A 118,444-nucleotide genomic window follows, 5' to 3' on the forward strand; every position below is an offset into this window, starting at 1 on the left:
CCTCATGAGAACTGGAAAGTGTGTCATTGTTTGCAGGACAGGCAGCATTGTAATGTTTTAGTATCGGCTCAGCTTGTTTGTCTTTGCTGCACTGAACTGCACACGTGACACCACTCAGTTTGTGTTTGGATGTTTTGTCCTTTGGGTGAACCAGTCTCTGTCTGAAGGTGTTCTTGGGTTTGAAGCGCACTGGAATGTCATGTTCATAGGAGATCCTTATAAGTTTCTCTGAGACTCCTGCCACATATGGAATTACTACAGTATGTTTGCATCTGTTCTTCTTAACTTCTCTAACGGTGTGGTTTGGTCCATTTGTCTTTGCTGGTTTTACAAAGGCCCAGTTTGGGTATCCACAGGTTTGAAGAGCTTTCTTATTTTCTCATCAGCACTCCAGTCACAAAATTTTCATATATTTTATGTATCTGTGTAGATTTTCATTTCTGAAAATGACACAGCTAATAGTTACTGATATAACGGCATTTGCAATCAGCTAATTTAACCTTTTTAAATACAAAAACTCCAGAAATTGATATAAAGTTTCTGCTTTCTTTGCACACATTTGAATTGAATCAGGGACCAAGAATTGGATTAATTTAAAATCAATTGATCATTAAAGCAACTCTGGAGTATCGGGGAACCTTGTAACTTTGTGCTTTTGACTTGTTTTGTAGGAAACTGACCTTTGTTCTGCCCATTCTTTGGTTTCCAGCCATTTTACTTTATGGTCTCTTGATATTTTTGTGGGCTTTTGATAGTGTCTTTGTGGCCTTCTTCGTGACAACAAATGGCCAAATTCTCCAATGTTCCTTTAAAGATTCACAACACTCACATTAAATAGCATTTTTACAGAGCAAAAGTTTGGAGTTTTGGCATAATCCTGCTCCTGCTCTTAAACAAATCCAGCAGTGAAACACCTGCACATTCTCCGTCCAGATGTATCTGCCTGTCTGTGAGTGTGTTACGGTACACCGGTGAAGCTCTCAGTCTAAAACCTGTAAGTCTTCATCATCAGATCGTGACTGGTTCCTCAGCTGAAGACAAACGCTCAGCCGGCGTTCTGACAGCGCCGTCTGGTCTCTGCGGCTCCTGAAGGACATGATGGATGCTTCTCTGACGGATCCCTTCTGTCACCCAGACGCCCAATTAGGGGCCCGGCTACGACTGGCCGGTCTGGACCGAGCGGCAGGAGGGCAGCATCAGTCACTCAGCAGACCGCGCTGACTTTTTTTTGCCGGTTTAATCCATCGGTCACCTGACGCAGCAACAAAAGCAGGTCTGTGTGTGCCGCAGTCCTCCCTCATGTGAGGCTTCAGCAGACGAAACCTCCCTGCATCTGAGCTCTGAGAGCTGAATGTGAACACATTACAGTGGAACACTTGTGGGGTCTTATTTGAGCTATTTTGGCTGTGTGGCACTAACATCATCAGGGTCGGGTTTGATTTCCATCGGGGCCTCACACGCTCAGGTGTATGCACTCAATTAAGCAGTAACGCAGTGAAGGTCATGGCTGTTGGCAGCAGTGAGCTGTTTACTCTGAGCCAGGTTTTCTGAGCGTGAGGCCTCTCCAGGGGGCTCCGAACTGTTTCAGGGGAGGCTCAGCGAACGACGGTGAGGAAATATTACGTAAATGTTTGTGATGTGGTTTAAAAGGTCAGATACATTAGATCTAGGCGAACTTCTAAGAAAAACCGTAGTATAGACCATTTATGGTTCAGTTTTGATATGTTAAACAGCCATATGTGGTTAGCTTGGCTCCCTTGCTAAGTATGTATGAGATTAAACAACTTTCACCTCTCAAGTGCATGGCCACTGGTGCTGCTCTGCCTCTCATCATCTCATAACATCATTTCTAAAGCAAAGAGCAAAAAAAAGACCCACAATCAGATGCTGGTTGATCAGACCTGGTTCCTGCTCATCCTACATAGATATTGCATAGGGTTTGGATCAAACTCAGTCACTTTTTTCCACATCAAACCGGGAAAAATTTAATTATTGTCTCTAAATTACAGCTACCAGACTTCATGATGTAAAAACAAACTATGACAGAAACAAGGGTAATTTGAGGTTAAAGGTTAATGGTTGGTTACTGCCTTGTGGTAAAACAGTTAATTGTGATGTGTTGTGACACCCAACAGTACTTTTCTCATATCTCCTTCATGTTTTGTGTGTTTTGCAGATGAAGCAACTCGTCATTTTAGCGGCCTCAGCTTGTTGTTGTTGACGTCTGTCTGGCTGCACCAATTACTTGTCCCATCCCCTTCTTCCACACTGCATGGTGTAGGACAGGTCAATCAAATAATGAGAAACAACACGGGGGGGTTGTTGTTGTTTATTTTTTCTATATTTGTTAATATTTTCATTTTCAAGACAGAGCAGGAGGAAAGGGTACCAGTCGGGGCTGCAGATTATTACTCTTATTTATTGTTTTAACCCTTAATCGACCATCCTGTCACCGCCAACAGGATTTAGCATGTGTGCTTCTCCTTATTGTAACTCCTAAACGGTTGGCGCATTTAAAAAAATTCAAATGGTTGATAAAAGTAGAAATCGAGAACTTTACGATGGTGTATGGTAGGCAGCAGCACCCTTTCCAGCAGGTGACCAGCCATGTGGCCCATCCCAAAGGTGAGAATGGTGAACATAACTAAAGCACAGTGGCGATTCTAGAGTCTGTGGGGGCCCCAAGCAAAAAAATCTAATGGTTTTTATTTTCCACTAGCCTTGAATTTCCGGCGAACGTTGCCAACAATCGCAAACACTCTGAGGGGCTAGTTCTCCGCGAACATAGCCTACAGTGGAACTTGACGTGAGTTTGACGAAGTCAACAATGCAATTATAGAATTATAGAATGGCATGTTAAGTAGACAATCTTTGACTAAATCATTTAAATTTAACAGTTCAAAGAAAACATGTTCACCACGAACGTTCGCCACTGTTTGAGACGGTTTATAAAGTAACTAGACAATCTTTGATTGAATGCACCTCAGCTCTCAGGGGCCCCCTAGTGGCTCGGCGCTCCAAGCAGTTGCCTGCCTTGCCTGTTGATAATGTGCGCCTCTGCTAAAGCATTGTCCCTTGGTGGCGTTATATGATGCACCAATTGTGGCAATCACGACCATGACAAGAAGTCTGTGTTTGCCTCATAGACTGATTACCTTTCCTTCACCTCTGCTCTGCCTCTGTAAAGATGGTGAATTCACCATCTTCACAGTTTGAAATTGGTGGGAAACGCCATGCCTTGTTTTAGTGTTACTGAGAAGGTCGGATAAAAAAAGGTGGTGATGCTTGGCTGCTCTGATAAATGTCAGAAGTTCATGTTCTTCTTCTTTTTTCACTCATAAGGGGATCATGTTGCCAGTGGCTGAGGGATGCCTGACACCGGAGCCAGAATCCACTCTTCTACAACACAAGACGCCACCATAGCGAGGCCCTGCCGGATATTAAGTCAGCGTACTGTGAAAATGAATCCACTGTAAGGTCTCCAGGTGTTGTGATGGCTGAGCCCAAAGGGCAGCAGAAGCTGCAGAGTTCAGCATGTCCACTTGTTCGCTCCACAGAGAAACCAGTCCATCACCCAGCCGAGGCGCCCCTAGCTGCAGCCTCAGCATTTTTCTACCGCAGAGGTGATGGCAGATAGATCAGCCAGAGCTCGGCGGTGTTAGCACCTGGGGCTTTTACACTTTAATGTCTTTCATTTGACAAACGACCTGTGTTTATGAGGCACACCTCGATGGACTCTTAGAGCAGCCGGTGGCAGCAAAGTGGGTTTCACCGGATGTGAGGGGGGAGGGGGGGGGGGGTATTAATGGAGCAGGGTGATGTTATTGGTGTGATGGCAAAGCAGAAGGGTCAGAGTGCACCAGATTACTGCTGGCAGGCCGAAGGCTTGTTACATGATAATGCAAACTCCTGCAAGAGTGATTATATCCCCCTTTGGGAACTAGTTTAGACTTAAAGGATCAGTCCACTCTATTTCATCCTGGAGTTTTGAACATTAAAACCCTTTAACAACCCCACCAAGAAAAAAACTGTGAAAAAATTATTTCTTTGCATTTCTTTTACCCTTGGGGGAGTCATAAGAAAAATCAATGATTTTTTTTTTTAACAGACCCTGTGGTTTTTAAAATATTGATCTCTACCAAACGGTTGAGATTTCACTTAATGGTTTAAGTGCATAACTTCATGAAAATACCAGGAACAGTAGATAAATTCCAATAAAATGCTAATTTATGAAGAAATAAACAACAAAAAATGTCTGGGGCACTGGATACACTTTATTTCTGTTAGTATGCCACAAAACACTGCTGGTTTTATTTCAACCAAGGAAAATATTGCTTCGAACAAGGAAAACATTGCTTCGAACAAGGAAATATTGCATTTCTAATTTTCCCATCTTGACTGTATCTGTGTTAAAGTGCAACAGCACAAAATTCTCACATTCAATCCACTTCTGATTATATGTAACAGTGCAAAACATTCATTTTTGCATTCAAAAAGGAAAAGAAAATACTGCAAAACAATATAAACATTTGCATTTCTCGCTTTAATATCTCAACACACCTCATCTGTGTTGGTGCAACAGCAGTCATGTTTTATGGGATACAAGAGTCACATTTCTCATGGAACTAGTATTGCTGGTTACCATTTAAACTTTGAAAAAACATTGCAAACACAGGAAAACATTTCCAAACAGAGTGCGCAGCTTTGTACCATAGAAGGTTTTAGTGTCCATCTAGTAGTTGTAGAACAAGTTAAAATGAAATTCTTATTAAAAACGGTAGTAATATTAATATACCAGCCTGTGTCATTTAGTTAAAACGGAATTAGTTGCAAAAATGATGATTTTTCTTAATTTTTTTTAATATCAACTCAGAAAGTCACAAAAATTACTTTGTAAAATAATTCTCTCAGCATATTCATGATTTATAACATTGTAATAACACTTAATGTTTCATATTTACAGCCATAGATGAAAATGAGTTTTGATTTTATAGCAAAAAAGTAAATTTTAATTACATTAGCTTAATTTGCTACATTTACCATAAAGCGACAAATTAACCATTTGGTCGAGCATGTTTTTAAAAAATTATTAGACATTTAATTTAGGTTTTTAGGTGGTATCAAGTAACATAATTCTGTTTAGTAAGGTCTCTAACACTATCATATGTCAAAAAATTATTCCTACCTTTCAAAGTTTTACTAAAAAAAGTCAACATGTCGGGAAGGATTTTCGTGTTTCCGACTTCCTAGTTGGAGGGGGGATGACAAAGAATACTATTTAAAGACACAGTGTCCTCTAGTAGATTTCTTTAGCGCAACGTACCTCAGCCAAGTGGTAGAGATGGCTCAACCAGGTTAAGCTAAGTTAGGCACTCATCTCATTGAGATATAGTGACCCAAAATGTGCTCAACCATATGGTTGAGCGGGCAGTTAAAGGGTTAAAGTGCTTATTGTGGCTCCACAGGGCACAATATACAAGACATTGCTCACATTTGATGTCATACACAATAATCTGGTACAGGGATATTTCCCACAGATTTAGTACCTTTACTTTTAATACACTAGGTGCAATTTTTTTTTTTTTTTTTTTATTTACAGTACCTGAGCTAATAATTTCAACAATGGAACAGATCTAAATGCTGCTGGAACAACAGATTACCGGTAATTCCCCAAAAACCTTTAAACCTAGTTCAGTCCTGTTTAAACGTCTGAGGTGCTGAAGTTGTCTCTGTGAAGAACTTAGTTTATTTCACCTACGTCCATCCAGCAGTTAGTTTCTATAGATGGTTACTGTGTATATTTCCACTTTCCTTGTACTTTAGAGACTGAAAATGGGCCTTCTCTATCCGTAATGACGTAAAACTTGTAGCAGACCGTTTGATATTTCAAAGTTTAACATTTTGAAACTTTGATTTACACACAACTGTTTCAAATCTACAATTCACTCAGATTCAAATTTCCACCATGACAAACTTCCCCTTAAAACATCCACAGAGACGACTCTTTGCTTCCATGATTGAATGCAGTTGGTACTTTGGTACTGTTGGTTATTGTTTGAACTTTTAAGCTATGCTTTTTCAGTAATAATACCTTGATAATGACTTTAAATGTACACAAAACACATACATTTGTTTAAGAAATTCAAATCGCTCGGGCACTGAGCCCTTCACCCATTCTGACTAACACGTGTAATAATATCTACATATGTCATTTAAATGATTTTATTTGTTTCTCTTTATATTAATTTATGTATTTTTAATGCTTCTTGCACTCCCTGCTGCAATGCTTTTATTTTATGTAAAGCACTTTGAACTGTTTGTACATGAAATGTGCTATACAAATAAATTTGATTTGATTTGATTTGAAATAAAAAACAAAACTTTACACAATTGCAACAATTTACCATTAGTTAAGACTAAAATAGATTTTGATGTGCAGAAGTTTTACCACGTTTGCTTTTCAGGTGAGATACAACCCCTCTCCTGACTAAATGAATATCCTGCTGGAGACAAAACTCTCAGATGGTGTTTAGCTGTTTTGTGTTTGAATGTACAGAAAATATGGCTTTCAATCATGCTGCAATGTGTCTGCAGCTATATTTAAACATTTAATGAATGTTACAGTGTGAGAAATGTAGACATACAGTATTTAACTGTTGGGTGTTTCTGCTTTTTTTAAAAGATAGCTGGTAGCCAACAGCTGCCAGTCGCCTGTGCAAATGTGGTGTTTACTGGCGGTGCCACATGCTCAAAAACTTTTAAATCAAAACTTAGTGCTTGAATTTTCCCCAAACAAGGCTCAAAACACGACGCTTTAAAAGAAACATCACAGAAAACTCGACATTTCACGCCACAGCAACATAGCACAAAACAAGCAAAAAGTACAACATTGTCATTGAAGTTTTCATAGGAAAACCAGTATCCCTCATCACTGATAAGGTGTGTTATGGACCACACATTTGTATGCACCCAATGGTGTAAGAACAGAGATAGTAAACATGTCCCTCCTCCGATGCGGAATTGTGACATCTTTCTCACCTCAGTGATGTAAAAGTCGGCTGAAATGCGACACGACCATTCAGACTTTGAAAAACATCAGATATGTAACTGATTAAGGACCTCACACTGAGGTGGCCCAAATCTGAATAGGAAAAAAGTTTGATTCCATGTGACTTGAGTCATTAAAAAAGGAGATTTGACATGCAGTGTGAACGCAGCCAAAGTTAAATCAACACAGCATGGATCACGATGAGAGGGTGCAAGTGTCCTATAGGAATAAAGCCTTTAAATTGACATCAGCTCTGCCGTCTTTTTTACCGTTAACTGGTTTGCAGATTCTGGGATAAACTACACAAAACATGGACTCCTCAGGGCAGCTGTAAGGAGGAGCTCTTGACTTCTCTTCGTTCAAATTAACACCAGCTCTTCGAGCTCTTTCTCCTCTTTAGTGGCTCTCTGAGATGATAATCTGCTGCCTCGTGAATATGAGAAACCGACATAATACTCAGCTGTGGTGAATGGGGAGACCTAGCCTTCACACGATTAACATCACAGTGTTTACTTGTTCACATCAGCTCTGAGAATAGCTGAGCAGTGAGCTGTTTTCCTGGTTCTTGGCAGTGGTGCCATCCCACCCAGAGGTAATCAGCTCAGCCCGTTTTGGGCTTTTCAGTTTTGCGTGCAGGGCGTTTTTACCCAAACAAACACAGCAGGGGGAATGCAAACGACAACCGGATTCAGGAAGAGGGAGATTGCAGACATGTGTTGCGGGGAGCCTGTGGAGAGCTCGAGGGAACGTCTTGTTCCTCTACAGGTCTAATTGGCAGAAACACACACCAGAGGTGGCTATCAGAGGCTGAGTGTTGGTTTGCAGACAAGGTTTACAGGAAGGAGGAAAAGTAAGCAAACAAACACCAGGCAGGATGGAGGAATGAGCTCATCCAAGTTATGTAACGTGGCACAGAGGAAACACACATCCAGCATCTATCTGTGATGCTGCAGAGGCTTCTTTTAAAACTGTGCCAACAGGCGCCTTTTATCTGCTTTTTGTTATGTACATTTCAAAATAAAGTTCTTTTCTAATTAAAGGGGGTGAAGGTCGGGTTTAAATACGTGGCCAACAGCAGATTAAACAGACTTGTAAAAGCCTGAACACTGAAACAAGATGAAACAATGACAAATGCCGTGTATTTGTGTCTCTGTCTTTATTTGTTTTGCATCTGCAGTGCTCATTTAGTGTTTCTGGATCATTTTTTGTTGTCAGATCATTTTACAGACTTTCTGCATCTTGAAGGTGACGTTTGCGCTTATTTTCAATGCATCTTTCTAAGCTTATTTGCTTTATTTAGAGTATCTTTCTTTTTTCTTTGTGTCTGTGGTTTGTTTCTGTCTCTTTCTAGTAATCTATGTTTCTTTGTTCTTGTTTTTGCATTTTTGTTGTGAAGTATTTTTTAATTCTTTGGTCATTTATCAACCCTTTGGAGGCCTTTGATGTTACGTTTTTGGTAGTTTTTGTACTTATTTTGGGTCTTATTTGGGTCATTTTGTGTGCCTTTGTTGTTATTTCTACTGTCTTTGTAATAGTTTTGAGTCTGGTTGTACAGTTCTGAGTCTCTTTGTAGTCCGATTTAATCTATTTGGGGTTATTTTGGGTGCCTTGAAGTAATTCTTAATATGTTTGCAGTTATTTTTAGTCTTTTTATTGTCATTTTTGTGTCCTTTTGTTTTTACCTCTAATCTCAGTGATTCTTTGTAGTTATTTTGAGTCTTGTTAAAGTAGTTTTTTAGTCTGTTGTAATTTCTGTGCTTTGTAATTCTTTGTAGTAGCTTTGACTCCCTTTGAGGAAGTTTTGAGTCTTGTTTTTTAGTAGTTTTCGCTCTATTTGAAGTAGTTTTGAGTCTCTGTAGTATTAGATATCTTGATAATGTAATGTTACTTATAGTCTCTTTGTAGTGGTTTTGAGTCTGTTTGTGTGGTTGTGGGCCTCTTTCTTGTTATTCTGACTGTCTTTAAGTCATTTTGTGTCCCTTTGTTGTCATTTCTTAATGTCTTTTTTGTTGTTGGTGTCCAAGTCATTTTGACTATCGTTGCAGTTATTTCTACTCTTTTTATAGTCATTTCTGTGTCCCCATGTGTTATTTCTATCGTTTTATAGTAGTTTGTAAGTCTCTTTGTATTTATTTTGAGTCTCCTTGTAGTCCTGAGTCTCTTTGTTGTCATTTCTAACCACTTTGTACTTCTTTGTGGTAACTTTGACTCCCTTTGAAGTAGGTTTGAGTCTAGTTGTAGTAGTTTTTTGTCCCTGTAGGTTTTTCGAGCCTCTTTAGTAGTTTTGAGTCCTGGGTCTCTTTTTTTAGTTATTTTTTGTCTTTATACTGTTATTTCTAATTTCTTTGTGATTTTTTGACATAGTTTTCATTCTATTTGAAGTAGTTTTTGAGTCGCCGTAGCAGTTTTAGATATCTTGGTAGGCATTCTTAGTCCTTTTGAGTATGTTGGTAACGTTTTTGAGTCTCTTTGTGTTATTTTGGGTCTTTAAGTCATCTTGAGGGCCTCTATGTTGTTTTGAGTCTCTTTGTAGTTTTGAATATCTTGGTAGTCACTTTTTATTTTATTTTCAATATTATTTTTTTGGGCTTTTATGCCTTTCATGGATGGGACAGTTAAGAGAGACAGGAAGAAGGGGGTAAAGAGAGGGGAAACGACATGCAGCAAAGAGACGTCCAATGCGGGACTCGAACCGGGGCCAGCTGCAGCGAAGACTATAGCCTCTTGTACGTGGGGCACCTGCTGTACCCACTACGCCACGGACCACCCCTTGGTGGTCACTTTTGAGTATATTCGTAGTGGCTTTGAGTCTTGAATGAATGCTAGTGGAACTACTTAGAGAAAGAATACATACATTTATGTACATATGTAATTTCATCATGATAATTTGAAATTAAGAGCCCTGCATTGATGTGTCGCTGTCCTTGTAAAGACTCTTCTGCTCAGACTAACACAACAGTGTCCCACACTGAGATATGCAGCCTTGAGATAATTTATTCTTTTAGCTCTCATTGCGTGTCTCCTGTGATAATCCCCGTCACTTTTTCACTGAAGATGGTGAAACTGAGGCACAGATGGCATGAAAGCGTTGACCATGCGGTCTGCTGAGACAACCAATCCGAAACCTTTATTGTAAACTCCATTTTCTTTTTGATAGATACACACTGTGAACAATCGGGCCGTTGTACATACTCACTTTTCACGAGCTAATTAAATCTGTGAAACCCAAAGCCCGGATGATTTATGTGGCAGATGCTTCTCGCAGCTGATGGTCGGTTGTAAGGATTTGAAGAGGAAGGTAACCTCACTAAATTTAATGCTTTATAAAATTAGCTTATCCCTTTAACTGCGATGGATATACCTTAAAAAGCAGGGAAAAACTTGATCCCCTGCCTGCTTTTTGGGGCCTGTTAACACAAGATACGGACGATTATTTTTCCTTTTTCTTTAAGTTTCTGGAGGCAGGCTGAGATAATCCCTCATGGATAGAAAATATCTGACCCAGCCTCTGATTTCTTGAAACCCTGCTGCGACTTTATCATGGATTAGTGAAGCTGAACTGGAATGAGAGGTGAGAAGGAGATGCAGCCGATGGGCAGAGACGCCATCCAGGTGTGAAGGTGTGCACATTTACTGTCATTTTTTGGTTCATCTCAAAATGCATGAAATTTCCTCCCCGGAGCTCATCTCATAATGAGGTCATTAGGTCTGTGGATGAGGCAGGAGACTGCAGTCTGGTGGGCTGTTGCTATACACACATAATACAAATAATATATTCATCCATCTCCACTTAGTCATAGAATTGAAGGTCAGTTTTCTGAAATAAGAAGCGGTCGGCCTGAAAATTCAATTTCTGCTTCATTTCCAGGCTGCGACACACACATTAATACAGACTCTGATATATTCACAGACTGTTTCATCTCACACACTGCACACCATGACATGTAACCAACACTGACTCAATCACATCCAAGTTGGGAGTCTTTGAAGCATTACTTTCAAAGTCTCTTTGTAGTTGAGCTTCTCATTATAACGCGTTGCTTTGTTTTGTGTCTCCTCGTGGCTACATTTCAAGACTCTGTGGCCTTTTTTGCATAACTTTGAACTACTCTTGAATAATTTTGAGTCCTATTCTCATAGTCTTGAGAATAGGACGTTTTGTAGGTATTTTGGCCTTTTGTAGTAATTTTGGTTCTCTTTGTCTTCCTTTTAGATCTCGTTGAATGTTCGCCGATTCAATACATGGGCGGTGTGCAACGGCTAGGAGGAAAACTTGACTTAACGTGAGTACCAGATAACTTGGCCGATGTTGTACCACTTGGAAGAACAAACAACCAAACAAAGAGGAGATAAAATTGAGGCGTTTAAGCCTTTGACAACAGTTGGGCTGCAGGTGAAGACGATGTGGTATCGAGTTTTCTATAGTATAGTTTCTATAAACTCTATTAAAACTGTATAGTGGTTAGCACTGCTCCCTCGCAGCAAGGAGAGTCCTGGTTGGAATCCAAGCTGGGATCTTTCTGTGTATCCTGGCTTCCTCCCGCCGCTTAAAAACAGGCATATTTGGTCAATACCTAACTCTAAACTGTCCATAGGAGTGAATGTGAGCGGATATAGTTTCTCTGTATTGGCCCTGTGATGGACTGGAGACCAGCTGCTACCGTCCTATTGTCATTTTTTTAATACCTACCAAAATCCCAGATTTTGATGCTGTTATGAGTCCATTTTCCGGTTATCTCGACATAAAGCGGATATAGTAACATCTTTCTTAATAAACACGCCTATTGTTTTCTTAAGATCCCAACTTATAGCAAACTTATCATGAGAAAATGAGTTTGGGTTTCTCAAGATCACAAGGTGATTATGATGAGCTTGAAAATGAATGATTCCTCAACACCTAATTTCATACTTCACCTGTCACGACAGTTGGGGAGGATCTATTACATTAAGTCCAGGCGTGAATGTGAGTTTAGCACCTGTGGGCAAACCAGAGTTCAACCAACTCCGCTGAGCATCAGTCAAGAGCTGCTTTTCAGGAGCATCCACCATTTGTAATACGAAGCCAAAATAACAGGATGTATTAACTCATTATCCTGAGAAAACAATCCTTATTATGAAGACATAAATATATTCATTATCACAACAAAACAATCCTTATTATGTCGAGATTATGACATAATCGTTCATCACTACAAGACAGGCTTCATTATCTGAAAATAATGAGATAATTAACTTGTGATCTTGAGACTGTGATATTAAGAACATTTTTCAATCGTGGCCGATCTTAGTTTTTTTGATTTTTGAGTCTCTTTGTTTCTTTGATGTGTATTTCTTTCTTTGAAGTCGTTTTGAAAATCTGTCACCGATTTGTGTCCATTTGTAATAATTTTTCTCTTGGTAGGCATCTTGAATGTTGTTTTGAGTCCGGTTTTAGTTGTTTTGTCTCTTTGCACTCATTCAACGTGTCTTTAATGTCATTTTCCATCTATTTTAGATCTAAGTCTTGTTGCAGTCGTCTCTCATGCAGACTTGTGGATGCAGCAGGAGGCTGTGCAGTAACCTCAAAAAAATCTTGTGCCGGAGTGGATGCAGCTTTTGTGCATTCATCCATCTCCACTTAGAATTAGAATTGAAGGTCAGCTTTCTGAAATAAGAAGCGGTCGGCCTCAAAATTCAATTTCTGCTTCATTTCCAGGCTGCGACACAGATTTTAATACGGCCGGTATATTTTACACACTGCACACGAGCACCTGTTGACACGTAACCACCACCCATTATTTCACATTTCTTTCAACTTTAGCTGGTTGTGCTACCAACTCAATTAGTGACAGATCATTGATCACCCAGAGCCTGAGTAAGAGGAGAGAGACAATTAGACAAAGAGATCAGAGAGTAAGGAAAGACTGGAGAGAGGATATTTGGGTGAGGAAGTGGATAATAGTGTGTCTGCAGAGTGACAGGGTCCAAACAAACTGTGGGTTTACACTTTTTTTAAAAGACGCCCACAGTCAGACACTTCAGTGTGACTCCTCAAGCTGAGCCAGTCAGCCTGTGACATGAGCTGCATGTGCACAGTGTTATCTTGATATTGCGAAAGGAGCTGAGTTGGATTTAATTTTCGAGAGCTTCTTGTCTTTTACAGAACATTTTGTGCGACATTTGAGGAGCAGAATGTTTTAGATACTGTCAGACTTCACACTGTGTGACTACAAGGGAAGACGGTGGCAGGATTTTGACTTGAGTTGGCTGATGATTTTATTCCAGTATGAGGCACAGACTGTAACTTTTACCCCCTGACTTGTAGTAAATATAGTCTAAATTGTTTTTCACCGATCTCAAGACCCCCCCTGTAATTCAAATCCATCCATGAATCTGATTTTCTTTCATGAATATCTTTTGTCTTCTGTAGCTCTGAGTATAATTTGGATTTTGGGTGAAAATGATTTTGCCAAACTGATAGCTTCCAACAACCAGGTATACCTGGAAACCAGGATTTTTATTGTTCAGCACAAATAAGATTTATACCAGTATGTACTGCAGGGATACTCACCACAGCTGGTCCTGGAGGACCGCTGTCCTGCAGGTTTTAGATGTTTTGCATCATTAGCAGGCTTGTGCAGAACTTAATCTTTTGGAAGAGATCCATACGCCTGTACTCATAAGTCCAACATGAGAAAAACTGGCCCCTTCTCCAATATATTCTGACTGTACAGTAGACGTCGGAAGTCTGGGGATCATCACTTGTGCTGAACTTAAGTAGTGACAGTGTACAGTAACAGCCTTCAAGTGTGTTTTGACAAGACTTGATAACATTTCTCAGCCAGGAAACCAGCCATTCTTCCTGGTTCTTCAGGTTTCTTCCTATTAAAAAGGAGTTTTTATTTCCACTAGGCTAGGCAACTTTGTATTAATTGGACTACTTTGGAATTTAATCAGTTGGGACTGGAAACACCAACGGTCATATTTATAGAACGTACCCATGTTAATTTTGCTTTAAAAAAAAAAAAGTGGCGTTAAGAGGAATTTCCGTTAACTTGTTATTAATGTTAACGCATTCATTTTGACAGAAATTAACGCGGCCAAGTAGTTTCAACACATGTATATACAGTTAGACAATGAAACTGAAACACCTGTCATTTTAGTGTGGGAGGTTTCATGGCTAAATTGGACCAGCCTGGTGGCCAATCTTCATTAATTGCACATTGCACCAGTAAGAGCAGAGTGTGAAGGTTCAATTAGCAGGGTAAGAGCACAGTTTAGCTCAAACTATTGCAATGCACACAACATTATGGGTGACATACCAGAGTTCAAAAGAGGACAAATTGTTGGTGCACGTCTTGCTGGCGCATCTGTGACCAAGACAGCAAGGCTGTGTTCGAAACCGCCTACTTCTCCTACTTTTCCTACTTTTCCTACTATTCCTACTAGTCATACTTTTTTAAGTTCCCGGATGTACACTAGATGCATACTAGATTCGCCGAAATGTTGAGTATTCATCATGAGGTTACTTGTCACACTCAAACTACCCAAGATGCAACGTAACGTGACGTCGTCCATCGCCATTTGAACGGTCAAATTCAGTTAACGGGACGAGAGCAGTCAAAACGGCGAAACCGGAAGTGCGTTGCTCACAGCGGCTAGCTTTACTAGCGGCGAATTCGTGGGAACAAAATTGTAAATAGCCGGTATTTTGTCAGATTTTCAACACCTTGTTGGTCTAAATGACTACTTTCTCGCCTGAAAATGTGTCAAATGTTGCTAAAGTTATATATTTACAGAGTTTATAGCTTAAGCGAAATCAGCTTCAGGCCGGCTGATGTCGGCTCGGGCAGGAGTGAAGTGCACTGTGTGTAAACGCTCTGCATGCTGTCTGATCGATGAGTGTGCCGTTTTCAAGTATGTAGTATGTAGTAGGCGGTTTCGAACACAGCCCAAGTCTTTGTGATGTATCAAGAGCCACGGTATCCAGGGTAACGTCAGCATACCACCCAGACTGTTGCATGCCCAGAGTGAAGCATGGGGGTGGATCAGTGATGGTTTGGGCTGCCATATCATGGCATTCCCTTGGCCCAATACTTGTGCTAGATGGGCTACCGAACCATTCTGGAGGACCATGTGCATCCAATGGTTCAAACATTGTATCCTGAAGGCGGTGCCGTGTATCAGGATGGCAATGCACCAATACACACAGCAAGACCGGTGAAAGATTGGTTTGATGAACATGAAAGTGAAGTTGAACATCTCCCATGGCCTGCACAGTCACCAGATCTAAATATTATTGAGCCACTTTGGGGGGTTTTGGAGGAGCGAGTCAGGAAACGTTTTCCTCCACCAGCATCACGTAGTGACCTGGCCACTATCCTGCAAGAAGAATGGCTTAAAATCCCTCTGACCACTGTGCAGGACGAATTGACGCTGTATTGGCCGCAAAAGGAGGCCCTACGTCATACTAATAAATAATTGTGGTCTAAAACCAGGTGTTTCAGTTTCATTGTCTAACCCCTGTGTGTGTGTGTGTATATATATATATATATATATGTATAGAGAGAGTGACAGGGAGTAACGAGGGAATGGAAAATAGGTGAAGCAGTCAGCAAAGCAACCCAGGTGTGAGAAGGAGAGGAAGTTAAACTGAATCAAATCAAATCAAATTTATTTGTATAGCACATTTCATGTACAAACAGTTCAAAGTGCATTACATAAAATAAAAGCATTGCAGCAGGGAGTGCAAGAAGCATTAAAAATACATAAAATAATATAAAGAGAAACAAATGAAAATCATTTAAATGAATTTAAAATCAGGCAACAGTCTAGATAAGTTAAAAGATATTTCATGCATAGACACATGAGAAAATAAATGTCTTTAACCTGGATTTAAAAATGTCTACATTTGGTGAAAGTTTAATCTCCACTGGCAGTTTGTTCCACTTGTTTGCAGCATAATAGCTAAATGCTGCTTGTCCATGTTTAGTTTGGACTCTGGACTGGACCAGCTGACCTGAGTCCTTGGATCTAAGAGCTCTGCTGGGTTTATATTCTCTGAATATATCACAGATTGTAAACCATCAGCAGGCTTTTAAAATCTATTCTGTGACTGACTGGAAGCCAGTGTAAAGATTTTAAAGCTGCTGTGATGTGTTCAGATCTCTTAGTCCGGGTTAAAACTCTAGCAGCAGCGTTCTGGATGAGCTGCAGATGTTTAATGCTCTTTTTGGGAAGTCCAGTTAAAAGAGCATTACAGTAATCGAGTCTACTGGAGATGAATGCATGGATGAGTTTCTCCTGGTCTTTTTGGGAGAGAAAACCTTTAATTCTGTTGATATTTCTGAGGTGGTAAAAAGCTGCCTTGGTGACAGCTTTGATGTGGCTGCTGAAAGTCAGATCTGAGTCTATCAACACTCCGAGGTTACGAACTTGGTCAGTGATTATAAGCGCCCGAGTCTCAAGATATGTACCAACGCTGACCCTCTTCTCTTTGCTACCAAACAGAATGATCTCAGTTTTGTCTTCATTTAATTGTACAAAATTCTCTCTCATCCAGGTGTTTACTTCCTCCAGACACTGACACAGTACGTCAGCTGGGCTGCAGTCGTCCGGTGACAGAGACACATAAAGTTGTGTATCGTCTGCATAACTGTGATAATTGATGTTAAAATTCTGCAATATCTAACCCAAAGGGAGCATATACAAGTTAAACAGAAGAGGTCCAAGAACTGACCCCTGGGGGACTCCACAAGTCATGGCCACTCGCTCAGATTCATAGCTGCCAATTGTAACAAAATAACTCCGGCCTTCTAAGTAGGACCTGAACCAGTTAAGGACCGCTCCAGAAAGTCCAACCCAGTTTTCCAGCCTGTGCAACAGGATTCTGTGATCTACAGTATCAAACGCAGCACTGAGGTCCAACAAAACCAGGACTGAAACATTACCAGAATCAGTATTCAACCTAATGTCGTTTAACACTTTGACCAGAGCTGTTTCAGTGCTGTGATGACGTCTGAAGCCTGATTGAAACTTATCAAGACTTCCACTTTCATTCAGAAAGTCGTTGAGCTGGTTAAATACAACTTTCTCAATAATCTTGGATATAAAAGAGAGGTTAGAGACAGGTCTGTAGCTGTTCATCATAGAGGCGTCTAGAGTTCTCTTCTTTAGGAGTGGCTTAATGGCAGCTGTCTTTAGTGACTTGGGAAAAATGCCTGATGCCAGTGAGCTGTTAACTATTCGTAGGAGATCACTTTCTACTGAGGTAAAAACAGTTTTTAAAAAGTCAGATGGTATTATGTCCAGAGAACAAGTTGTTGATTTCAGCTGCCAAACTGTTTCCTCTAGGATTTTTAAATTAACAACATTAAATTGTGACATAACGTCAGAGTTATTTCTAGGTTTTAGACACAGATTAGTTATCTTGTTTGTCTGTGTTGCGTGAATGTTTTGTCTAATTGTTTTGATTTTTTGGCTAAAAAAGTGGGCAAATTCGTTGCATTTCTCAGTGGAGAGGAGGTCTGGGTTTGACTGTTTAGGAGGATTTGTGAGTTTTTCAACCATAGCAAACAGAGTTCGAGACTTGTTGACATTCTTATTAATCATTTCAGATAAATGCAGCTGTCTGGCCTTGCACAGCTCATTGTTATAACAACGCAGGCTTTCTTTGTACAGCTCATAGTGAATCTGAAGCTTTGTTTTCCTCCATTTACGTTCAGCTTTCCTGCATTCTCTTTTCAGATTTTTGACCGTAGTGGTGTTTCTCCATGGGGTTTTCTGTTTGATCAAGGTGCTCTTGATTCTTATCGGTGCAACAGCTTCCATTACATTAAAAATTTTCAAGTTAAAATGATCCAGCATTCCTTCAACCGACTCTGCGCTCATTGTTGGTAACATAGCTATGGCCTCCCTAAACTGAGCACTTGTTTTCTCATTGATATACCTCTTCTTAACTGAGAAGCTGGTTGTTTGAACATTCTGAGTAATATGTAAATCAAATAAAATACAAAAATGGTCAGACAAGGCCAAATCAATAACCACAACAGAAGAAATATCAACACCTTTAGAAATGACCAGGTCCAGAATGTGACCTCGAAGGTGGGTTGGTTCTGTTACATGCTGCCACAAACCAAACATGTCCAGCACAGAAGAAAATTCTTTGGCAGTACCATCCGTCATATTATCTATGTGAATGTTAAAATCCCCGGTCAAGATAAAATGGTTAAAATCAGTCGAAATAACAGACAATAATTCAGAAAAATCATCAATAAAACTTGCACAGTATCCTGGAGATCTGTAGGCTAAATGATTAAGAACAGGATTTTAGGAACACCCTTTAAAATAAAACTCAGATATTCAAAAGAAGTGAAATCACCAAATGATATCTCTTTACACTGGAATGTATCTTTAAATAAGGCAGCCTCCCCCCCACCTTTCCTCCCATTTCGGCATTTATCCATAAAACTAAAGTTTGGGGGAGCTGCTTCATTAAGAACAGTAGCACTTGTGCTCTCTGTTAACCATGTTTCTGTCAGAAAAAGAAAATCTAAATTGTGTGAAATTATGAAGTCATTAACTAACAGTGACTTATTGGACAGAGATCTAATATTAAGTAAGGCTAGCTTTGTGGAGTTTACACCGGTCTCTGATGTATTCTGAGTTGTACGTGGTACCGATAACAGATTAGATAGATTCACCCAGCAGGTTGACTGTTTTCGATTCCTTCTTTTACTAACTAATACAGGAATCCTATTGGGCCCCAGCTTGTTCTCAGAACAGCTGTCAGAAGTCGGACTTCTATAGCAGGGACCCTGAACGCATGAAGACCAAAAGAAACGAGCCCAAACACATGGATCATGACAGGTTGTTCAGTACTATGTTAAACTCCACATATCATGAGCATATGAGCTGCTCAGCTAACTAAAGAGAATTAACAGCCCATTGTAATTTTAACACGCCAAGGTCAGTCAATCCAGAAAATGCTGGCACTTATGAGCAAGCCCTAGGAAAGAAAGATTACATTTGGCATAATTAAATTTTCATGGTTTTTTACTTTCAGGTTTAGAGTTCAGGAAAATCAAACCTGAGAAAAGTTGGGCGCTATGACACTTGGATGGATAATTCATGAGAGATATTTGATTAATTTATCATTTTAAGGTTGGAGGAGCCTCATATTCCAGCTTTAAAGAGTTCGGCTCTAATTTGCACCTCAGTAGATTTGCCGAGGTGTGTTTGATCTGACCTCAGCTGCAATATTCCCAGAATTCATCTCAACTTGGCTTCAAAAGAGACTGCAGGCCAATCTGCTTATTCAGACAGCATCAGAGGGCATATTTCTGAACAGCAAAATTCAGATTCTAACAGGTCGCAATTAAAGGGGTGAGTTTTACTGCTGAAGAGTAGTCAAATAGAAGGAGGTTGATTAAATTCCCCTAATCAAAGAGCACAAGGGAGGGAAGGGAGATAGAAAAGAGACAAGAAAATAAATGGGCAACAGGCATCTTATTAATGGGAAATATACTCAGTTGATATAAAACACCTAGAAATGCGTAACATTTTCCTTTTTTCAAATATATTAGATTTTGTTTTTAGGATTATTGGTGCCACTTATATGTTTGTGGTGATCATAAACCTTTAATAATGTCTGTTTTGTGATATTAGACACAATACATCACGGTTTAGCTCATCAACTATGACCATGGTCTTTTATTTTAATAGCTATTCAAGCTACTTACTATGTTTTCATCAGACTATGTGTAGATAATGTTTTGCTTCACATTTTTAAACCTGAAGGGTTAAAAAAAAATAGCACATTTAAAACAGCCACAGCTGACCAATGTGCTGTACAAGCTGAACAAATATGAATGTAGTTAACAGTCTCTAAAGCAGCCATAAGTACGAGTTAAAAATTACACACTAAAGCGTCAAATAAACGAGTGAAACACAGACAATGCTGGCATGATAAAAGCTAAGATATGCCAGTCCACCAGGTCTAAAAGTCAGTGAGAAGACGTGGGTTTTAAGCAAAGTTTTTCATTTACAATGAGCAATGGTCTCAAGATTTCATCCCCTCTATCTTTTAGCCTTTAACCTGGATTTATGGACACCCACAAACAATTGATTCACAGACCTCAGTCCTCTGGATGGAGTACGAGGCTGTAAAAGCTGAGACGGGTAAGGTGGCACCATGCCCTTTAAGACTCTTAAGAACATAAAAAATGTTTTAAACTGGATGCCTTCATCTTACTGAGGAGTCTAAACTGTAAAACGCTCATCTTGATTACCTGATTCAGATCAATGCATCATTAGCAGGCTTGTGCAGAACTTAACAATCATTTGAAAAGATCCATTTCATCTCTCCGGGAGAGATCCATAAGCCTGTACTCATAAGTCCAACATGAGAAAAACTGTTTCCCTGCTTCAACACACCTGATTCAGATCAATGCATCGTCAGCAAGATTGTGCAGAACTTAACATCTTTTGAAGAGCTCTATTTCCAAATTGTTAAAGCCATACTCTTCAACTAGAGATTGTTAGCTGTTCCCCACACAAACGTATTTAAATATATCCCTTTAAGGTGCATTTAGCGCATATATTAAAAGTGTGATAATTTTGTGATTAATCGAGTCAACTATAGATTAACTATTTAAATTGACCAGCAGCCCTAATTTCTATACAATCTGTTCTTGTTGTAACAAGAGGAGTTACCCCCTGCTGGACATTGGAAGGAATGCAAGTTTACATAAAGAACATTTAAGGTATTTGTTGTGATTTCATTTAATAATTGAATATATACTTATTAGAACTGTACAAAACCCATGCATATTAATATAACTGACATTTTTGTTTGGAGTGAAAAAAGAAAACATTCATAAAATGCTTTTTTGGCAAAACTTGCTTTTCTTCTCATTTGTGGAATCACTCATCTCTCAAAATCACTGAATGTCTCCGAACAATTATTATATAATCCATCGAATAAGTGGTGGGGTGTTTCAGACTGGACAGAGGGGGACTACCCATACGGCGCCTGACCCATAAACACATGCTCCAAAGCAGTCAGAGGTAAATGAAGTTGACTTCTGCTGTGTGTTTACCTCTTTGCAAGTTAATCGCAGAAACTGCAGAGTAAACTGATTGTTTTTTTCAGACTCGGAGGCAAGAGGAGCAGCATCCCCATCTTGGCCTCCGTAAACTGATTACTCCCATTCACAAACATCCATCTCTGAGCAGAGACTCCAGGAGAACCTTTTTTCACCTAGGATAAACTCAATCTCACATCAGAGTGTATCCAATTATACATCCTCGCCGGCCTCATTCAGAGCGGGGTCACCTTAACTCCTATCTCTTCCTCATCGAGTGGAGATTGAAAGGGGAATTTGACTGGATGATAGTGTTCGAGGTGGGTGGTGGTGGTGTTTAGAGGCGGGGGAATTGGACTGTGAGGCAAAAGGCGACAGTCGGTTGGTCAGCTGAGGGATGAATCAGCAGATGTCTTATCGCTGTGCAGTCTGTTTTTGTGCCGTTGTGTGTGCGTACTTTCAAACATTCCCCAAAGCTGCATTTATGTGTCCGTGTGGTTCAACTGGGTCAAACAAGTTGGTGAACTAAATGGGTTAAAATCAAGACAAATGAAAACGAAAACCACTGAAATCATCAAGAAATAGTTACAATAGATGACTTGTAAAGACATTTTCTCACTAATCTTTCTTTGTTCTGCAACTAGAGGAGACTGAAGGTTGTGAAGACTACTTATTGTACAGTATTTTCTGGCAGAAATGGTCAGACAGAAGGTTAAGATACAATACTGAGGCTGCATTTTGATAATACACTGGTCTTACCAAGTATATTTGTCTCATTTCTCGTCAAAATATCTCATTACACTTAATATCAGACACAACTGCCAAACAAGTTCTATTTCAGCCAGATATAGGGACTTGTTTGAAGACAATACATCTGGAATATCTTGTTAAATCAAAAAAGTCTTGAAAACAAATTGTTTTGAGTCACATTTCATATGAAACAAGCTTTTTTTTTTTTTAAATTTGAAGAGGTTTTTAAGCTAATTTCAAGATCACTTTTATCTCAAAAGTCCTAAATATCACATTTTATTTCAAGAAATCTTGACAAGCCGATTTTCACTAGTTCCATTGGCAGATTTATTTGCTTATTTCAAACAAAAAGTCTTGTAATTGTTGTTTTTCTTACTTATTTTTGGAGGGGCATTTTTTCCGGTGTATAGCCACATTTAAGGGTGTTTCGGGCTTTTAAAAGCATATACAGGTGGTGTTACGACATACTGATTTGAAGTGTGTCTGTGTTAGATACTAACTCACTGGAAATCAGTAATATAAACACTATCATGTGAAGAAAAAATACTTTTTGGTTACATCTCTGTGATGTGGCACATAGCTCTTTCCAGCAGCGGGAAGTTTGATACTTTTAGACCATTTTCGAGGGATTATCTGATCAGTATGTAAATATAACAGTCCTTCCTGGTTACTTATGATTTTCTAGTATCAGTATAACACCTGCCGTTGGAAAGTCATCTGTGATTACGACAATCTTTAGACATTCAGCTTTTTTTTTCACATTAATTACAACTTTCCAGAGTGGCATTACTTCCATAAATGTCATGTACTTTATCAATTAGTATTATGAAAATGTGCTTGGGTTGGTGGTCAGACCAAACACCCAAACACAACCCTTTATCCTTTACACATCATGAACCTTTGGCTGACAGCACACCAGTCAAACATGCACGCTCAGTAGACTCAGCAACATATTTTATTGTGTTAGCACTCTGCCTCAAGGCTGATGCAAACTGTGTAAAACATATGGTGTTATGGGAAAACCACTGTCTCTCCTCTGGTTCCTGATAACAAAGGGGAAAAAAAACATGAATGCACACACCGCAGCAGTTCAGATCATAGAACAAAAAGGACCGGTGATTCACACAAGGTCAACCTTGGCTCCCTCGGGTCCCTCTAACTGTAAATCACTCTTGATACAAACGTCAGCCAAATGCTTAAAATGTAAATGTTCTCATCATGGTGGCTGAACCTGGTGCCAGGCCTGAGGGGTCCTATCAGTCTGCAGGCCGACGCAGTGCTGTGGTGGAGTTGGCAAGGAGCAGATGGGGGTATGGAGCACATCTTTCCCCTGTGCCACTGAGAGAGGTTCACTGATTACACTAATTTAACAGCTGAGCTTCATTTCAGTCTGCTGGATTTGTGGCTGCAGATCTACTTTTGCCTGAGTGGTTTTGGCCTCTCTCTTCATGTTGCTGACCTCAGTCATTTTAGTACTGTTGCATGTTATCACCAGAAATCAGTGCCACAGGAAGGAGTTTAGAAATCTGAGTCTCCACAAAAGCGGAAAGTCAATTAAATTCAGTCCAGTTTTATTCATATGGCAAGAAATCACTTCAATGTAATCTAAAGGTCTTTCAAAGATACAGTCCAATACAATCCAGTTCTAAACCGATTCATTGTAATAAAATCATAATCCAACACATAAACCATACACATATATAAATTGGTTATTTATTTTTTATCATGCCTTTATCCAAGGAGGATATATGCACTAAATAACCAATTTGTATATGAAATTAGGTCAATATACTGCAATTAAATCCAAATTTTTCCAATTCTCACAATGCTAAGTAAAAAAAAAAAGGGACCAAGCTAAGGAAACCTTCTCTCTCGTCCAATCTCCCATCCTGAGTGTGCACATGATGACAGTGGGAGGAAAAAACTCCCTTTTAACAGGAAGAAACCTCCATCAGAACCAGAACCAGGAGGGGCGGCCGTCTCCCTGGACCAGGCTGAAAGGACAGGAAAGAGGGGACAACAAGCACCACAACACCAGACCAGGGATACCTGCTGAGAAAGAGAAACACAAGTTAATGACAACAATAATGTCATATGTACATGGACAGTAAAGAGAGCAGAGGGAGGAGAGGTGCATCATGGGAGGTCCCTCAGCAGTCTAAACCTATAGCAGTTTCCATAGGGATGTTTCAGGGTCACCTGAGCCATCCCTAACCATAAGCTTTTATCAAAAATGAAGGTTTTAAGCCTAATCTTAAAGGTAGAGAGGGTGTCTGCTTCCTGAACCCAAACTAGCAGCTGGTTCCACAGAGAGGGGCCTGATAACTGAAGGCTCTGCCTCCCGTTCTGCTTTTAGAAACTCTGGGAACCACAAGTAAACCTGCAGCCTGAGAGCAAAGTGCTCTGTTGGGAAAATATGCAACTATGAGATCTTTAAGATATGATGGAGCTCGGTAATCAAGAGCTTTTTAAGTGAGGAGAAGAATTTTTAAAACCTATGACATATCAAAGTTAAAACACTTGAGGCCATCAAGCCTCATGGATTTAAATTAGGGCTGGGCAACAATTAAAATTCAAAATTTCAATCTAATTAATAACATGATTTCCCTGATTAATCACGATTAATCGCATTTGTACGCAAAATTCAAAAATTAATTCAAAAGTAGTGTTTAGCTTTTAGCATTTAGCTTTATTCTAAATGTGCTGCCATATAAATGAAAGTGCCATAACATTTGTTGTGCAAACACACTTTTAACATCAGCATCTTTCTGTAGTTTTTATGTAGAAGCCTCGCTCCACTGTCTGTTTCCTTGAATGACTTGCTGCTATCAGTTGTGTGTTTTGCCTTTAAAGCAATACAATGTAACTTCTCAAAAAGCCCATTATGGAGCTCCCCCTACAGGCTTGGAGGTAATGTACGGTTACACTGTCGTAAATACAACACCCTTTCGCTTTCACGTTTCACGTTTGTTGACGAATCGGCGAGGAGTCAGAAGGTGCAAGGTATGTCAACCGAGAAGGTAAGAGTAATCAAATGTACCTGGGAGCGTGAGAGGGGTCTATTTGTTTTTGCGGTAGGTGTGCCAGAAAGCAAGTCGAAGTACTTCTGCTCAGCTCCCGGGCCGGTCCAGCAAAGTTACATAGCGCAGTTTTTCCAACTCAGACCCCCGAAGGGCATAGGAGACAGGCCAATCGTAATATTAAAACTCATTCTAGCCACACAATTTTTTTAAAGCTGTTATTTTAAGGTAGAAATGTTACATAGTATTGCTTTAAGTGATATTTTAGACTGGAACTACTACGGTGAGAAGACAATTCAACTTGGCAGTGTTTACAGATGACTTTGGTTCTGTCGACTCCGCCGTCTGGAAGAACTTTAAATCGAAAATGGCAGAGTAAAAGTTCCGTACCCTTCTCCATGTTTGGTGGATCCGCCGATTACTTTCTTTTCCGGTTCCACAGCAGACAGCAACAGACTTTTACAAAATAACATAAATATTAAAACAGGGGTGGTCCGTGGTGTAGTGGGTTGAGCAGGCGCTCCATGTACAAGAGGCTATAGGCCTCGCTGCAGCTGGCCCCGGTTCAAGTCCTGCATCAGACGGCCCTGTGCTGCGTGTCGTTCCCCCTCTCTCTGCCCCCTGCTTTCTGTCTCTCTGAACTTTTCTATCAATTAAAGGAAAAAAAGCACCCACAATTTTTTTTTTATTAAAAAAATGTGCAATAAAATGAGTATCGGCGTTAAAAATCAATGCGTTAATGCGATAATAACGAGTTAACTCGCCCAGCCCTAATTTAAATAAATATTTTCACGCCACAGTGTCCTTGTAATAAAGCACAATTGCTTGAAAATGTAGAAATATTTCCCCATAAAGTGAGGCAGGACTAATTTTAGAAGTCATTTCATGGCAACAGCAGCATCCATTCCCACAAGCCTGCATACGCTGCCTCTGGAAAAACATGATGAGGTCATTGAACAAGAGGTCATCATGACCCTGTCATATGAAACCAGTGGCCCAGGAAATTATACACAGTGACTCTGAAAGGCACAACCAACTAAATAAATAGTGTAATTTTCTGTGTGCCATTTTTTCTGCTATGAATATATTATAACTGCTTGACAAGGCCCGTCCTATTTCAAAGACTTTACAAAGTGCAGCTTTGTCTTTTTTGAAAGCCATTAGAAGCCTACAATCGAGTGTACACTCAGGTAATCAAGATCCTGATCATCATCATCAAAGCAAGACTGGAATAGAAAACGGTTCTAGCACCTCTTATCGACCCCATTGATTTACTCTTTTTGGAGCTGGTTACGAACAGACTTCCCACTGAAGAAATAAATGAATGTGAAGTGAAGTGAAGTGAAGAGGGAATTTCACAGTTTTTCTATTCTTTCAGCTGTTTAAGTAAGTTCTGTGGACAGGAGTCACTGTCCAATGTCCAGCTTCTCTACTAAAGGGTCAAGCAACAATCTAAGGATAATTTTTGACTTTGCTTAGGCCAAATGTAACAAGTTTTTAGCCTATTCTGTAATTTAACTACTTTTATTTAGTTTTTTTCTGCACCGTCTTATACTTTATCCTAATTCTATACCTCACAAAAACTTACCTGTTGAAAGAAAAGTTCACCGAATACACAGACCTTTGCCAAGGATATAGAAAACTCTCATACTTCAGCGAAAGGAGATGATTAATTTCTCTATTTGACAAGACCCTCTGACTTAAGGGGATAAAATTGATTGATTTGTATCTAATAAGTAAAGTTGCTTTTTGACAGCATCACATGACAGGAACTGCAATAAATGAGTTGTAAACTGTAGTTTTCTCCATCCAACCATGTATCTTTAAACATCTAAACCAAACCATATAGCTTCAGTTACAACTGCTAACCATTAGTGCGTCAAAACGAAAGGTAGAAAATTAAAACTAGAAAATTCCTGAAGAAATTTTGATGGGTGCCAATCTACTGCCCGCCCAATAATAAAAAAATGTTTAGTTAGTTAAAGTCGAGAGTCTCCTGTCACATATAAACTTTGAATGAGGTCTCTGCGATGTCGTATGGCAGAGTTATGGCAACTCCAAAATAGGGCAGTTTCTGGCATTTAGGCAAAAGTGTCTTCTTTTTCTCTCCTATAAGCATGAGTTTTAATCCTGAGGCATATGCCTGGAACAATCCCTATAAAGTTGAGAGTCTCCTGTCACATATAAACTTTGAATGAGGTCTCTGTGATGTCGTATGACTGAGTTATGAGGCCTCCAAAACAGGGCATTTTTTGGCATTTTTGGCTCGTTAAGTGCCTTTCAATCGATTTTTCCATGCCCAAAATTCCAAAGACATGTCTGCTGTAGACAGCCATGTCATTTTTATCAAGGTCCTGTTTTAAAAAAAAGGTTTTTTAGCATTTTAAAATGCATTTTGGGGCTCGTTAAGTGCTTTTCAATCGATTTCTATCGATTTTCCCATAGAATTTTGGGTCTCTGTGAGACCCAAAATTCCTAAGAGAGGTCTGATGAAGACAGTTTTGTCATTTTTTTTATCAAGGTCCAGGTTAAAATACAGATTTAATGCCATTTTCAAAATGGCCTCATTTTGTGCTTTTCAATAGATTTTCCAATTCAATTTTGTGCTTCTGCCAGCCCCTAAATGGGGGAGACATTTATGTCATTTTTATCAAGGTCCGGTGTAAAAAACAGTTTTCATGCCATTTTAAATAAGCTTAAGTGCTCCATCTTGGCTTTTTCCTCCTAAGCAGTCTGTCTCAGCCCTGAGCAGGCTGTTGCTAGGAGACAGCTCGTCAGCATGCGCACAGGCTCCAACTGACAGGTGCTGCAAATGACACACACTATTACCTGTTAAAAAAGGGGCATTTCTGATTTCCGCCTACTTTCTCGAACAAGCGGTCACAGCTCGAAAAGCAAAGCTCGAATCCGAATCATTTTTGTACCGTGAGCGCCACAAGGGACGGCCGAATCCAGCGGTGTAATTTTCATTCGGCTAACCCCTCGGGCTCGTTTTAAATGGCAGTTTTAAAATCACATTTAAACACTGAATTTAGGATTTTAGCCTTTTATAATGGGATTGAGGGACGGAACTTTGCGCTCAGAGGCAATTTGTGATAAATCTGTGTGGCAGAGGTCAATGAGTGTGACATTGTGTGAAAGAGGACAAAAATACCTACGTTTTGTGATAAAATTTGTCCAGATCGGCCAGATATTTCAGACATGAGGGAGTTTTGTTTGACAAGCTTGAGTGCGAGAGACGCCAGATCTGACATTTTGTAAACTGCCGTCGTGTCCAAGCCGTATTGAATATATTCAAGCCCTTCGATTTAGTTATAGCCGAGAGTCTCGTGTCACTTACAAACTTTGAATGAGGTCTGTACGATGCTGTATGGCTGAGTTATAAGGCCACTAAAAATGCCTTTTTCAAGCTCGTTAAGGCCCAAAATCGCCATTTTTTAACTTTTTGATGAGGATTTCCTGTTTAAATTTTCCGACATTTTCCCATTTTGCGGGAATTCCTTTTGACTAATGAGAGAGAAAAGTCATTGCACACTATTCCCGATTTTATGTCGATTTTATGTCGGTGGGACCATCACTGCCAGACTAGTTAGTCGCCGAACTTTAGGGCGGAAACAGAATAATAATCCGGCACAGGAGTAAGATGTGTGTCTAATGCCTTCGGCATTGGCACCCATAACTAGCACTGTTTTTGCTTGAACGTTGAACCCCACCAATCTACCCCATCTTCCCTCTAATGTAGCATTTCTGACCCAGTCAAGAGAGGCATCATTATGTCCACTCTTGTCAAGAATGGAAACATTAGTAGCTCAAAGGGAAATTTCTACATATCTTTTCATGGGCCAACAAATGATGCTTTTAGTGTGTACCTTCAATCGGCTGATAATCTTAAAAAAGAAGACTGTGGACTGCACAGTACTTCTTAGGCTAAGCTGTGTTCTCGGTGCCGATGAACACATGTAAAGCTATATATGTGGATTTAGAGTCTTGCCAAAGGACACTTGGACACGTTGACCGGGAAAGCGAACCACAAACCCTCCCGATTAGCAGATGACTGCTCTTCCTCTGCCCCAAACATTCAACGTAGATGCTGTTCTTATCCTTGGAAAAAGGTAATTATGGTGGACTGAAATGCAGACAGGTCGAAGCCAAACTAACCAAGAATGTCTTTATTAAACAAACCAAGGGCGATGAAAAACAGGAAATCCAAAAACAAACAAAAAGCAAGTGCAAAGAAGCAACAAGACAGGAAAATTAGAGGGTAAAGACAACAAACTGGCAACCGACTGAGAGAAAAGGTGAGTGATTAACAGGAAATAGGTGTGCATGGAAACCTAAGGGACAAGACAACACTGAGGACAACTAGAGACACAAACTGAATAACTTAATCAAGGGATGTCCACATCCGATCCTTGAGGGCTGCAGTCCTGCAGGTTTTAGATGTTTCCCTGCTTCAACACACCTGATTCCGATCAATGCATCATTAGCAGATTGTGCAGAACTAGTCAATCTTTTGAAAAGTGCCTGAATCAGGTGTGTTGAAGCAGGGCAACATCTAAAACCTGTAGGACAGGCGGCCCTCGAGGACCGACTTTGGACATCCAAACATCTAAACCAAGGACTGAAAGTAAAGAGAGACAAAACAGAACATGTGGAGTACAAGCTAAAGAGAAACAGGTGCATTAATAGAGTTAAACACATGATACTAAACTAAGAACTTGGGAAAACAAAAGCTAGAAACTAAACACGACAGAAACAGATTACAAACTCTTAGCTAATCATTAAAGAGGACTGAAAACTAAACAGAATACATAAACGAATCAAGCTTAGACAAAATAACAAAACAGAGACTAAGAACAACTAAACCAGAGCACTGAACAAAAACAAAAGCAATGATGATAATCAGATAAGTAAAGTGGACATAACATGGAAACCAAGGCTAAAAGGCAAAGAATAAACGAGAATACAAAAATAATCAACTAAAACCTGAACAGACTAATTAAGACTTCTTTCTACCCGTTTACCCTCTTCGTTTTAGGTTAACACTGCTGCTGGATACAGTTTCTGATTTCACAGACAGAAATAATTCAATCTCAGGTTATGATCTGTCAGAAGTAGTTCCATGTTGGAAATCAGTCTGAATAATCACCAGGGCAGAAGGCAGAGAGGGCCCAGCTGTCACGCAGAGGGGCAGATGTGATGATGCCTGTTTTCAGACTCGCAAGGGGGGCATTCATATTGTTTAATTGTGCACATGAAAAGTGCCAGGAGCCAGTGAATAAAACAAAAAAGCGAAGAACCATATGCGTGTGCTGTCACCTCTAAACAACTTCCCAATGGTGGTGAGAAGCGGTTCTTCGTGCTCGAGCCTCAAATTTGGAAAGTTGCAGGTAATTAGCTTATGAGCAAATCTGGGTTAGAAAAGAGGCAGAAAGTAAATTCCCCTCCAGCAGAAAGTAAATTCTCAAAATATGTAATATTTGTAAACTGTAAACCATATTGCTGACATCCTCCTTCAGGAAATAAAAGAGGCTTCTCCAACATGGTTTTGTCTTTCCTTCCCAGACTTTTGAGGATGACTCACAGCCTCCAAAAACAACTTTGAACAAACTTCTTTGAATGAACAGAAAAATCAACTTTTCTTAAAGGCGCGGAAGGAGACATACACGCTCACTTTCCACTTATTCAACTTCCACTTGAGATGCACTTTACATTACAAGAGCAGAGAGGATGGAGGATGGAGGATGGTGGGGGGGGGGGGGGTCTGTGTGGGAGAGAAATCCTGTGAGGGATATAAAGCTCAGGAGTGAATCTCGCTTTTTTGAGGATTGTCTCTGCACGGCATCCAGACATCTGGGAGCACAAGAGGCAATAAGAAGTTTATGGAAGCGCAGAAGACAGAGTCTACATAATGAGGGGAAAAGAAGAGGACCCTTTGAAGCATGCCACCGCTGCCTGTGAACACAATCAACAACGTTCGCTCGACTCTGGTATCTGAAATTGTGAACAGGAGGAGAAAATCCACCTCCCTAATTTATACTCTCTTCAGCCTGAATGGTACCAGGTGGCAGATGATGTGTGATGTGAAAGTCGTCAGGAGCCGTGCCGCAGAAGTGTCACGCAGCTGACCTAATTTCCAGTCAATTTGGGTTTGCATGAAGAGAGAAAACTGCCTAAATCCACTTTTTAACAGCCACAGAATAATCACAAGATAGTTCTCTTATTTTTTCTCTTTTTTTTGTCGGTCTCCTGGTGGGTTTTCTGTTGGCCTTTACTCAGCAACAGTCACTGCTACAATAAAAAAAGGCTCAAATACAAGCAGGTTGAAAAGAATAGTTTGTCAAAACTATAATAAAAAAAAAAGTCTGCACAGGAAAATGTCATGAGTAGCATTTCTCACTTCAGTAGAAGCTGTTGACTTCTCTTTAACATTTTAGCCCAAGAATATTCAGAGACATTCTTCTAACTAGATAGTAGTTGTAGGTTTGAACAGCTGGATAAATTAGGGAAATCCAGCAGGTTAAAATGCTCTATTCCAGCCAACATCATTACTCGAAAAGTATGTCAAGTTTGAATGAAGATGGATTAAATACAAATATTTTTTATTTTCACATCTTTTACTGGTTTTGCCCAACTAACAGTCCAAAACTCAGTGTATCAAATATTCAATACATGTAAGTATTTCAACTCTACATTAGGATTGTAGGATGCTGAATTTTCCACTTTCAATGATTCCCACATTATTAATCATGATAAATCACTCAAATTTGCCACAACTCGCTCCTTTGAGGTTGAGGTGTGTCTTCAGTGCAGTTAGTTTGTCCATTTGTCTGTCAGCAGCTTTACATAAAAAACTACCAAGATGAGTTTTATAAAACTTGGTTGTCAGGGAGAGTAAAGACAAATTAAAGAACGCATTTCATTTGGTGTATAGTTGTGCAGGATGGGGCATTGGCAGAGTACAGCAGTCTTCAATTACTCCTCTGTTTATTTCTTTATAATCCTTAATCCAACCAGATGAACTGATCATTTGAAACTTGATGAACCATAAACTTGTTTATCATTCCTCTCTGAGTGTATTTGGAGAACCTTAGACCAACTCAATAAACAACCGCCTTAAAAATAACTAATCAAGCCCTAATTATGTCAGTTATGTCATAATTATGACTAGATTACTATTTTCAGTTGCATAAATGTTACATTTGGCTATGTTTAGAGTCTGGCAGCAGTTCTTTAAAAAAGTTATGGATAGATCGTTGTGTAAGAGTGAAAAAGTCCACTTGAGACCTGCCCTTTAATCCAAGTATCTGTGTTGCCTAACGCCCATGCACGTTTCTGGTGTCACATTTAAGCAGTTTGTACGGATGCCATCCACTCCAACATCATCCTGCTGACTCTGATAAAGCTCATGAACTATTTACTTTTGTTATAATCCAGCGAGAAATTGTAATGCAGCAAAATATAACTGGGAAAACAATCTAAAGATGATTTTAATGTTTAGTCTGATCTGGAAGATTTAGGCAATGATGCAAAACTTTTCACCTGGAAAATTGAACTGCATGTATCTGGCTTTCAGAGCTGGAGAGACATGAGTGTGTTTGATATATCATCATTTTTGCAACACATAATTATTGATTTAAGGCATCCAAACAACCTCATATGACTCCTTTCTATGTGGAGGAGCAGCATGTCTAATTCAAACCCATCCTGGGTGTCCAGATTCCTCACCCAACCCCTAAGGGTATCCCATAAAGCCAGACACCCCACAGAGGAAGCTAACGTAGGTCCTTTCTATTAATCATCACTCTCTTTTGGTCGCTAGACATGGCTCATGAGTTAAGGGTTGGAACATAATTCTACTGGTAAATTTGATGGTACAGGTTCTGTTTTATTGCAGACACTCAATGCCCATTAGCCTCAGACTTCCATTAATCCATTTTCTATTCCAGCTTAATCCAGTTCAGGGTCGCAGGGGTGCTGCAGCCTCTCCCAACTTCCAACAGGTCGGAGGCAGGGTACTCCGTGAACAGATTGCCATATCTCCCTCTCTGGAATGGGCAATCCACCCTTTCTGACGGAGGACAATGGCTTCAGACTTGCAGGTGCTAATTCCCAGCTACTCTACACTTGGCTGGAAACCGCCCTAGAGCATCCTGGACATCTCACGAAAGACATACAAATGTGATTGGAGGTGTTAGGTCACTCTGTTGGCCAAGTCATGGCAAGAACTGACTTTAGAATCGGCAAATCTTCCACAGCCACCATTTTATAACACAACAAATAGCTTTGTCCGAACCCTACTGAAGATGTTAACTGATGTTTTCCAGCAGAAAGACATCCATGTTTACCTCAGAGGACGTTTTCAGTTGATCTTGGCAGTTCTTTGATTTGGATCTGTCACCACAACAGCGCATGTTACAAAACTGTGTGTCGGATAAGCAGCTGCAGAGTTATCGATCATGTGAGATGAAGACTGCAGGTTTCATCTTGTCTGTGAGTTCATTTAGCCTACGGCAAGGGGGAGGGAACATGTCCTCCAACTGTCAATTCAGCTGCTAAAGGTAAGATCTTTGTCATTCTGCGCTGATGACTGGCAGTCCTGACAAGCAGGCTGAGCATTGCATGTGGTTCCTTTAATAGCTATTGGCTTGGCTACACGTGGGCGGATGAAACGAGTGTGGATGTGGATGGAGAGCATGCTTCATATGCAAACAGAGTGAAGCTGTGCAGCTTCTTAACATAATAAAAGGCTTTTCTTTGATTGCTCTTCACAAATGATCTCAAAGACAATCTGTTGTTTTCTGCAGATCAATTAGTCCAAAAAGGTTCTGCATTCATGTGAGGATAAGCTAAAGATTAGTCTTTCTCATAGACGCACGGATGTATTTGAGCCGGGAAGTCCCATGAGCTGCAGCCAGACATAGGCACCAAAAGTCAACATTAGCATTTCAGAGGCATATCTATTTTCATTAACTCGGTCTTGGTGGAAGATTTCCCAAAGTGTCCCGCCGCCTGAAGCAGTATCAGACATTTATGGACTCCTGGGGTGAGCTGCCTTTTCAGAGGCTTGATGCATCACAAATTTTAATTTATTATCTTCCATAATTAAAGCAAATATTTCAAAGACTGCTTACACTGCTGCTCAACTCAGATGTGCTGCCCAGGTAGCCCTCAAAAGCACATTATGTGCACACTCTTCTCTGCATATATTGTCATTGTTTACTTAGAAAATGTAATTGGGGCCGCTTTTAATTTCTCCCCAGTCACCACATGTAATCCTGGTGTTCAGTCTGGTGGCATTTTCTAAGCATATCAAGGCTCCTTAACTGGCAGAAGATGATTATAATACTCCTTTAACACTTTTTAACAACATTATTTCTACTATCTTCTAATTTCCTTTGAGGGCATATTGCAATATTCTTCCCTAACCTGTTATATCAAACAGCAACCTCTTCTACAAATAGATTTCCTTATGTTGTTATGATAAATGTTTATGTGGTTGAGGCAGGAATACACTGCAAAAAATGTCTATAAAAACATTCAGTCTTGAATTAGGTTTTTAAATTGCGATTTTTTGTCCTGAGAGAGAGGAACGTCACATGCTGTCATTTTACAGTTCTGACTAACTCTTTATGAATCTTTTAAGATTTCAATCAAATTCAGTTCAATTCGGTTTATTCATATAACGCCAATTCACAAAAACGTAATTTCAGGGCACTTTACAGACAAAACAAGTCCAATTCAATGCATTTTAATCAAATCAAATTGTTTGGATCCAATTCAATTCAATTATTTATAATCCAGAGCAATCAAGTTCTTAATAATCAAACTATATACTAATTAAATCCATTTCATTATGATTGTATCAAGGGCAAAGGGACTTGGTCAGACAGGTATGCAACAAGGACTTTCTCTGTGGAGATGAGAGAATCAGTTCAATAATCGGTGGCTACACAGAAGCTTTTTCTCACTAAAAGATAAACAACAGCTGCTGGGAGTTTGCTAAAAGTCATCTAAACGACTCACCTAATTGCCCTTCATTCCAAAGTGAATGAAAGTTAGAGAATTCTGTGGAGTGAATAAGCTAAAGCCTGGACAATAAGGAGTTAAATCCTCTGCTCAGAAGAAACAAAGATTGAAATAAAGGGCCAAGATCACCAACAGTTTCAAGTATGCCTTGCAGCAGGCCAGCATTTGGATCCTCCAACTCCTCCCCATCCGATCTCCTCCAAGACCAATAAGGCTTGACTTCTAAAGTAACATGACAAATAACTTAATCTCATTAATAGCATCCCTCCAATCAAACATGATGATGGCAGCATCAGGCACCACCATAACAGTTAGTGAGAAAAGATTGGTGTCGGAAATGATGGAACAATCCCAAATAATGACCCTTTTCAAAGAAACCCAGCTCTGCAACCTGCCCTTGGCCCTACACATCTGTTTTATCGTGTTAAGATGCTCCTTTCCTTTGGGGGATCAATGAGTAGTGGTTGTCCAGCCCCTCAGTTGGGCCATCGGGGGCCATCTGGCAGGCTGACCAACCTTCCCCCCTGTAAAAAGAAAGGCTAGGGTCTAGGATGAGAATTGTGACAATAACCTGAAACATACTTCTAAGAAAACACAGGAAAAGACTTGGTGTAAAAAAAGCCAGATTCTGGACAAAGGATCTGAAAATTTTCATTGGCACAGTGCAATATTTTGTCACTAGATACGCAGGGGGGCTTTAAAAGCACTCAGCATGGGCTCCAATGCCGATAAGAGGGTAATTCGGATTTCTTAGAAGGTAAAACTGGAGCACCCAGAGGAGTGTGCAGCACAAAAACACATGTGAGGTACACTGAAAGCTTTAGACGGAAAAGTAGGCCACGGGTTGCGTTAAGAACTTGTGTTTTAGCAACAGGAAATGTACTTGGGTGACCTGTGGAGCATTTAATCAACAAAAATAAGTTATGAGAAGGGTAACTGGCCCAAAATGAAGAAATGTAGGACACTTGAAGGAATCAAAAGGACAGCTGTGTTTCAAGACAGATGCTTGGGTAAGCAGATGGGCGATTTAGTTCATCAAAATGGATGACTTTTGGGTTGAAAAGAAGGAATGTATGGATTCCTGGGGGCCACCCGAGGGGATTTTAGAAGGCCAATTTGGGCCAATCAGAGTAACAGCATCGTGCTCTATAAATATACTTGGGGGACCAGCGGTGAAACTAGGTTTTTGGGCTATTATTGGCTTTAAAGTGGCCCAATATAACAAAATAAATATTAAGAGGAATGGCATTTGGCAAAAGGAACAAATTGTTCGCTCCTGTTCCCACTTAAAAACTGTGAGCAGGACCACAAAGCCCCGCCAGGATGGATATTTTTTGCAGTGCAATCACAGCCACCAAAGCCACCGGAGCGCAGCGGTGCAGCAGGAGTCCTGGCTGCCAGCTCCAGCTGCTCACATCTCCGCCCGTTTCACGTCTTGTCCGCAGCCCGTGAAGCATTTTTATACATCATTTCTCTCCCCTTCTCTGTCAGTGACGGGGCGTATTCGCCCTCAGGAGGAGGCTGAGCAAGTACAGCGCGAGTGGAAGGAGTGGGAGGGCTCCGCTGTGTTTTCGATGGGTGGAAAACAGTGAGGAGCCACGCCGCCCACCAAACAAGCCGAAGCGCGCACCAACAGTTTCGCAACCGCTGTTGTTGCCCAGTTTAAACGCGGAGCAGAGCGCATTCCCTCTGACAGACAGCAGACAGAGGAACCAACAAAAGGTGAGCGCTGTTTTTTCCTCCTCTGTAGCGTTGGCATCGTGCCTTTACATTGACTCTCACTGAGGAACATTGAAGAAACAAGTTATTTCCGAGGGGCGGATTTCTTTGTTTTGCCGTGAAAGGTGGGAAGCAGCATCCCTGTGTGGCTTTGTCTGACTTTAGCACGTCCATTGTGTTTAATGATCCATACGACACAAAATACAGGATTTTGATTTAAATTAGGTGCACATTTTTAGAAAATACAGCTCTCGAATGATGCTTTTTAATGAATATTTAACCTTTTTATGTGTTATCTGGATTGTTGTGCCTTCTAAGTCATGACCGGTCATCACTTTGTTGTTGGTTCTCTTGAGCTTTGTCTTACTTCTGCATTTTTATAAATAGGAATTTGTTGTGGTTCATTGAAACCTGTCAGCTACACTGTTGCCATTTCTCTTCCATTGCGATCTGTTTCTTTAGTATAAAATTGATTTCGACCACCTCTGGACTTGAAGTGGACTAAACACTGAAATACAGTGCTCTGCAAAGGTCTCCAACCACCACTCATTTCTTCATATATTGACAGAAAAACAGGAAGTGGTGCAACGATTTTTTTTTTTAAAAACATAAATGAAAATACAGAATACAAGGAAGAACAAACAAGTCAATATTTGTTCTGAGCACCTTTCTCCTCCAGCACAGCCTGAACCCTCTCAGACGAGCTTTCTGTCCTTTCTTTAAGGAGTCTTCAGGAATAGTTCTCCAGGCTTCTTGAAGGACATCCCAAAGCTCTTCTTTGGATGTTGGCTGCCTTTTGTTCCGTTCTCTGCCAACATGATCCCACACTGCTTCAGTAATGTTGAGCTCCGGGCTCTGGGGAGGATTCATCCCTCCATCAGACCTGCTGCCACTGATTTTCAGCCCACTTCTTGTGTCCTTTGGCACAGCTCAGCCTTTTCTCCCTGTTTCCCTTCCTTAAGAACGGCTTCCTGACAGCCACCCTTCCATGGAGCCCATTTCTGATGAGGCTTGGGCCAACAGCAGATGGATCAGCTGAAGGTCCAGATGCATCTCTCAGCTCCTGTGTCAGGTCTTTGCTGGATGTTTTCCTCTTTCTTAAGGACATCACTTTCAGATCCTGTTCATCTGGTGTAGATAGTTCTTTAGGCCTGACACTTCTTCTTCTTTTGTCCTCCACTTGTCCAGTTTCCTCAAATGTTTTAAGGGCACACTGCACACCATGCTGAGATATGCCAAGTTTTCAGCTAACAGCTCTTTGGGAATCACCTTGTTGCTGCAAAAATCCTGTTTTCTGTCTGTCACACTGTGTTATCTTTGCTGTTTTTCATAGATGAAACAAATGATGTGTCTCTGTGACAGGCTGCTAGTAACAAAGTGCCTAAAGATCCAATTTAAAACAGTTTCTTTGCTAAGTTGTCTGTTCTGTGTCGACACAACACTGGTTCATCCCTTGAGTTAGGAGCCTTTTTTATGTTTGAATGATTCACAGATTGGTGTTAAGTGGCTTAATAAACATAAAATGAGGGGAAAAGCAGCCAATGTCCAAAGAAAAACGTTGAAAGGCCTTCAGAAAGAACTGGAGAACTATTGCTCAAGACCACTTTAAAAGATTATAAGAAAGTCTGGCGGCTTGGAGGGAAATCTAAAGTAATGAGGGCTGGATTAGGATCAGTGCTGTTTGTTGGTGGCTCTCTCTTCACTGTGCTTTTAGATACGGGTAAACACTGCAGTTGTGCCACAGGCCATCTATGTACCTTCTGTTGCAGATGTTTGAAGATAAAGAGTATTCACTGAAGTTTTCCAGGAATGTAAATTGATGTTGTAGTCTCACCCAGTGACTGCTGCATCCTTGGTTAGGTCTTCTTACTGTTTAAATTTGAAAAACCTTGTTATCCCCTCTCAGTTTTTTTTTATTGCTGCAGGATTCCATCCAACATTTAAGATGTGTCAACTTGCACTTATTTCTCAGTCAGCATAATTGCCTGCAGGATTAGAGTGTTCAAATGAGGGTTTGTGTCAGTTTGAGTCCTGTTTTACAAGCTATACACCTTTACTGCTTTGTGAGCAGTAAAGGATTTCTTTGTGTCTCACTGTGGAGTGACAATCAGCAGGTCACTGTTATGTAAAGATTGTGGTCACTCCCAGGTCAACCAGCCAGACGACTCTTGGTAGAAACTCTGTTTCTGGGCTCCAATCATTCCCAAGTCTTCGACCTTTTGTTTGCTGTGTTTATAGTCCCAGATTTGGTATGATTTCCATCAAATGTTCCACAGGAGGCCTTTTAATGGGCTGTGGTGAGGCTTAGAAATTCAAAATCTGTGGTTAAAGGTCTTTGTCATTTTGCTCTGCAAAGGACAGTCAATGACGAAGAAGCAGATGGGAAACAAATGGCTCTAGAAGTATGACATGCAACAAAAGTTCATGGTTGGAAGTAGGAGCCATATGACCCAAACTGCCGCCATTTTTACATTAAATTAAAGCCAGTGAGGGCATTGATGTACTTTACTCATACTGAAGTTAGAGGAAATCAAGGTCCTTGGTTTGGCTTGCACCAGCAGGTCCTAAAGTTTTTAGTTTAATTTCTTGAAAATGTTCATCTATTAAGGTTTTGCAATTACAATTAAATTTAAGTTGTGGATGGCGTCCAACAATTTTGAAAGCAACATAGTTCAGATAAGTTCTTCAATTGAATTCAATTCAGCTTTATTGTCAATTCTTCACATGTACCAGACATACAAAGCAATCGAAAATTACATCTCCCACCATCCCACGGTGAAGACAAAGACATATGGTAAAAAATGACACATAGCTAAACATTAGGTTAAAAAGACATATCTAAACATAAAATAAGCATTTAAAATAAGTAAAGTGCAAGTTGCATAGTAGTTCAAAGACAGTCAGGTTCTGCTTTTTGTTTCAAGATAATGCCCTTTGATGCAGGCTTTTCTTTTAAAGATAAGAAAGAAAGAGCATGATGTTTCCAAAGTCGGCAAATATTTCTGCTAAATAATCAGGATCTCAAGATTGGCCAGAGCAATCATGATTATTTGTTTTTGTTCTGTTATAATGAATGTTCAGTTATGCTTCCATATCAGAGGTCACGAGCATTTAGAATGCTGTAACGAAACAAGAAAACAACACACTGAACAACACCTTATTTTTATTTTTAATCTTATTTTAACCAGGAAATAAAAACTCTTGAGATTCAAAACCTCTTCTCCAAGATCATCCCGACCAGTATTGGCTACAGCTCTGGTCATCAACAAAAAAAAACCACAACACATGCACTAAACAAAAGATGTTGATATCATAAAAAAAGGCGTCAAAACCAGCGCAGTCATCGCAGGCTAAATGGGGGCAGAATGGCCAATCGCAGCATTTACAACCAGACATTTCTGCTTCTAATATGTTTAAAATTAGCTTCAATTTGTTCAGTCGTTAAAGAAATGAAACAACTAAGTGTCGTAAGTCACACACAAAAAAACACTTTGAAAAAGAGATGGATCTTTAACTGTTGTTTAAAACACCCAGGGGAGCTGCTGCCCCGACTCTCAGAGGAACCCGGCCTTGATCGTAAGACCTGAGGGATTTAGCGGGGATACGAGGCATTATAAGTTCACAATGTATTTTGCAGCTGTTCTGTTCAAAGGCCTTAAAGATGATGATGAAGAGGAGGAGGATGATCTCTTTTAACCGAATCCTACATTTGATTTGGAGTCATTGTTGTGACCCGATAAAAGCACGTGTTGTAAAGATGATAAAAGGTTGGACTGAATATCTATCATTTTAAGGCAAGAACATGTTCAGTGTATCTGTTACTTTTCAGTTTAAAAGGTTATAGTAAGTTTATTAGCATGTTAGATTTAGCTGTAGTTGACACACACCCCTATGTATGACTATAAATGGGTCATACACACGGGGTGTGTGTTTCCCATATAGGATGATTTGATACGTTTCTATATACAAGGAATACAATGTGATTCAGGGATGAGACATTTTGAAACGTAACTATTTAGTTCAGTTTAATGCCACCTAATGGAGCTGTTAAAAGATCTTTTTTTTATTGTCGGTAAGAAAAATGTATTTCTATAAATGTGGCCTTGGTTAGCTACGCTCAGATGCACACATTTAGAAAAATATTAGGCAATCACAAATATTGTTCTTCACAACACAGGAAAACATACATTTGAGCATTCTTGTTTGACTTAATTCTTTACTTTAATACACAAGTCTGGCGCACATAAATTGGTTAGATACAGTGTAGTTGTTGCCTTTTACCACGTCTTTTACCAAAGCTGTCAAACCCACCGTAAAGTCGTAAATATTTCGTAATGAATCGGGCTCCCACCGACCTGTTTGCTGTGCTGTGTTGGGAAAAAGACTTCATTATCTGTGTGACGTTGTTGTTCTTCATCCAGACATTCATGTTGGTGTCTCAGCAGGTGTGTTCAGATTAGCTGTGCTGCTGCTGTGCCTAATTGGTGCTCTACAGAAGGAGTGGGCGATATAGCCTCAAAATCCTACCACAATATTTCAGGGAAATCTGCAATAATTAGGATGATGTAGGAAAAAAAACTACATTTTATTGGTGATTACAGCTTGCAGACGGCAGCATTTATCATTGCAAACAGAGTTAAGGGTAGTTTCCATCCTCAATTTCCAATGAGCTGTCTTAATTGATTACAGACTAACTAATTGGAAGTGTGCAACAGCATTTAGTGCAATAGTAGTGACACGGCATGTGTTGAATATAAGTGCAAAAGCAGGTTCCTTCATTCTTTCCCCATGAAATCTGAATTAAAAGTATAACATAACAGCTTCACACTAAAGTTAAACAATAATTTAATCAAATAATACTTTAACAATATCAAAATAGGTATTTTGCACCACAAAGACTGAAAACACAGGAGGTCTTTGTTGCAGCTGAGCTGAAGAAGCCTCTGTCTGAACACACAACCTAAACAACTAAAGCAACATAACTTTGTAACTCTAGAGCCTTTAAAGTATTTTCAACTAATAAAACTTATCTCAGACAGTATTTTCTGTCAGTAATGGCGTCATATTGGGTCAAGCTTTTTTAACCAGTTGCTTTAAGACTTCCTTTGGCTAAACACATACGTAATGTTTCCACCTGTTTCCTGTCAAATGGAGTGTAACTGCAATGACTCCTGCAATGCTTATTTTGAGTTATTTGCTTACTTTTGCACTATTATCTCCTCTTTCTGTGCCTTCATAGCCTGGTTGTACTTAACTGAAGGTTTTTGAGTTTCAAATGGCTTAAACAAGTGGAAAAAATCCTGCGTCAAGCATGTTTTTTTTTTTCAATTCAATTTATTTATTTGGCGCCAAATCACAACTAATGTCATCACAAGGCACTTCATTGATACAGTCCAATTCAAGCTTATTAGAATCCAATCCTACATTGGATTAAGCGGGTATAGAAAAATGGATGGAGTTGCGGACTATTTTTTTGTGAGGCTGTGAGTGCCTCAAGCTGAAAATCTCCAATCATATCGAGCAGAAATTGTCATCATTGCCCCTTTTTGACCAAATCAGTTCCGGTGTTGGTTCAGGACTGGTGTTGGAGCCAGTTCTAAGTTTATTCTATAAAGAACCAGCTGAGAAGGAAGTGTTTTTTTTTTTTTGTTTTTTTTTTTACAACTACAGAGCTGCATAATTTAATCACTTTAAATGTCTTTTCCCAGTATATTTGCAAACATCTGTCTGGTTTATTCTGAGGACCATAGTGCAGAGAGACCGTTTATCTTCACAGATCAATGTTTATGATCATCTAAATGTCGCCAGTCTAGAATAGCATTTGGTGTTTTTGAGTGCTAGCAAACTTGATTTGTACACAATGGTTTGAGCTAGATCTATAAATGCTTTATAAACGGGGCTGCCGTACAATAACTCAGTTGTCGAACAAGCTTCTCGGCAGCCCTTGCTCTCTGATTTTGATGATATTTCTTGTGTTGTGCATTATCTCTTTTATTTTCATTATTCCATAAGCCACCATGGGACTTAAAGAAACTAGTCAGCATAATGAAACGTAAAGACATCGTCTCTCTTATTTAGAACTTTATTCTTTATTCAGTTGGTATGTATCGCGTTTCTTTTTTTGTGTTCGGTTTAATGATTTTCATTTTGTTTATGAACTTGTGTGCAAAGTGCTGTTGTAAAAGTTTAAATAGGCAATCATCCATTTTACATTGATTCCTATGGTTTCAGTTTTCGTACATTTCGGATCACGAATTTGCTTTGGACGAGCAAAGAGTAGTTTGTTTTTTGGAGCTGTACCAATTACGGTGGCAGTCAAAACTAAAAAAAAGTTAGGCACCGGAGCCAAGAAAATACAGAAATTGCTCTGAGTGCATTTGTCTATCTTCATTTATCTCAGACGTTGTCAACCTGGATGCTGCCGTTGTGCTTTTATCGTTAGCTTGTTGTGAACTGTGGATTCAACACTGACCAGTTTTCAGGGCACTGTGTCTTCCAAATGTTTATTTGCCACTGTTATTCGATAAAGGATGTTTGTCAAAAGCAAAAAAGGAACATGGATGGGTGTCGGTGACTCACCGAGAGATCATACTAATAAGCTCCCAAAGATCTGAATGTTACAGGACAGGATGACCCACTGAATGCAGGAGAGTTGAATCAGTTCAGTGATTCAGGAACAAAATCTTACACTACTCTTACTAAGAGTTAAATGGGGTTTACATTCCTGCATTTTTCCCCCGTTGCTTTTATAATACTGGATGTTTGATTATAAACGATTCCTCTAAACAACAATCATATGACTCTACAGTTAAGTTCTTTGTTTATTGAACAGATTTGCTGTAATTGAAGATTTGGCAGTCAAAACAAACCTGTTTGCACTTAAAGTGAAACATGATGGATTTAGATATACCGTTCAAAACTAAGAGGGTATGAAGTCCAAATGGCACCATCCTCACCTGAATCAACTAAACAAAAACGGTATATGTTCTGTTAAAGCTCGCAGATTTAGACCTGCAGTAAAATACAATCTGCTGAGAAATTTCACGGACACACTGCCATCTTTGTTTTAAACAAAAGAGAAAGAACAAACATCTGGAATCTCTACTGCATACTTAGTTTAATTGAAACAAGACAAGGAACTTGTAAATATGTTTAAATACATCCATGTGTATGGAAGGGTAATGTACCAATTCATAATCTAACCCTTCTGATTGCTGGTTTTGAACATTTTGAAGACATTAATGTGTTTGCATAGGGACACATACTTATTGTCTGGCCAAAAAAAGTAGCATATACGAATGAAAAACTCATTTTGTTGGAGAACCTTTAGCCCACAATTTCTGTGTTTTCTTTAAGGTTATACAGTGCCATAGTTGCATTGGTTTTTCAACTAGAGCTTGTATTGATGATGTGAGAGTTAGAAGTCTTATCCTGCATATCCCAAAGATTCTCAGTGGGGTTCAGGTCTTTGAATACATTCTTTGCTTCACATTTATGGTAGCTAAGCCATAGAAATGGGCTAAACAGTGTTTTTGAGATGCATTCATTTTGTTTTCAGTTGGCTCTGGTTCTGAGTCCGATACTGATTCTGACCAGATGGAGGTTTTAACAGTTTCCACCACTGATGGAGTAGTTTGAAAAGCACACGCACTGGTTTGCTCAGAATCTCCTCTCCTGGCAGTCGGAGGTGTAGGCCTTCTGCTTCTCTGCCTTTTTTTTGGCTCTTACGGCAGTGTCCTTGTATGACTTTGAGTTTGGGGGAAAAAAAGAGAAAATAGTAAGGAGCTCTGCTACTGGCTTACAGTTGCTCAGAAAAGCATCAGCGATTTTATAACCTTCAACACAAACGAGGGGTTTACATAATCTGTGAACAATTCAACGCATGGAAAGATGTTCTGCATGTTAGTTTTGCTGATAAATGCAGTCAGATGAGCCTGAATTCCCATTTTTCTTTTAGTGCTGACTACTGTCTTTCATATAAAAGGCTCCACCTTTTCAGTAGTCTGAGTGACCCACCCCAGTTCATATTGTTTATTACATACAAGTCAGTCACCTCTGACGTGCACAAATCCCATGTGATGGAGATGTGGTGCAGGACATGGTAATGACCTGTTCTTTCACAGTCTCACAGCAGCAGATGTGGCACAACGAGCATATACTTCTGGGTCATCTGTGGGTCAGCTAAATACAGCACCACTCTTGTCACTCTTTATAACAAAGGGAGTGTATCCCTTAGTGGACAGGCTGCATAAATGAGGTTGTAAATGTGGATAAGCTTTCCTCCAAGTGTCTTTTACATGAACTTTAGTTTGGTTCCGCAGCTCTAAGCTCTCCAGCTTCGGGTGAAATCCTACTGTTGAAAAACTTCATATGTCCTTCGTGATGAAGGTCTCCACAGATTTGGGGATTCTCACCAACTGTGGCAACTTTTTCTTAATCTTTGGCATTTTTACGGCTGGTGAAGGCCTTAAAACCAACAACAGTAACTTTGCAACTGGAGAAGTTACTGGAAAGTCACCGATTAAAGACATGCTATGCAACTTATTCATGGTCAAAAAATTGCTTGGCAATCATCAGTTTGCTTGGCTGACCCATTCCGATGAAAACGGTGACATTTCCATTTCCATCTCCATCTGGTGGCCCTAGCCCGAAACAGCGTTTACAACTTTGCCTGTGGCGCCGCGTGCTTTGTTTAGCTCTGGAAGTCTCGCGACACACGAGAGCCGAGAACTACTGCTTCACGGCAGGTCGTAAAGGGCTCTGAGCCGAGCCAGGGAGCCTGATAGACACACCCCCTCTCCATTAGCGGTCGACGGCTAAATTGAATGCGGTTACGGCTAAAATCGTTACATTTTCCAAGTCAAAACTTGTGAAAACGATGTTTGGTTAGCAGCCAATGAGCTAACCACCGTTTTCATCAGTGGATGTGGCTGCTAGTATATAGACAAATGTTGAGCAGTTGCCGTGTGCAGGTTAGCAGTGATGTCGGTGTAGAACTTGTCGTTTTCATTACAATAATTTTGAATGCGGCTTGCTGGAGTTGAAGGTATTTGAGTTGTAACTGTAAAGGTGAACATACTGTTATGTATTGTTCCTGCCTCACGAACTATATCTAAAATAACATTTCTCTGTTTCTGAAGCGGCTGGCTATAGCACTAGGACTAGACATGTCCGTTCGTGTTTCTTTCAGTGGATGTTGCTATAAGGACTTTTGTAGAACTACATTTGTACAAATACACAGTCTTCCTGCGCCAAGTAGTAGGTCTTGGTGTAATGAAATTAGGCTATGTTACGATCGCTTCCAGAATGATCTTTTTAGGACTGTTATTATTACTATTTGGGTGTGTGTGTGTGACTGTGTTCACTTTCTCATGCGGACCCAGGACAAATAAACCGTAAATTGCCTCTGGTGGGTTTACGACAGTCTGGCTAGACTGTCGCCAATTTTCTACAGAGCTCCCCCTACAGCTTTGGGGTGTGTATTGCATGGTAAACAAACCCCGTATTACTGAGCCCTGCTTTAAAGGACAAGACCGTTTTTTTGACATTGGGCCCTTGATTTCACATTATAACATGATGTTCTACTCACCCCTGCTTGTTGTTGGTCATTTGGAGCTGTTCCGAAGGTATTCGAGAGGCGTCTGGCTGCTCTCTTGAGATATTCGGCCATGAAACGGTTTCCTATGGGCAACGTTATACAGGCACAAACTATGCTGTTTATAATTTATTAATTACTCTACACTAGCACTGATAACGTGGAGGTGCGTCGCTTACTTCAAAAAATCCGGGTTACTGTAATTTAGAATTTTTGTCGTAAAGTGGGTGTTACTGACGTCATCATCGTGCTACTACCACAGACAGCCCACAGACAAACACACACAGACTTTACGACAAAAATTCAAAATTACAGTAACCCGGATTTTTTTAAGTAAGCGACGCACCTCCACGTTATCAGTGCTAGTGTAGAGTAATTAATAAATTATAAACAGCATAGTTTGTGCCTGTATAACGTTGCCCATAGGAAACCGTTTCATGGCCGAATATCTCAAGAGAGCAGCCAGACGCCTCGCGAATATCTTCGGAACAGCTCCAAATGACCAACAACAAGCAGGGGTGAGTAGAACATCATGTTATAATGTGAAATCAAGGGCCCAATGTCAAAAAAACGGTCTTGTCCTTTAATGGTCAGAAACAGTCGTTTTGTTTCGACAAACTCACGATTATGTCCTGACAGCATTGATGTAGAACTGTTCACACTTACATCAAGATGCATCTCAAATTAAGACATTTCCACACCTCTGGTTACTTAACGTCTTAATGCTGTAACATACGTTGCTATTATTACACAACAGTCTTCTTTCAGCTTTGTTGGAACAATATGTTGAACATTATTTGGTTTTATCATTATTTGGTTTTATATGAGGTTTGTGGAGCCAGAATAAGTGATAGAATTACCATAGCCTTGCATTAATGCTGATAGTTCTGGTAGAAAATCAGTATTTTGTATAGATGTAATGCTACAACATGTTGCAGGGTGATATTATTCGAGTGCTAATGGATAAAAGGGTGGAAAATGAGACATAAACATTCTTTCTTTGCTCTAGTTGGACGCTTAATATTTTGTGAAATGAACCTGCAAGATTTTAAATTGCTTTATTACTTTTCTCATTCCATGAAAGCAGCGAAACACATTTTTAAGTAACGCTGTTACATCCCTGCTCTGGATTTACTTCCATGTAGCCCTCAGAGGGGCTCCGGATTATGCAGACCTATTGGATTCTGCACCAGTGCGACTAAATCTGAGGAGGGGCTTTTCTCCTTATTTCACCGACACTTACCCATTATTACTTGGCTTTATCTCAGAGGTGCCTGCCGGCCTTGTGTGAGCAGTCAGAGAGAAGGAAGGTAAACATTGTGTATGAGTTTGCTGAAGAGTAGAGCTTCAGATGTATTCCCAGCTTTGAAGTAGTTTTATAGAGATTAACTCCTCCTGGCATCTTATTCAACCTGTTTTTTTCTCTTACTGTTACCCTATAGAGAGAGTTTGGTGTAAAAGAAGGTTGCAAGACTGAGAAATGAAGGTTTTTTTTTTTTGGGCTGCAAAATCCTCTTTTACCCAATTTTGTGTTTTATTTTTATATAGGACAGATTTATATATCCTAATGTAAGGCTAGTATAACAAAAGTTCATTTTAATTCAAGAAATAGCTGTTGAGACATTTGCCTAAAGCCTGAAAATGTCAATCTTATGGTAGTACGAAAAGAAAGTGGGTCACCAATGCCAAAGGGAATTATAGTGTGGGAAATTTTAATATCTCTACCTGAGGAGACATTGAGGAAATGCTGAGATATCTCATTGGGCAAATGAAAACCTTGAGACCCAGTGGTGGAATTAGCCTAAAGGCAAATAAATCAGTCCACTGAGGTCATTCATATTCATCCAACAGGCACTCAAATTTATTCTTCATCGCACATGCATTAGAAGATGAGGGTTTAGTCTAAGAAGAAGATGTACAAATTATAATGGTTTGATTGTTTGCTTTTAAAAGCTAAATCCATTAAAAACATTTTTTCATCATGATGTAAATCTAAATTAAAATCTGTACCATATTTTATGCCAATCCATCCAATAACTGTCAAAATATTTATATTTGGACTAAAGTAGTAGACATCCAGAGAGGCGTGATCAAAATACAGAGGCTATGCCACGGTTTGTAAGCCAATGGTTTAGTTAAAGAAGAAATATGACAACATCTCTTTTCTGTGTTTGAGAGCATATATTGGGGCGTCTGGCGTCGCTACCAGCTCAAAAACCTGGCATTTTGATTTGGGCAACATATATCTGAAATGCAACATTTAGTAAGCTGTTCATTTTTATGAGGTTATCCAGGCTCTTCTTCTTTATCTCAGACTAACTTCCATTTCAATGTGGACGTTTAAGGAGCTAAAACATCCTTTTATCACAGCAGATGAGGCAGAAAATATGGAAAAGCATGCTATAAGAGCTTTTAATTAGAACACTGATTTCATTGTGGTACCAAACTGAATATGTCAGTGTTATTTGACTCGTTCTCCATCTACAGATATTTTTACCCCCTCCTCATTGTTTCTTTGACCTTTCTGGGACCCTCAGTCCAACTCTGCGTGCCCTCCATACATCATTCCCACTTTATTCTCTTTCCGTTTTCCCAAAGTGCACCTGCACCGTCTCCTTCATTAATTTCTCCTCTCCCAGGATGTTGGCAGGTCCACTTCTACCTTTCCCTGTGCTTCATTTGCATCTTGGCTCCACACGGCTGCCCAAGTGTTTTCTGGGAGTCAGCTGGCTAATTGGTTCCCATCTGTTGGGAGAAAGTGGCCTTTACGGGATCTTGGGTAATTTGTGTCAAATTGTTTTTCATATTGATTGAGTTTTTTTCCTCTCCATCCATACCTGAGGCAGATATCTTCTTGTTTTTGTCATGCACATTTTTCTTTTTTCTTGTCTCTGCTGGTGGACTTTTGCATCTACTGCATTTGCTAAATGTAAAGGAGTTTTCAGTGGAGAGTAAAAAGATAGAAAATCTTTGTTTCGACCACTTTAATCTGAGTGGACCAACATCAAGGTCACCGTGTTGCTTCAGCTGCAAGCTCTTTCTTCTGTCTTCTCATGTGTTAAGGATTTCACAATCCTCCACCTGCAACAGGAGTCTCTCAAAAGATAAGATCCTAGAAGAGGAAGTGGTTTAGTCTAGCTCATGCCCAGCAAACTAAAAGAGGAAGTGACAGGAAGCACTGAAACGCTTGTTCAGACAGACATGAAAACCATAAAAAGAACAGCTTGTTTACTTAATTTCAACCTGAAGCGCCTATTCAACGTCTGATATCCAAAGAGGGGACTGTGTTGGGTTTTAGCTGGCTTTAATGGACCAAATCCAAACCAGTGTTTTCTCCTGCAATCACCACCAAAAATCATAAGCAAAGTGTTTTATTCAAGCTTGTTTCATTTCAACTCTGTGTGAGAACTAGTTTCAGGCTCTATCAGAGAGCATTCTTGCAATCCCAAATAAACTCAAGCTGATTGGGATCGTAATTCCCAAGAATAACAGCTTTAAAGCACTAAACTGTGAAAACAGAGATGCCTGTGCTTTGCCATAATTCTTTCAATACATCCAACATATTTCTGGGGACAAAACTGAGCTTGTTCAGCCTCCAGCCCACCTGAGACCCTGAATAGAAGAAAGTGGGCATAAAAAATGAACTAAATCATATATTTTCTTTGACCTTGTTTCATTTATCTGACAAATTCAGTTTTTAATTACTTTTTGAAAATAAACATTTTGACACATAATATTGTGTCCCCTCTCCATTTCCCTTGTTCTCCATTTCCTAAGAAATGATCTTTAATACGGTAATTATTTGACAGAAACAGTTTAAAATGTATGAACTTGCTTCCATTTTTCTGAATCAATCAACATAGAAAATAACCTACAAATTAATCATGAATTAAGCCTGACATATATACAGTGTTGGGTAAGTTACTTTAAAAATGTAATCCGTTACAGTTACAAGTTACCTTGTTTAAAATGTAATTGTAGTGTAACTTTTTGGATTACTTAAAAAAAGTAATGTAACTAATTACTTTTGGATTACTTTTACCTATTTATGGTATAGGATAATCTGTATATTATCTGTATGATTCAATCTGTATTTATCACATTTATTTATACCATGCTATTTTTCTTTTCATTGTAGTGCCATAACTACATTATACATTCTCTGCACATACATGCATTTCCCTAGGTAATTGATCTATTCTGCACATATCTATTAACCATATTTCCTTACACTAGCTGTAAATAACTGCATTTTATCTCTAAATACTGCATGCTATACAATCTGCACGCGTTACACTTGATAAGATGCCAAACTGCATTTCATTAATACATGTGCAATGACAATGAAGTGCTCTACTTTAGTAATAAATAAGCAAAGTAAGACTTTTACATCACATTTTATTTTTCTTTGCACGCCCTTGCTTGTGTGTGTGCGCCAGTACTTCCGGTGAAAACTTCCGGTGATTTGACAGCTAGCGCGTCAGGTTAGGGCCAGTGGCCGTAAACAAAGGTTAACTTATAGCCGAGAAGAAAGATGATAATATAACGTAGCTAAAAAGACTAGCTTTCTTCAGTAGCCTAATGCTTACCGATTTAGCAAGCCTAGCAGCCTCGTTGCTAATGCTAGCCGCCGTAACGTTACCAACCGTACCCGACGTCAAGGAGTTGGCTGAGCAGGGGCAAGAGTATGGGGCTGGCAGAGTTAACTTCATAATGGGTGAGTGCAGGTTTCATTCACTTGTTTTCATTCTTTCACAGGATTGATTCACTTCGTTGGTTTATCCGGTTGCTGGCCGCCGAGCCATTATGTGTCTGGGTTTGTGTGGGTTACTGATCATGGTTGTTAGCAGTCGATAGGTTGTGTGATGTGTGTGTGAGTGTGTATTTTTTCTATGGGTACATGCCATTGACTGTATGAGCGGTCTGTGCTCGTTTTTTTATTTTTATTTAATTAGATTGGAGATACTAATTAATACTGAGGGGGGCTGGTCCCGGGGAAAATTGCCAGGGCCGTTTTTTTTCCCCAGTCCGACCCTGCCGCTCTGTACTTCTGTCACTGCAACCTCACACAAATTGTAATCCTGTTAAGTAACCCCCATTCTCACTGAATGTAACTGTAATCTGAGTCCATCGTTTTTGCTTGTACTGTAACGGATTACAGTTACTTTTATTTTGTATCCTTTTACCGTAACGCCGTTACATGTAATCCGTTACTCCCCAACCCTGCATATAAATGTATATATAAAAAAGAAATGGTAGAAAATTATAAAAATAATGATAAAACTTCAGCTCCATCTGTTACTACAATAAGACTTTTCTTCATGATAAATTATATAGATGTAAAAGTGTTTGAGTCACAGTGGACGACTTTCATTGCATAAGATGTGAAGTTGTACTTGTGCAGTGTTGTTTTATTTCTTTTCTTCAGTTAGGAGACTCCTCCTTTAATCAAGAATTAAAGCCCAATGATTTTCCTGCTTTAAACAGTTTTACTTTTGAGCAGTGGGCGCTGCTGTCTGTAACTTACCGTCAGTGGTAAAATCCCAGTAAATCCCTCTGTGTCTTGTTTCTCCGTCTCCGTCTTCTGTCCTGAAGCACCGCTTCATCATGTTAAATGGACGAGCGTCCTCTGGGTGCCAGAGCCAACCCTGTGGGATTGGGGGGGAAAAAAGGGCTGAAAAAAGCTCTTAAATGCTTGGGTAGATTTAATTTTACATAAAAGAAAAAGAAGTGAAGAGGAAGAGATGAGGTTTAAAGTGGCAATTGAGGGCAGATGACAAAGGTAACTCTCATTGTTAGACCTCAAATTGAGGTGCTTTCAGAGAATTGCACTCATCAGTATATGTAAGGCAGTTCTAGCTTTTAGTCTCCTCATATTGATTTGAAGGGGATCATCAGATACTGTTGTGTTTCTCATTCTTGCTGCTTAACACTCGATTTATTTAGCCTCTCTAATCTAAAATGACCCGTGTGCATACATACAGACTCGTCTATCTAACCTTAATGACGCTATTTAACGCTTTTGTTTTTGGCATTAGATTCCTGAAAAGGATCCAATTTGAATCAATCACCATCTTCCCCCGGTGTTCCAGTCGTTTTGTGGGTGTCTCTTTTAATGATTGATGCTGTTATTTCTGCTTGGTGGATGGATTGTAAACGGTGACGAATGGTGGAGGCTAATGCCTTGTCTGTTGTCACAGGGAAGTCATTTACCTTGTCTCCGCAATCCATTCAGTGAGGGGGGAAAAGGAAAAGTTGGACATGCAGGGCTGGTTTCGGTCTGACACTGACAGAATATGGGCTGGATGGAATCTGTGGATACTGCAGCTTACACTTACGTACAATAAAGTGTGAGTCTTCTCTTAAGACTAAACCCAAATCAAAAAAATACATAATAACTGTGGTTGTACGGCTATTTGAAAATACAATTCTAAGATTTTTTGCTTATCAGGACATAAGAAAAACATCATCTGATCCTTATCAGGACTTAAAATAAGGTAAATGCAACCTCAGATTAACAACACCTGACATATTACATGTGTGCTTCTTTATTAAATACATTTAAGTCTAAATGCAGAAGCAGTGTGTGAAAAAACAAGTCTAATCTTACTGCTTTCACAGGAATTAAGTAGCAGCCTGGTGCTGCTGATCAATGCTCTGAATAATTGATAATCAGTAAGTGTGAGCACCTCTATACAAGCAGGAGTGTTGTCAGTTTGCTGATCTGGAGCATCCAGGTGTGTGTTAACACAATGTCAAGGAGGAAAGACATCAGCAATGATCTCAGAGAAGCTGCCCATCAGTCTGGGAAGGGTTATAAGACCATTTCCAAACTATTTGGAGTCCATCATTCTACAGAGAGAAAGATTATTCACAAGTGGAAAAGATTTAAATCAGCTGTCAGTCTATCAGATAATCAACTAATCAATTCAACTCAAATTGTGACGACAGTTTAGAAATGATAAAACAATTCAACTCAGAAGACAAAACAGGTCAAGCTTCTAAAATGGGTGTTTTTTTCCCCCACTTTTTCCCCCCAGTCAATCAGTCATGTTTGAAATGGTGAAAACATGCCTGTGACTATTCTGCTGGAATCCAGAACAAAATCCATAACTTGAAGATGTTTATACGCTGTGATATATGATAAGAATAGCAGTGAAAACACAAGGAAGCAGTTTAAATAGATGATACTGAATGAATTCAGCTGGCGTTTTTGTTGTTGGTTCCATCTGTGATCTTATGAAGTTGTCTATCAGAGGACCTCTTCTGGTCCTACTTGATACCAATAGTTGGATGTTTGATCTTGGACTCATGGGATCAGTATAATCTGTAGCTATACCAGCTGGAAGGAGCTCATAATATATCTTTTTTATCTTTAACTGCGTTTGACTTTCATTTGACGCAAAGACTCCCAGACTGGGCAAAATCTTTTAAGGTAAGCTGATTTAGGATGCTCTCCATCAGCCAGTGCTGTTCCCGCCTTTGGGCGGAGGTCTCGGCTCCTGTGAGTCACCTGCAGTCGGGTGTCAGCCATGCGTCATTAGGTCGTCCGTCCCTTTAGGACGGACCTGTGAGCTGCCATCACTTCTCAGTACTCGCAGTTTTTATCGAGGCTTTACCTCAAAACATTGTTGAAATACACCTAAATATCCATCCAGCTCTATCTATCAGTCCATCTACATTCCAACCCTCACTTATGGTCATGAGCTGTGGGTATTGAACAAAAGAATGAGATTATAAGTACAGGCGGCTGAGATGAGGTTCCTCTTAAGTAGGGATGGGAATTGATGATTTTTACGATTCCAATTCCATTTTCGATTCTGCTTAACGATTCGGTTCTTTATCGGTTCCCTTATCGATTCTCATTTGGAGAAAAAGGACAACAAACCGGTCGATTAGCATTAACTTTGTTTAGTTTAGAAGTAACACGAGTCATGACCTTACAAACCCAACAACGGTGAGGTCCACATTGGTCTATCCTGGCCTGGGTAATTTAACTCTTCCTGCTCTGGTGAAAGGAGAAGCTGGAGGTAGAGGTGAACTGGGGGTAGTACCACCAGCCTCTGGCTCTGAGCCAGTCAGGCTCTGTCTCTCATGATTTCATCTAAATGTAATGCCTGAGAAGGCATTCATTTAACCTTAACCGTTACTAACAGCAGGTTTTACAATGAGGCAAATGGCGCTAACATGATAGGCAGTGTTTGTTAGTTAGTTAGTGACCTGCAGTGTTAGCCGAGGACATGCTAATGTTGCTAACGTTGCTGGGTTCAGATTCACCAACGTTAGTCCGGAGCGGATCGAAAACGCGACATTCATTCATAGTTATTGCATGTTGGTAGTATTTCCTCCCTTTGGTGAAATATTCACTTTGCAAGTTGCCCTGTTGTCGTCTTTTTTAGGGATGTGTAACCAAACTTTCGAGCGTTTGTACCGCTTGGACGCCATGTTTACTGTTGGCTGCTGGCTGCACTGGACTCGCCACGCAACGTTGCGTGGTGACGTCATTCGCGCCCACTGGAATCGATAAGGGAATCGTTTGCAAAATCGCCAAATGATTCCAAGGAATTGAAACACTGGGAACCGGTTCTCAACAAGAACCGGTTCTCAATTCCCATCCCTAATCTTAAGGGTGTCTGGGCTCAGAGGGAGTCTTTACTGCTTTCCATTGAAAGAAGCCAGTTGATGTGATTTGGGCATCTGGTCAAGATGCCTTCTGGACATCTCCGAGGAGAAGTCAGACATGTCCCACAGGGAGGAGGCTGACCCAAAACTCGCTGGAGAGGTTATTAGGGACCGAGCAGTGAAACTGCAAGGACCTTAGTGTATCTGTACTGTTTCTTATTATTCCGTCTTTCCGTCCGTCTTCCGTCCGATTCTTTGCAAAAGATACTCGAAAACTCTTGAAATTTTGCAAGCGCCACCTGCCAGTCGACGACATGAAAGAATCTAAACTTTATTTTTGGGAGTCGCTCCTTGACTCTGTAGCGCCCCCTATGATGCTTAAAAATGGTCCCCGCATTGGGGTTAATTTCGCGTGGGAGGACGAAATTCGGTACACTCATTCATCATGCCCACGTCCACAGGAAGGCGGCCATTTTGAATGGAAGGTGAGTTTTCGTGCCATTTTTGACCGATTCTACGCCTTGCATATGATCCAACTTGTCCTACAGATTTAATGCTACAGACTTCAAACTTGGCCAGATTACTCTTGAGACATGGGGGAAAAAAATCATGGAGAAACTTTTTCAAAACTTAAAGGGTGTGGGCGTGGCTAGGCGGTGAAAAGCTTGTGATGGCGTTTGTGATTTGAAAGCCTTATCATCATCGCAAGGTCATGAAACTTGGCACATACGTCCACCTTGACAACCTCGTACGTATGTAAAGGGTATCGTGTGTGGGCGGAGCAAAATGGCTCAGTGGCGCCCCCTAGAAATGTTCAAAAAACCCTCCGCATTGGGGTTATTATGTGCTCGTACGTACGCAGAGGGTATCGTGCGTGTGGGCAGAGCTGCGCGACTACGGCGTCCAGCGCATGCCCCAACGTGCGCACATCTCGGTCCCGCATACAGCTGCTTGCAGCTTTCTAGTTTGTCATTGGAGCTGACCAAACAAACCCAGCAGGGCTTGGGGAGCAAGAAACCTTAAATGTGAGAGCAAATATACCTTTGCCAGCCAGTGAAAGAGAATTTTAAAATGAAACCTCAGCTTTTTCAATAAAAGCTTTATGTTTTACATCCCTAATTTACAATTTTGTTAAAAGTTCTACATAGATTTGGTCCGTTTTACTTTGAAAATAGGTAATTATTTTTTTCCCAGAAAACGTGTGCTTTGGTCTGTTAGCCCACCTTGAAGTCCCTACACTGAGGTGCATTTTTCAGGATGAAGACACTTACCAATAAATCCCTTAAATTTGAGAATATTTAAAGAATAAACTGCAAACGGTTCTGCTTTTCTTCCCTCGTTACATCTAAAACGTCCTGCGTTTTACTCCATAACTTAAGTTTTAACACTGCAGTTTCGGAAGAGCTCGTCTTTGTCTTCATTGAGCACCTTTAGAGCCCGTCTCCTTCTTTCTTTGTAGCGTAAAAAGCCTCGGCGTGCAAGAAAAATCATAGATGATGTACCTTTTTTATGGTTATGGCATTAATGAATGTGTCGTAAAGTTTTTGATGAGCAAAGACTTTGCTCTGATTGTTAAAGTCAAATGAGTTACAATTAAAGGCGCGTGTGGTTAAACGCGGGGATTTGCATGATGATCCCGTGCTGGCTCTGAGGTTGGATCGCACGTCTTAAGAAGGTGTGAAGAGTGATGGATGTGTTACGTGCCACATGGGTGAGCTGTGAAGGTCTGCAGCATGAAACCGTCCCCCATGTGATGAGTGATGTACGCCCTAAGGTTGTTCACCTGGCACCACAGGCGACAGAACTCCACACGTCACCTCCTGACCTGTGATGAACGGCGGCCAAAGGGCTCATCAGGCTCTGGATTACACTCTGCCAACCTCAGGTGGGCGTGATGCCGGCCACGTGACCAGTCCTGGACAAATTATCCCCAATGCTCGGCTTGCTAAACATGTAGCCGTGTGCTTTGCATCAGCTTGACGCCTGACCCACTTCTCTTTTATTTCAACATCTGGGGCTGTCTGCGTCGCCTCGCCGGCTTGCACATGCCTTCATTATTTATCACAGAGACGCCACACAATCGGTGACAGCTGCTCTTTCTCAGCAGCAGCATGTGATGACTTTTACAGACGCTCTGAAACAGAAATCCACCTTTTTTTTTTTTTGTGTGTCCTTATGTTCATTTCCTTCAAATTTCCTTTTTAGTTTTAACTGAAAAAATGTAATTTAAAAGTCTGTTTGGGTTGTAAAATCTTGCTTTCAGCGTTTGAGAAATGTTCAGGTCATTATCTTCGGGGAGGAAGGTCTTTGATTCGGTTGACCTTGTCTTTTTGAACGTTGTGGAACTTGTACAGGTGCGTTCTGTGGAAAAAAAACTCCATGCTGTGTTTCGTCTATAGAGCAGAGGAGTCGCAACACACACCTGCTGTCATTGAGATTGATTTTATGTTTTATCTTTACTTCGGTGCACGAGAACAGAAGCCCCGTGGGATGCGGCTTGATGGCAATGAGCTGCAGCGAAGAGGAAGATCAATCATCAAGGAAAGCTGAGAAGATGTTAAAAGATGTTTTTATTTGAACCATAGTCAAGCCACAGAATGAAGTCTCAGTCCATCTCTTCGGTCCCGAGTTAAAATAATTCAAATGGAGTGATGTTTGACTTTTGTCCTTTGCTGAAAAGCAAGAATAATACTTCTCTCTGAATTAGCTCTTCATTGTTCTCTCCGGTTTTCTCCTTTGCGCCGTCAAATCATGCTCGTCACGTACGCACGCCGTGTGCCAGTAAAACCTGTCCGTGTGAAACAGGATGACCACTGAGCAGAACGTATTTGTGTGAATTTAATGACAAATTGAAGCAATCTATTTACGTCGAGGATTTTTTGTGATCGAGTTATTCGCGAACTCTTTTCAGCCCTGGTCCCTGACGCTTTGAGTAAAGCGTCCGCTAAATGACTAAACTACATTTTTAAGATGAGAATGCCTAGTTTAACAGTGGAAATGTTTAAAGTTTTGGACATTAATGTTTCGTCTGTCATTTCTATGTAATTCAACACACAAAAAAAAAACTAAATCAAGACTGAAAATGAAATATGAAGCATTTTTCCCTTTAACTGTTAAAATGGAATTAATGAGAAATTGAAAATGGCTTGACTTTGTTGTTATTGTTGGCAGAACAAACAATAAAATCACTGAAATACAAACACAAAAAACAACCCGTTTTTACCGTATTTTGGTGGTTTACATTGGCGACTCACAGAGAGGCTCTGCAGTGGTCGTACTGCAGGGTCGTAGAGACCGTTTGGTCTGGGTGGGGCAGAGTGCCGAATGTTAACTACATATCATGTTTCCATTGACTTGCTTGAAGCTGAGGGTGGAAGTATATGCTATGCTGCCAGTGGCTGTTATTCAGTAGAAGAAGTAGTTGTTTTAACTGGAAACAAACATCGAAATGGAAAAATAAACAACAACAGCTGTGGTGGACATCTACAGGAGGAAAACGCCTCTTTTGATTCAACTTTGACAGCTGGGAATATCTGTAATATTTTACCATTTCAGCGAAGACGCTGGTCAGTCATGTGAGTTTACGGTTTACTTTTAGACCGGAAACAACTGGTGAGCTTCATCTTTTCAATCTTTGCCAAATCCATTCCCCAACGTGCGTCAAGTCAACAGGCAACAGAAAACCAGGATACTGTTATTACTGTTTGGTCAAACATACTGTTTTTGTGCACGTTAATGAAGTTAATTCTTATAAGATTAATTTAATGTTCCAGTATGAAATTTGGTGTCAAGGATTTCTGGATATTGATTTCTCTAATTTTGTAATAATTTAAATTTTTTGGGGTTTTAATCGGTGTATCTCACCCTGTGGTGAACATCTAAACGAAACACACAACAAAATGGAAAACATTTTTCTTTTATGTTGCTATTTTGTTGTTGTTGTCCTTGAAAATATTCACCTGTTTTCTTAACTTAATGCTGTTTTCTGAGGAATTGTTGTGGTTTTTGCTGTGCTGTTGCCCTCTGAGACGTTATCTTTTGTTTTGATGTTTTGTTTTCTGCAATTTAGTCTTATTGTATATTCCTAAATATGCGTGGCTGGTTTTTTTTAAGCTGTTTATTTTTGTGTTTTGTGCTCTTTCTGAAGTGTTATTTTTCATATTTTTATTTTTATATATATATATTTTATAATACTGTGGTGTTTTGGTTCTGTTATTGACTTTTATACCTCAGAGCCGGCATACCCTCCCTCCTCCCTGTCTTCTCTTTATTTCACCGCTTCATATTTAGAGTCAGATCTTTTTCATCCATTTACACCATAATAAAGACGTACTGTCTCTGGATTTACCACCGCTCACTGCGCTACCAGTGAGTCTGTCCTCGCTGCCAGATTTATACGCTTGGCAGCCGTTCCACAGATCATTGTCGGACATAAAACAAGCCACGGGTAGCAAGGAGGTAGGTAGAGAGGGTGTTGAGATGAAAAAATGTCATTTCTTTCATTTTCATTCAGAACAAATTCAGTCCTGAGATGGGTTGTTGAAATTAGATGTCACACGTATGATCAGCTTTGATACTGATACACAAATCTGTCATGTATGTGTCTGCAGAGGAGGATGCTGATTTCCCCACAGTCCATACTGTTTTTAATGTTCATAGAAAAGGAGGATCTCTGAGAATTTCACATTTATTCCATACATCAGACTGATTCCCTTCAGCAGAAATCCTCCACATGGCCTCTAATGTGTCTTTACTTCCAGAGGATCCCTTCAGTGACTTCAGTCCCCTCCTGTTTTTTTTTTTGCTGTACCTGTTTTTAAGTCTGACTCGGCACACAAACAGAATGACAAACTGGGCCAGTCTGCTTTCCCCTCTGCTGCATTCGGCGCCTCGGTCGCTGTGGATCCCCGTGGCGGCGACAGAGGCTTTGTCCAGCACCTTGCCCACGGGGAGGTTGATGGTCGCGGGCGGCACGAGCTGACCTCTTTGATACACACAAATGAAAATGCGCTCACACACCTAAAGAGATTAGTTTAGCTGCAAAGATTTATCCTTGTAAAACAATGAATTTGCAAACAAGCCGACAAGTTTTCTACTTGATTAAAACCTGATTAGAATATGGAATATAACCTTTTAATTTAGTTTTTTTTGGCCTATTCATCTGGTAAATGTTGGGCTGTGCAGCATTATTGTTGATTACTACTTTAAAAAAAATGCTTGTTTAGTTTGATTAACTGTCGAAACCTAAAACATATTAGCTTTACTATTCTATAAGGCCAAATAAACACATCAGAAACTGACATCTGAGGAGCTGGAAGCTGAAAGTTTTTTGTTTTCTTTTCTTTTGGCTGCTAATTAATTTTCTGTTGACTGATTAATCTGTTTGTTGACTTATTGTTTCAGCTTTGCTTGCATACCTCGTAGTTTTAAACAAGTAAAGCCTCGTTTGTTTTGGTTTGTCTCCGACATGCTGCACAGTGTCCCTCGGGATAACCACAAGGACATCACTGCACATGTGCAAACGGCTCTTTTTACGGGTGGCGTTTGCTGCTCTCTGCCTCTGACTGCACGGAGGCGATGCAGAGACAGGAGTGCCTGTGAGAACTGAGATGTGATGTTTTTTATTCACATTTAGAAGATATGAATGAGAAAAGGTGAACTAAAATTATACAAATAAAAAGTCCTAAGAGCCAGCTTGAGGTGGCTTTTGCCTGTTTCACAGAAGACTTGACGCACGTTGGGGAATGGATTTGGCAAAGATTAAAACGATGAAGCTCACCAGTTGTTTCTGGTCTAAGAAAGCAAACTGTAAACTCACATGACTGACCAGCATCTTCCCTGAAATGACAGAATATTCCCAGTTGTGAAAGTTGAATCCTGAATTCTCCATTTTTCTCTTGTAGATCTCCACCACAGCTGTTGTTGTTTATTCTTCCATTTCGATGTTTGTTTCCATTTAAAACTACTTCCTCTACTGAATTACAGCCACTGGGAGCATGGCTTATACTGCCCCCTTAGCACTGAATGACTACAGACCGGTGGCTTTGACATCTCTTATCATGAAGACCTTGGAGAGACTCCCTGTTCGTCGCATGAGATTACAGGTTGCTGAGGCTCTTGGTCCCCTCCAGTTTGCCTATCAGAAACACAGGAGTGCATCGGGCATATGCTTATCTGGATGTGCCTGGTTCATATGTGAGAATCATGTTCTTTGACTTCTCCAGTGCCTTCAACACCATACGGCCTCCCATACTGAAAGACAAGCTTGGGTCCTTTAATGTCTGCAGTGATATGATGTGCATGTTTTATCACACTATCATTGAGAGTGCTCTGTTCTGTGCTGCTGTCTGCTGGGGGAGTTGCACGACAGACAAAAACTAGGCGCCTGGACAAACTGGTTAAAAAGGCCGGTTCTGTTGTAGGCAGAAGGCTGGACCCTCTCACTTCTGTTTTGGAGAACAATAAACATCCTCCCCGCAGCATCCTGGCAGGACAGAGGAGCAGCTACAGGACTGAGAGGTTCAGGAGGTCCTTTGTCCCCACAGCCACAAGGCTTTTTAACAGTGACTGCTGAGTTCTTATCAAATTGATTGATTGATTGATTGATTGATTTTTAATTCTTATTTATTTAGTCATTATTATTATTATTAGTAGTAGTATTTTGATTAGAATTGGTATTATTATTGTTGTTGCTAATACGCAATCATTGTAAATATTTATAATTTTTTTTAGCTACTTGACTAATTTGAATTTCCCCCATTGGGGGATGAATAAAGTATTTTTTCATTCTAGCTTCAAACCAGTCAATGGAAATATACGTGAGTTTTGGCTTCAAGTTTGCTTCACTTGTGAATGGAAACCCAGTTGGTTGGTTTAAAAAAAAAAAAAAAAAAAAAAAAAAAAAAAACCCATCTGAATCTAAATATTCAAAAAAAATTCACTACATGACAAACACATATCCAAACTAATATTATCACTCAACTAATCTGGAAGCACGCTCGCTTTCCAACCTGATCTTGTATAAACGGCTGAATTTGAATTACAGATTTTCTTTATTATTTTCCCAAGAAGTTGGATTTATATCTACAAGGTAAATGGTTGGTTGATATTTTCAGGTTAATTCAAATTAACGGCTCACATAATAACTCATCATAAGCATTAATTTGATGAGGATCAGTTGGAAGCAGATTATATGTCAAGAGATCAGCATGAAGTGTCCTCATTAATCAATTTCCTTGATTTTTAGCGAATGTTACGCCGGTTATCAGAAAATGTTTGTTGATTGAGCAGAGTCATAAGCACTAGTTGGTATTAATGATAAAAGTGAGGTTTTTTTTTTGGGGGGGGGGGGTAAAATCTGTCCTGAAAGAATTGGCCTGAAGTTTCCCACACATCGAGGCCTAACTGAGCGACTTTGCTGTTTGACTTTTTATCTGCTCTGACTGTGTTTGTTTTCAGCGTTTTATGGTTTATTTAAAAGACTTTGTTGGTGTTTATTGAGATTTAATGAATCCGGCTTTTTTTTCCCCCCCTTTTAAGCAGACAAATTGAACATTTCAAGCGTAATCCTTAATCAGAATTTGAAGCACACTTCAAATTCAGATCGAACCCAGCAGCAGCATCAGCAGCAGCAGCTCTTTAGTGGCTTTTAAGCACAAAAAACAAGCTCTCTATAATGCTTTATTGTTTCAGAAGCCCTTTGTTGTTCCATTGGTATTGTTCCTCATCATGAAAGCAGGCCTGTCGGACGCTTCAGGTGTTCATCCTTTCTCTGCTCCAGACCCTCATTTATCTTTGCCTTAATGGGACAACTGATTGTTTTCCTCCATGTGAGCATGTTTCCACACAATTTGAATTAATTGGATTGTAAATTGATCCTACTTTGGAGCCGAAACCTTGGAAGCCGGAGCTTTGGCCTTGTACAGCAGTTTAATCTGAATACTAAATGTTATTAAAAGCCTCCCCTGCTTCATCTGTGTGGGACTGTGTGTACCTGGTAATGAGAAAAAAAGCCCCAAGGGCCTGTTGCATTCATTGTGCACCAGCATGGTTTAATTCAGTAATTAATTGCCTTAGTGCCTGGATGGCGCTGTAATGGTTTGAAGATAAACAAAGTGGCTTGCCATCACGGGTGCTGTATCTGCTCCGAAAAGGTAAGCAGGTAGACGTGGAGTCTATCTGAAGTGTTTTTATAGTGAGTAGATAAAATCTGCAGGGTTGTGCTGTTCCTGAACGCATTAATTCAGTTTGGTTGAAAACCATTCCCTTGATATAACTCCCAACTATTATTTTCATCATCGACTTTCAGCAATTATTCATTTTTTAATCCAAGAAATGTTACTTCCGCTTATCTGAGGAGGGAAACCCAGACATCCCTCTCCCCAGCGACACTCCCCAGCTCCTCCTGGGGGATCCCGAGGTGTTCCCAGGCCAGATGGGATATGCAATCCCTCCAGTGAGTTCTGGGTCTGGCCCGGGGCCTCCGCCCAGGAGGATGTGCCGAAAAACCTCCAAAGGGAGGCGACCAGGAGGCATCCTAACCAGATGAACCACCTCACCTTGATGTGGAGGAGCAGCAGCTCTGCTCCGAGCTCCTCTCATTCACACATTTCCTTTTGTCAAACACTATGACTGAAAATCAGCCCATTCAGACTACAGGTTAACTCGTGGTAACTTGGACCATTTCGACTCTAATAAAATCTTGATTTTATAGCCGCAGCCTGACTTCAGCTGTACTTACCAGTACCGTGATCTCCAGCTGAGAAAGTTAGAAGCAACGGGATGTTTTGAATGTTTCCTCACACAGTCCACAGCATTGGACCTCCTGTGAGTGTGTGCTGGGATAAGGATGATCATCCAGTTAAATGGCTACTTGAGCTGCAAACATATCTCGGCTAAACTGTTCATGTAACAGCGCTGATTGTGATTTGATTGCGAAATGTGACAAATATTCAAACATTTCTTAAGGGGCCTTATGTGCAAATTCAGCAAATTTTCTATCAATTCTGTTAATTGAGTGACCTTAATGTTGGAGAACATTGACCTGATGATGTTCCGAGAACTGTACTGAGTTCATACTACGTACAGTGTGCTGAGGTCTTTCTTTTTCTTTGCGGTTAAAAGATTATTATGGTACACATAACATTATTTGAGCCACAGTAAATCCTCCCAGTAGTTTTTGTTCATCTTCTTACGGAAGACTGTTGAGTTCTTCCACAGAAAAGATATTTGATAAGGGTTATAAATCCTTTGAATTCCATTGCAGAGATCATTTTTAAAGTCATTCTAAAAAACAGGAAATGTCTCTGTTTGCCCCACTGTTGGCAGAATTTTAAACGACATCTGTCTGAATCGTCCTCTGCTATTGTGCATCTCTATTCTTGTCGTCCCGCCTGCTCTGCTTACACAGCGGCGACTCGGAGGAGATTTTCCTCACAATGTAGATGACAGGATAAAAAGAGGCGCTGGATGAACGAGGAAGGGGAGCCGAAAGAACGGCGGGACAGATGGAAGGAGAAGCGAAAAGGCCAGCGAGCGAGGATAAGCCACGTCTCCCCTGTCTTGACATTTGTCTGCGTCTCCCCTGAGAATGAAAACCCAGATATAAATATTCCAGACTGATGATAGTGGGATGTGAGGAAAGGGATGCGGAGAAGAGGGCTTGTTGGATATGCATTAGTTATTACGGGCCCGGCGTATAATTTGGTTACAGGTTGATGTAATTAAAGGGCTCTGACCTCAGCAGTTTTTTCCCGGACTAATTTGTTTAGGAAGTGCTGAATCCTCACGAGGCACCGGTGACGATGACGGTTCCTCGACTGCAGCTGTTGCTGGTGGTCATGGCAACAGGCGGGCCCACAGGTGTTTGTATTAATATCTTAGTCGAGCTAGCTGCTGCCCCCGGTGAGCTGCATTTACTGTCAGCGCTGCACACCAGCTTGTGTTTATCCACACAGTGGAGAAGATGTTCACCGGCTGAGTTCTCCTGGAAATGAGGGCACGTCTTGGGAAAACAAAGCTGGTGTGCTCAGGATGTGGGTAGTAATGCATTCATGTTAAATTACCACTGAGTAGATGAACAATGGAGCTGACCTTTACCACCTGCAGAGCTCAGCGACAGCCAGCTGTGTGGAAACCGGACAGGAGCAGAACACGCTACTTATTTTCATTAGTTATACATGAACTTATGAGATTTTAACGGCCTGAGTCACCATGCTGCGTCACTCTCACCGCATGCATCCTCTCTGAAAACATTTCAGTTGTAGTCCGTTTGCAGCGCGTTTCTGTGTCATCTTGGTTTGGAAAACTGGTAATTAAAGGATGTCAATGCAGAAACATTGAGCAGACTCAACACTATTCTGCTAAAAACAATGTTTGGGCATTGCACTCATTCCACAGATTGAAGAAAAAACGCGACTCGATCAGAAATGAAGTGTCATGACATTTAGTAGCGATGTATGGATGCTCCATATTCATCCAAGTCTGTTTAGTGTTTATTTTGTCTTTGAGACCTTTAAAAGTTACAAATATGAAGTGCAATTTTACAGACTTTTATTATTCATATGAACTGACAGTTTAAAAAATGGTGCAGACTTGGTAACTTCAAACAGTTAATGTATCCCGCTGCAAGTGGGTAGTTTATTTAAATCGTTCCTTAATCTTTCTGTAATACTGTTTTTGGAAAACTGACGTGAAAGTGTATTTTATCTTGTGTTTCCGTGCTCCAAAGTACCTGATTCAAATGAATGAATCTTGTCATCAAGTTCTGCGGAAGCCTTTTAACGACCCGTTCGTTTGAGCTAGATGTTCTGAAGCAGGGAAGCCTGAAAACTACAGGGCAGCTGGAGGAAGGGTAGAGGGGGATTAATAAACTACCCAGTGCTGCAGCAAGATGCATGAACTGATTACAGATACCGGATTTTCAGTGTTATGCAAGTTCACGCCTCTCATGAACTAGTTCAAAGTTCAGTTCACTTCAGTCTTTTAGGTTAGAAGTTAGAATGAAAGACTGAACTTGAGTAAGAGAATAAATGATTGTGTCTTTCAATGAAATACTAGACTTTAAATTCTATCACACAAAATGGATCAGGATGTGAAACAGATGTTTTATTTGTCTGAATAACTTCTTCTATAACAATGTAGTTCATTATTAATCTGTCTGAGATTCATCACCCCTCTGAAGACTGCAGGCAGTGTGATCTGGGCCGTTCGGGGCTGTTGGGTTATTGATAAGCCAATGCTCATCAATAATAGCAATGCTTGCGTTGCCATGGAGCATTGCTGGTTTGTTACGCTAGAGTACCCAATGCATCGTGGGTAACGTAGTGTGAAGTAGGTGTAGCATCTGGAAACTGTAGGCAGTGACAACGACATGCTGTTGCACATCTCACATAATCTGAACAAGTTCACGTTCAAGTTCTTTATTTGCAAATACGTTGCGTTCAGTTCAGCGTTCTCAAAAAAACGAACGTGTTCGGTGAATGTGACCCCGTGCTGTAGTTCTGACAGCAGAGTCACGGTTTTCAATTTATATTCATAATAAAGAAACCGCAGTCGCAAAATTGCACTTCATATTTGTAACTTTTTAAAGGTCACAGTATGAGTTTGGTACGCCCCATCGCTTGATACTTTGTGTGTTTGTGTTTTTCTTGGATAACCAAAGATTTTGAAATAATAGCCTTTGTTTTTGGTCTATTTTTCCCTAATCACACATTTCACTTTCTTATTGCAGGTTTTATATCTGCAAACAACTTTTATAAAAGTCCTCATTCTTCCACCTTTGTTAGATTCCATTTCGGCCCTTGCTTGTGTCCTTTTGATTGTCTTATAAGGCACCAATTAGGCATTTGCGCGTAAGTGCTACATAGATAAAGATTGACTTAGTGATTGCTTGACCGACCCATGCACAGTCTTACCTGTAATGTCTTAACTGTCATTCATTGTGTCAATTTTCTTTTGTTGAATATCATCAGGAGGATGAACTCTTTGCTCTAAGAAATGACATCCTGGAGCAAAAGCTTTTAGTCATTATACTAAATAAAGTTCATGGCTAAAAGTGACGTAAGGACATCTAAGTCTTCACCCTTAAGCTACAGTACAGTAACTGCATCCCAGCAGAAGCTTGACCCAACTGTTAGTCGGTTTCATACTTTCATTTCTTTGTTCTTTAATAGTCTGACTGCCACATTTACATGCTGTGTTTGCTCGTACTTGAGGTAACCTTGCTGGATTTCTAGTTATTAATGTGTCTATAAAGTTGTCTCTCTTGTGAAGTTCGAGTATATGAAAGATTTTAATTTGTTCCCGAAGGTCTGGAAAACCAAACTGTAAAAATACAGTTTGGTTTTCCCAGAAAAAGTGTCAGAATTTAAGGGTGTCCTTTAAAAACTGCTGCTAGTTGTGCTTTTATAATTGAACCATTTTGCAGCGTTAAGTCTGACAGATCTGCGGTCCCTCACTGCAGCTTTTGGGATTGCTTTTCTCTGTGAGGTGTTGGATAAGAAGGAAAGCTTTATCTGCATCCTGAGGCCAAACCTCGGCAGGTTGAGGACTGATCCTGTGACTCTGCCTCCTCCCAGACGGCCGATGATAATCTGTGCGCTCCTCAGGTGGCCCGAGTGAAGGCAAGAGCTGGCTGTCGGATCAAACAAACCACCTCTTTGCTTTCCCTCCTCACTTCCTTTGGATAATGGATGTTTTTGCAGCTTTGATGCTAAAAAATCTCCGGTAGAAAATGGTGGATAACCAGGGGAGGGCGGAGTTTTCATCTTACAAGCTGCATGCTTAAGGATTACTGAATCTGTAGGCTGTATTGGTTGTTTTTCTTGAATTTTATGGCAAAATTTATTTGGGTTGCAGCTATGGATGCACAATATAATAATCCGTACTTGCTAATAAAGGTTTTGAAAATAAACATTCATCTTAAAATGCTCATAGACGTACAGATGAGATGAAATTTATTCTGTTTTTGGCTCTCATCACCAAGCCTGTTGAGATTTTGACAATTAAAATAAGTTTAAGCTTATTTCGATCAGTACATTTTAAAGTACATCTACACTTATTATTGTCACATCTATACTGATTCTGGGTTTTACTTTAGCTAAGTTCAAAATGACTGTCCTCATTTTACAGTCTTGATTTTGGAACCAGCAGCTGATCTAAGAAGCATTTGATCAAAGTTTTTAACTCTCACCGCCTGCTCTTTATCCCAGATGTGAAGGATTTAGATGTTGTCCTCAGACTTCTTTGTTTTACTTAACGACCCATGTTTGGTGCTGGCATCCGTGCGCATCAATGACTAATCAAATGTAGAATTTTTCAATAGATTACTATCTAGCTACATCTGTAAAAATAATGGTAAAAAAACGCTCTTAAAACTAAATATCCCTAACAGATTTACTGCTATTTCATCAGACTTTCTTCATGATTCAACTTCAAGACCAGGTACAAATGAGGCTAAATTGAGTCTTCGTGAGTCCCTCAGATCTATGTCAGCATGTTAATCATGACGGTCAGAACAGATTTGAGCTCTATTCGTGATTTTTGAGACGAAGTCGTCCGGTTTCTGTTCAGCAGTTCATATGTGGTCTTGTCTGTCTGCTCTCTTTCTAAAAGCTTGATGTGTGTCTTCTGTCACTGTCTTCTTCGGGCACCTTGTTTCTGTGCGGTCAGCGTTTCTGCTGGCGTGTTGACTGAAACATGCCAAGCAGCTGATTTATGACCTCTGCAGCGCACTGATGTCTCGCTTTAAGAGTTCTCTTTTTTTTTCTTGCAAAGACAATTTGCAGCATTTTATGACAATCCACCCTGGAAAACAGCTTATTTCCTTGGGGCTGAAGGCTGTTCGGCTCTTGCTTGCTGAGTTTGCGTTGTGTATTTATTGTCTATACGTCTTGTCCTTTACAGCCAGCTCATCGGATGCCACTGGCATTGATTAACTCGGCGGGCTCCATCAGAGCTTGTTTTCCTGTCAATTTCCTCACCAACTGCCGAAGTCATTAACATTGGGTTACTGTGCAAAATGCCTCGGCAGGTGTTGCTGTTGCTCAGTTCGCTCATCACACCTCTTGCTGTTGTCAGAAAAACAGGGTGCGATGTTTAGGTGAGATGGAAAGATGCTGCAAATCCCAATCGCTGTCAAGTCTTGTGGAGCTGTTAGACATCACAGCCCCCATTTTATAGGGCCGCAATTAACAGTTAATCATTTACAGTTAGTTAAAAGATCAATTTTAAGCTACTTATGTTCGGTTTTCCATGTTGTAGTAGAGAATCCTCTTCTGTCTAACACTCTCTAGGACTGTTTGACTTCTCATGGTCTGGAAAAGAGCTTATCATTAACTTACACCTGCAGTTTCTGCCTAAAAAAAATAGTAAAATGAAGAGAAACAACACGTAAAGAATACAAAAGCCCCCATTTCGTTATGTGAATAATGACCTCTCATTTAAATCCAAGGGTTTGACAACAAGTTTTGCTTTTGCTTAAAATGACTTCTATTTTACTCTTGTATACAATTTAAGAGCTTATCATTTGCACTCATTTCATTTTAGATATTCATTTATTTATTCTGAAATCTTCCAATTTGAGGGATGATTTTGCCAACTAAAAAAAAAGCTATAAAAAAACCAAACTGCTGCATTGTGTTGTTAAATCTTGCAATGCAATGAAATTGAAATCTTACATATGCTTTATTTAACCACTATTTGTAGTTCAGCATTTTCATTCCAACTTCTAATATAAACATTGTTGAACTGTATTTATGGCTTAATTAAAGGTTTTACTGTGATATATTCAGGGGGAAACGGATTTCCTTGTTACTATGAAGTAAAATTATGTTGAATAAAAAGTTGATTCACAGATGGTGAAAAGAAGAAGTTGCTTCAATTGCAGAGAAGCTTCGAAATATCACATATTGGTGGCTTAAAGTTGGTTGATTTTGTTTTAAAATTTAGATTTTAGTGTTAGTTAATAAGCAAGTTATATAACATGTAAGTAAACTGTAAATGTTGGCATCCACACATCAGTATTTAGTATTCAAGTATTTATCATGGCTGCCTCGCGTATCCTGCATTTGTTCACAAGGTGCAGTATGGAGGTGATCTGCAGGGGCAGCGTAGAGGCGAAAATTTGACCTCATGTAGGGTAATAAATGGCGGGAAGTTTTGAAGACGAGCTTGCAGAGAAAGTCTGCCGTCACCCACATCTTTACAGTGTGTCTGCAGTCACTGAACAGTCACAAATATGATTTTCAAAAATAGCTGGCGAGATATATCAGTACAGTTTTACAAACATCTGTGTACGGAGGAAAATGTTGGAGACGCGGAGTGGGGATGGCGCTAGGGCTGCCAACCGTCCCTTGAAAAACGGAATCGTCCCGTATTTAGAAACAACAGCACCTGTCCCGTATTGAGCTGAAAAGGGACGCACTTTGTCTCGTATTACTGTGAGAGTCTAAAAATAGTCAGTATCATGCCAATGGAAATTAATAACGGGGCTTTATATGAAAATGTACGGTAAACTTTTTCCCAGGCCCTGTCCTGCTCTGTGACCAATGAGCTGAGAGCATATTCACACCCGAGAATACGCTGTCAGCTCATTGGTCGAGGAGGTACTGTTACTCACGGAGAAGATAGCGGAAGACAACAAGGCAGCACGCATGGGTGACAGTAAGCAGACAGCTTTAAGCAGTGGTGAACAAAGTACTCAACTGCAGTACTTGAGTTAAAGTATTGATACTCATGGTCAAATCTTACTCAACTACAAGTTCAAAATTTTACTCAAGTTAAAATACCGAAGAACTTTTAAAAATACTTAAGTATTCAAAAGTACGTTTTCTAATATCAGTACATTGCTGTATTGTTTTATGAATGCTTTTACAGAACCATGTAACTCTCTGAAACCACTTAATGTAGACTTTTTTGCACCACTCTGCTACAAAATAACAACAACACGGCAGCTCTGAGCTAACAGTGCAATTGTACGCGTTCATTCATTCATTGGTCTTAAAGTATTGGTGAAATAAAGACAGATAACGCCTTATTTAGAGGCTGTATTGTCTCTGTCCTGTTCTCTCCTGTTATATGGATATACGCCGATCTCCAGTGATCTAAATATCTTCTGAAGGACGCCGACTTTCACCAAACTGTTATCAGTGAGTAGATGAACGTATTTATGCCAGAAATAAGGTCCAGGTTTAAAAAAATTAACTTCTCCTTTAAGAAAGATACTTATTTTATTCAGATAATTTTGGTATTTTGTATTAAAGTGAATTCCCAGATAATAATTTGTTTTCCATGTGTTCATGTCACTCAAAAAATATGCATCTAATTCAATTCAGGTTCGAGTCAAATAGTTAAAAAATCGTTTCGCTCACAAAAAAAGGGGCTAAAAAATTCACCAGGCCAGGAAGGGTGAAGGCAATCGGGTCGGCTGGCCCTTCTAATGAGGTAATTCTAGATGGCGCTGACTTATATGATGGGCCCCCTAGTGGTATCCTCCAGTAATAGGCGTATGTTGATGTAGGTTCTCAGACATCCAGGTCATGATGATCCTAAGAGCTTGAATAAGGGCAGCTGGACTTCTCCTTCTTGGATCTTCATTCAAGCCATAAGGATTAATAGGTGTGGTACACAGGCAAGCATGCGAAGTAAATTCCTGGCCTTTGTTGAATTAGCCTCACAGTATTGATGAGGAATTTAAGGAATCTCTTTCCTCAGAATCTACATACATCCTCCCTTCTGCTGGCTCAAGGACGACGCATCCTCCTTAGAGGATTTATCCAGCTGCCTTGCCGACGCTGCAGTAGCAGCTCTTACTGTCAGCAGCAGGTCTGAGGGCTTGCAGTTGTTTCCACAAGCTGTCCATTGGCTGCGCTGACTATGCACAGAGCATGCGAGCATATGTAGCGGTTTGCATGTTTGGTCTCAGGAGACGCTGCTGAAGGTCAGGCGAGTCAGCTGTGTTTGTACAGTGTGTCTGTGTGTTTTTTTTAGTTTGACATTTGTTTCTTTTTGAAGGTCTCTCAGCAGCACAGGTCTTGTCTCCGGTGCATAGAGCTTTAAAGTGAGATGATGCTTCAGGGAGAGTGGTGCAGCAGGGGGGAGTGAACACAGTTGTAAGTGGAGACAATCAAATGAGCCTCTTTTGCTTTGCTTTTCTGTGTATTTTCCATTCACTGTACTCTAATCCCACCAACGACCACATCAGACCAACCAGAAAACCAACCAATAGCTACTCAGAAACTTAAGTAATTAATGAGTCTACAAACTCAACTTGTCAGTTTAATTTTCTAAGGAAAAATGCCAAAAATATATTCCAGAACATGAATATTTACTGTTTTCCCAGCTTTTTGTGACGGTCAAATAAACTTGTTTTTAGACAAAAAGCAATTAGAATACCAGATTTAGTCAAGAGGCTGAGGCTTTCGTTTGTTTTTACAGCTCAAGTTACCAGACCGTATTCAAGTTCTCATTTTTATTAGTATGACTTGTCATGTTTGTCTAAAATGCCTTATTTTAAAGTAGCACTGGAGAAGTTTTAAACCATAAAACTATGTGTTTCTAACTCGTTCTGAAGTACACCTGAAGCAGTTCACAACTTTGGTTCCAGCCCTGAACGACTAGGGATGGATACTAAAGATCGATTCGGTTCCTTATCGGTTCTCTAATCGATCCTCATCCAGTAGTACAATATATAACTCTATATATCCAACTCTGCCTCACTCTTGCAGTCCTCGTCAACTGCTACAGAGGAAAAAAAAAAACAGGATGACAGACAAATGCAGAGTTATCTTCACTGTTGCTATCAGGAAGCAATAACTGATTAGCTCTCTTGTTCTGTAGCGCAGGTTCAAGTTAATGAAAAGAATACGATCATGATCGTTTCTCCCTCTGCTCTGAGCAGGCTGTAAATCAGAGGAAGCTGTGGTTGATTACTGTAATAAACCAATGAAACATGTTTATATACTCCAGACATTTACTTTAGTACCCTGTATCACAGAGATACTCATTGCGCGGCTCGCGAGCCACATACGGCTCTTCAAGCTCTAATTGGCGGCTCGCACTCGCATAGTAGCTTATAACAATATGGTAACAATAACAATACATTTTTTCAAATAACATACAGCTAATACTGCACAGTATTAAGTATTTTTTATTAAGTTTTTGTTTTTGTAGTATTAAGTAGTTTTATTAAGTATTAATTAAGGCTTAATGGTTTCCTAAAGGGGGCACACTGTTAAACCTGGCAACGCAGCCCGCTTAAACCACCGTCACACCTGACCGCAGAGCACGCTAGCTCCTTTAGCCAGCGCGAGATGCAGTTTTTAATTAAAAAAGGGAAAAAACCAGCACAAACACCATGCTCATCCTGAATGTCTCACTATGATTACAACAACAAACTACAAATACAAAATGAAGAAAGTCAAGGACATGCACGCCAGCTTCTGCTCATCCCAGTATTAAGGTAAATGTGGTCTTAATTGAAAATGTATTGGCTGTGTTGTTTCTTTTTTTTGTGGGATGTTTTAAATGTAGAAATGCACATTTGCAAAAGGGGACTTTAGTATGTTGTCGTAAAAGTGGTTCTTCCCTTGATTTTGCTTTGCCAATGTGGCTCTTGTGAAAAAGATAGTGAGTATCACTGCTGTATCGGGACTAACAGGAAATACACAACATTACTACAGCAGCATGTTCGTCTCTGCTATGAAACGTAAGTTATAACCTTATCGTCATCATCTCCGACTCATATGAAGCCACCGTTAGCACCTCAGCTCTGTTTCAGACTAACATTTAAAAATGTTTGGTCAGTCTTAGCAAAATTTACATCAAAATCTTTTCAAAATGTTCCCTGCTGTTTGTTCATCACATATATCATAGTAAAAAGAAATACGCAGTTTTATTCTTGTTAGGTCCTGTAACATCACACCACCTTGTCTCTTAACATATTTGGTGGCTTCTGGAGGTTCCTCTAAAGCAGTGGTTCCCAAACTGTGGTACGCGTACCCCCAGGGGTACGAGATAGGGGGTACACGAAAAAATGCATAAAAACATGGTTTGCAAAGAGCCTGATTACATTTTTGAACTGGCATATACTGGAGTACCTGTTCAGTGCCAAAAACACAAGATCCTGCCATGCATAGATGGGCTGTCCTCTAGTGGTCAGTGAATTAATTGCAATACCGAAAGGCTAGCCCCGAGGCTAACCGCCGAAAATGGATAAATGGCTAAAAAGGATAAATTGCCCTTCCAGAGGGACATCAACTTCTACCACAAGTCAGCCCACAGTCAAAGACGCACCTTCCAGTGCCAAAAACCCAAGTTATTCTTCATCTTCAACGTCTACCTTTGATACTTGCGTTGCACCTGTGGCTGGCCAAGCTAACAACCTCGTCAAAAAGGCGAAAATGTGCCACCACGTACTTGTGTGAGAGCGGATTCTCAGCCCTAACACTTATGAAAACAAAATGGAGAGCGAGACTTTGTGTGGAGGATGATTTAAGACGGACTTTCTGAAATTCAGCCCAATATTGCAGACTTATAGACAGATTTACAACTGAATATGTTCCAGAAATGTTTGGTAGATTAATTTTTTCAAAAGTGAACTGGTGTTGCTCACTGAAAATGCTGGTAGAAATTGACCTATTTGGTGAAGAATAAAATAATAATTTAAGTGATTTCTGATGTGTTAAATGCTGTGTGTGTGGTAATGGTGGTGGGGGGGCCTTACAGAATGTGTGTGCAGGAGTAGGGGGCTAATGGCTGGAGGTCAGATGTCTGAAGGGGTACCCGGCTGTGGAAAGTTTGGGAACCACTGCTCTAAAGCATGATAACAAATTTAAGTGCATAGCTATGCCTATATAGGGTTCAGACGGAGGTTTGTTTTTTACAACAGCGTTACATCCCACAACTGTAGGGGGAGCCAAAGATTTAAAAAAAAATAGCAGCATTCTTCAGTGATACTTTATTGCCTCAACCAGAAATCCTTTCATTTCTTTGTGGAAAGTCTGTGAAACATTTGTTTCTTTGGGGTCTAAATTTGCCTCGATTACGTTAAAAAGTTTAACTTTTGCAGTGGATTGTGGAGAAAGATCACACCGTGTGCAGACAGTTGAATAAAGGAAGTAGCTAACGATCAAATCATTTCTTTCTTTTCCCAATTTATTGGACAGAAGCCATCTTGTTCTTAATTGTAAAAGATGTGCATCCGTAACATTCCTTCCTGCTCACTGATCTGACCTGAAGGGGTTCAAAATGAAGGAAGCAAACAGCCACTCAATCGAGGACAACAAAATGTTTAAAACAGCAAGATTATGTAATTTAATTGATAATGTAAAAGTAGTGTATCCTACAGTTCTCGCTATTACTTTATAACAGAGATTTGTATGGGAGTTTTATAATGATGTAAAATGTAGAAGCTCAACAGTTAGTTTTAATAAGGTTACAGCTGTTGTTCGCCAGCAGAAAAGGTGTTGATTCAGTGCCTCATGGTGCTGCTTTTGGTCTTAATTTCCAGCTAAATGGCAACAAGGGAAGTAAAGCACGTCTTCACAGCTTTTCCAAGTAACAAACGGCACAAAGACGGCTTCCTAAAAACCCACGACTGTGCTCTCATCACATCCATTGAACCAATAATGTTAAGAGCCCTTGGACAATTTTCAGAGCTTTAGGTCCTAACTTCTGCATTAAGTCTTATTTTTTAAGTCTGTGTGACAAACGTGGCTTTACTTTAGCCTTTGTTTCAGATTCTGATCATTTTTCAGGTGTTTAGTTTTAAAAACTGAATCCCTGGACCCCAAAGATATCCACAAGCAGAAATTTCTCCTGTTTGCCATCAGTCCTGAATAATGATTAAAAGCTGGTGATTAATCACTTTTCTCAGCTCCAGTCTGAAGCCCGCGGTTACATTTAATTGTAATTAAACAGGCCATTAGGAGGAGTTCGACAGTGTGAATGACTGCAATTTGTAGCCCGAGAGTCAAACTTTACTCAGTCTGACATGTTTGTGCTTTTCTGACTGAAAGTCAATAGTATTTTATTTTCTGACAGCTAAGACTGTGGAAAATAATTGGTTTTGAAAATAATTATTAGTTTCAGGTTTCAGCACTAAAATAGACTTTCTAAGACTAAACGATGGCTACCAATTATGCAGGACTGAAGGGCCTGTTTTTGTTTTCTGAAGAACGTTTGACAGATTTAGTCAGATTTTAAATGTCCAAAAAGAAGAAAAAACCTCTTAGACATGAGGATTTAATATTTTTTTTCACTTTTATGTAATTTTGATTTCAATAATTTGGATCATAACCCTTTTTTTTTTTTTTTTTTTACCGTTTACGGTCATTTTTATTGCTCGAATGTTCAATCACTGAACAGATGCTGCTGTTTTATTATCAGATGACTTGAAAATAATTGGTCAGACTCAGATCTGTGCATACGACTGTGTTGAATTAAACTACAGATAACCTTGGCATGTTTGTAGATCAACACTGCGATTCCCTGGCCAAAAACGGCTGACACCACCCATACGGCGCACTATCCAACTTTAATCCTGACAAATTGCCACCAAGGGTCCTTTCCGAAAGCTCTTTTATCTGCCTTGCCTGCAAAATTCCCCAACTTACAGTGGCTCAAAGACTCACTCTGCAATCTATATCCTCCCCAACAGGGGCCATTATCTTAAGTGAGAGTCGATAGGACGCAGAGAGGCGCGCTCCTTTTCTTCGTCATGTACAAATGAGCTGCACAAGTCGTGTCAGAGCCGCATTGTGTTCTTGTGTTCTGACTTTTAACCTATCTCATGGAAGTGCTTATGAGCAGCTGCCTTGGGTGTTCTTCATGCTTCATATTTCCCTATATATTATGAGTGGCTTTGACGGAGGGGCTTGTGTTTCTCCCTCTTGCCACCATCACAGGTGACAGACGTCAGTGGGGAGTAATGGATGCAAGAATATCAAAGGGTATTTATTTGGCCACATGATCTGGAGGATGACTGGAAGTGACACCATTGAATGGTGAGAATTGGGTTCCTCCACAGAGGATTCTTTGTAAAGAGCTTGCAAAGCTGATTAACAGTCCCCATACATCACTGAGGACTAGTTTTATTTCACTACCACCCGGTGCTTTCACTTCTGGAGAAAGCTGTGTTTGTGTGTGTTGATGTGTGAAACCAAGAGCATATGGTGAGAATAATCATCACACCCACAGCTCTGAAACATTGTGGATAACTTGACTGTTTCTTTGCTTTTTGGTTTTTGTTGTCCCAGACTGCTGATGTTGTAGTGTGGTGCAGAGTGAAGACTGCCTCCACTACACATTTAATTTGTTGTATTTTATTTTGTTCTGCAAAGAGCAAAAGTATGTAATATTATTTATTACAGTTCGCCACACACAGCTTCTTTCACATTCACGTGTGTGTTCTTGTTCTCGGAACCTATATGATAATTTAACACAGAAAAATAACCTCTGCCGCAACATCAAAACAAATAATTATGTATGTTGCATCGCTATTCAAAAAACAGTTTCATGAAGTACATTCAACATCAACTTGTTTCTGAAATACACAGTCAACCAATCATGTATCTATTTTAAGTTATTTATTTTTTAAACCATGAACTACACACGAGCAGCGCGGGCTCTTAAAATCGGCTCCTACTACTCTCCAGCTTCACGCGCGCTCGAGGTTGCTAGGCGACCAATGCTAACTACTGGCTAGCCATTTTCAGTACGTTACGTTCACTGAACGAGTAACGTTCATTAACAAAATCACATAAAGTCCAACCGGGATTATAAAGTACCACATAACATATTCACCCATCAATTACACCCTTCTAACTCTCCCTTCTTACCTGCAAAGAGCAAAAGTATGTAATATTATTTATTACAGTTCGCCACACACAGCATCTTTCACATTCACGTGTGTGTTCTCGTTCTCAGAACGTATTCCCGCGAGACTTCCTTTGTCCCTGCACACACAGTGTAGCGAACGAGCCCTCTGGTGGTAGGGGTTAGACACTGCATACTGATCGGTAACACATTATTTAACACTCCATAACCAGTCTCCTACCTTATCAAAAAACACCCAGACTATTTTCACCACACTTTGAACATGAGCTGTCTTAAATGGGAAATCAAATTAAACATCAATAATAATCACGTAGGTATATCAACCCACTGATGGCTCTGTATGCCACACTGTCATGGAGTTGAAGCACTTGAGACCAGTTTGGGTTTCAATGTTTGGCTCACCAACAGCATGCATGTCGTTTCTGCCTAACGACCCCTCGTGTGTCAGCACAAATCTCCTCTGGTCTTTCAAAGATATATTCATATCTACATTATCCAGAGCACACCTGCACAGAACATGCTTTTGATCAAACAAAAAGGACACATGTCGCCCTACTATTTATTAGCTTCCACCAGCAATTTATGGCTTCCTGAATCAAATTCAAGTAATTGATGATGTCTAAAGAGCAACTTCTAATTTCAGTCATAGTGGGTTGAATTAGTGATGTAAAACTCTGTTTGAATATAGACAAAAGATAAAAATGTGTGGAAAAAGATAAAAATGACCCTTCCACATTGTCAAGCTGTTTGATTTCTATTGAAGTACGTATAGACCGGTTCTTCTAATCGACTATAGCTGATCCAACAGCTTGTAAAACCACCTTTAGCAGCAGTAAGTTGCAGTAATAGTTTTCTGTATGACGTTATCAGTCTCTCTCATGGTTGTGGAGGGATTTTGGACACTCTTCTTTCCAGCGTTGCTTCATCTCTTTGAGGTTTGCAGCATTGGTTTCTGCACAGCTCTCTGAAGGTCCCACCCCAGCATTTCAGTCAGTTTGAGGTCTGGACTTTGACTGAACCATTGCAACATCCTTATTCTTTTCTTTTTCAGACATTCTGTTGTAGATTTACTGCTGGGACTGCAAGGTGCCCAGGTCCTGTGGCTGCAGAACCAGCCCAGATCATCAGCCCTCCACCACCGTGCTTGACAGCTGGTGTGAGGTGTTTGTGCTGATATGCTGTGTTTGGTTTCCTCCAAACGTGCTGCTGTGCATTATGAGCAAACATCTCCACTTTGGTCTGCTCTGTCCAAAGGACATTGTTCCAGAAGTCTTGTGGTTTGTTCAGATGTAACTTTAGCTCTGCTGCCATGTTCTTTTTGGAGAGAAGAGGCTTTCTCCTGCAACCCTTCCAAACAAGCCATACTTGTTCAGTCAGAACTTTAACATTTAACATTCTTACTGAGGCCTGTCGAGTCTGAGATGTAGCTCTTGGGTTTTTGACCTGAGGGTGAACTTGCTGGGACGTCCACTCCTGGAAAGATTGTCATCTGGCCCAATTAAGTTGGTTAAAAATAAGCAAAATATGAGCATTAGTGAAGTGTGCTATTCCTGGTTGTTTACCAGCTTAAGATGTTTTTATTCAGCTTTCAAGAGTATGAACACAATGAATGTCTTTGCTATGTGATCAACAAAAGGTGCTAGAGGAAAGCTTTCCACCTCCAGTTCTGTCCTACTCTTTCTCCGTTTTATTCAGGATCGAGAAAGATATTTTTTTTAAATGGTCATAAAATGCAAATTTTACACGAGTCACTTCTGAATTGAGCTGCTGGAGGACAGAGGGAATACGGCTGAGAAATCTAAAACTTATAATGAGTAAGTGTGACAGATTTGTTTAGAGTAAAAAGAAGCACAAAGGACTGTGACACTCCATCTTTAAAATACATGTTTTGTATTTTATCTTTTGGTCAGTTGTAACAGACTTGGGAACAACTGTTTCAGCTGATCATAGGTGACATCATTTAGTTTGAGTGGACTGACTCTGGAGAAAACCTGTCAGGTTACAGCTGCAGAAATGTAAATTAGCAAGAGGCTGACAGCCTACAGTGTCAGTATGTAGCGTATCCTGATGGAGTTGTCAGAGGCAGACCGGACGTGTGACTCAGGAGCTACATGCCAATCAGTTTATCGACCCATTTCGTGTTTTCACCCGCTGGAGGTGTCCACGCCGACATCAGTCTCTGTGAAATATTCCTCTCCTTGGCTGACAGTCTGACTTGTCCTCAGCCTCTGTGCTGCCTTTCTTGCTAAGAGAGATGAACAGGGAGGGGGCGATGGTGTGAAAACAGCCGACAGAAGACATCACAGAGATTTTACAAACTCCAAACTGTTTTAGGAGGTGGGCCAGCATTCAGAGAACTCAAATAATTGACTTTGTTTTACAGGCTTTCATCTGTAAGCTGCCCAGAATTGCTTCTTTATCATGTTTTTGAGATATTTCACATTCCTTTTAAAGTCAGTTTTATGACAAAGCTAAAGCTTTTTTGTCCTTCCAGGGAAACCACAGCTGCTACGGAACGATTGCAACTATCTACCCTGCTCTTGCCTCAGTTTCTTTGTTTTTAGCATTTCAATTTGCACTTTAAATGGAAGGATTAAATATTCTTAATTGGTTTATACGCAAAGGATTTAGGATTATGATAAAGAAGTATGTCATCTTGCTTGAAAGATGGTGGTGTTATAGAAAAAATTAGCTTACTGAATGTAAAAAAAAAAAAAAGATATCTTCAAGCACACAGAGATGAGAACGTTTTACCCTGAAGTGTCTGAGGCCGGCCTGCAGTCTGTGGAGCAAAGTCATAGATTTTTCATTGATTATTAGGGTGCAAAAAACAAAGCCAGTATTATTTATATTTTTTCTTTGAGCTAAGCAGCATCACAACAGACAGATTATTCTTTTGAATTCAAAGGGATTCTCGGTTAATTTTCATTTTCTTGATTTAATTAGCCAAAGTCTGTTACCCATGTGCTCCCAAAAGTAATTTAAGGAGGAACTTCATCAGTTTTACTGAGGAGAGAGCGCTACTCTTTATGTTAGAAATGTTGTTTGAATCCTAGATTTTCGTCGTTTCTTTGGTGAAAGCACTGGCCAAGGGACCCAAAGAGTGACGTTACACTGTGCTGAAATGGAATTCACAGAGACAAAGAGAGATGCAAAGTAATCGCAAAGAAAACCAGAGACTTAAAAATACCACAGATGGAGTAAGACCACACAGACTCAAGATTATTACAAATTGCAACTTAAATGACAAAAAGGGCACAAAACTACAAGTAAATTAAGGAAAACTACAAAAAAAGAACAGCCACAAACCTTCAAACCTACCAAAATAACTACAGATGTGCAAAACAGACACAAAAACGTAACACAGACTCAAAGACAAAGAAAGAAATTATTGCACAGCAAACGCAAATAGATCAGAAATATCTACAAAGAAATCCCCTCAAACGGGCCAAAACCCCAAAAGCATCGTTTTTTAACCGACAATCAAAATAAAAAAGAATCATTTGTGACATTTTTCAGTTTTTACATCAGTTACAATTCAATTGAAACTCCTAAATTTGAATATTTAGTGTTGTGAAACTAGCCACATTTAATACTTAAAATGGATTTGATTTATACAAATACATAATGCATAAACCTGGTTTCGATTAATTAGTCATTTTGCAACATTTTTCAGTTGTTTGTTCTTATTTGACTGACAAATGGACGTCACATCAACTTTATTAGCATGTTTTAAATAGATGGACATCTATGTAAACCTACAAATTGGGCCTGAATATCTTTTGGGCTTAATCTGGAACACTTTTGGGCAGTTCTAGCTCAGTTTTTGGACTGGCCGTATAAGAAAGTATTTAGACACGTTTGTGTTGAGTTTGTCTTCAGTTGCATTGAAAGAACAGTTAAAATCGCAGTCTTTAAAGACCCACAAATAAATGTTTTACATCTGTCAATACTGATGATCTTTTTTCTTTGTTTTGTTTGGGTGTAAGTCTGGTGTCTGGATGAAAAGTAAGCTGGCTAACTGTTTGCGCTTCGTGCTGACAGGAGGTGGACTGTTTACACAGTATGTATTACTGAGCCTACAGCTGTCACTGATAGAAAATACTGCTTGTCGGAGCAGCTGCTCTGATATATTTCTAAGATCTTGTTCAAATGGGACTCTTGTTCAGTCATTGGACTCAGTTCTGCTTCGTATTGCCAGGCAACAGCACCCTCTCCATCTCCCTACAGCCTTGTTGTGGTACTTCAGCCTCCTTGACTTCTCTCATGTCATTCAGAGTAATATCCCCTGCCTTTAATTGACATTTTAAATCTTGATTGCATTAAATGGGAGGCCGCTGTTTTGTAGGTTTAGAGGGGCTTCGACATGATTACAGTTAATGGGAAGAATGTCACTGGAAATAAATCCACCATTATTCAAATATGACTTACACCAGAGGGGAAATTAATGCATGAAGGTTGAACTTGCTGTTGAATTATATAGGAGCTGCCAAGTGCCTCTTCGTGAAGGTTTGGGAATATATTACAGTATAAAAATATACATTTGGAATAGGGGTGGAACGGTACAAAAACTCACGGTTCGGTACGTACCTCGGTACGGACCCTACGGTTCGGTACATTTTCGGTACAGTGCCGAAGGAGTTGTGTAGCGAGGTTCGAGCACATGTAATAGATATCTGAATCCTGCCTCTTCTACAGTGGAATATGGGCGCATAGCAGATGCGATGTAAATTCCAATTGCTTCGGTAATTTTTTTTGCTCTGCATGTATTCGTATCCAGGGGTTGTTGTAATACATTTGGGAGACGTAATTGGTCGGGTCTTTTCATGGTTTCTATAGAACACACCTGACGGAGGTGTGTGGTGGTCGGTAGCTACGCCCCATGTCATGCTATCACGGCTGAAATGTTTCATCATACCACACAGACAGAACCAGCGCGTGTTTAATAAGTTAAACTTACACGTTGTCTCATTTGTCTGTGGCGCGCTGCTCTCTTTTCTTCCTTCATGAAATGAAGAAGTATCGCCTGCGCTTGATCCTGACTCTCTCTGTGAGCTTTTCCAGCCTCGATATTAGACGCCTGATGTGATTGTCCATGATTAATATCACCATCATGCAGACCATGGACACGGAGGTCTCCCCGCTCTCCATATTAGCTTCTTTGTGGTGTTTTTTCTTCTCTCGGGTTTTGTTTTGTTTTGTTTTGGTGTTGAATGTGGCGCTAATGGCTAACACGTCACTGACGCGGACGGCTGCGCGCGGCACATCAGTCCTGACTCATGTGCGAATGCAGACTGAAACAGTTCCGCTGGGGAAGGACAGCTATCAGAACGAAATTCGAGTAGGACAGTTCTGATAACTGCGTTCTTATAACTACCAGAGAATGTCTAATGGAAGAGAACTGCCACTCTCGGTAACTTCCGGTTTCTGAAATGGTGTCTCTGTCCATGTGAGGGCGCTCGCGGGCGAGTCCAGAATGAATGGGGGTCTATGGGGGTTGCACCCTAAAAATCCACTTTTCTCAGGATATAATTTTTTGTCAAGTAATTTGAAAGTTGCATTCAAAAGGGGGGACTAAAAAAATACACTCGGCTGAATATTGCATTTTTGAAGTTCACTTATCTGTTCTAAAAAGCCGTTCAAAAATGGTGATGACGTCACAGATTGCGTACGTTCTGCTTTACGGCAAGTTCTGAGTCACTGCAGAGCCCGTCTGGCAATTCAGCACGGTCGCTATGTACCGTAGCCCAGAGCTATAAATAGATACTTCTTTCCATAGCTCTGCCCTAGCCAACTTACGGTGGCAATAGCGAAAATTAAAACAAAGTTTAGACAAAGTTTATACCAACAGAGCTCAGGATGAATGCATGGACACGTTCAGTGAGTTTGATTTTCTTAATAAAACAAAGGACTAATGAATAAATTGACTAAATAAGTAACACTTGTTGCATGTATTATGCAAAATAATAACACAAACTTAAGTAAAGATTCCAAAAGTAGGCCCTTGTTGTTAAACATCTATTTATTAATGTCCTAAAATAACCTATTTTACCTAACCTAATCTAACAAACCTAACTAACCCCCTAATCTATCTACTAAACCCCCCCTACTGCCACTGCAATTTACAGTCAAGCTGCAGAAATCAGGCCGTGAAGGAATGGCGGAATAAAAACGATTGTTTAATATTATTGAGCGGGGTTTTACTGTACTTTTTAAGGTCGTAATACTAAACCATGTATATTGACACGTTGAACACACGAATAAGAGACTCAAATTCCATTTATACCCATGTACTTTCACAATACATATATAACGATCTGAAAACAAAAGTGCCCGCAGGAAGAAATAAGTTACTATACACAAATATTAACTTAAATATTAATAGCGGGAAGGTCCTCCTTATGATTCTGTTTCATATTCCATTCTGGACATCCACTGCTTTGGCTTCAGCTGCCATCAAGCGGGGTCTCTGGTCGTAATCAGTCGCATGTCCGTCATTGACCAATCAGCATACATTAGCAGAATGCTAGCGTTTTATGGCCAACATCGACCCAAACTGAAAGAAATCGAAAGGACATAAATACTCATTAATTTGACTTTCGACCTATAATCTCTATTGAACTTGCCGAATCTAGAATAAAATATGCGATGTTTCAACGACAAGCAGGTGAAATAAATATATTTAGCCGTTTAGCCCCATAGACCCCCATTCATTCTGGACTCGCCCACGATCACCCCCAGTGGAATTCTGGTGGGACTGCATACAATGGGGCTTACGGAGAGTGGCGAGGCTCTCCGTAGACGGGCTCTGTAACTACTCTGTCCGAAAGCGTATATCTCTACGGACCAATCAGAGCTTGCATGTGGCAGTCAGTGTTGGGGAAGTTACTTTAAAAATGTAATCCGTTACAGTTACAAGTTACCTTGTTTAAAATGTAATTGTAGTGTAACTTTTTGGATTACTTAAAAAAAGTAATGTAACTAATTACTTTTGGATTACTTTTGGATTACTTTTACCTATTTATGGTATAGGATAATCTGTATATTATCTGTATGATTCCATCTGTATTTATCACATTTATTTATACCATGCTATTTGTCTTTTCATTGTACTGCCATAACTACATTATACATTCTCTGCACATACATGCATTTCCCTAGGTAATTGATCTATTCTGCACATATCCATTAACCATCTTTCCTTACACTAGCTGTAAATAACTGCATTTTATCTCTAAATACTGCATGCTATACATGTGCACGCGTTACACTTGATAAGATGCCAAACTGCATTTCATTAATACATGTGCAATGACAATGAAGTGCTCTACTTTAGTAATAAATAAGCAAAGTAAGACTTTTACATCACATTTTATTTTTCTTTGCACACCCTTGCTTGTGTGTGTGCGCCAGTACTTCCGGTGAAAACTTCCAGGTGATTTGACAGCTAGCGCGTCAGGTTATGGCCAGTGGCCGTAAACAAAGGTTAACTTATAGCCTAGAAGAAAGATGATAATATAACGTAGCTAAAAAGACTAGCTTTCTTCAGTAGCCTAATGCTTACCGATTTAGCAAGCCTAGCAGCCTCGTTGCTAATGCTAGCCGCCGTAACGTTAGCAACCATACCCGACGTCAAGGAGTTGGCTGAGCAGGGGCAAGATTATGGGGCTGGCAGAGTTAACTTCATAATGGGTGAGTGCAGGTTTCATTCACTTGTTTTCATTCTTTCACAGGATTGATTCACTTCATTGGCTTATCCGATTGCTGGCCGCCGAGCCATTATGTGTCTGGGTTTGTGTAGGTTACTGATCATGGTTGTTAGCCGATAGTCAGGTTGTGTGATGTGTGTGTGAGTGTGTATTTTTTCTATGGGCACATGCCATTGACTGTATGAGCGGTCTGTGCTCGTTTTTTTTTATTTTTATTTAATTAGATTGGAGATACTAATTAATACTGAGGGGGGGCTGGTCCCGGGGAAAATTGCCAGGGCCGATTATTTTTTCCCCAGTCCGACCCTGCCGCTCTGTACTTCTGTCACTGCAACCTCGCACAAATTGTAATCCTGTTAAGTAACCCCCATTCTCACTGAATGTAACTGTAATCTGAGTACATCGTTTTTGCTTGTACTGTAACGGATTACAGTTACTTTTATTTTGTATCCTTTTACCGTAACGCCGTTACATGTAATCCGTTACTCCCCAACCCTGGTGGCAGTGTTTAAATGGGTCCTGAAGGAAACTCTTGCAAAATAATAGTTCCGCGTTCAGAAAACTTCCGTACCGTGTGTATTCTGCGTGGAAATGCGCGTACCGAACCGTGACGGTTCGGTACGAATACATACTGTGCCGGCCCTAATTTGGAAATGAATTATAAAAGTAGTTTAAGAAGATTATTTTACAGGTAGATTTGCAAAATTTCTGTTTAAATGTTTGATTGTACTTCAGTAAAGGATACATTTTGCATTCATGATTTCTGAGGTCCAGCAGTGATGGTGGGATGTAATATCTATCTCAAAGTCGACTCTTTAGTTCTTTAGTTCATTTCTGGGTTCAAGTCTTTCAAACCAAAGTGTAAAAAAATGTTCTTTTTGGATCAGTTTTGTGCACAGGAGCATTGTTAACTTGACACTGGGAACAAGAAAATTATACTCTGTTCACAGGATACAAAGAGACACAGCAGAAGTTTTAAATTGAGCTATATCCAAGTGCTTGGGTTAGATATGCATCACGTGCATTCATACGAAAGATATTCTATCGACGATAGGACCAACATCATCCTAACAGTTAAATGGGGCTGTAAATGAATCGCATGGTTATCATGTATGGTTTATTCCTGACTTGTCCACTGGCTGACCTCCTGAATAACGCTGACTAAACCTCTAAATGACTTCTTTTCCTGCTCAGAATAACACATACTGGCCACCATATATCTGCTCAGTGCCCGTCATACATGTGCACATGTTGACACAGATTCTCTGCACCTGTTGTAGCTGCTTTCTATTATTGGTGCAGAGGCACTTATTATGAACATTTTTACTTTAACAGAACATGTTGGATGTCATTACAAACTTTAGCATTCAAAGTTTTTACCCCCCGCGTTGGACAAGTGGTATAAGCCCAAATTGTCTTTTTAATCTGAAATGTAGTACTGTAGAAGAAGAAAGTTTTATGATAATCAAAATACCCCCCTTCCAAAAAACAAAAAACAAGAATCTAATTTCAACATAAATCCAAATATATCATGTGTAATGTCTGTTTTGTCTTAACAGGGATCCTGTTGTCCCTCCATTGTGGGCCTGATTGTGGTATACATGACTTGGGCATCCCACCTGATGAAATTGGACCAAGTCTGTTAGTGTCCGGGTGAGTTGATGTTAACTCAGCTGGGAAGATGAACAGTTGGGGGGATGGCCACCTAGTTTGGTGGACGGATTCCCCAAAATTTGTCTTTTTTTATAAGGATATTCTACACAGAGACAATTCCTTTAATAGCCTATTAAAGCCTTTTTTTTTCTTTTTTTTTTGTTAGAGGAACTCCACAACCTCGCAAACCAACTATAATAAATTATTATCAAAATCCCCTGAAATTTCACATATCAAAATACAGGTATTAATGTAAATCGGGCGAGTCTGAAACATGTTAGATTAAGCAGAAATACAGTGTCAGTGACCTTTCACAGCAGCCAGCTGGAGCGGAGCTCTCCACAGAGAGTCTTTTTGCACGCTGGCATCATATGCAACATTAATAATTGCAATTACAGACGTCAATGGCAGCTCTCCTGTGTCGGACGTCCCGGTGCTGCAAATAAAACCAATTTCATATATTAGGCTACCCAAAACGTATTATTATTATTATCATTATTTTTATTAGTTTTAAATCAATAAGTGAACAGGGTTTGTCCGTGTTTGTCGCTCCTTTTTGTGTAATAAACTATTTGAAGATCATTAATTTGCTTTTACTCATGACATCAGGATCTGACGGTATCTGACACACCAACATGACAGCTGTTACACACACACACACACACACACACACACACACCAGATTTGAATTGAATTAAATATTTATTAAAATTTTATTTATCCCTTGCGGGAAATTCTTTCGCCACAGTGCTCCAGTGCACAAATTACAAGATTAAACATAACGATTTATAGTGAAATAGCAACAACACAGCCCTTATGGATGGATCCTGAGTGCCATCATCTTTTATTTTTATTTTTAAAATCCAAAATAAGCCCACATCCTCCCCCTGCCCACTGACTGTAGATTTGACCCTTAAATTATAATTCAGTATCAATTTAATATCATTCAAACATCACAAGCTTTGACGAATAACAGGCAGAGAGAGAGGGGGAGAGGCTTTAATTACGCTTTTAAAGACTGTATCACATCTGTACACATGTCTTAAAACATGTAAAATGCATGAACAGGACTCACCTGTTGAGTAACGCACAATTCCTATATGGAAAGCCTGGTCGGAATGGCGGGATGTCGGAATGGGTGGTTCAACCCCACCCAACCAACCACAAAACTGTTTAAAACTTTGGGTTAGTTTTGAATTACCCATCTCTACAAAACCAAATGCAGTCACAACATTTAATTTTCACACTTTATTCAATCTTGCTTTTATATGAAAATCACTCATCATAGGGAATCACAAACAGTGGTCAAATTGGACAGACTAGCTAACTAAGCTAGCTTTAAAAATCTTGCTAATTACCTTTGTTGCATCTCATCCTTAAAACCTATTTGTATAATCTGATCAAATATTTTTTTAAAGGACATATAAAAAAAGACAACACCAAATAGCATAGTCATGCTAACTGCTAACCTGGGTTAGCATCTCTACAGCAATTGTACAAACCTCTTTTTGTTCATTCATAAGATGCCATAAACATTACAGCTATGTCTTAAAAATAAGAAAACACTCATAATACATGTTTATTAATCTGTTTCTAATGTAGTTTTGTGTAATTACTTTTTTTTGACACTTTGTTTTGCCACTGTGGAGGTAAATCTCGTTTTGGTGGTGGAAGGGATGTCTTAATTTCCTTTAATAAATTCATGGTCGTTGTAAATACTGGGTTTTAATCAATGATAATAATCAAACAGGGTGTTTGAGAGCAACTGCCATTTGTTGCGTCAACATTTTCCTCTTTAATTATGTTGAAACTTTGGGAAATAACCTATAACTTTTAACTTTTTTTCAATTCCCATTCTGGTAAATGCTCTGTCTTTATGAACTAATAGCGCATTGATTTTTGTGTGACACCAACTTGATTCGATTAAAACACATTTGCTCAAGAATTGAGAATTTTAGTGAAATCAATTTGACAGAGTGCATTTAAAAAGACTAAAATAGGCAGTTAATTAAAAATATTATTTAGTGAGGTTCATCTATGCTTTCCTCAGGCTTGTTCCTGATTTTCTTTTCATGCAAACACAGTGGCAAATGTTTCTTTCTGAAGCAGGGAACATTTTTTGGCATTGCCCATAATTAACGTGCCAAACCACCGGCAAAGACGTTGAATCTTTATTAGTGACAAGGTGACACAAAACAGTTTGAGGGCAGCTCTAAAAATGTGCCATCACCTTGTCACTTCCGCCACCTTTAGTCCTATCCTCTTACAACACCGGAGCAACGGCAGCGATATGACGCCCATAGTCTCTTAGCAACATGCCAGATATCCCAGACAAACTCTTGAAAACATTTGCTTTCAGCACTGCCATGAATATGATGTATGTGTGTTTCAAGGTGCTGATACATGTGATGATTATCTATTTAGGTGTTTCTTCTTTTTCTACCCCGATCGTTCACCTGCTGAGTTTCTTATAGAGCTCAAGCTGGGTCTTTTTCAGCTTGTGCGGTAGAAATGCTGCTGATACACACTCGCATGGACTCCAGCTGTGCAGCTCGCTGAAGTGAAAATAATCTCACTCTCAGCTGAAGGAATAGAGGTCGGGAAAAAGGGTGGCAACACGCCAGGAACGACTCTTATTCACCACTTCCTGTCAGTTTTAAAAAACGCCAACGCAGATGAACGAGCACGAGCTCTTCTGCAAATCTACCTCCTATTGTCAAGCATGATTCTGACTTTCATCACCCTCTATGTCGACTTGAAGGCCGGCTCTCAGAAAAAGGCAAAAACACATCAAGACCACTTTAACTTCAGTTTCAAGATGGCCACCTTAGCTTTTTAAATGTAATGTTAACTTTTTAGGAAAGAGCAGGCCGTGTTGCTGCCACAGCTTTTAGATAATTCTCATTTGCGTAGTTTTCTGGAGGCAGTCTTGCCACGGTTTAGCTTGATTAAAAGTATCACTGCCATCTGATGTTCTGGCCAAGCTGCTGTGTTTGCCTTCATCTCACAACTCCCAGATCTTTATTTGAATCTGACGATTGAGATCGAGTCTTGGGCTGCTGAAGGAGCTTTCTTTCATCTGCCTTGAAAATTGAGGTTTTTCAGTGGAGAGATGTTTTCATTAAAGAGAAGAGGGGACGGCGCATTTGTTTTTTCTGATTAGTTGCTGGACTCTGTGTGACCTCTCAACAGTTGATGGAATAGTGTATCATCAGCTACATGCTTAGAGGTATTCTATACATAAACCAGCCAACCGCAATATTGACAGGTGCAATTAATAATCTTGTGAAAAAGCAATATTCTGCAGGCAAAGTAGGTGCTTTCTGACTAAAGGAACTTTTATATAGTTCTTGTAGATATTGTAAATATCTGTTTCTTCTTAAAAAATACACCTCACCTCACATTATTGGTGATAAAATTTTAGCTATCTTAGATATTATTGTAAAAGTGATAGACTTGCATATATATTTAGATAAACCTTTGATTCTGTTCCTGTTTTAACCTGTGATCACACGTAACTACATCTGTACATCTGCCAAACAAGCAAAAAAACACCTTTTGACAGCCAGTGCACAACCTGCTGAGGCTGCATCTCTTACATAGAGATTAATCTTTGCTGCCAGTACAGTAAATGAGCAGACTATAAGATTGTATTCAGTCATGCTCAGAATATTGAGACTGAAATGCACACATCAGGATGTTGGCGTCTAATCTGCTTGTTATTTTTATTTTATTTTTGGCTATAAAATACGAGTAATAACCCAAAATGCATCTTGATGTGTTCAAATATGACACCATACAAGGAAACACACAAAAATCCTCACATTTAAGAGGCTAGAACAAGGCAGTATTTTCAGTTTTTCGTCAGTCATCAATGAAAGGATTATCAAAATAGTCCCAGATGAATTTTTGTTAACAGACTGATAGCTTTATTGATGCGATTTAATTGCTTTTTTAAATTTTTGCGACTCAAACGTGCTTTTGTGATCAATAATGTATAGCTGCAGATGTTATCTGTGGAAGTTGTAATATTTGAAAGCATGTAATTAAGCTGATTTCACTTATTTTGAGTTTATCGCATACAAGACCTTTTTACTTTTTTCTTTTAATATTTGTCTGACATTAAACCATTTTTTGGAACTTGACTTACCGTCTCCAATGATCGTCTAAATGCAGCAAAATTTCAGTTTAGTCAGGCAAAACTCTAACCCAGGAAAGTAAACAGCAGCAGCTGTTGTCTGCACTTGTGTAAATGAAAACATCTCCTGGATCTATTTGCTCTTATTGAGTCTGTAAAATGTTCTGTTCTCTAAATATGGATTTGGAGAATTACACCAAATGCCTGGAGAGATGTACTGGATGGGCATCCTCCCAGCAGTGCAGGAGTTGATGTGTTACGCGGTCATGCTCGGGCAGATTTGTTATGGTGGTGGTGGAGGAAGCGGGTGGGGTCCGTCCAGCAGCTCTGCCAGCTCTGATGCTCGCTGGCTCCTCAGGCTGGAAATTGCCATTATGTGTCCTGCGGTGGTCGGCTGCACTGGCTTCTATCAGGGGCTCCATCTGCCGTGCTCGCACAAAAACAAGATTGGTCGCACAGAAAAATACCTTGAAACATATCAATATATAAGGCACCGAGCCTCATCAGCGACAATACACACAAAGTCCATCACACAGCACCTCGTTGCTAAACCACGAGCACTATCGTTATTGAGGTCTAAAGCTGCAGTTGATACTGTTTTTCTGAACAATAAATCTGCAGTTGATGTTATATTTTTGGCTATAAAATGCAAGATGAATTCAGCTGAACTTACGTGAACCACGATCAGAGAAAGTTGAAAGCGGCTGAATGTGGTGAACATTTTTTCACACAGTCCATAGCATTACATTACATTACGGTCATTTTGCAGACGCTTTTAACCAAAGCGACTTACAATAAGTGTGTTCCACATCGGTAGGCAAAAGAACTTCAGGTCACAAGAAATCACAAGTGCATTTCCTTCCAAAACCAAACAGCTAAGAGCAAAACTAGTGCCAGAGTAAGTGTGATAAGTCAGGTACCTAGACAGATGGGAAGAGAATTTAGAAAACAAAGACAATTTAGGAAACAAATAAGTGCGTAAGGAACTAGGACGAAACAGGTGATGTCCTAAGAGGGCGGATCAGGGTCCATAGCGTTATGGCTTCAGGCATATTTCAGATAAAAACCGTAATCCTAAGTATCCTAAGACACGGCCGATGGTCCAGTTAATTAGCCAAGTCGAGCTGTAACTGTAGCTCTACTAAACTGTGCGTGTAAAGCCGAAAACATAATTCAATTTTTGTAAGTTTATGACTTCTATTGCATTTTTGTTGTCCTTTGTGTTCATAGTCAACTCATTTTTGGTCATTTTGTGGCTGATTTGGACCTTTTTTTTGTGATCATTCGGTCTCGTTTTGATTCTTTTGCTTTTCAGTGATTATTCTGTGGCTGATTTTGGTTGCTTTGAGAAAGAATTGCTATGATTTTACTATAGTATTGTAATTTGTAGTTTTAAAACAGGGACACACTGACTTCTTCAGCCTCAAGTGCTGTGCCTGTGTCATTTAGTAATCCATCCATGTCCTATCTTTATCTTCAAGCCGCCCTCTATAGAATTCCCCTTAACTACCTTTAAGTACTATAAATGTAAAAGTAGTCCTCACAGAAATAGATTCTATCAACCAGAAAGCACACACACACACACACACACACATACATACATATATATATATATGTACTGTTGAGCACAACGTTTCTCAAGGACACCGTGTTCTTCATCCTTCTTGCCAGTGCAGTTAACATGAAATGTGTATGAAAAATGGGCTTCAGTTTAACTTAATTGATGAGTTCTGGATTAACACGCTCATTTTAAAATTCAGTTGGACGCTCAGTGAAGGAACTGCCGTTTGCCCTCTAACCTCAGCAGCTCCTGCGTGACCGCTTTAGCAGTTAAATGTACTCTGGAGGAGCGTTGACTCCGGTCCAAAGTTTTAATGTGTGGGTGAGGATGTCGACACACCAATTTCATGCAAATGCTGCCTCAGCGCAGCGGAATGGAGCACATCTGATTTGCTGTTTAAAAACCCCCACTGCTCAACCACGTGAAGATCAAACTGTTAAAAAAATGATTGAAGAAGGAAAAAGGAGATTAAAATCCACACATACAGCAGCCGCATTGCATCATGATGCACTTATCTGTCGTGTGCATTTTTGCTTCAGAAAACATTAGAAATATGATGCTAGACAGCTCAATTTACATAATAACAACATAAAATCAGCAAAACAATATAAAATAGTACACTAAAAACACATTATTATTGTTTGAATGATTTATTGTTCAAATCTTTCCAACTTTTGGTTAATTTCTCTGGTGTCTGGGTAAAAATATAAAGCACAGTCGAGGTGAAAAGAGAAATAAGCTTCACAACTGATCCTTTTGCGTGGCCATCACAGTGTGTTTGAATGATAAACTAAATCCAGTGCAGGCAAATTGGATGAGATCGGCCTACCACAGATGGTATAAATATTTATATTGGTGACGGGGTCATAGTCAAGTACTTTAGACCATTTTCACAACGAGAATAAATATCACCTTTTTCTCTCGGTTTTCTTGAATTTCTTTTTAAATCTGAAAACACCTGCTTGGGGCAGTAGTTTGCACAGGAAAAAACAAAGCTTTGTAGTGACACTGTTAATTAAAATGGTGGCCATAACGAGCATTTTATCTTTTTTTAAGAAACAAAACAATTCTTATAAATTAGGTTTTTTAAGTAAGCGAACAGCATCCTTGACTACGGGCCCTCAAATAAACCTCCTTTATTGTCTCCATGTTTATTGTTTATCTACAATGAATCTGGAAGTTCTGTTCTGTTTGATTTTGCCCCCTCGTGGATTCTTCTGCTAACATGTCGTACGCAAACAATTATGTGAACAGTTACAGGGACAACGGAGGCGGTTGCCGAGGTATATTCCTGTTGTCATTTCTCAAATCCTGGCAAAAAAATTTCTCCCTAACCTCATGATGTTTTCCACTAAGCTTAAGGAAAAGACGACACCCAGTTCAAGCTTTGGTTCTGCTGTTATAAAGCTGTAACTGAGATATTTCTCCTTCTGTAATTTACATAATCTTCTAGCAACAAACATTGCATTCACCAGGAAGCTGCTGCAGATATGGAAATGAGTTTCTTTTTTTGTTGTTTTCCGGTTTTGTGTTCCCTTTCTGTGTGCAGTAGACTTTGTCTTTTTTTTTTTTTAATGAGGATTTGGGTATTTAATGAGTAAGTGATGGAGAAATTAGCCAAGGTATGTGCTTCTTGCTGTCATTACTTAAGGTTAATACGGCAAAAAGAGTTCCTTAATTCGATTTTTAATTGTCACCCTGAAGATGAATTTTGTTTTCTCACGATGTTGTTCCTGAGTCATCTTCACACTGCCAGGAGTCAGTAAACTCTGGCTGCTCATCGGTTGTTTTGATTCAAATAATTCAAAAATTTGAATAATGCTGAAGATCTCAGCCTGCCTTAACAGTTGAGCCAATTATGAACATGATTCAGACGTGATTACTGATGGGACCAAGCAGACCCGAGTCTACTCAGGTTGAGATTACTCTGTGTTGAAAGTCAAAGGATCAAATCGTATTCAGCAGATGTTCTCAGTCTCACCCCAAACTGCATATTTCAGGACAAAATGTACACCTTTATCAATATAAAACCTGCTGGTAGCCACCTGTGTTTGTTTTGGTCCAAAAATATGTGGAAATCATTTTTCATGTCAGTGTTTTGTACGGTCACCTTCCTGTAGAGCGTGCAGTCCTTCACTGGATATGTTTGCTAAGTCATGCGATGTAACATCCTTCTTAAATGTGTATTTTCCATTCCTATTCAGTCATTTTCTCTTGTAATTGTGTTCATAAAAGCAAAAGAAACGTATTTCTTTATACTAGATTACCATGAAAATGCAGGTATTCTTGAGTGTTTTGACATAGTCATAACCTGGACAGTCACAGAGCACCGACGATTACAAAAATTCTTAAGTGTGATTTATTAATGATTAATGAATCAAATTGTTTTCTGTTTTGTTAAAAAAACAACAGACTTTTAAAATGCACAGACATGTAAATCTGACCAAAATCAAAGCTCTCTAAACTGGGCTAACACACCTTTGAATCACTCCTGCATGTACACGTTAACGAGACTCATGAGCTTTAGTGCTCCGCAAATACTCCAAATTTTCGTCTTTTTGCATCTTTTTAGATAGATAGATAGATAGATAGACGACTTTTTTAATCCCTTTTGGTGGTTTCCTCAGGGAAATTGAAATCTCCATCTTACTCGCACTCAGCACTGTTATATACAGAAATGTACAAAGGACACAACAGTGGAAAACACCCAACACCAACACCTGTTAAAGATAATAATAATAATAATAATCATGATGTTATAATATTAGTATACAAGTAATAATAATAGTAATAATGATGATAATAATAAATAATAATATGTATATAAATTTAAGTATAAAGTATGATTAAAATTATTAGAGGAAGATTATTGCACACCACAGATATTATTGCACATCTGTTAGACTGGCTGACTACCCCCCCCCCAGTGAGGAGTTAAACAGTTTGATGGCACGGGGGACAAAGGAGTTCCTCAGTCTGTTGGTCCTGCACTTGGGGCAAAGCAGCCTCTCGCTGAACAGGCTTCTCTGACAACAGATCGATTAAAAAAAATCCCCAAGAGCTTCTTGCAAATGTTGAAAGATCTCAACCTCCTCAAGAAGTACATCCTGCTCTGGGCCTTCTTGTACAGCTGCCTCGTGTTGCTCGTCCAGTCCAGCTTGTTGTCTAGCCACAGCCCAAGATATTTATAGGTTTTCACAACCTCCACCTCCTCTGTTCCTAACAGAACTGGTCTAGGACTGGGTCTGTCGAAATCGATGACCAGTTCCTTAGTCTTTGAGGTGTTGATCTCCTCCAGCTTCTGCTCCACTTTCTGCCTGTAGCAGTCCTTTGCCTCCCTCAGGCAGCGCTTCACCGCCCTCTGTGCTGCTTTCATCTCCTCCTTGTCCTTGGTCCTGAAGGCCTTCTTCTTCTGGTACTTTTTTTGGAAAAAAGTTAAGTAATTGTGTATAATTACAGCTAACCCATCTAACCTAAAGTACAACATCAGCAGCATCCACAACATTAACAGAACAAGCTTTTTACTTGGGATGTGCACGACTAATTGATAAGTCAATTAGTCGGAATGGTTTGGCGCAGGAGGAGACTTGTGTTTCACTACGCAGTGATGTGGAACTAATGTTTAAGGCACTGTTTCTGCAGGAATTTGCTCCTATAGCGGAAGCAACAGACCAGAGTAGGGCTGTGTTCGAAACCGCCTACTACATACTACATACTTGAAAACGGCATACTCATCGATCAGACAGTATGCAGAGCGTTTACACACAGTGCACTTCACTCCTGCCCGAGCCGACATCAGTCGGCCTGAAAAGCTGATTTCGCTTAAGCTATAAACTCTGTAAATATATAACTTTAGCAACATTTGAAACATTTTCAGGCGAGAAAGTAGTCATTTAGACCCCCAAGGTGTTGAAAATCTGACAAAATACCGGCTATTTACAATTTTGTTCCCACGAATTCGCCGCTAGTAAAGCTAGCCGCTGTGAGCAACGCACTTCCGGTTTCGCCGTTTTGACTGCTCTCGTCCCGTTAACGGAATTTGACCGTTCAAATGGCGATGGACGACGTCACGTTACGTTGCATCTTGGGTAGTTTGAGTGTGACAAGTAACCTCATGATGAATACTCAACATTTCGGCGAATCTAGTATGCATCTAGTGTACATCCGGGAACTTAAAAAAGTATGACTAGTAGGAATAGTAGGAAAAGTAGGCGGTTTCGAACACAGCCTAGATGTCAGCAACAAAACGAAGCGAAGCGTGGCAGTATGTCACTCAGATTAACAACAAAGTCGAATGTACATTATGCGGGATGAAGCTAGCTTACCACGGTTCTACCAGCACGATGAGGACTTACTTACTAAACCATCACAAAAATGTTGAGCTTCAGGAACAAAGAGACCAGAGGGAAAGACAACGAAAAATGACTGGTTTTATGGTCACTAAACGACATGAACTTTGGTGATTAATGTTGGTTTAATGATGACATTATGACTAATGAACTTTGATTGGCTTGATTAGTCGACCTCAAAAATCCCTTAAATGTCCATCCCTACTTTTTACTTAACAGTTCAGAAGAAAAGTTCTGCACCAGATTTCTGTCAGAATTTTGTCATTTCATGTAACTGCTTCGAAAATGCTTCTTCTTCTGCTGTTGGTTCAAGGCACAACGCGGTGCTCACATGACATCTAGTGGTGCAAAAGGGTATTACTGTAAATGCAGTCCGTCCCCAAACTCCCAGCTGTTTATCTCAGCCGTGCTGTAAAGCGTTTTTCATTTAACATCAAGTTCTACTGTTTTTTCCAATTCTGTTGGTAGATGTATTTGATTTTTTTTTTTCCTTGATAGAGCACCTTTAAGTGCTGAAGACGGTGTCAACAGTGAAATATCTTGCCTGAGACATATTACTCACAGCACATAATTAGAGTGTTGTCTAAAATCTGATATTGAGACAAACCTTCGACTTAAAAGGATAGTTCGCCTCTTTTGACATGAAGCTGTATGACATCCCATACTAGCAACATCATTTATGAACATTTTCTTACCCCCCGCTGCGTCCTGTGAGCCGAGTTCCAGCCTCGTTTTGGTGTTGACGAAGGTAGTTCGGCTAGTTGGCTGGGGCTTAAAAAATAAAGCGTTTTGCTTCTCAAAACAATATCCGTTCAAAAGAGTAATACATTTGCATGGCCAGGAAAAAGTCAGACCTCACAATCGCTTGGTGCTATTTTCTCTACCTTCGTATCAATGCGTGCTGCTGCCTGCTATTGTGAGGTCTGACTTTTTCCTGGAGAACGATTATATGATGCAAATGTATTACTCTTTTGAACGCATATTGTTTTGAGAAGCAAGACGCTTTATTTTTGTGGCCCCAGCAAACTAGCCGGACTACCTTCATCAACACCAAAACGAGGCTGGAACTCGGCTCACAGGACGCAGCAGGGGGTAAGAAGATGTTCATGCACGATATTGCTAATATGGGATGTCATACAGCGTCATGTCAAAAGAGGCGAACTATCCCTTTAAGAGGGAATCTGAGACAGTTGAGATGCATGAAAAAAAATGATTGTAAAAAATACCCGAGGACATGTCAGAAGAGGCGAACTATCCCTTTAAAGTATCACCAGAGAATTTGGCAAATGACTTGCTCTTTGGCTCCCCCTACAGGTTGTTGGGTGTTACACTACTGCTACAAAAGCAAATCACTGTGAGCCCTGCATATGTACAGCCTCACAGTTTCTTGTCATGTTATCTAATGGCCACCAAAATGTAAGATTAAATGGTGTGTTTCAGGGTGGGAAACCAAAGTTGTGAACTGCGGTATCTCAGCACCCGGGTGCTCCAGGGCAGTATTATTTCTGGGAATGTGCGTAGCAAAAGTCAATGTCATGAAGTTTGCCGGTGTTTCTTTAATTTATTTCTCAGGGTCTTGTGGAGTGATGTGTTGCTGTTTATTAGGTATTAACTGAGTTGTAATCCTGAAGAACACATGCTCCACACATTAATATTCAAGGGGCATGCATGAAGCGAGCAGTTGCATCACGTTGTGCATCACCGCCGCACTGACATTTCCCTGTTTCAAACCACCTGAGGGTCCCCACATTAAGCCTCCCCCCCACGCTCCTTCCAGCTACTTTATTATGTCAGCCGTGTCTTGCTGGGTGAAGCTGTGTGTCGGCGTGGTTATTTTTAACCTTTGTCTTTCTCCTCGCTCGATTTTGTGTCAGGTGGCTGTGAGGTTCTGTGCGCGTTTTCTGCTGGTTACTCCCAGTGGACTGCCGGCATGGGGAGGCAGAGGCTGCCGCTCGGTCACTCTGCATCATAACTTAATCACACGTCCTTCATGACCCCACACAAACACGAGTTTTTACACAAAAAGACCTGAAAGAAGCTGAAGCCGTTTCTCCAAACTGGTCTTATCTCTGAAACTGAAACCAGCTCCCCTTCTTTTGGGGATATTTATTGTGTCTACAGTTTGTAGGTCTGACAGAAAGTAGGTCAGCAGGTTGCCCTGGTTACAGCTCAGATGAACCAATAAATCGTGTATTTTTTGACATGGTTGCTCTTCGAGCTCCTCGCTTTTGTTGCGTGACCTCTGAAAACCCAAGAGCAGACCTTCATTTACTCATTACATAGGCTGTAAATGAATTGCTATTGCATTTTGATAATTGATTAAATATGAAAAATGATAAAACACTAAACATTTGCTGGCTTTCTGGTAACCTTCTTGATCGCCTATGATATTAATGGAGCTTTTGAATCAAGTTTGAATGTGATAAGCAATTCTTGCTTGCACTTTTACAATTTCCCATAAATTTTGCACCCAATAATCTTGTTTGGATGGTTTAAAACAGACTCCTGATCTCCTGATCTTTGGTCAAAATACCACAGAGAGACAGTACAACAGCTCCTTTTTCCATCATGAGTTTGCACTTTTATTCACAGTGACCTAATTTAAGGTCTGTTTGTATTCAGATCAACAACCACAACACAGAATATAACGGCCAGCCTGCAGGTTTATACTCGGGTTACAAAACTCATATTGGCTTCATAAACCCTGGACATCAGAGTCACAGCATTCCTTTGGGTTTTGTTTATGTTTCTCAAAGCTAACGTTAAAAACAGTTACATGGGCTACTTTTAACTGAAGTTAACACGTGTATTTTAGTAATAGGAAATTGGAAATTCCATCTTCCAACTGGGAACAAAACAAATTACACCTATTAGAATCCAGACTTCCAGTTCAGATATAAAACCTAAGACAAAGTACTGGTAGTGTATAATTTGTTCCTTAAGTAAACCATATAACTGCTGATAAGAATTAGCTGTTAATAGCAAAGCAAAACGCAAGAGCAACAGTTTCAACTTTCCACATCTGAGGCACACTGAAGGCAGCATGATTTGGACTTCAAGTTAGGTGAGGAGAAAGGTGAGGTGGCTGGATATTTCTGCTCTGAGCTGGAACAGTGATATACTTTTTATCTACCTAAAGGGCTCATTTAACGAGATATTTCCAAACCAAGAGTTCCTTGAACAAAGTTTTTGAGTTTGTTATGGCTTCAGACTCTCAAACATGCGTCATTCAGTTTCCTTTTAAAGTTATTTGTGAAATCCCAGCTATAGATGACAGACTACATTTGGAAAAAACAAAAGGACTCCCATAAATATCTGGTGCAAACATCACGGTTTCCTGTCCGTCTGCTGTAAATTAGTGTTTTTAAAGGGATTTTTAGTTTTCTTTCCTTTATAATATATATTAAAACATATAAAATAAATTAAGATTATTTTGTGACTGTTTTAAGGCTAAATTAAACCGTGAAAGAATAGTCTCCTATCAGGCTGCACATGGTACTTTTGTTTTAAACGTACAGCCTTTTTTTCGTCCTTGATGTGTAGAAAACCTGTGAATAGGAACAGACTGAGGCAGGGAAATTTTAAGTATGAGGAATTGATGTAGAGGAGGAAATGCTTCTCAGAAGGGATGAAGGAGGAATGGCAGCATTGAGCCACAAAGCATTTATGTCAGATCAAAGCTAAACCTTATCTTTGGGGAAAGGATTCAGTAAAACCCTGGGCTGTCTCACCCCTTCAAGGGCAGGTCTCTGCCTTTGTCTCCCTCTGTTCATCTTCCTCTCTCCTCTATAGAACCAGTGGGTTTTGTATGCACCTTTTCCCAACTGGAGAAACTAGGTCAGCCAGGGAGTACAGAGTGTGAGGCAAGAGGAGTGAAAGGTCTGGCTTCTGGACTCGGAGTGCTTTACCCCCAGGGAGATGCTGCTGCTGCTGCTGCTGCTGAGGGGGATGTGGAAATGGATGATGCCTATGAACATAGATAGACTTGACAGAATAACGAACATCACACTCAAGTTTTCAGTGTGAGAAAACCCTTTTTTATCTTTATAGTCTGAAACATCGTGGTTCTGTCCTATAAAACTCTATTTGGTCTAATTTAATTGTTTTCTTGTCTGCTTTTTAAAAATGAAGGAAGTACTAAGATGCAGCAATGTGAAAAAGTGTCCATAAAAGCAGAAGTTTTGTCAGTTTTCTGGTCTGGAGCATTCAGGTGTGTGTTAACACATTGCCAAGGAGGAAAGACATCAGCAATGATCTTAGAGAAGCTGGCCATCAATCTGGGAAGGGTTATAAGGCCATTTCCAAACTATTTGGAGTCCATCATTCTACAGAGGGAAAGATTATTCACAAGTGGAAAACATTCAAGATGTCAATCTTCCCAGGAGTGGACGTCCCAGCAAGTTCACCCCAACGTAAAAAACCCAAGAGCTACATCTCAGACTCTACAGGCCTCAGTTAGAATGTGAAATGTTAAAGTTCATGACAGCACAATTAAAAAAAGGCTGAACAAGAATGGCTTGTTTGGCAGGGTTGCAGGAGAAAGCCTCTTCTCTCTAATAAGAACATGGCAGCACAGCTTAGGTTTGCAAAGTTACATCTGAACAAACCACAAGACTTCTGGAACAAGGTCTAAATCGTAATGTCTGCATACTCACATGCTAATTATCTGTAAAATCTACGCACAGTCGTGGGTCATGGGAGTGTCACTTTGTTCTTGGATCACAACACAAAGTATTGGAGGGGCTGATTGTTAAATCACATGATGGCACAAAGTGAAAAATGAACACGAGACTTCATATGTTCTGTCAGAGGTGTGTTCCTGTTAAAAGGGAGTTTTTCCCGCCCTCTGTTGCTAAGTGCTTCCTCAGCTGGAATTGTTGTTTCTTTGAGTAAAGTGTGAGAAATGGTGCCCTATAAATGGATATCTTCTTCCAATACTCATGTGATCTTTCTCGTTAAATTTTAAGCCAACGTGATATTCTTTATGAATCCAAAAGCGCACTGGGTGTTGCTAACTCGGTGGGAATTCACTCTTATCTGTCATAGCCACATCTGTGGCCCCAATGGGTACGATGAGGAGTGTAATTGCCTGATATCTTGTTTTCGATAAGGGACTGAGATGTACGATGTTGCAGGACAATCAGTGGTCACCTTTTTCCATATCTGTCACCATTTTTCTCTCCATCCCCGCACCTCCATCTGTCTCCCTCCTCGCTCGCCGTTTTGCCCGGAGGGACAGCAATTCCATTGAGATGGCAGCATAGAGAAAGAGGAAGAAAAATCTAGTCATCTTCCCTCCTCAGCAGTTTTTACATTCAACAATTTAGGCAAAAAAATTAAATATAAAGTTGGCAGGTGGTCCCTGTTTGGTATTCATTGTTTCCATGGTGCTATTTTGACAGGGTTTAATGAACTGGAAAAGCAAACTATCCCAGCTTACGCATGGATTAACACAGTGGACGTGTTTATGCAAGACGAGTAGGAGGTGTAGGAAGAAAGTGTTTATGGAGTCTGTCGCCTCAAGGAGACGAAAGAATCAGCTATACTTAAAACATATACTGAGGCGAAGGGTCTCATGAACTCACCACTGCTGCTCTCAGCTGGCGGCTGATATGCGCAGTGTGTTCTGTCCATCGTAATGACTCCCCATTGTTCATGATGCACTGTGGTAGTATGACCACCACCTCTCCATCCCTCAGGCCTGGATGTAAGCTGCCTGCTGTGAGATCAGCAGTCTGGAAAGTGTCATTTGTTCCTCTTGCTGAAAGTTTGGAAAGCAGCACTTATTTAAGGTGACCCTAACAGCATGTCTGCAGGTAGTGCAGGCTCAGGGAAAGAAATAAATAAGAAATAAGCATGTTTTTGTGGCCCATTTTCTTATCTTATGCCTGCTACACAGTTTGAGAGTCAGCAGCGAATGGGGAAATTTAGTGAGTATTTATCTGTTTTTCCACCGACGTGATATGAAACTATAAAACTGACATGGCTTGCAAACATTTATGAGACAGGAGGAGTTTTAACAAACTGGTTTGAGCTGCTTCTTTTACATTGACAGGAGTCTGCGAAGGTGCCCTGACGTCTGATTAGGATTTGGTTTACTGCACTGGATTCACTTTGTGATTTTGTTCCCCAGTGGCTAAGTTGTTGCCAAGCTGGAAGGCTTATTGTATATTGGGTCACAGCGAGTTTATCCATCGGCAGTTTGCGATTTATTCAATACAGTAAGAAACTGTCAATGTGCAGCCGAGACCATTGGAAATAATGACTTTCAGGGAGCCATGGGGCTGATGTTTCAAAAGTCAAACATCAACAAGTCAACACAGGAGCTGGGTTCATGAGATGGTCAGCTTGGATGGGAGGCCGTGGTTCTGGAAATTACCATTAGTAATTGAGGAAGGAAATTTTAGATGCAGTAGTTGGGTATTTAATAAGCAACGTAAAGCAATACAGCTGTTATTGTGAGACCAGTTGTTAGACTATCATTTCAATGACCATCTTTTTCTTCTGTTGCAGATGACGGACCATGTTGTCATTGAAGGATTGTGACATCACTGCGAAGACTTGGACGGATGTGGAAGCCAAAACATCAGCCGAGCTTTTCTTAATTTCTTCTGGAGCTGCAGAACCACTTTTCTAGATCTGTTTGATTGAGTTCTTCTACCTGCTCGTGAACACACCTCCCTAAAATGGATACACTTTCCCAGGATTCCATGCTGGAGTGTCAGATCTGCTTTAACTACTACAGTCCCCGGCGGCGCCCCAAACTCCTGGATTGCCGACACACGTGTTGCTCGGTGTGTTTGACCCAAATGCGCAGCAGCCAGAAGGAGATCCGCTGTCCCTGGTGCCGCGGTGTCACCAAACTGCCCCCTGGCTTGTCCGTCTCCCAGCTACCGGACGACCCGGACATCATCACGGTCATCGCCATCCCTCACGCCTCGGAGCACACGCCAGTTTTCATCCGACTCCCCAGCAACGGCTGCTACATGTTGCCCCTACCGGTCTCTAAGGAGCGGGCACTGGGCCTGCCAGGGGAGCTGGGTTGTCGCTTCCTACCTGGCGGGCACCAGAAGGGAGTGGCGGTGGTGACCATGCCTGAGCAGCAGCCTATCGGGCTGGCTATGGGTCTGGAGGGTGTGGGGCTAGAGGGGGGCGAGGGGGAGAGGAGAGTCACCGGCCCGGTGGGAGGAGGGAAGGGCTCTACGTGGTCAGGAGTGTGCACAGTGATCCTGGTGGCCTGCGTACTGCTCTTCCTCCTGGGCATCGTGCTGCACAACATGTCCTGCATCTCCAAACGCTTCACTGTCATCTCCTGCGGCTGAGCGAGGCTGCCCGAACAGCTGCGGACCCCCCCCCCCCATTAGCCCTGCTTCTCCTCAGGGTCGGACTCTGCTGAGGATAGGGGGCTAAACTCACATCAAGGGCATTTATGAAAAAACAACAGAGCAAAGTAGAGTGACACCAATAATGAAGAAGTGGGCAGAAAGGAGATCCACAAACTGGTCTGCCGTTGAATTGCTTTCTTTTGAATTTTGGAGACTGAAATTTATCTTAGACATGCTTTCAAACCCTCACTTTCCTCACATCCAGCAGGACTCTGCTGGTCCTGAATCTCCCACCCGTCTCCTTTCTTTCTACGTTCCATAAAAGAACGTTTCTGAAATCACTCGTTATGTTCTCGGACAGCCGGGCTGACACTCTAACACCCACAGTGGCCGGATTGCCAGTTTCGTCTGTGTTTTGTAGAAGTTAATCTGTTATCATAGTGTTGATTAGCTGAGCTGAGGCTCCAGGCTTGGTGTCTCCAGCTGGTGCTGCAGTGCAGAATCCGGACTCTCTGTTCTGTGATTCTGCTGGAACAAACTGTGCAGGATCCATGTCTGTTCCCTGTCGGAATAATCCAGGATCCAGAATCAACATGGCTTTAATTTTCCTTTTCTAATTAAACAATCTGTTCAGAACAAACTGTTGAAATGATGATTCCACATAATAAGTGAATTGCAATGTTTATACGACTACATACAGGTAGGTTTATAAGGATGTTAAAGTGCGAGTAAGTGCTGAAACTGTCCACTAATTGATTGGAGTTTATTTGATTACTTAAGCCATGAGGCAAGTAAAAATATTTCTTGGTTCCAGCCTTCCAAATGCAAGGACTTTGTTTATTTTCTGTTGTGTGTTTTTGGTCTGTTGTGTGCACAAAGCAAGCAATTTAAGCTGTCACCTGGGCTCTCAAAGCTTGAGACGGTTATATTTTTACTGAAATAATTGAAAAAAAATGCAAATTATAAATTCATATTAAAGCGTTGAATTTATGAGGAGAAACTAAAACATTTCTAGATTTTCTGAGGTTCCAATGCTTTAACCCCCCTCCCCAAAAAAAACAACAAAAAACATGGACCTTTTTCTTAAAGTAGAGTAAATGAGTAAATGTATTAGGACAGAATGTTTTTGGTTAACCTCGTCACACCTTAGGCGCCACTGCAACAGTGAACTCCACATGTTGATGATAGTAAAGAGGTGTAGCTGTCATACTGTCCTGTTCTGCCATATATCCCATTAAAAATGAGAAATGTCTTCAGATCTAACCAACCAGAAATCTGTTTGTTGCTATTTGTTGTGTTCTAATTGCTGAATCCTTAAAGCTATCTACTCATCCAAATCATAAGGTTTTGCCCAATTCACAATAATATCACTTCAAAGTATGGGCTTTTTCAATAATGTGGTGAATCTGGCCTGAAATCAAAATAACTACCTAATTGAAGACAAATTTGATTAGGTCATCCTTTGCAGGCATCAGGCGCACCAAACAGCATTATCTATGGTGTGATTGAACTGATTTTGTGTTATTCCTTAAAAAATAAAAAAATTAAATTTACTACTTGTATCACATTAACTTATTTCTCTGTATTTTCTTTTCTTTTCTGTAATGGCCATAAAATGCAGTTGCCAAATGATGAACCTTAACTGTCAGTAGCTTGATATGAATATGTAAAGGCTGTCTGATAAAGAAATTGTTCCCGAAATAGTTGGTTTTAGAGACTTAAAATGAGAAGATCAATTAACTTGTTCATTTATCATAAATATGACCCATTTAGCCATTCTCTAAAGTAGCCTACTGTAATCCACAGGAGACAGTAGGGCAGTACAGCTCATATGAGCATTTCCACAGTGAAGGAGAGCTTTAGGTGTGCTGTTAATGGCATTTATGAACTTAGAAAACTTTGTTAATATAGGCTAGCATATTTCCATGTTGCTAGTTAGCGCGCATTCTAGCTTATTATGTGAACAAAAAAAAGACAAAAACATGAATTGATACTTTTGCATTTCTCATGTTTAATAATGAAGTAAACAATATAAAACAATTAAAAGTGATCAGAACAGATTTGAAGCTATTTATGGGCATATTTTCTAGAAGTTTCACCATCTCCATGTTTTGGATTTCTTTACATTACTAATTTTTCATGGATTGATTCCACAAATGGACAAAACCTATATAATTTAAACACTAATATGTTGATGGGAGTCATTTTGATCTTTGAATGTAGGCAGGCTACCTGTTTACCCATGCTCCCTTTCTATATGCATAGCTAAGTTAATAGCATCCATTTTCCAGCTCTAAGCTGAATAAACTGGTATGAAAGGTTTATTGATCTTCTCTAACTCTCTACAAAAATAGCAACACTCAAGTGTCAAGGTAATCCTTTAAAATGCCGAGTTTGAGCTTCATCAGAACTTCTTTTTTCTATTTCTTTTCTCCTATTTCCATGGACTTTCATCTCTCACAGTTTGTCCATCAACTTTTCACCCCTAGTTGCCTCAGAAGACCTGAGCCTGCAACTTTGACCAACAGCAACCCACACACTATTGACTCCTCATCTTAATACAAAAACTAGTGGATATATGGACTCAACTGTGCAATGGTGCGTGTTTATTTGTGTGAGTAATGGGTCGGTAACGGGTCAGTTGTGGGCGGTTGCTGCAGGGTTCCTGTTAATGAAGGCTGTATTGATTTATCTGCTTTTGAATATCTTTCTGCATTGAATGTTTCTTTTTTTCACTTTTAAATGGTGAGGCAAGCAGTTTGCCTTTCTGTAAACATTAATTGTAGACTTATTTAACACATCTAAGCTACGGATCATCCAGTCTTTGGGGCTTTTATTGTTGAATTCAGAAAGTCTAATTTCGCCACTTTCAACCAAGAATTTCCCCTAATTATAAAAAAACAAGATTAATGGCTCATGACTTTCAGCATTCTTTTGAAGGCATTCAGGCTACATGGCGGCGGCTTGTTTTGCAGATCCTGTGAGAGATAAGTTCAGCTGAACTGGTTCATGTATAATATGCCCGCTGGTTGCTATGAGACTGTGCCGTTTGAAGTTTGGGGGAGCTTTGCTGAAAGTTGGTATAATTTTAGCGCTCTGTGGACTCTAAAATACTTCCTCATTTCTCAGCACTGGAGGATAAAAAGGTTTTGTGGTGGAACTTCCCCAGAGAGAGAAGTCAGTGATGAAGGAAATCCCATAACATGTTTGTTTTTAAACATTATTCCAGTTCAGAGTTGTTGAACCCATGTGCAAAGCTTTAAAAAAGGCATTTAACCATTTAAAAGGGGCCCCCTATGAACTGAAAGTGTTTCTATTTGGTTTATGTTGCAGACACATAGTTTCTGATCAAGAAGATGGAGAAGAAAAGCAGAAACAATTTTCTCCACATTTATTTACCTGTTTTATTTAATCTAAAGTTGTAGGGCGGATAGGTATAAGATGGGGATTATGGGACTACAATGAATATGAAACAATGGTGTAAAGGAGGGCAGATGACTCCTGGGCCTTCCTTCGCCCGGCTCATTTGACATGAAGGAGTTGCTGCAAATAAACGTAATATTATGAACTGACTGAGTTTAACGTGTGGTATAAATATCAGGGATGAAAGTCTCAACACCTAAACAGAGAAAATCTGCTTGGCTGCAAACCACAACATGCAAAACTGTGAAGTTGTTGTGAAGCCACGTTCTATTTGAACAATCTAAAAACAGTGTGGCTCGAAATCTGAACATCATGTTTAATAACAAGGATATATTTTTTGTTTCCTAGGACTTCAAATTCAAACCAGTAAGACGGTTCATAACACTCAGGATAAATGGTGCTGCAACGATTCCATTCCATTTACGGGATTAAGGGTTTTCATGCAATGTTGCTGGGCTTAAAACTTCTGTTAATTGACTCATTCATTTCTAGGAAAACACTGGAAAATGCATAAATGGCATTTTGTGGCATAAATTAAGGAACGGAGAAGGTTTCGCCCCTACTATAACGTTATTTTTAGCCATGTTACATTTGTATAATGGAAAAAATAGTCATGTTTGTGACTCTTTTCGTTCATTGTTTAGTTGTTTTTCAAATCAGAAACTGCCCTGTGCGATAGAGTTTTTGCCTTACATTTATTGATTTATTTTCTCAGATGATTTAACTAAGAGAAGCATAGAGTGAGGCTTGTCATTTCTGTGCTTGTGTGTTTGTAAAAATGCTGTAAAGTCCCTGTTGTAGTTTCCTGCTTGTGTCGCCTCTGACATCCCAAGCAGCAGCTGTTTTTGGTGAACTATTAAAGCAAAAGCTCTGAGTCTAAACAAGCAAGTCTTTTTTTTTTATCTTTAATTCACAAAATTCCAAGTCCCCACTAAGATCAAATGCGTATTCCCTGTTGCTTTATTAAGAAAAAATACCATATGGTATGGTTGAGTAAACCTAGTGGAGTGCAGCCTCCCTTTGTTTACCCACAGGAATCTCTTTTCACCTCCAGTATTTATTGATATAGTGTCACAGAGGTAATTAACGCTCCCCAGGGGTCAATTGCAGTCAGCTTTGCTGCAGCAGAAGACCTCAACCACCTTAATGACTGCACTGCTACAACCGTCTTACCTCAACACACTTTACTTTAATGACCACGGAAGGCTTTCAATCTACAAGCGTATCAGTTATTGTTTAGTTGACATGCTTTTAAGCTTCCAATTTCAGGCTGCTTAATGATTTCTAGAATTATTTTCCATTTATTTTGCATTTTTAAAAAGGTTTGCATGATTTCGAGCATAGATGTCAAACTCGGGCCCCAAACTCGTGTAATTATATTTGGCCCGCAAAATAATACCAAATGCCGACTGGAGCTGGTAGACAGCACATGCGCCGCTAAAACTACAAATCCCAGAATGCTCTGCTGGTGCGTTGGCATGTCAATCAGGACCCACAAGTGCCCTCTACTCTGTTGACATTCATTAGCGAACTCATGTTACCACAAGCATTGAGAAAACAGGAGCTTTCCAGACGTGTGGAACCAGAATATAATATGTTCACAAAAAAAAATCATTATTATTATTGTTAGCCTGTTAAAAAAAGAAAAAAGAAAGGTTACCATTGAAATTTAACTACAAATAGAGAAAGAGGCATAAGATTTTAAATGAATTACACAAATGTCTTTTATTTGACCATTGATTTCACATGTGTGAATATTAGGGCTAATAGATTAATCCATAGTTAAATCGGGATTAATCACAAAATACATGTTTTAATGTATATTTTAGTATGTTCTAAATGCACCTTAAATAGATATTTATTAATACTCTCAACATGATAGCAGACAAATATGTGTTTTTTATGCAAATGCATTTTATATTTTATACATTAACAACCCAAAGCTAATTGTCCTGATACATACTGTCCAGAACATTCCTCATCAAAGAAGCAACAGCAGAAGGGCATATTGACCTGAATATAACATTCTTTACTATGTGTAACATTCACACTTTAAGAAAATTTAGGTTTATGTATTAAAAACCACTCCGGCTTCCTCCCACTGTCCAAAAACATGCACGTTAGGTTAATTGGTGTCTCTAAAATTGTGCTTAGGAGTGAGTGTGAGCGTGTGTGTGGTTTAGGCATTAATAACTAATCATTTAGTTTTTGAGCATTGAAGACCTTGTGGGTAGTTGTAGGCATTAAAAAGCAATAAGTTAGGTTCAGGGATTTAATGGTAACCAGTTACATGAAGGCTTTAAAAAGAAATGTGTTAGGTTGAGGCAGTGAAAAGTATTTTGTTGTGGATCTGCATTAAAATGCTGTCAGTTAGTTTTAGACATTAAGAATGAATTGTTAGGCGTTGCCATTGATAAGTTATCAGTTAGATTCCAGCATTGAAGACTGTTTAGTTACTTGTAGGTATTAAAATTAATCAGAAAATATCATGGCTTGCTTTAAGACAGACACAGTTAATGATGTTCCACTTTAAAATGCCCTTTTTCTGGCTCACAGAAAGCTGAGATGAAAATACGGAAAAGAAATAAACTAAACCTCTTTAGTTACATTTACACTGGATTCAGATCGCCTATGATTATTAGTTTAAAACTCATCATCTTTATTGGAAAATATGCAATTTAACTGAGCCTCACATGGAGAAAAAATCTGATAAAAATTGTCCCTAAACAGCCACGACACAAAGGGGTTAATAAAGAATCTGGAGGTAATTTCACAATAACATGCTGAAAGTAGAATGTACATCATGACAGGTTTCTAATCCTCACCCAGGCATTGGTTTATTTGCATTTTTCTGTATGGGAAAGAAATTCCAGCTTTGTCATATCTCTGGCACACAGTGTTACAGTTAATGTTTGTCACAGGAACTATTTTGTGTCACTGTATTACGTGAGCGCTCTTGAGGACGTATCAAGGATGCTCGGCATAAGCCGAGCAGGGACTGTCATCCGTTTAAGCCCGGCAGCAGATCAGACTTAGTTTCTTCATGCTGAAAAAAAAAGAAAAAAAAGTCATGGTTCCCATTTGTTGGAGGCAGTGTTGGGTGACAGTGTGCAACAGAGTGAATAAAAGCAATATCAATTTTTCAGTGAACACTCCTGCATTATCTCAGGCAACGGAAAAGTTAAATATTTCAAAGGATTAGAGGACAAAGTTCTGAGTTGGCTCAAGCAGAGATGTACATGTTTTTCGAGAATGAAAACTTGTTTAATAAGACGAGGAAGTGTGAAGCTGTCACGGTGGGGAGCTGCTCGAGTTACAGACTTTTACAGCAGCAAGAGGTTGCCATTAATTCTCAAGGTACAGTGCATACTGTGTTACAGTATTGTGTAAAACTTCGGCGCTTAGACCCTCAAAATCTGACCAGTTTTAGGGAAGAGAATAACAACTCTGGCTTAAACAGCCTTAGTTTGAGGGTGTCACATTGTGATGCCGTTTTAATGTTAATTAACAAATCCTCAACCATCATCAGAGTTTTAATTAATCTAAGAGCAGCTGCAGACAATCAAACAGCCTGAAAGATGACAGCCTCAGAAAAATGACCCGACAAGAGGGAATCAATTCTGTTGCTCTGGAGCGCAGGTGTGGATAATGACAGGTTGATTAGTCTGCTTGTGTGAGACAGCTCTACTTTCCCTAGGACCCTTAATAACTGATGTTTGGTGCGTTTTCAGTCTACAAAGGGGCTCATTTGCATTTTGACATCAAGCACAGTCAGATGCTGATGATGAATTCATGCTATCTGTCCTGTGAAAAGCCTGATTGAGGACCCTTAAAGGAGAAGTCTCTGAAAACATTCCTCTGAAGTTGAATTTAACTCCCTCTAGTAGACCAGAGTGTACTAAAATGGAAATTGAAGTAGTCAGGGAAATTAAAAGCAAAGTAATGAACAGGTTTTGTTCCAAATTTAATTAAAAATGACACCAACTGTTAGGGAAATTGATCACCAGCCCACTTGATTTCAATGGCAGCAAAGGAATGAGTCAGCCCAACACCTTTGACTGCATAATTTCTGGATTGTTTTAATGTTTTATTCATGACGACCCTCATCACCACCCTCTTTTAAACTCACACTGGGTGTGAAACCCGCAATATTTAGAATAATTTCAGAAACTGGAATACTCGTCACATTTTAGCTTTAACTTTACAAAACTTTCATCATGCCCTTTGGTCTCTTCCTGAGTAAGTCTTAAAATTAAGGCGACTCTAACATGCAGTTGTGAAAAAGAAAGTACACTATCAAGACTTTACATGATAAGACTTAGTTAAAAAAAGATTATCTGGTCCTTATCAGGTCTTAAAATGAGGTAGATGTAACCTGATTATAAAACAACACATAAAACTGAGACAAAACACAGATGCAGTGTGACCCACTCTTCTTTCCAGCGCTGCTTCAGCTCATTGAGCTTTGCAGCTTTGGTTTCTGCACAGCTCTCTTACGGTCCCACCACAGCATCTCAGTCAGGTTGAGGTCTGGACTTTGACTGGACCATTGCAACACCTTGATTCTTTTCTTTTTCAGACATTCTGCTGTAGATCTGCTGCTGTGTTTGGGATCTTTGTCCTGTTGATGAGCCAGTTTCAGCCCAGCTTCAGCTGTCGGACAGATGGCCTCAAATTTGACTCTAGAACACTTTGGTATCCAGAGGAGTTCATGGTGGACTCAATGGCTGCAGGGTGCCCAGGTCCTGTGGCTGCAGAACCAGCCCAGATCATCAGCCCTCCACCACCGTGCTTGACAGCTGGTGTGAGGTGTTTGTGCTGATATGCTGTGTTTGGTTTCCTCCAAACGTGCTGCTGTGCATCATGAGGCAAGGCATCTTTATTTATATAGCGCATTTCATACCACAGGGAACTCAATGTGCTTTACATAAAGACAAGGCATTTAAAAGAACTGCATAAAGCAGCAATTTAAAGAGAAAAAAAATAGAATAAAAATTAAAAACACAGTTAAAAGCAATCAAAGAAGAGGGGGAAAAGAAAGATATAAACTCAACCATAAGCACACGGAAAGAGAAATGTTTTTAACCTGGATTTAAAAGTGCTTACAGTTGGGGCTGATTTCAGTTCTGCTGGTAGTTTGTTCCAGTTGTGTGCAGCATAACAGCTAAAAGCTGCTTCACCGGGCCCCAGTTTGAACTCTGGGCTCCACTCTCTGACCTGAGTCAGCAGATCTCAGAGCTCTGCTGGGTTTATACTCTGCTAGCATGTCATTCATGTATTCTGGACCATGGATCATGAGCAAACATCTCCATTTGGGTCTGGTCTGTCCAAAGGACATTGTTCCAGAAGTCTTGTGGTTTGTTCAGATGCAGCTTTGTGCTGCCATGTTCTTTTTAGAGAGAAGAGGCTTTCTCCTGCAACCCTTCCAAACAAGCCATACTTGTTCAGTCTGTTTCTAATTGTACTGTCATGAACTTTAACATTTAACATGCTGACTGAGGCCTGCAGAGTCTTAGATGTAGCTCTTGGGTTTTTGACCTTGGGGTGAACTTGCTGGGACGTCCACTCCTGGGAAGATTGACAGCTGTTCTGGATGGACTCCAAATAGTTTGGAAATGTCCTTATAACCCTTACCAGATTGATGGGCAGCTTCTCTAAGATCATTGCTGATGTCGTTCCTCCTTGGCATCGTGTTAACACACACCTGAATGCTCCAGACCAGAAAACTAATAAAACCTCTGCTTTTATACAGGTGCTCACATTTACCGATAATCAGTTAATCAGGTGTATTTGATTAGCAGCACTAGCAGCAATAGAATATTTCAGTTCTCATTCACCGGACTAGAGAATTTTTTTAAATGATGTCTTGATACATAAAACCTAATAATTGACAGAGGAGGAATTTTCTTTTTCATAGGACTCGAAAGCTGGAAAAACCTTCACCAAGTTTTGTTGTACGTTCTACCTTGTTTCACAGAAGTCTTCTGTAGAAACTGTTTGAAAGAGAGCTGGACCTTCAATATAGTTTGCTGAACCACGATAACATCTTTTGAGGTTTGAGTTGTTTTCAATGGCGTAAATTTGCTGTTCTTTGGTCCCTGCTCTCAGTCGTTGTTAGCTTAGTTCCCCCATGATATTTCCAAAAAATAACTCGATTAATCTCCCGTGCATGTACACTGGGACTAGGACGGTGGTCAAATTAAATGTCCAATTTAAGCTGTAACCATAGCCCCACTTATGTGTGCATGTAATCGTACTGACTGACCAAACAACCCATAAAACGGCTGGATTATCAGATCATGATATTACTTATTACTGAGAATGTACAGCAACATTTCGAAAGCTGTGCTGGCTGGCACGATTTGTTTGGTGCCGGTTTAACAATTTACTGAGATCAGACCAGAAAAACACAATAATGGGGAAGTTTTTCTGATACTAGAGTGTTATTAAGATATTATTTAGAACGTGTGTGTCTATGACCAAGAAAATGTACCAAAAATTTAAAAAGGAAAAGTTCTCAATGCAGAAAATTGCCTCTTTGCTGTTACTTTATCATGAGGATTGTTCTATCAGTGGATTTATGTAATATATATATCTTTGTGTATTGATATGTTGATTTAACCCTAATCTTAACCCTACATGACTAATTCAGGATAAATTGAGCCATCCAAAACCTTAACTTTATGTTATTGTCCTTGAAGAATTGGTTTAAAGGGTTATTTTCCCTTTAACTCTTATCCAGGTTACTCTAAAGTATTTATGTTGTTTTGTATATCAACCTTAAACTGGGTTACTTGGTTACAGGGTAAAAAACAAACCCTGTGCACTTGATTTGTAAATGCATGCACTCAGGAGTCAGAACACTCTGATATTTATCTGCTTTAACGCAGCTTCCTGCTCAGGAAGCAACCATCATCACGCCGCTCCTGCTTCTTTACTTCCTCCGTCCATTGTGGAAAGCCATCCGACGCCAAACACGTGGAAGTCAACAGCAGAGGCTTTACTCTCCCGGTGACCTCTGCCACAATGTGGGCAGATGGCCAAATGGATCCTTTCAGTTTTTTCCTCAGAGAGACGCCCAGCTCTCCACAAGTCTGCACATCTTATGTGAGAAACAAGTTTTTGCAAAGCTCAAAACAGATTTCAAGTGCTCATCAGGGGACGGTAAAGGAAGAAAAACAGGGTTTTAATACGAGCCCGGCTCATTTTCTTCACAGAGGATGCCCGCAAGGTAACGATGGAGTGTAAACAACAGATGGTTCAGGTTATCAACAGCAAGTACTCTCCTCCTCCGCTCAGCTTTGTGCTGTTTTTTAACTTGAGTATTGTTCACTTTAAGTAGAGCCCGAGCCAGCTTCCTTCCTCCATCTCATCCTGGAAATCCCTCCCCGACACTGACAACACCTCATGAACAATCGCACTTCAAGGTCTTAATCACATCCCTTAGCTTGTTTACTCTCAGATTCTCCTCATTTCTCCTGTCGCCTCGATTTAATTACTGAAACATGTTTTTTCATTTTTTCTCCTTGTTTCCTTTTCTTTAAACATTAGTGTAAACTAGTCATTCAGGAGGGGGGTCAAGGACCGCAGACATGCCTGTTAAGTGAAGTCTTAATTCGGACTTTTGGCCATGAGAGCGTTGCTAGTTGGAAATCTTTCCTCAGAGCAGGTTGTCAGTCATGCCTGGGATTTTTGGGAATTTATTTAATGTGTCACTTCAGCTGTTTTCCACAGCTGGGCCTCCATATGTAACACTTAAGATGAAAGTGGGCAGAAAATAGTTCATCAGCAGTTTTATTGATCAATGAATCCCTTTAAACTACAAAGTGAATGCAAAACATCGGCAAATTCCAGCTTCTTGTGTGAGAATGTGCAGCTCTTTTCTGCCTAATATCTACTATCAAAGTCCTTTTAGGTCTGATGCATGTTATAATTCTTTGAGACATGTACAGTACTGTGCAAAAATCTTAAGCCACCATTCATTTCATGATATATTTTCCAGAAAAACAGGCAATAGTTGCAGTAAATTATCGAAACGTGTGAATATAAATAGAAATACAAGGAAACCCTGAAAATCCGACAGATGAAGACAACTCCATAAGAGGAACTCAGGTGAGAATACAGTTAAACGAACAACTCTTTACTCTTTGAAAACATAGCAGTGTAACAATGTTCTAACCTGATGACACAGTTTCTCTGCCCTTGTGAGTGTTTTGTTTTCCTCCTGAGTGCATATCGGTGCATTTTAAATCATATCTTTAGGCACTTTGTTCCCAGCAGCCTGTCACAAAGACACATCATTTATTCCCATTTCTTTAGTTTCATCTATGAAAAACAGCAAAGATAACAGTGTGACAGACAGAAAACAGGATTTCTGCAGCAACAAGGTGATTCCCAAAGAGCTGTTAGCTGGAAACTTGGCATATCTCAGCATGGTGTGCAGTGTGTCCTTAAAACATTTGAGGAAACTGGACAAGTGGAGGACAAAAGAAGAAGTGTCAGGCCTAAAGAACTATCTACAGCAGGTGAACAGGATCTGAAAGTGATGTCCTTAAGAAAGAGGAAAACATCCAGCAAAGACCTGACACAGGAGCTGAGAGATGCATCTGGACCTTCAGCTGATCCATCTGCTGTTGGCCCAAGCCTCATCAGAAATGGGCTCCATGGAAGGGTGGCTGTCAAGAAGCCGTTCTTAAGGAAGGGAAACAGTGTAGTGCTCTCAACACTGACGGCATAATTCACTTTCTTATATGTGTTCTGTTATCTGTTATGTTGTTGGTTCATCGTCTTTAATGTTATGATGCATTTAATAGTTGCGGTCTCTTTAAGAGATCCGGTGACGTTTCATGATAACAGCTGTTCTGTTGATGCGCGAGCTGTCAGTTGGAACTGTCAGTTTTTGTCAGTTGGAACTGTCAGTTTTTGTCAGTTGGAACTGTCAGTTTTTGTCAGTTGGAACTGTGAGTTTTTGTCAGTTAATAAACGCGACTCACAGAGTCTTAATGTGAGAAGTTTTCGGCTCATCTTTTCGCCTAAAGGCAACTTCCACACTGGTGACCCCGACGTTTGTTTACTGGACGTATCCAGATCGCCATGACCGCAAACGCTGTGTCTCTCAAGCTCCCCGAATTCTGGGAATCGTCTTCTTCTGCCTGGTTCGCTCAGACTGAAGCACAGTTTGCCTTGCGTCAGATAACGGCCGACGAAACGAAATACTACTATGTGGTATCTGCTCTCGGAAGTTCTACGGCATCGAGAGTAGTGAGCCTTCTTAAATGTCCTCCTCTGATGAGAAAGTATGAAACTCTGAAAGAATACTTACTGAAAACATTCGAACTATCTGACACAGAGAGGGCTAGCAGGCTTTTCTCTCTTCAAGGGCTCAGTGACAGCAAGCCCTCAGAGCTAATGGACCGAATGCTCGATCTGCTCGGTGACAACAAGCCAGATTTCCTTTTCCTCCACCTTTTCCTGCGCCAACTGCCTGCTCATGTGAGAGCTGCTTTGGCCAACACTGCCAGCACTGATTGTAGAGAACTGGCTGCTGAGGCTGACAAGTGTTTCCTGGCTAGTCAACAGCCCTGCGCAGCTGCCCTTCTTCCTGCTGGTGCTGTTGCTGTCTCAGAAATATACGATGATCACATGCTCATCGCAGCAGCAGCCCCGCGTCGGCAGCAGTCTTCAGGTGTGTGCTACTACCATGCCAGGTTTGGCCCCAAGGCCAAACGATGCCGCTCTCCATGCAGCTTCAGTGGAGCGGGAAACGCCAAGGCCGGCGCTCACTAGTGGCCGTGAGCGTCGGCCATGCCGGCGGGCTGCTCTTCATCCACGACTCCATCTCCGGCCGGAGATTCCTCTGCGACACAGGGGCACAGCGGAGTCTACTTCCTGCTTCACAGGTGGACGTGGTGGCTGACACCCACGGCCCCCCCATGGAAGCCGCCAATGGAAGCCCTATCCGTACATACGGCACAAGGCATGTTGAACTGTGTTTTGACGGCCAATGCTTCGGCTGGGACTTTGTGACTGCCAAAGTCGCTGTTCCCCTCTTAGGATCAGATTTTTTGTGTGCATTTGGACTGTTAGTGGACGTTAAAAATCAGCGCTTGATCGACGCAGTCACTTTCTGTTCTTATGCCTGCGCGCTCAGCGACTCTGGTGCAGAACACCTCTCCAGCCTGCTCTCTGTCACGGACAGTTTCCAACGGCTGCTCGCCGAGTTTCCAGCACTCACCCAGCCCACTTTCTCCTCTTCTACAGCCAAGCACGGTGTAGAGCACCACATCGACACCACTGGCCCACCTGTGTACGCCCGCGCTCGACGCCTCGAGCCGAACAAGCTTGCCGTAGCCAAGACAGAGTTCGAGTCCATGGAGCGCCTGGGGATTGTTCGATGCTCCAACAGTCCTTGGGCCTCTCCCCTACACCTCGTCCCCAAACCAGGGGGGGGCTGGCGTCCTTGCGGGGACTACCGACGGCTCAACGACGCGACAACCCCTGACCGCTACCCAGTGCCGCACATCCAGGATTTTTCAGCGCACCTGGCTGGTAAGGTCATGTTTTCGAAGGTGGACCTGATCAGAGGATACCATCAAGTGCCCGTA

General features: G+C 40.2%; 1 protein-coding gene across 2 annotated transcripts; it reads left to right on the forward strand.

Annotated features, from left to right (window-relative positions):
* The first annotated feature begins 36,296 nt into the window (after positions 1–36,296).
* rnf152 (ring finger protein 152) lies at positions 36,297–105,680 on the forward strand. 2 transcript variants are annotated; one of them, XM_075452697.1, is made up of 3 exons: positions 36,297–36,632; positions 86,951–87,044; positions 103,606–105,680. In XM_075452697.1, the coding sequence occupies exon 3, from the start codon at positions 103,779–103,781 to the stop codon at positions 104,412–104,414; it is 636 nt and encodes a 211-aa protein (XP_075308812.1). In that variant the 5' UTR covers positions 36,297–36,632; positions 86,951–87,044; positions 103,606–103,778; the 3' UTR covers positions 104,415–105,680. The 2 variants fall into 2 exon arrangements, with proteins under 2 accessions (XP_075308812.1, XP_075308813.1); XM_075452698.1 differs by lacking the exon at positions 86,951–87,044.
* The last annotated feature ends 12,764 nt before the right edge of the window (positions 105,681–118,444 follow it).

This window comes from Odontesthes bonariensis, chromosome 20 (genome assembly GCF_027942865.1).
Source record: "Odontesthes bonariensis isolate fOdoBon6 chromosome 20, fOdoBon6.hap1, whole genome shotgun sequence".
Classification (NCBI taxonomy): Eukaryota; Metazoa; Chordata; class Actinopteri; order Atheriniformes; family Atherinopsidae; genus Odontesthes; species Odontesthes bonariensis.

Coding starts and splice junctions, on each gene's coding strand:
- rnf152 (XM_075452697.1), top strand. CDS start 103,779: ATGGATACACTTTCCCAGGATTCCATGCTGGAGTGTCAGATCTGCTTT.